The sequence below is a fragment of the Hydractinia symbiolongicarpus genome, chromosome 4 (assembly GCF_029227915.1).
Source record: "Hydractinia symbiolongicarpus strain clone_291-10 chromosome 4, HSymV2.1, whole genome shotgun sequence".
Taxonomy (NCBI): Eukaryota; Metazoa; Cnidaria; class Hydrozoa; order Anthoathecata; family Hydractiniidae; genus Hydractinia; species Hydractinia symbiolongicarpus.
This window is the reverse complement of record NC_079878.1, coordinates 12,312,163-12,437,535: the sequence shown is the minus strand read 5'-3', so window position 1 is coordinate 12,437,535 and position 125,373 is coordinate 12,312,163. Positions and strand designations below refer to the sequence as shown.

The 125,373-nt window shown below is 33.9% G+C and overlaps 8 protein-coding genes and 1 long non-coding RNA gene across 18 annotated transcripts; 2 read left to right on the top strand and 7 right to left on the bottom strand.

Moving 5' to 3' along the window:
• Positions 1-5,842: 5,842 nt before the first annotated feature.
• Positions 5,843-22,961, bottom strand: LOC130641333 (GRB10-interacting GYF protein 2-like). 4 transcript variants are annotated; one of them, XM_057448085.1, is made up of 27 exons: positions 22,873-22,961; positions 20,118-20,149; positions 19,270-19,492; positions 18,930-19,029; positions 18,738-18,822; positions 18,309-18,370; positions 18,011-18,187; positions 17,604-17,788; positions 17,465-17,503; positions 15,541-16,102; positions 15,355-15,456; positions 15,200-15,264; positions 13,199-13,360; positions 13,000-13,084; positions 12,841-12,898; positions 12,533-12,593; positions 11,958-12,047; positions 11,336-11,428; positions 10,330-10,593; positions 9,778-9,959; positions 9,472-9,613; positions 9,043-9,209; positions 8,665-8,722; positions 8,186-8,282; positions 8,052-8,098; positions 7,420-7,524; positions 5,843-6,984 (listed from the first exon to the last, which is right to left on the bottom strand). In XM_057448085.1, exons 1-27 carry the CDS (start codon positions 22,933-22,935, stop codon positions 6,763-6,765), a joined length of 3,528 nt encoding a protein of 1,175 aa, XP_057304068.1. In that variant the 5' UTR covers positions 22,936-22,961; the 3' UTR covers positions 5,843-6,762. The 4 variants fall into 4 exon arrangements, with proteins under 4 accessions (XP_057304068.1, XP_057304069.1, XP_057304070.1 ...); XM_057448086.1 differs by having other exon boundaries at positions 22,747-22,887; XM_057448088.1 differs by having other exon boundaries at positions 6,775-6,984; positions 7,379-7,524.
• Positions 22,956-37,103, top strand: LOC130641334 (trichohyalin-like). 3 transcript variants are annotated; one of them, XM_057448090.1, is made up of 13 exons: positions 23,016-23,073; positions 24,220-24,271; positions 27,308-27,459; positions 27,776-27,838; positions 28,030-28,159; positions 28,913-28,967; positions 29,712-29,759; positions 31,723-31,852; positions 33,401-33,525; positions 34,087-34,125; positions 34,201-34,233; positions 34,404-34,490; positions 34,939-37,103. In XM_057448090.1, the coding sequence occupies exons 3-13, from the start codon at positions 27,336-27,338 to the stop codon at positions 35,905-35,907; spliced, it is 1,803 nt and encodes a 600-aa protein (XP_057304073.1). In that variant the 5' UTR covers positions 23,016-23,073; positions 24,220-24,271; positions 27,308-27,335; the 3' UTR covers positions 35,908-37,103. The 3 variants fall into 3 exon arrangements, with proteins under 3 accessions (XP_057304074.1, XP_057304072.1, XP_057304073.1); XM_057448091.1 differs by lacking the exons at positions 24,220-24,271; positions 28,913-28,967 and adding an exon at positions 29,295-29,349 and having other exon boundaries at positions 22,956-23,073; XM_057448089.1 differs by lacking the exon at positions 24,220-24,271 and having other exon boundaries at positions 22,956-23,073.
• A 1,310-nt stretch (positions 37,104-38,413) lies between these two features.
• Positions 38,414-62,863, bottom strand: LOC130641329 (rootletin-like). Of its 2 annotated transcripts, XM_057448079.1 has the most exons (32): positions 62,747-62,863; positions 59,073-59,167; positions 58,323-58,556; positions 54,714-54,911; positions 54,246-54,329; positions 53,873-53,988; positions 53,196-53,447; positions 52,179-52,317; positions 52,007-52,092; positions 51,643-51,739; positions 51,071-51,457; positions 50,591-50,721; positions 50,247-50,448; positions 49,846-50,074; positions 49,320-49,504; positions 48,357-49,001; positions 47,862-48,182; positions 47,559-47,677; positions 46,945-47,195; positions 46,530-46,702; positions 46,241-46,373; positions 45,511-45,701; positions 44,798-44,976; positions 43,789-43,913; positions 42,993-43,214; positions 42,332-42,622; positions 42,039-42,169; positions 41,267-41,554; positions 41,074-41,178; positions 40,767-40,907; positions 40,228-40,397; positions 38,414-39,939 (listed from the first exon to the last, which is right to left on the bottom strand). In XM_057448079.1, the coding sequence occupies exons 2-32, from the start codon at positions 59,142-59,144 to the stop codon at positions 39,363-39,365; spliced, it is 6,474 nt and encodes a 2,157-aa protein (XP_057304062.1). In that variant the 5' UTR covers positions 59,145-59,167; positions 62,747-62,863; the 3' UTR covers positions 38,414-39,362. The 2 variants fall into 2 exon arrangements, with proteins under 2 accessions (XP_057304062.1, XP_057304063.1); XM_057448080.1 differs by lacking the exons at positions 58,323-58,556; positions 59,073-59,167; positions 62,747-62,863 and adding an exon at positions 58,142-58,175.
• A 20,892-nt stretch (positions 62,864-83,755) lies between these two features.
• Positions 83,756-90,383, bottom strand: LOC130641330 (dual specificity protein phosphatase 10-like). The gene is made up of 3 exons (XM_057448081.1): positions 89,013-90,383; positions 85,616-86,005; positions 83,756-84,936 (listed from the first exon to the last, which is right to left on the bottom strand). The coding sequence occupies exons 1-3, from the start codon at positions 89,476-89,478 to the stop codon at positions 84,656-84,658; spliced, it is 1,137 nt and encodes a 378-aa protein (XP_057304064.1). The 5' UTR covers positions 89,479-90,383; the 3' UTR covers positions 83,756-84,655.
• Positions 90,384-92,295: 1,912 nt separating this feature from the next.
• Positions 92,296-106,475, bottom strand: LOC130641331 (uncharacterized). 2 transcript variants are annotated; one of them, XM_057448082.1, is made up of 3 exons: positions 106,461-106,475; positions 103,140-103,344; positions 92,296-92,688 (listed from the first exon to the last, which is right to left on the bottom strand). In XM_057448082.1, the coding sequence occupies exons 2-3, from the start codon at positions 103,320-103,322 to the stop codon at positions 92,377-92,379; spliced, it is 495 nt and encodes a 164-aa protein (XP_057304065.1). In that variant the 5' UTR covers positions 103,323-103,344; positions 106,461-106,475; the 3' UTR covers positions 92,296-92,376. The 2 variants fall into 2 exon arrangements, with proteins under 2 accessions (XP_057304065.1, XP_057304066.1); XM_057448083.1 differs by lacking the exons at positions 103,140-103,344; positions 106,461-106,475 and adding an exon at positions 94,004-94,450.
• Positions 95,073-97,486, top strand: LOC130641332 (uncharacterized). 2 transcript variants are annotated; one of them, XR_008982448.1, is made up of 3 exons: positions 95,073-95,159; positions 95,472-95,526; positions 97,248-97,486. It is a non-coding gene; the product is annotated as an uncharacterized LOC130641332 (long non-coding RNA). The 2 variants fall into 2 exon arrangements; XR_008982447.1 differs by lacking the exon at positions 95,073-95,159 and having other exon boundaries at positions 95,526-96,225.
• A 1,237-nt stretch (positions 106,476-107,712) lies between the features above and the next one.
• Positions 107,713-116,663, bottom strand: LOC130641326 (phosphatidylserine decarboxylase proenzyme, mitochondrial-like). Of its 2 annotated transcripts, none has more exons than XM_057448074.1 (7): positions 116,174-116,663; positions 112,965-113,158; positions 112,083-112,319; positions 111,171-111,321; positions 110,473-110,631; positions 109,381-109,547; positions 107,713-108,794 (listed from the first exon to the last, which is right to left on the bottom strand). In XM_057448074.1, the coding sequence occupies exons 1-7, from the start codon at positions 116,256-116,258 to the stop codon at positions 108,561-108,563; spliced, it is 1,227 nt and encodes a 408-aa protein (XP_057304057.1). In that variant the 5' UTR covers positions 116,259-116,663; the 3' UTR covers positions 107,713-108,560. The 2 variants fall into 2 exon arrangements, with proteins under 2 accessions (XP_057304057.1, XP_057304058.1); XM_057448075.1 differs by lacking the exon at positions 116,174-116,663 and adding an exon at positions 114,722-115,025.
• Positions 116,664-117,130: 467 nt separating this feature from the next.
• LOC130641328 (uncharacterized) lies at positions 117,131-120,157 on the bottom strand. Its single transcript, XM_057448078.1, has one exon. It carries the CDS (start codon positions 118,099-118,101, stop codon positions 117,484-117,486), a length of 618 nt encoding a protein of 205 aa, XP_057304061.1. The 5' UTR covers positions 118,102-120,157; the 3' UTR covers positions 117,131-117,483.
• Positions 120,158-120,303: 146 nt separating this feature from the next.
• On the bottom strand, positions 120,304-121,686 carry LOC130641327 (L-threonine dehydratase catabolic TdcB-like). Its single transcript, XM_057448076.1, has one exon. It carries the CDS (start codon positions 121,527-121,529, stop codon positions 120,531-120,533), a length of 999 nt encoding a protein of 332 aa, XP_057304059.1. The 5' UTR covers positions 121,530-121,686; the 3' UTR covers positions 120,304-120,530.
• Between the last annotated feature and the right edge of the window lie 3,687 nt (positions 121,687-125,373).

Below are 125,373 nucleotides of genomic sequence, written 5' to 3'. Positions count from 1 at the left end.
AGTGTACTACAAGGTATTACAGTGTATTACTGAATACTACAAAATATTACAGTATATTACTAAGTACTACAGTGTATTACTGAATACTACAAGGTATTACAGTGTATTACTAAATACTACAAGGAATTACAGTATACTACCGAATATTACAAGGTATTACAGTGTACTACAAGGTATTACAGTATACTACCGAATATTACAAGGTATTACAGTGTACTACAAGGTATTACAGTGTATTACTGAATACTACAAAATATTACAGTATATTACTAAGTACTACAGTGTATTACTGAATACTACAAGGTATTACAGTGTATTACCGAATACTACAAGGCATTACAGTATATTACCGAATACTACAAGGTATTACAGTGTATTACTGAATACTACAAGGTATTACAGTGTATTACTGAATACTACAAGGTATTACAGTGTATTACTGAATACTACAAGGCATTACAGTATATTACCGAATACTACAAGGTATTACAGTGTATTACTAAATACTAGAAGGTATTACAGTATACTACCGAATATTACAAGGTATTACAGTGTACTACAAGGTATTACAGTGTATTACTGAATACTACAAGGTATTACAGTATACTACCGAATATTACAAGGTATTACAGTGTACTACAAGGTATTACAGTATACTACCGAATATTACAAGGTATTACAGTGTACTACAAGGTATTACAGTGTATTACTGAATACTACAAAATATTACAGTATATTACTAAGTACTACAGTGTATTACTGAATACTACAAGGTATTACAGTGTATTACCGAATACTACAAGGCATTACAGTGTATTACTGAATACTACAAGGCATTACAGTATATTACCGAATACTACAAGGTATTACAGTATACTACCGAATATTACAAGGTATTACAGTGTACTACAAGGTATTACAGTATACTACCGAATATTACAAGGTATTACAGTGTACTACAAGGTATTACAGTGTATTACTGAATACTACAAGGTATTACAGTGTATTACTGAATACTACAAGGTATTACAGTATACTACCGAATATTACAAGGTATTACAGTGTACTACAAGGTATTACAGTATACTACCGAATATTACAAGGTATTACAGTGTACTACAAGGTATTACAGTGTATTACCGAATACTACAAGGCATTACAGTATATTACCGAATACTACAAGGTATTACAGTGTATTACTGAATACTACAAGGTATTACAGTGTATTACTGAATACTACAAGGTATTACAGTGTATTACTGAATACTACAAGGCATTACAGTATATTACCGAATACTACAAGGTATTACAGTGTATTACTAAATACTACAAGGTATTACAGTATACTACCGAATATTACAAGGTATTACAGTGTACTACAAGGTATTACAGTGTATTACTGAATACTACAAGGTATTACAGTATACTACCGAATATTACAAGGTATTACAGTGTACTACAAGGTATTACAGTATACTACCGAATATTACAAGGTATTACAGTGTACTACAAGGTATTACAGTGTATTACTGAATACTACAAAATATTACAGTATATTACTAAGTACTACAGTGTATTACTGAATACTACAAGGTATTACAGTGTATTACCGAATACTACAAGGCATTACAGTGTATTACTGAATACTACAAGGCATTACAGTATATTACCGAATACTACAAGGTATTACAGTATACTACCGAATATTACAAGGTATTACAGTGTACTACAAGGTATTACAGTATACTACCGAATATTACAAGGTATTACAGTGTACTACAAGGTATTACAGTGTATTACTGAATACTACAAGGTATTACAGTGTATTACTGAATACTACAAGGTATTACAGTATACTACCGAATATTACAAGGTATTACAGTGTACTACAAGGTATTACAGTATACTACCGAATATTACAAGGTATTACAGTGTACTACAAGGTATTACAGTGTATTACTGAATACTACAAGGTATTACAGTGTATTACTGAATACTACAAGGTATTACAGTATACTACCGAATATTACAAGGTATTACAGTGTACTACAAGGTATTACAGTATACTACCGAATATTACAAGGTATTACAGTGTACTACAAGGTATTACAGTGTATTACTGAATACTACAAAATATTACAGTATATTACTAAGTACTACAGTGTATTACTGAATACTACAAGGTATTACAGTGTATTACCGAATACTACAAGGCATTACAGTATATTACCGAATACTACAAGGTATTACAGTGTATTACTGAATACTACAAGGTATTACAGTGTATTACTGAATACTACAAGGCATTACAGTATATTACCGAATATTACAAGGTATTACAGTGTACTACAAGGTATTACAGTATACTACCGAATATTACAAGGTATTACAGTGTACTACAAGGTATTACAGTGTATTACTGAATACTACAAAATATTACAGTATATTACTAAGTACTACAGTGTATTACTGAATACTACAAGGTATTACAGTGTATTACCGAATACTACAAGGCATTACAGTATATTACCGAATACTACAAGGTATTACAGTGTATTACTGAATACTACAAGGTATTACAGTGTATTACTGAATACTACAAGGTATTACAGTGTATTACTGAATACTACAAGGCATTACAGTATATTACCGAATACTACAAGGTATTACAGTGTATTACTAAATACTACAAGGTATTACAGTATACTACCGAATATTACAAGGTATTACAGTGTACTACAAGGTATTACAGTGTATTACTGAATACTACAAGGTATTACAGTATACTACCGAATATTACAAGGTATTACAGTGTACTACAAGGTATTACAGTATACTACCGAATATTACAAGGTATTACAGTGTACTACAAGGTATTACAGTGTATTACTGAATACTACAAAATATTACAGTATATTACTAAGTACTACAGTGTATTACTGAATACTACAAGGTATTACAGTGTATTACCGAATACTACAAGGCATTACAGTGTATTACTGAATACTACAAGGCATTACAGTATATTACCGAATACTACAAGGTATTACAGTATACTACCGAATATTACAAGGTATTACAGTGTACTACAAGGTATTACAGTATACTACCGAATATTACAAGGTATTACAGTGTACTACAAGGTATTACAGTGTATTACTGAATACTACAAGGTATTACAGTGTATTACTGAATACTACAAGGTATTACAGTATACTACCGAATATTACAAGGTATTACAGTGTACTACAAGGTATTACAGTATACTACCGAATATTACAAGGTATTACAGTGTACTACAAGGTATTACAGTGTATTACTGAATACTACAAGGTATTACAGTGTATTACTGAATACTACAAGGTATTACAGTATACTACCGAATATTACAAGGTATTACAGTGTACTACAAGGTATTACAGTATACTACCGAATATTACAAGGTATTACAGTGTACTACAAGGTATTACAGTGTATTACTGAATACTACAAAATATTACAGTATATTACTAAGTACTACAGTGTATTACTGAATACTACAAGGTATTACAGTGTATTACCGAATACTACAAGGCATTACAGTATATTACCGAATACTACAAGGTATTACAGTGTATTACTGAATACTACAAGGTATTACAGTGTATTACTGAATACTACAAGGCATTACAGTATATTACCGAATACTACAAGGTATTACAGTGTACTACAAGGTATTACAGTATACTACCGAATATTACAAGGTATTACAGTGTACTACAAGGTATTACAGTGTATTACTGAATACTACAAAGTATTACAGTATACTACCGAATATTACAAGGTATTACAGTGTACTACAAGGTATTACAGTGTATTACTGAATACTACAAGGTATTACAGTGTATTACTGAATACTACAAAGTATTACAGTGTATTACTGAATACTACAAGGTATTACAGTGTATTACTAAATACTACAAGGTATTACAGTATACTACCGAATATTACAAGGTATTACAGTGTACTACAAGGTATTACAGTGTATTACCGAATACTACAAGGTATTACAGTGTATTACTGAATACTACAAGGTATTACAGTGTATTACCGAATACTACAAGGTATTACAGTGTATTACTGAATACTACAAGGCATTACAGTGTATTACCGAATACTACAAGGTATTACAGTATATTACCGAATACTACAAGGTATTACAGTGTATTACTGAATACTACAAGGTATTACAGTGTATTACCGAATACTACAAGGTATTACAGTGTATTACTGAATACTACAAGGCATTACAGTGTATTACCGAATACTACAAGGTATTACAGTGTATTACTGAATACTACAAGGTATTACAGTGTATTACCGAATACTACAAGGTATTACAGTGTATTACTGAATACTACAAGGCATTACAGTGTATTACCGAATACTACAAGGTATTACAGTATATTACCGAATACTACAAAGTAATACAGTGTAAAATACGGGATATTACTATGTACTACACTGTATTACTGTATATTACAAAGATATTATGCTAGGCAGTAGTATGTATAGTAGGCAGTATTATGTGTTAACAACATTACGGCGTTGATAAATTGCTTAACGTCGTGTGTCGGATGTCGTTGGAAGAATACGACAATGTCGGATACGACATATTCACAGACTAAATGGATCCTTCCATGAAGTGCTTCCCGTAAGTGGAGCCAGCCCGTTTCTACAAAGTAGTACGTCCCGTTTTTGTAAACGGAACGCAATTATTCCATTTCGATTTAGGCCCGTTTATAAGCCGTTCCGATGTCAAAACGATACAAATGCACGGGAGAGGATGTGTCTCAAAAAAACGTTCATGGGATAAATCTGAATATTTTCTTCTATTTTCAATGTTACTAACAAATACTTCATTTTTAAATCAATTAAGAATTAAGATTGATCGAGCATTTCATGAAAAGTTTAATTAATCCTGCGAAGAAAGTTGTTTTAAATGAAGGAGAAAGCTACCGCCGTAAGCATCGCGTCTTTTAGCTGATTCCTTCCGACTACCTTGACCCCAGGACTCTTTTTGACACCATTGTATTCTTTTCTTTTCTCACAGTCTGAGATTATAAGAAAGACAAAAAAGCTGTGGGGAAGAGGTTGTTCTTTATAGATATATATATTTTTTACTTAAAGTTTTTAACCAAGATCGTCCTGTTTTAAGGGGTTTTAAAACGTAACAAAAATTTAAAATCGGAATGTCCTGCTTGCAAGCAAGACGCGCTTCTAATCGTGCAAAATCGTTAATAAACATCTTCGCTTTTTTTCGTTTTCAGTCTTTTAAAATTTTTATTTACATCGATTGATAAACATTTTCGCCCCAAGGGCTGGTCATGTTTTTTATATTGGAACTTAACCTAAAAACCTAGCAAGCCTTGGAAACGAGGTTAGATAAAAAAGATAAGCAATTCCCTGACTCAGCAACATTCAACCGAGCTCCAGTGTCTTTAGTATTTTTGCCTGATGCTCTATTGTATAAGATCTAACCAGGAGACCCAGCAGGACATTGCAAATCTAAGTAAAGGGCATCAAATTGTACAAAATTAATGCTAAAAAACAGACTTAAAATTCAATTAATATTTTCTAAAATAAAAATAGTTCTGATTGACCCAACCCTGAAATTCTTGACATTTTCCTGGAAAAATGAATGAAATTACTTAATTTCTGACTTGTTTGCTGACATTTTGAAAATATTATGGAAATCACTGTCATTCCTGACAGAGTAGACATCTTGGTTTAACAAACAAACAAATCACTTGCAGATGGGTTCAGTTCATACGTAAGAAAGGACGAGGAAATAAAAATGCACTTTTATATGCTCTGTTTTATTTTTCCATCATCTATAAACAGTCTGGTCCGGATGAAAAACAATAACACAACATAAAAACAACCTCGTCAACAGGAAGTTTATTAGCTCCTATCAGTAAAAACACTGAAAGAAACTGGAAGTAAAGTGATTAAATGCGTACCTATATAAAAACTCAAAAAAGATGGTTTAAACTCGAACTTTTCACTTTTACTTACAAAAGACCTTTACGCACAATAACGAAAAGTCATACATGGGTTATGTGTACCAGAAAGTTACTTCCATGGATACAAATAAAACAATTTGAAGTGGCATAAAATAAAAAAAATGTTTCGTTACTGACATTTTATCCGGTGAATATATACAAAAGTAACGCTAACAAGTATTATCACGGATCGTGTCGAATATATCTCCATTATATAGTTAGATTATTAAAACTAAAGTAAGCTATCGATTGCTTTCGAGTAACGATAAGAAAGCAATCGATTTTTATCGTTTTATAATAATGACAAGCCAATAATATCTGTACAATGTGATGAAACAAGAACCATAGGATCATACGCCGTTTAAAATGAGAGAAAACAACAAACTAATGATGATGATTATTGATGTACTAGATGCTTCTATTTTAGAAGTAAAACCCGTCTCTATATGACAAAAAAAACAACTGCACTAAAAGGAAAGGAAAAAAGTAACAAATACATTTACACCACCACACAAAACAACGAAGAACGTAAGATAAAAACGCGAAACAGAGTGTCGAAGATCAAGTTTAATGTTAGGAATAACGAAATATAAACGAGAAAATTTATTGAGCCTGTTTTTCTAGATCTGATAAAAAAATGTGAACATTGTTCAGAAAATCATGAATTGCTGCCCCAAGAAAAATGATAACGAAAATATAAAAAAAATAATATCAGCCTTTATTTCTTCCCTTTCGCAACTGCAGTAGCCACGCTTTCAACTTCTCCTTCTCGATTTAAAATTTCTGGAGCAGCATTGCATTGGAATCCGAGGAGGTTAGGATTTACTTTCTGCATTTTCTTCTTCTTCTTGTTTTTCTTTACATCTTCAAAGCCATCGTCGTCTGGCGTACCGGCAGCCGATTGTTTATTGTCCATTACCTTTCCTGGTAGTTTCTTTGCCTAAACAAAAAACTGGAAGTTTCAGCAACAAGGTTTCGTTACCTAACAACTAACAAGCAGACACAGCACTAAATTTTCTCCCAAAACTCGCAAATTAACATTCCTTTTTTTATAAGAAATATAAGATTTTTGGCTCAGGCAGAGTAATACAGTAGCTTTTTCTTTTTAGGTATAAAAGTAGTTATTGATGCAGATGTTCCTTATAAAACACCATTTTTAGTCGATCTTCAAAGATTTTTAATACAGAACACAAATAAAATACTAAAATCAAATCTGATTATTATGGCAGTTATTTATAAAAACTTTTCCAAAGGAGGGTAAAAATCGAGTCTACAACGTGCCTGCCTCGCTCTTAAAATGAGAATAAAAAGCATTGAAGAACAAAAGTATTCACTTATAAGCAGCATAACGGCTGGCTGAAGCGAAGTTACTAACACTTTGTTGGTTTGGATCAGTTTTATTACGACGTTCCAGAAATTCTCGCACGAATTCTTTCTGTTCCTTGCTGTCACCCAGATATGTGCGCATGTATTCGTGAATCTGTAACAAGAAAACAAAGAAAACTTTAGTTATATTTTTGGAGTGAATTAAATTTGTTTAACTCATCATTGCACAAGGGAGGGAAATGGCGTACACGTGAGACTGCAGGGGACGTAGCCTTCTGCTGTGTTTTTCCGTGAGAGGACACAGAATGAGAAAGGATTAAACTGACTTTCCAACCGTGGGTCACTGCAAATTCCTGCAACGTAGAAAATGTTTTGGAAATTTTTATAAAGCGCCCTTAGAGTTAAAAAATGTGTCCGGTGTCCTAGCTTTTTATATATATATAAACACCTCTACCATCAGGTCTGAAAATATAAGAAATAAGATAAAAAATAGAACAATTTCTGGAGACCCGGAAGAATCCATATATAAATTTCACTTCTTTTTCATTAGGTGTTTAACAACCCGACTACCTGTCATCTATTGCTACTATCTGAAACCCAGGCGCCAAAAACCTTCCTGGGTCAACTGTACATACAAATTATTTAGTTTATAGGATACAACATAATAATTGAAATCATTACCTCATAAGGTGATTCAATATCTTGAAGAAAGGATACAACAGTCGGCACTAAAAGAAATGCACGCCATTTAAAACACGTAACTTCACAAGGTAATTTTAAATTCAAATTTTTTTCACAACACAAAACATACTTACCATCGATAGCTCTCTTGACAGCAGGTAAATTTCGTTCAACCCAGTTCACAAAGTCTGAACTTGGCGTTGGTGCTTGAAATATCCTGTTAACAATTTCCTAAAAAATAAATACACGTATATACAGTGTTCAGACATGAATTTACAAAATGAATCAAGAAGTTTCCTAAAATAGAGGTGAAAATTTAAAAGCATTCTAAAAGGCTTGGATTAGCCAAAAAAAGCTTCTCATATCTTCACCCTTCTGATGAACAGGTGAAAAAACTACAAATCAGTTATTTTTAGAGAGAAAATGTTATACCATTATGAATAACAGACTGGACGCTTCCACATTTTAATAACTACACACGAATTTGCATCTTTGAGTACTTCATTTTTGGTACGGAACATAATTTGTGCCAAAAAATCAAAGACAATAAGTTATTCCCGATCATTTTTTTCACATCATATTCAGCCGCAGATAAATGAACAGTACGCTTTACCTGCTCTTTGATGTCTCGTTTGTTCATTTTATTCATCGTTGATACTGGAGGAAAATCACTAAGAAATCAAAATGTAAAAAACTTATAATTTGTTTCAGGGAACTATGTAAGCTCATGTAAATACTAATCCAATTATTTTTATAAACAGATCACCAATTTCGTTTTCGCACCACCCTGAAACGCCAAATTAATAATTGCAACAGATTTCCGAAAATATTTTCTCTAATACGCTAGTTGCTAGAATTACTTTCTTTTTGTTTATAGCATGTAAAAATATATTTAATGCAAAAAAAATTAATACGTGCTTTGCGTACACCACAATGTAGCTAACAGTGTCTGCCATTATGCTAACATCGCAAACATATCACCTAAACTCACCTGTAAGCTTTTCTCTGTTGTTGCGCCTTTGGTTGGTTGTTCATAGAACCATTCACTCTTGATGGCAACCCGATAACATCGTCCCAAAACATAGCGTTTGAGTCCGGTTTGTTGGGTTTAGCGTGGATCGGTTGACCAGCAGCATTCCATGGCAGCGAGTTGTAGCCCTGAGTAAATTTCATTGTTTGTATTCCGCTCTTTGTGCTCACAAAGAACACGCATGGAAAGATTTAGCATATATGAATACGGAAAAGAGCAGAGCAGGTATTTGTGAAAACATACTACAACCACTGTCAACATAAAACTCCATTAAATTCTATTAGTTAGTATTAGTTATATTAACTGTTTTTTTTAATATTTTAACATCTTAATTTAGGTTTTCCCTGGACAAGCGTTTATATGACAAGGAGTGCAAGCTAACTTATATACCTGTTGTTGCTGTCGAGCCTGCTGCTGTTGTTGCTTCAGTTGATGCTGTTGTTTTATGTGTTGCTGCTGCATTACTTTCTTTGCTTCCTCAGCTTGAATGTCGATCAAAGATTTAACTTTTTGTTGTTGTTGCTGCTGGTATCTGAAAATAAACAACAATGGATTAGCATGTGTTACTGATGCCTGTCAGAGGAGATACGTTGCATTTACAAATTATGGGCAAGAAAATTAAGGAAAGGAAAAATCAACATGTCGGATTACACCATATTTTAAAGATTTCATTCCTAAAAGTAACATGCCACGTACCCTTGATGCTGCGCCCAACTTGCTGCTAAAGCTCTCTTTTGTTGTTGCATCAATTCGTGCTGTTGAATCGCTTTCATGTGCTCTTGTAGCTCGGCCTCTTTTCGTTCTTGCAATCGTTGGATTTCTGCCAAAGAGGGAGCTGAGTTTGAGGCTGAAACACGTGACCATGTGGATGCCATACTCTGCAATTTAAGAAAATGTTCACAACGAGTAAAGAAAGATAATTAACAAAATTCACAAAAATAATAAAACACTGCCACCAACACCTAAATAAATTAGAAAATTTCTTCAAGCGAATCCAGTCTGTAAGACTAGACACAGTTTACATTAAATTAAATTAATTTGAAATAACACTCTGGTCACTCATTTGTTTTCATTTTTTTACATGGGTTCTTAAATATTTCTAAAGATTTCGTTTAGAGTCTCCCGAAAATATTGAGCACTTGAAAAATTTTGTTGGGCGTGGGATCGCTTAAAGACGTTTGGTAGTAATTCGGATCATGATGGCATGAAGTTATACAGAGAAACTTCAGCAAAGTTATAGATAACAACCTGCTGTTGTTGTTGTTGTTGTTGTTTTCTTTGTTGTTCTTGTTGATATTTCTGATACAATAAATGTTGTTGCATTTGTTGTTGTTGTTGCTGGTGTTGTTTTAGTCTGATTTCCTCTTCCCTTCTGTTTTGTTCAGCTAATAACCTTTGCTGTTCTGCAATTTTCTGTTGCTGTTGAAATTGCTGTTGCTGCTTTAATGCTTCCAGTGCTTTTCTTTGAAGCTCTTCCTTTTCACGGTTTTTTTGTTCAGCTTCTTGCTGTTTCTACACACAGAAAAACTAGCATTATGCAAAGTACAAACTCGGATAGGAAACCTGTGCAAAGAAAGTTGTGAAGCTGAAAGATTTTCTCAGCAAGTGCAAAAATAAACTTGCACATATGTAGAAGTGTTCAGAGCAGCTGCCATAGGGTACAGTAGTTCTTACTTGGGTTTTATTGTAGGTACAGAGAGTTTCTTAGTTGAATTACCACTCAGTCAAAAGGGCTAATATCAAATCTGAATTTAACCTGCAAACAACTAGGGGTGGACCACTATAAGTAAGAAATTCAGAATCTGAAAAGCATGCTGCATTTTCTCTCTGTAAAATCATTACAGCCAGCTAAGTGTGGTAATATGTATGAATGACTAAAACAGGTTGTCCACTCAATATTAACTCATTATTTTCCTGATATTCGAACCTTTTTACAGCTATTTTTTACAAGTATTTGTTCTGTTCCTTTAAATTAACAAGTGAGTTCTTAGGGTACAAAATGATAATCGAAATGCTCCACCTATTTTAGCACCTGGTTACAACAAATTGTATTCTATTTGGGATGAAAAAATCATGATAAAAAATAACGCAATATCACCAATTTTTTTTTATTTTTCATATCCACTTAAACTTGCTTAGACATACTTAATCTTTATCAAATTTTTGAAATAATAGAATAATAAGTGAGAACAAATGCTCTTGGAGAACTGCAAATAAATGTGTAAATTGTGAACAACTTAAAATTGACTCCAACCTTATCTGTTGCATCATCTTCTGTTTTGTTTTTGGACTTTTTCTTGTTTTTCTTTTTTGGGCTTTCGGCTGTTTTAAACTCACCATTATCTTCCTGAAGAGAAAAGGCAAAGCTTTATAACCAAGCTTTAAAAAAAGATGGGTTTTACAAAAACAATTTAACTTATGCCAGGCTACCAACAAAAACGTTGATATGAGATTTTATACAATCAGTTGGTCTTATTAGACAAGCATTGTTTTTCAGTCGAAAGTTGAAAAGTCAGATTTAGAATAAAAGTCAGAATAATCATCCTCTGAAGATAGCTTTAGAACTAAAATATTGTTGTACATTTTGCTAGAAATCTGATTCTACTGGGTTGGCAGTTTGTAGGTACAATCATTGAATTCACCAATGTGTGCACTGATATTTTTAAAAAACCATTTGCTAATTTTTTCATTCATGCCTTGACACCAAACTCACACTGAGTCTTACAATAAATTAAAAACATATGCGGTTAAAATATTTCCTTCAAACTCACGAAGGCTAATAGCCTATATGTACTTATATTTACATTCCTAAACTAAGGTCATGTTTTTAATATCTGTTATGAAAGAGAGAGGTCATACATAATAAAAAAACAAACCTCTTTTTGAGCACCGTCTGATACATTGCCTTCTTCTTCTTCCTTAGGGGATTTATTATCAGCATCTCTCTCTTCCTTCATGCCATTAGACTAATAATGACAAATTTGAAAAAAACATTCAGAACAATGCAGTGATTAGTGGTTAATCTCAAATTGGAAGTTCGAATGGAGCAAATAGTTTAAAACAGCCTTCCTCTCCCTACATTCTCCCTCAATAGGAAAAATTCCTTTATAGATATGGCACTTAAAACATCCTAACATTGGTGATTAATGGAGTGAATTTATCCTGAATGGTCGCAGAAAATAAAAAAAATATAATTACATATTTTTTAAACAAGATAAAAATCAAGAAAAAGCTGGCTATTTTTTTCCTTCAACTCAATTTGGCCTACGAACACCCTGTCCTGATTCACCTTGTGTTTCAGTTAAGTTAACATTTTTCTTAGCTGCATGTATAACTCGCCAAATTATAAGACAACAAACAAAGTCATTAAAATTTAAAGAAAATTATGGAATTCAGTTGTAAAATTGAACTTTAAATTTAAAATAGAAAGACAAAAGATTAACAGACATACCTGAATTTGTCTTTGTTGGTCCTCCTCTATTTGCCGCAAACTTAAAGCATTTTGAGGTGATCTAAAGTTTGCATAAAAAAATGTCAACTACACCTTTAAAAAAGAGACAATTATTATACTGGTTAAAACATTTATTACTGTATCAAAGCTTAGTACTAATCCATTAATCACCAATGTTAGGATTTAATCTACTTAGTAGATTAAATTATTTAAATAAATGTTTAAATAAAATTTCTTAATACTTCGTCACAATTCATTATTTTAAATATTTTCTATATGCTAAACAAACATATAATTTGACTTCTTACTTTCGTAAGGACCAAGCATTTTGTTCCTGTGTTGGAGTCCAAGGACTTGCAACAGAACCTTAAAATAGACGCAAATGTATAACAATAACACATTATTGCCAAACATTGCTTATAGGATCACAGAAGAAGACTTTCATAAAAAATACATCAAAAACATACTTGGTGTTGCATTGTTTGACGAATCACCCCATACAGATAATTCTGCAGGAAGACCTAAATCCTGTGGCCTGCCATCTGGTTGAACCTAAATTATATGGTACAAAAACATAACTAATCATCATCTAGTATAATAATAACTACACACACTTGTACAAATACAAAAAAAAGAAAATTAATTCAATACAAATTTTGGAATTACCTGTAACTGCTTCAGCAAAGCTTGCCTCATTTGTTGCTGCTGCTGTTGCTGAAGTAAACGTTGTAGTTGGGTTTGTTGTTGCAGTTGGTTTTGTTGCTGGAGTTGAGTTTGTTGTTGTAGTTGGTTCTGCTGTGCCTGCTGATGTTGTAACAACATCTGATTCTAGAAGGTTTAGTGAGCATTCAAAACGGTTAATAAAGAAGAAAAAGATAATCAAGTCTTCTTAGCACTTAAAACAAATTACATACAAAAAAGGAGCCCAACATATACATCTGTATAATGAATAAATACTTTAAATTTTCCTGCATTAAGAATATTGAAATTCTAATACATTTAGAAGCTAAGAGTAAGCTTGTGAAAACCTAACAAATACAAACAACATTCCCAGATTAAGCACAAATTTTTTGAATGTTTACCAAAGTTTTCTAAGTTGACTTCTAAATTAAGTACAATTGCCATAATTTTTTACAAGACAATGTAAAAAAGAAGGTAAGAACACAATGTATGTCAAGCATAATGCATGTAGAACAATTTTGATCACAATGAGCTTATGAGAATGAAATAAATCTTCAGTATTTCAAACATAGACAGTATTTCTTTCATTATGTGTAGGCCTGAATTTTTCTTAGCTTTTTAACTCATACTTAAGGCGCTAGCCTTGAAATGTAAATTTTGTCTGTGAATATTTTCCAGAGCAACTTCATTTCCAACACTTGTTCTCTCGCCACCCAATAAAATAATAAACAACAGGCAGTGGGAAAGAGGTTGCTTAGAGAGAAATGTAATGGTAATTAATTTGATTTTTCATACTTCGCAAAAAATTGTTGTTTCATTATCAAACATCAGTATTATTTTTACAATAACATTTTGGAAAGAGATCCATGATTTTTGTTACAAAAAGAATTCAAGTGTATTTTACTCTTAGAAACTTCACTAAGTTATGTGTCAAAGACAAGGGTGTTTTATTGTCTACAAAAAAAGTTAAGTTTTCCGCACTCCCCTTTAATATGATTAACCCAAGGTTTGTTTTAAAACAAGTCAATGAAAAATTATGAGGTTGTAAAAAGTTAGAGCACTTCTTCTTTTTTTATTGCGTATTTATGAGTACATCTGCTGACTCAGCAAATTAAAAAATTAAACAAAACTGCCTGTATGTGCATGAATGCCAATATTTTCGAGAAATAACATAAAAATTGGTATAGATACACACTGACTAAAAGATCTATCTGTTCAACAGCTAAAAGAGGGTTACTGCCACCTTAAATCCACTTTTATTGTCGCCAGTCATCCCCTTTGATTATCACCGAAAAAAAGTCCTTGCGAAATTGACTTGTGTTCATCACCGCAAAATTTTTTATCAATAAATTTTAAATGGGTTTTGGAAGTTTGAATGGTTGTGCAGATGTAACAGAGATAATGTGAATGTAAAAGAAGTTTAAAATGTATTGCAGCTGAATGGTAGTAATACCCGCACAAAACCACAATCACTAAACGCTATAGTCACAAAAAAGGTAGCAAACAGCTGGTATGAGGTGACAAAATTTAAAAGAGCTGGTATGAGGTAACAAAACTTCAAATATGAGTTGGAGGAATCTACAAGGGTGTATATAAAATCGTATACTAATTTTCCACAATACAAACTGCAATTACAATGCTGAAATGTCTGTCTTAAATTAATAATTTGTGAAAAAAATATTATTTTCTTTTTCCACAGCATGTGAGGATATATTTCAAATGTTTTTTAATTTCAGTTTCAGGATCCCTTTGAGGCATAAATTATTTATCTAAACTTATTAAAAATTTTAGTTCTGATAGTATTAGTGTTATATTAATGTCATTAAAATGCTTCATGAGAATAGTGATAAAAATGCGAGATCGTTGCATTTCCTAATGAAACGATTAAAATATTATTCTTGGTATCGTAAACACTGATGAAATCAATAGTATGCAAAGGTCACACATGCCCCTTAACACCAACACCAAAACACAATATTAACTCACTGTTATAGGTGGAGGCTGACTTTTAGCAAGGAAAGGAACTCTGGACCATAACTTGATAACATCTCCTAATTAAGTACAATACATTAATTGTAGGAACATCTTGTTATACAATAAAGATTAAAGAACAACAAAACAGAGCAAACCATTTTTCATACCTAGTGGCAAAAACATTTCATCGCATACTCTTCGAACTTGTAATCCCATCGTAAAATAGCCTGCCTTAAACCATTCCAACATTTCATCGTTGTTAAAAGGTCCTGTTAAAACAGTGCATGTGTGGTGTAATGCATTGTGTTGGTTTTATACAGATACTTTTCCACAAAACAAAACAAAATACACACCTTGGATTTCACCTTGTGGATCGCGATAGATCCAATCATGAAGACCATTTATTGATTTACCAGGCTCTGCTTTTTTCGCAAACACAATACTGGGATCTACAGAGGAATTTTGTGATGCCAAGGCATGAGAAGGCACACCTTTGTTAACACGTTCTTCTTCATCAGATTCATCATCAAGTTTTGCTACCATGCTTGTAATGTGATCTAGGTTTAATTCGTAATCTTCGTCTATAGTTTTGTGTTCACTAGATGGCATTTGAGTGGTATTTTGACTAGTGTTATTTTGTTGTGGTTGTTGGTATTTCTCATTTTTTTCTTGTTCATTCGATAGCTTATCTTCACTTTCAGGTGGTTTAACATTGTTTGCTATAGGTGAATGCTTAGAAACCTTCAAATTTTCCTTATCAGGGTCAGGTTCAGATTTTATTTTATTTTTTTCTTTAGTGTTCGATTTTGTTTTTGTGTCTTTATTTTCAGAAGTTTTTGTGCCATTTAATTCATTTTTGCTGTCGTTATTTTGTGGTTCCTGTTCTTTTTCATCTTCAAATGCGTCTTCAACCAGCTAAAAAATATTGTAAATGTTTTTATGTTCTATAAAAGGCAGATAAACATTATTTTGAGAAGACATAGTACGTGTAGTATAGTTAGACTAGTACTCAGGTCATCTGCAAAATGACAAGTTTATAATTTAACCAGTGCAGCACACCCAAAAACCCACCTAAAATACTAGAGGCATGCTTTTTGCCACACACGTATCAAAATTTTCCTGAAAAGGCCTGAGTACTTATTTACATGTCCCCCCCCCCCCCCCCCCCGCTAAAAACTTTTCTCTAGTTAATGGGGTGGAAAAAGTACCACAGAGTTGTTTTTTCCTGGTAAGTTACAAAAACGAACTAAACATTTTCTTCTGTTGGGGAAAACTGGATTTTCTTGTCTAATTATACATGTCATTGATTAATTAAGGGATCGTCTCAAAATGTTCGTATGTTTTTTTCGTATAATTATACGAACGCTACGAAGTACTGCGTTTCGTGAAACGAATGTCATACGAAGTGCTTCGTTTAAAATAAAAAATGTAAACAAAGTTTATACGAACTTTTTTAATATATGATACGAACTTAAACTAAGTTTTTTTATCGTACAAAATGAAATGATACGAACTTTGAACAAAGTAAATTGCTATACGATTTTAAAACGAACTTCAAAAGTACCGGCATAATTGCGCATAACTATTTCAATACGAAACCAGAAACAAAAGAATTAAACGATTTTTTTTAAAAGACGAAAAGAAATGATACAAACTTTAAACGAAACCAGAAATAAAAAAAGTAAAATATAGGAGGTTGACTTCTTTGAAAAGACTAGTAAAATTGCATATTCATAGGTTCAATCTACACAAGCGATCTTTTCGCTTTATACGATCCCGTTTTCATGAATTTTAAACGTTCCACAGCGATCTTTTCGCTTTCTACGATCCTGTTTTCATGATTTTTTAACAATCTACGGAGATCTTTGTGCTTTCTACGATGCCGTGGAGACAATCCCTAAAGACCTTAGATAATAAATCCAATTAAAATAAACGAAGTTCGTATAACGAAACGAACTTTATAATTGTTGAAAAAAACTTCAATATAAAACTATAGATAATAGTCCAATTATAATAAACGAACCTCGTATAAGCAAATTTTTATACGAACTTCTTTAAAAATGTTACGAACTACATACGAACTTTATTTTAAATGATACAAACTTTATACGAACTTGTAATTTTGATGAAACGAAAAAGTTCGTATTAAAAATAAAATGATACGAAAGATTTAATAAATCGATACGAAGTTTTTTATACGAATTATACGAACTATGTACGAACATTTTGAGACGGTCCCTAAAGGCAAATTAAAAAAATATAAATTGCAACACAAACCTCAGAAGCTTTATCATTTTCGTCACCATTGCCCTTTTCCTGTGAAAAACAAGTCTTTATAGTATTTATCTTATTTAAGATAGACATTATGAAAGATTAAGAACTAAAGAAACAATTTGGGTTCGGTAAACAGACTCACTTTAAAAGCTCTGAACTGACCAGATGCATCAAAACTACCTGGCATGCTACCATCAACACTGTCATCCATGCACCACTCAGGTAGGTCTGACTCCGCGTTGTTTTGCATGCGTGACCAAGACTTAGTGCGTGTTAATGATTCGTGTACTTGGTTATCCTTTGCATCCCTCCAATTGCGGTTGTTATCTAAGATTAAGTTATACACACTCATTTTTTCTTCCATTAAAAACACAGCAATTACACTTTTTCACATAATTTGTATTTAAAAGGTGAATTAATAAAATCAAAGTTCCAATGTTGCTTTATTTCCAAAACTTTTGTATATATTAAAGAAAATATACATTGAACCACAAATTACAGCATTAGCATTTAGCAAAATATGCAAAGATGCAAAATGTGATATTTTACCTGCAGACCCCTTCTTTCCAGTCCAAGGTTTATTAGCTAAGGTCTGTCTCCATTCATCCTCTCCAGGGGTTGTTGCAGCAGCTGGTTCTTGACTGTTAGATCTCCAATATTCACCTGGTCTTGCTGGATATGCTCCTTCACTAGACAACCGAGCCCGTGAATCATATCCAGGGCGAGCTATAATTTTAAAATTATTGTATCATAGACACCAGAGAAATCATCTTTTGCTTATTAAAGTAACAATTTTGTATACTTACCAAGTTCTTCTTTCAATGTGACATGGACAAATAGAACTTACATGTGCCACCTTCAAGACTTTCCCCTCTCCCAACAGGTCGATGAAACCCACCACGTGAAAGGCTTAAAATAAATAATGTTGCATGTATACATGTCAATTCAAAATTTATATCTATATAAATATATCTCAACAACTTATAAAAAGAAGATTTTTTCTTCTTAACTCTAACATTGAAATCCATAAACTTCAATGTTGTTTCTCTTCAAAGGTCATGGAGTACTGCACGACTGTCACTTTGTTTATAGTCATTGCAGTGCACCATTATAATTTTGCATTTGCAGCATTGCCTTGGGTCAAGCAAAAAGTTATAATTTCTAAGACACCTAGGTAAAGGCTGCGTCATGCATGGAATGTACTTATCTGAGCAACACTTTTTTTGAACACTTTTTTCTTTATATTCTAAAACAAAACAAAAAATGGGCATATTACCTTGAATCTGCCCAAGATCTTTGACCATATGTATCATCAGTTGAAGAAACTGAGCGATGTAGGGAATAATCACCCCTTCCTCTACCTAATAAAAAAAGATTTGCTATTAGGTAGCAAAAAAATTGAAAATAAACTTTGCAGAAAAGATATTAATTTTACATCTTCTTAAGCTGTTTTTTTCTGGTATCTTACCTCTTCCACCCCTCATTCCACCTCTTCCTCTCATTCCTGGTCCACCGCGTCCCGTCATTTTTAAGACCAGCAAACTGTTTACACCACCAATCAAGCATCGCTAGAATAGAAACAAATTCTAACCACAAAAAAAGAAAAAATGTAACGAAAAATAAACAGAACTGTCCTTTTGTTTTTTTGTGGGGAGTATTAGTTCTTGCTTTTAACTGCAAATCATGGGGTTGCTGTGTTTTACAAATTATATGCATGTATGCATTTTAAGTAAAAATATTTGACAGCTTTATTAGGTCAATAATTGCAGTTTATTCACTACAATAACTTTGTTCCAACATTCTCATACCTCTTCTTCCTCAGAAACAGGAATAAAAGCCAGTGGTGCAACAGGTCTTTCATTTATAATATCCTCAAACTCTTTTAACCCCAATGGAATTTCATAATCTTCAGAAAGTAAAGCCAGCATTTCCTCACGACCATATCGAAATTCTGCTAATTTGTACTTGCGAGGAGGTGGTGTGTTTGGTGGCGCAGCAGCACCACTGTCCCCACTTGACAAATCTCTTACCCTTAAAATAATAAAATAATAATAATTAATACAGATAATATAGACTCACAGCCTAAAAACGTTTACTACCCTGCACTCCTCTAGATAAATTGTAACACAAGGGAAAAAATTAATTCACAGGATTTAATCTAGTCTTCTCAGTTGTTTTTAAACAGTTATATATTTCTTAATTGCAATTTATCCTGAATGTTCCAATTTATTAACTCAAACCATCACGCAACACATGAAAGGTTAAAAATAAGTTTAAATAATGGTAGCACTTGTTGTTGTTGCTCTCTGAAGATGAAATCACTTTTTCCCAGATCATTAAAGAAATTCCCAATTTGGATCTAAAGGCCACTGTTTTAAATTCCTGGATTTTGTCCTGATTCCACATTAAATAATTCTGATTGTCTGTCATCAGACAGACAGATAATGATAAAGTGATGGAACATTTTTACCCTAAGTATACCACATAATATCAAGTCATTAGCAAAGACGCTTGATATTTTTCATGGCTTTTTAGAACATAAAATTTGACAAAATATAAAGTACAATAATTTATTTTCTTTTTTCTTATGTTTAACTAAAAAAAACAAATCAAAAGAGTACAAAGCATATTAACTATTTCCAATTTACATTCTTACCATTGTGGACCAAATGTTAAGCTTGACATCATCTATAAAAAATATCAATGAAGAATTGTGAAACCTCAAACAATATAATACTTTTGTATGAGAAAAGTAAAGAATGGAAAACACATAGTACTATGTGGCACTGTAGCTCAGTGGTTATAACTGATGTACTTTGTACAGGTTGGATGCCCCTTCGCTGCAATTCAAAATGGGTGAGCGAATGGTACAATAGCCCTAGTTAGATTGAACCATGTGAGCAAAATTGGGGAGATAGCACACTGTGTGGGCTGCTAGATGTTGCAGGGACTTGTCTGGTAGAGCGCATACCCTAATTGTGTGTGTGGCTCAAAATAATCATTAGATACTCTAGGACTCTGCATCTAAGTTATGGCCCTGCAAGGGAATAACGGACAGGGTATATTCCTAGATATTTGTGACTTTAGCCATGTAAAATATGCACATCTATCTACCTATACATAGTTAAGAACAAATAAACATATTTGGGGGAGCACCATTTGACACTACAGACTATACAGTTTACAGCTCGAATTTTCATTATATATGTGTCTATGTTTTGTTATATATGTACCTTGTATGTATTTTCGTTCTACATTATGTATGTCACATGTTCTGTTGTGCTCTTGTCTGTGGTGTATACATAATTCTTAACTTGCATCTAATTTTTTTTATTGTTATTTTGTGTCTCAAGTGTATTCTTATGTCAATTTTTACAATTACAAAGAAAAGTTTAATAAAGAAGCTTTCGTTTCTGTTGGGTTTTCAAGTTCTACAAACATGTCAAACTAAAGTTTCAGATGAGTAGATGGTGTAAATTCCTCTCTATCTTTTTCAACTTTAGTAGTTACACATTTCTTCATTTTCTATGGTTTTATATTCTATTTTTACCTTTTGCATGTCAAATGTTTAGAAAACTTATGTTAGAATTATTGTATGGTCCTTACAAGATAGCCTTTACACAAATAACTGTGGATTTTAGGTGAGAGAGTGCTAAAAAACATGTAGATCAAATTAGCTAATGACAAAGGGTCACCAACAATGGAAACAATTTATAGTTCCATCTTAAAATCCTTGCAAAAATGAGTCTGTTAGTCAGTAGGTTGGATTTTTCTGCATGACTTAACCCTCTTTCCAGGTGTTTAATGTTTAAAATGATGGCCCGTCATTGGTGGAAAGAACCATGGGGTAAGTTTGGGCACGAAAAACTGTTTGGTGAAAACGAAACAAAAATTAGAAATGTAAAAATATAGCATTTATTTAACAAAGAAATGGCTTGTGGATTGTACTAGAGATAGTTATCAGGGTCGAAAGTAGCAGGTCGCTTATTCTTAATTTGCGAATCGAAACGCTGTCTTTGAGAAACATTCTACGAAAAAAAATGTAAAATTGGGAATCTGTTTTTTTTTCATCAATTGTTTGTATGACCTATTCCAATATTGGTTGCTGCAAAAAAATAACCTTTAACAAGGGATCAATGGCAAGCAGCCTACAGCCCTCCCTGACCACAGCTGCAAGAAGGTTTTCTCTACAATCAGCACATTTTTGCGAATCAACTTTATATTGCTAATTCGAAGTCCAATTTTTTGGTAACCATTGCAAGTACAGTATATGCTTAATAGAATGCACAACAAAAGACAGATTGTATATAATTTCTTTTTCAGTATCTAGTAAGGAGCAAGCAACAAAAAATGTTTGTAATGCTAAGTAGATTCTGTCTGTCAACATTTGTCTTTTCCACCCATTCCATTTTTCTTGACCTGTTTGACCTTCACGTTTGACATATGTCATGTTGTATACTCTACCATTTTTTAATGTTTATGTTTACAGAAGTCTAAAGAAGCCAAAATGCCAACCTTTTCTTTTCTTAAATTGTTTGATTCCCACTCTATCAAGTCTTTGCTAGATAACAAAATTTTGAGGATTTCTCAAAAGGCTAAATTTGGCTAAAAGTCCCTGTGGTTTTTGCAGTGTTTCCTGCAAGTCAACACCCCCATATTTATCTATGACAATGTTTTAAATTCTTGCGATCGGGTTCGCGTCATAATACTAGTTAAACCAATCATGGGTTAGTAATTAGATTAAGCAGTAATCATGTTTTTGTTGTGAAACCTTCATAAATACAATACTGGACTTTTCAAGGAATTCTTCTTTTTTTAATCAAATCTTTAATGTTTTAGATATTGCTTAATCTTTGCCATTTTGCAAGATTTTAACGCCATTTTGCTTGTAAATTTTGTTTAACTAAGTTTTCCACCGGTTTGACCGTGAAAAGTCCTATTGTACCCACATCAGAGAGCAATGAAGGAGAACATTCCAACCGCAAGAATATATCAGGGAAAAAATTGTTAAATAATCAAGTTAAAGCTATTTTTCCTTGAAACACAGAAACCCTGCAACAGACAAATAATAAACTTCTTGACAGGAGGAATTATAGCTAAATTCTAGACGGTTTGTAGTTTTAAAAGAGGAAGATTTCTACGCAACATGCATGTTGTTGATGGCGAGGGTGGTGTGCACTTCTTAACATACTTCACGTGTGTTGAATTTGGGAGTTTGCGAACCAAAAGTTTTACTACCAGGAATGGAAGTTAGAGAAAGATTTGGGCGAGACAGATGGACTTACTTATCTAAATTTAATATAGATTCGTTAAAAAAATGTTTGATGTTTCTCGGAGGAGGATAAAATTGTCTTGCTTCCTTACTTCTGGTGTGTTCTTATGACCAAACTCTCTAAAATTAAATTTTATACCGGTCTTGCATTTTTCGAACAGTCAAATACAACCACACCAGCTTTGCGACACGGAATGGCCATTTGATCACGTGGACACTCAATCCTCGTCTGCCGTGTTGGTAGTATTCCAAAACGATAAACATGATCATACCGAAGTTTTGCGTCAGAGATTTCTTTCTTCTCCGCTTTGAGATCATTTGAGATTTCTCAACAAGTGTAGTAAGTATTTTTTTTGGTTTTATTACTGGGCTTACACAAACGATAAAGGGTTAAAGTTTTGTTTACCTTCGTGCAATTATATAGAAATGCAATGTCCCTAGGTAAAGGCAGGAAATCAGCTGAAGCGTTAGAAGTAAAAGATGGAAGACTAATTAGGCGCCCAGTGCCTGTTTAGGATAAATCAATTTTTAAAAACCTAGTTAAACCTTTTCAGATCAAACCAACAGGGGGGCTTGGTGGGCTTTAGTAAAGTAATTTTTTTTTATTTTCTGCCAATAAGTGTCTATAATAACTGCATGAAAATTTATGTTATCCAACCATCAGAGAACCTGCAGGCTATCTCACTAAATAATAGCCGTTTTACGTGTTTAAGCACTCTAAAAATGCGTTGGGTTTCAGGGGCTTTGCTGCTGGACTCCAGCTGCAGGTGTTTTTTGGGTTTTTTTTCAAGGTTTCGTCTGTAGCAAGCTCATTGTTCTCATTTGCCATTCGGCACCCTCGTAAAATACCCCAAAATAAAAATGCCTAAGCCCCCCTCTACTTTGGAAATTGCCGCCCCTGATCAAGCCACAAACCATATCATAGTACAATTAGGCTAAAGAAATGGTTCTAATTCGCCAGAAAATGACTCAAAAATTGCTGGGGCTTTGCAGAGGAGTTTCGCATTTTAAAGCCTGTAGCTAACTATTCATTTTGAAAATGAAAAAAGCATACATATTGGTTGTAGTAAAACATCAATGTTTAATTTAGAACCCTATGGTACTCTGTCAAAAAAACACAGATTTATGTGTGCCTTAAACATGCCTTTTCTAGTGGCGGGAGTGTTCATTAATGGTTTATTAATAGCAGGATGTCGAGCCCTGTATCCCAAACATCCTTTAAAGGTGGCCTTTATTCCCCCATATTGCATTTTTAGAATGGGGTGAAGTTTTTGTAAATTTTAAAATTGCCAACATATGTAATAAAATGATATATATAATAATGTAAGTGTGTTTTAAAATGTTGTATTTGTGTTAAGTCTTTTATATACATGTTTGTTATGATCAACAACAAATATTGCTGAAAAATGGCAATGAGTGGCAACTAATGAACAGAGACAATTAAAGGAAACCTCAGGTATAAAATGAAGTTGAACTTATATTATAGAGCTTGCAAAGCTAGGAATTGGTCATATCAGAAGATGCATGATATGCTTTGGGTAAAACTGTTTTTTTTTTGTTTTTTTTTTAAACTTCAATTTGTATTTAAGAAGAATTAATGATTTATACATCATGTACAATTAAAAAAATTAAAATAAGTACGTTTCTTTCACAATTATTGGAAATAATTGTGGCCACCATACCTAAATTAATGACAATAAAATAAAAATTAATAATTTTTAGTATGAAAGGGTTTTCCCATACCATACTATTCGTCCTAACATAGATAAAATACGAGCTTCTTATCACTACCTCAGAAAATTTATTCATTATTATATGCCATTTTTATATCACATTGAGAATATTGAATAGGTATAACTGCTGGGTTTTATTACCCAGGCGTTAATTGTTTTAAAAATTTTGAAAAAGGAATGAAAAAATGAAGAAAAAAACTACTATGTACTCCCACTTTTTGCAACTTATTTTCTTGTGTACACTGTTGCTAAGATAAAAGGGATAATAAACCACCAGATCTTCCTATTGTTGTTACAGATAATCTATGATAATTCAGTGTTTATATTTATGCCAAGAAAACTTAAATATTATTTTAACAATCTCTATGTTTAATAAACTTTAGCTACATAGAACCACAATTTAAAAAAAAAGTAAGCTAGTCAATATAACTCATGAAAAAGTCCACAGAAATTTGCCTATAGTACATATTTCTCTTATGCATTTTTTGTCTGTCTGTTAACACAAAATAATGTACATACATGAAGAAAGTTTACCTTAAGTAACGTTAGCAGGTACATAATCATGTAAGGTCTGATTGAGAGGCTTGTGAATGTGAAAAAAAAACACAAATTATTTAGTCAAAGCCACAAAGAACAAATATCTTTCAATATTATCTAACAATTTAAACATTGCACAAATTCTTAGATCATATTTTTAAAATAAAATTTCATGCACATTGACTTATGTTTGCAACTTGTGCCTAACTAATATCTTTGCAAACTTGCCTTTTATGCATTACTATATCTGTTGTGGAACTATCTATTTACTAACACTCAAGTTGTGTTTCTCTGTCTGTCTGAAACAGACAAGGTAAATATGTTTATTTTCTTTTGATGCCGACAAAAAGGTTGTCTAAACGTTAATTTCTTCTGAATTATGTGGATTTCTCCATGGGCCATTTTAATAGCGTCTTTTATTTTATACACAGATTCTTGTGTCTGTAAAAGCCTTTTTTTCTTAGACATTGCCAAAAGATTCCTATTAGTTAGATTTTTTGATGTAAGATTTAGAGGCTATTGCATTGCACTTAATATTTCGAGGTTGAGTAAGTTGTAAACAGGTGGAAATAACCAGGGACCACGTGAGACTAAAATCAACCCAATTCCCGAAAGCTGGGTTAGCACAGCTGTTCTGGGATTGTCAGGTTAATGATGTTATCAAAAAACTTTTTAACATCAATGTTTCTGTAACTGCTCATCCTATACAATTTCTTGATCTGCTTTTTGAACTCTAAATAATAGAAGCAATTGTTCAAAAAAGTAACTGCTGACTTTATTAAATTTCATGCAATCAATGTTTTTTTGTCTAAGTGGATATATATATTCACGAGTTTTAACAAAGATATAATACCAGGAATTGAACTTTACTGTTATAGTTGCACACAATTAAATTTAATAATTTAGTAATGTACACTTACACAGAAATTATTTGTTACTTCTGCAAATGTCAAACTGTTGTAACAAGAAATTTAGAGTCTAGTGAGCAAATTGCCAGCCCTGCTTACCTAGTTGATCCTTTCAGGGAAGGGATTCTTCCCTTGTAAGTATTTCTTGTTATTAAAATTTATACATCTGGTCATCCTTGTTGAATTTATTACTGTCTTTGATATTGTAAAAATATAATTTTCACAGATATGGATTTAAGTTTTGTCATATAATGGATAAACATATTTATCAATGTGTAGAAAATGTGAAAATTGCTTTGACATTTTGGGTTATCAACAACTACTACTACTAATAAATAATATTGGTTGCCATGTATGTACCTCTTGGAAGTAATTAGATGACTGTGTGTGTACAGTGTTGATGCTGATAAGATATGTTTTTGTTTTTTTAATTTTATCATAATCACAATAAAACCTCAATCTTTTGTAAATTAGCTAAAATTTCAGAAGCTATTGTAGTGGATGTATTTTTTTGTAATGCAGAATAGATTTGTCATAGAAACATCTAATGATTTGTATTTGTTTCATTGTGAAGGTTTTTAAGTTTGCAGGGCTGGTTTCGTTGGCAGTGTATGCTAAGAAGTTTGTAGTTCTGTCGTGTGTTGTATATTTAAAGCAGTGTTTTGCCATCTAAATGTTAAAATTTGCCTGTCAGATTATGTTGTGTCAAGTTTTAATTCCTTTCGGTTATGATAATAAACCTATACATAATTAATTATTATCAGAGCATGCTTTTAAAAAACTAGGAAATTTATTTGTACTCATACTGTTCTGATGTCTTATTCGTTTTATAACTTGTCAACATTCTCTTTATTTTCAAGTTAAAAATTAATGTGAAAAACATTGCTTTATTGACCTATTATTCATGCTTGGCATTGGAGTATAATAAATTTTTTATAATGTTTAAAGTTTAGAGAATGAAGAAAAAAGTTTGGAAGTTCACCTGGAGAGACATTGTGTTGCAATTTCAGAGATCATTCATAGCAGTAAATTTTGAGAAAAGATCGAAACTAGCCTAGATCAGGTTGAAAGTTAGCCATGTAATGTAAAATTTCTAATCAGTTCAAGCATAGGAAAAGGATGCAAACTGAATCTTATGGTAATGAGAGAGCATAGAAGTTTGCCAAAGGTATTTTAATGAGTTGTTGATAATGAATAAAATAGTTCAATATATAGTGCAGGATTAAAAGAAATATTAGATTTTAGTTTTTAGTTTAAGTTTTTCATTAGCTTATATTTTTTGACCTTTTTAATTTTTTGGACATGAGGTTATGTGCATGGAAATTAAAAAGCTTTTAAAAATTACCTTTTACCTTATAATTTTTTATGTTATAATAACAAATTCATTCCGATTTAGTCAAAATAAATAAATGTACTGAGTCAGAATGGCATCAAAAAATTCATCAGCAACTAATAGTGGTCAAAAAGTTTCAAGTGAACATAAAGAACCTGAAAAGCCTTTAATATATGAACCACCTGATCTAAGAGGAAGGAAACATGTGGAAAAAGGTGAATTTTGTGTTTCGCTATGAATGAAAGTTATGTATTATCTTGTATTACACACTTCTTTTAACTCTTCGTTATACCATTGTGTCAGCCATCTATTACTCCAGTTCTCTGAATCATGACTAAACCCAGCATGCTACTATTTATAGCAACAAATTTCTGTTTTCAAACCCTTATTTTTTGCCAATTTGATGTATTACTCATTAATAGAGTTATAAGCTTAGCCACATTGTATAAATTTGTGTTTTAAAACCTGTTAAAACTAATATATGTGCAAAATTATTGTTATAATAACTATGCTTTGTGGGTTGTATTTTAGTTGCTGGTGAGTATCGTGTAAGAGAGGATGAGGTTCTTGCAGATAAACTCCAACATGAAGAATGTAAGTTTCAGAATTTTACTTGTCCTTTTAATTAATCAGTTGGTTTTGTGAAGTTTTAACCAAATATATAAATAAAGCATACTAATATTACCAAACAGATTTTTTTTTAAATTGCTAATGTGCTATTTTATACATTTTATGAGAAAAGAAGTGTGTTAGTGATCAATATATACATATATATCTTGTTTTAGTTGAGTTCCATTATGGAAAAAATAAAGATGAAAGACACAGAGGACAAATTGATATCAAAACAGCAAAATCAATTTATTTGCGTGAAGTTGAAGATTCTGGTCTTCTCTCGAAGTCAGAACTAAAAAGACTGTATGAGCTTGCCTTCTTTTCCATAGTTTCTAGGTTTTACATCACATTGAACAAACCTAATTTTTTGGTTGATATATAAAAGTGTTATTTAAATCTTGTGTAGCCCATTTATCAACAATATTTAAGCCAAAGAATTATTTTGTGAAGCAATCACTAAAGTCAAACATAATGTTATGTTGTGATATGTGTTTGTCTTTTATTCCACATTTGTTTACTTGTGGTTTTATTTAATTTTAAAGTTCTGCTCTGCAATAAAAACTGATTTAGAACTTTTGTTTACTTCACCAACCCTTAGAACCAAAAACTGAAAAAAGGGAAGAACATATACGTTGCTTTTTGCAAGTACTATAAACAAAACATATCGACAAACCTTAACATTCCTGAAACCACTGTGACATCTTAACAACAAATTTACGAAGCACACCACTTGCTAGCACATACAACACAAATGTAAAACAACACAACTAACATACACTAATATTGTTTGTTTTATACATATGATATAACCATCAACTGTGACGTAGCAGCAAGGTACTATATTATAACATGCAACCTACCACATGACACATAACAGAAGTTGATGTACGTTATACATAACGCAGACACAACACGTAACAAAAACAGACATATAACACAGTAGCACATATAAGTAATACACAATAACAGATTAAAACAAAAAATACTTGCACTAATACATATATGTACAGCACATCCAGTAAGTTGCACCTGTAGAATAAAGTTTCGTTGATTTAGTTGTAAAGATGATGCATGGTTAGCACAAGAATTTCAACATCGTTTAGATGAAAATGTAAGTTTATCAGCATTATTTTGTGCTGATGAAGCATTGCTTGATATGGGATTGTTAAGGGTAGTGCCCAGGACTTCTAAATTTGTAACTTTCTTTTTATGAAATTTATTTAATATATTAAAGAATTCTACAAAAAAATCTCCTTCCCTGCTAAAAGAAAGAAAACAACAAAAACATTTTAATAGCTCCCTAAAATTGTCCCTAAAATCTAAATAATTAACAGAAACATTTTTAAATGAGCCGTGGGAGATCCTTCTTTCTGTCAAGCCATGTTTCTCAAGTGTGCATATATTCTATGTAAACGTTTGTTTCGTTCATGTGTAACAGTTGTGTAGATGATGGCTTCATTGCTCAAGAAGTTAATCGAAGATTAAAAGAAGAAGTAAGTTTGTGAGGGGTGTCAACACAAATTTCATTTTGATTATTGTCATGGTTTTTTATGTTAAGAATAAAGAAGGGGTTAAAAAATGCTTGTGTGTGCTTTGTTTGTTCTCAAGCTCTCTGAGCATTCTACTTTTTTCTGAACAACCAATGCCCAAAAAATAAAGGGGTATGAAATGGGCTGCTGTTTTTTTAATTTTGGTGCCTTCTAAGAAAGTCTATTAAAGTAAATGTCGTGCTGGTTTGTATTTTTTTATTGCTGTTCTCGCATTTGCTGGTCTCGTACGAGAATAATGTGCACTCATGGAGGAGAGCACTTGGTACCAGTTATAACCTTTTTAACATTCATTTCAAAAAATTTAGTTGGAATTTGAAGCTCAAAGAAAAACTGCAACTGAAATGCAAGACGAGGTACGTTTGTCTTAGTTGCTAACAATTTTTTGACAAGATATTGTTAGAAAGATGGTGGAAAAAGGTACTTTATTAAACAAAAAGCACCCTGCAGATAAACTTGTAAAATGGTGAAAATTAACAAGGATCAAAGCCAAAGTTTACAAAAAAAGAAATATAGGAAGAAAGAATTCTGATTTGAAACCAATCATTTTTTGAAATAAAAAGAGTTTAAAATTACATTGCATGTTGACCCTGTGTTATCAGAAGCTTTACTTATTCCTACAGCAATTTTTATAGTGGTTACATCATAATCAGGATCTTATTTAAGGACTTGCATTTTCATAAAGGTTAATTGCTCATTGAATCCTTTTTCTCAGACTTCTTCAAACTTTCATTTGTTGTTAGATCCAACAGTTGTAATAAATATGTCATTTTTGGCAGTATAACAGTTTCAACACCATTAACTCAAAAGAGCATGCAAAACTTTGGGGTGGACTAAACTTTAAAAGCATCCTATATAAGATACTTTTTTAGTCCTTTTGGAAGAACTTTTCAGTGTTTTGGAAAGTGCTAGTGTGGAACTAGGACTTTCTCGAAGGGGTTAAAAGGAGCTCATCAGCATTTATTATCAGTTTATCTTATCAATGCTCTTTTGACTACATGATGATTTATCCCAGCCCCCAGCTGTTTGGAAGAATATTATCATTGATGGTAGTTTCTAGATCAGCTTAGTGTGCAGCACAAGAAACAAGAAGGAGTTAAATTCTAAGCTACCATTGATAATACCAAAGCGAGACCGTCTTCCTTAATACAAGGTGGACTGGAGATAACATCAAAGTTAAAATTGTTTGGTCCGATATTGAAAAACTATCCATATGTAAAGCCAATGTTTAGGAAGTCAAATATCCTATGAAAGTAGAGTATGCGGATGACCTCAGGGAGATTTTAAAGGAACTTTATATTGCTTTTTTCCCCCTTAAATAGTCAGTTCATCAGTCACAACTATAGGAAGAAAATTAAAAAATGTCAGAAATGCCAGGAAAATTGTGGTCAACTTTTAAAAACAATTAAGTTAAAGATGGCCTTCAAGTTATTGGCTAAAATAAAGATTATTCATTGGTCTGTAATGAGTATCTTATGTATTATAGTCTATATATTATATATACTAGTCGTTAGCTTGTGGAAAAATCTAAGGGCTCGCCCGTCCTTTTTATACCGCATTGCGTGCGTCTTGCTACCTGCGCAGCTAAGCTACCATTTTGCGTGACAGACGGACGGACAGACAGACGTATACGGGTATTATAATATAGATTGCATGCTATTGTTTTGCCTTTGCATAGCGTTTTCCTTGGAATGTTATTTTCCCGCGAAAAAGGTTATGGTTGAATAAATTAGGGTGAAATTGCATGTTTTTGCAGTGTTATAAGACTTAAAACAGCAGGAAATAAATTCGGGGAAATTAACGCAGGATAGAAATTAGGCATGGTTTATGATAACGTTAATTCACATGATTTGCGTTAATAACAAGTGTACATTTTGTGTAATACGGTTACTATCACATCACAAAACTTCTGCCTTGCAGTATCGAGGATATTCATTATTCTTTATTAAACAAAATTTCTTCCAGACCTTTAAAATCTTGAAACCCTAAAAATCAAAGTCATCCATCATTTAAAACCTTTAAAACCTTTTAATATAAATATTTCAAAAACTGTCTAGCTATGATATATTGTTTTATAAAGATGATGTCTTGTAAATTTTTTAATAGAAAGACCTTCCATAGATTAAAATATTCAGAACTACCATTGTTAGGTTGTCTTTTACATTGACTTATTGCGTATATGTGCTTCCAACCTTCGAAAATTATAATTAAAAATGGCAAAGAAATTGTTAAAAAAAATAAGCGATGTTCTCCAGGCTAGAAAATTAATGCTACAGGTAATTATTTTTTTTTGTATTTAATGGTAAACTTATTCTGCAGGAGTTTGCACGCTATCTGGAAGCAAAAGAAAAAGAGAAACTGGAACTAGAAAGAAAGCGCAGATTAGAACGAAGAATTGCACAAGACAGAGCAGCTGCTGCCAAACTACAGAGAGACTTGGACGCTAAAGGTGAGATTTCTTTGTGCTGTAAAGCAACTTCATATGGGATAATTGCATTGGGTAGGTAAGGTGAAGCACGTTCAAAAATCAAGGTTTGTTGTCGCTATATACAGTGTTGTCACTGTCTAGAAAGGATGTGGATATACGTAGGGCTTTTTTCATTTTTGGTTGGAACACTGGAAGATAAATGTGGGATAATTATTTGCCCAAAAACTAAAAAAAACTAGTTGGTGGCTCATGGAAAAATTCACAGTTTCGCCTCTCCTTTTTATACCACATTGTGTGTGTCTCGCTACTGCGGTTACCATTTTGCGTGACAGACAGACAGAGGTTTACACGGGTATTAAATTTTAAGAAAATAATTTACATTATGATTTAAAAATTTTGTTTTAATGTTGTGTTAGTGCTGTGTTTTGATTTCTCAATCATTTGTAAATTTGCGGTATTTTCTGTTGTTTTTTTAAAAATAAAGCAAATTTTAGGCAGGCTAACTAACAATATATAATTCCATTTTTATGACAAACTGAAAGGTATAAAATCTCAGTTTGCGTTTTTAAACTAAACAGTTATTCTAACAAATAAATTACATCGTTTTTAGATTTTTAAACAGTATTTTTCCAGAAAAAAAAGTTGGAAAAATAAAATTAATAGCAGTTGCAACACTGTATACAGGTACGATTACAAAAAACAATAGTAAAAAAACCCTGCCAAAGAGGTTATTCCACAAGAATTGTGCATGTGTATGTTTAAGTTGTAGGGGTATCATAACGTGGATATTTTTTCGAATAAATATTTTACTTGGATTTTTGTTGTCCTTTTTTTTCTGGAGATTGAAGTAAACACTATGTTGTCTTGCATAAAACTTTCTAGAAGTATCTAAGCTTTTTTAGAATCTTAAATTTAAGGGAGTCAGTGCTCGTACATTGACTTAGGACTTGTCAATCTTAGCACTTGGACTTAGGACTTGTTAATGTTGACATATGGAGTTAGGACTTGTCAATGCTCACATGTGAACTTTAGGGTTTTTCAATGTTCACACATGGACTTTGGACTTGTCAATGTTCGCACATGAACTTTAGGACTTGTCGATGTTGACACGTGGTTTATGCAGAGATGACGATTCCCCTGATAAATCTGATTAGGATCAAATTTCTCAGACCTGGGTATGAAGTCGAGGGCTGATGACTCTCCAGTTTAAGCTGGCACAATGTCAGCTTTCAAAATTATTTCTGTTATTTAGAGATATCAACAAAGTACAAACGGAGTCAAGGGTGAAGTTAGGCAAACACGATGGCTTATCCCTAAATTTAGCTAAGAACAAGGTTTTAAAATAAATTTTTTTGCGTAAATTTTGCGAATGGCGAAATTAACAAAAGTTCGCGAGCGCGAATGGCGCCAAAGCATTCTGCGAGAAAACCCGTAAATCGCGTAAACTCCCGCGTAAATTTATCTCATCAGAGTAATGTTTAAATAACTTGAGAAGATCAGGATCAATATTCGTAGCTGCATGTTCTTGAAGTTTTATTGTAAAAAATTTAACTAGTTTTGGTTTTTCAGCTGCCGAAGTCGACGTCGATGTTGGAGTCGAAACATCGCAAAAACCAGGATGGGAAATTGATTTTGAGGTTGGAGCGTCAACGGGCGAGAAAACAAGACAGGATTTGCACGAATTACAAGATGCGGTGAGTTAGAAGCTGTTTCTTTGTAGATTTTTTTAAAATATTTATCTGGAATGAATAATGTGAAATAAAAACTCTTTTATCTCGCCTAATCTTTCTTTATTTCGCCTAATCCTTCGCTCCTTAGTTGATGCTGGTGAGCATAAATTGGTTAGATCGGAATAATTTTCAAATATGTTTCATGGCTAAATTGCTGTGTAGAAATATGAGGTTGAAAAGAAAGTACAGGTAGAAAAAAAAGAAGAAGAAATAGCAAATAATTTTTGCTAGTGATGTGTTTTGTAAATATGTCCCTTAAAGTTTTTTTGTTAAAACAACCGAATCAGAAAAAGCATCGGAATTTAATTCATACGTGGACACTATTCAAGTCTAAAGAACTCTGAACCGCCGTTATTTATTTGGTGGAATTTACTTTCTGGTTTCTGCATCAAGTTGTCATTTTAACCTTAAACATTCCTAAGAGGCCATATATATATGGTGACTGTTTATTATTACTGTATAGGTGGGCTTGCAGCAAGCGTTTGGTTTTTCTTAACTTTTACGATAACTTTTATCTCATGACAGGAGGTAGCTCGACAACTACAACTCAAAGAAGCTGAGCTGGTATGCGTTGTTTTTTGTAAACCTTATTTTCCGCACTTTGCCATACTAAAATTAATTAACCTGATAAATTTTTAGGAACAAAAGAGGTTAGAGGAAGAACGAGATCGGGTAAATTTTTGAAGATTGTTTTTTTTATTATTGTTATCAGTTTGTGGGTTTGGTTCTTTTAAAATTTGATCTTTATAAAATAAATAAAAAGACTTCATATCTTCCCTCCTCTTTCGTTGAACATTGACTCATTTTGTAACATCAGGAATAAGCTGAGCTTTCTTGTATAGAGAATAGCTGCGAAGTTACAAAAGCAAGAAGCAGAAGAATATCGAAGAGAGAAAGCTGAGAGAAAATTACGCCGTGAGCGTGAGCAGGTGAGAATAAAAAAATTAGATACTAGCAGGTAACCTAATTGTAAAGTGGGGAGCAACAGTAAAACTCGGAGAAATTTACCACTTCAATTTATTAACTACCCGTCCAACCATAGATTTAAAGAAAGTTATCAACTTCTCTTCCTTACAACTGGGTACTGATAGATTTCAGCTTTGAGGTTGTTTTCTAGTGCTCTAGTATTACGTCCTATCAGTATCATTATACTTTGTCGGCCTGAGTTTTGTTGAACTAAATTTGAGACGACATAACTTTTTGTCATCTACTCAAAAACCCGTCATTCAGAGCCATGGAGTGTTGTTACTATTTCACCATCTTGGGCTTCTGTCATCAGTGACAAAAAGTTTAAAAAATTTTAAAAAACATTTTTGTCGCCGCGAAATTATGTCGCTTTGGGCCGCGTCGCATTCATTAGTTTTTTAACTTTTGTAGAGTGAACAAAACCGTACGTCAACCTCCACCGAAGGGAAAGAGGAACAACCTGCTGCTGCACAACCTCGTACTAAACATCTGCGTTCAGTCGATGCAACTGGCGAACCGATCCGTACAAAATCTGTGTCAGCAGCCCCTCGTTACAACGCGTCGGAACAAGGAACACCTCAAAGAGCAGGATCAGAAAGCCGACCAAAACAACGTCAAAACTCCGACAAGAGTCCGTATGTGGTGGAACAAGGAACACCACAAAGAGCAGTTTCAGAAAACCGACCAAAACAACGTCAAAACTCCGACAAGAGTCAATATGTGGTGGAGCAAGGAACACCACAAAGAGCAGTGTCAGAAAACCGATCTAAACAACGCCAAAACTCCGACAAAAGTCAGTATGTGGTGGAACAAGGAACACCACAAAGAGCAGGATCAGAAAGCCGATCAAAACAACGACAACCTTCCGACAAGCGTCATCATGCATCTGCACAGAAAAGCGGTGAACCTATTTACTTGCAAGCTGTTGATGCGACAGGAAGACGTGTGGAATCGCAAAATGGCGGTGTTAAAAATGAGCCACGTCTTGTTGACGACCAACGAGCTTTACAACAACAAATGCGCCATGTTGATCAGCTACAGCAAAATGGCGTCGATAGACAAAGAGGAGATAGCAAGAAACAAAAAAATAAGCAACCTGATAATACGTGGGGACTCGAATATCAGTCCTCGAATAAGCAAAGAGTGGAACCGAGATACGATACGAAGGAAAAACAACATTATAATAACGTCGCCGTAAGTATCGACCCGACATATTCTAGTATAGACTCGCTTAAGAGAGGAACCCCTCCTCCGTCGTCACTAGATGAGCACGGTGATGTTCGTGCTGCACCGGTAATACAAAATGTTAAACGTCCGTCGCATTCGGACGAGAAGAAGAAAAAGAAGTGGTTTTCAAAGAAAGAAAAGTCGTCGAGTTGAGTGTGTAACAAAGTTATGTAAATATATAAATTTTATCTCCCTTATATTTATTCGACCTAGTAAGGTGTGTGTTGATAGTATCGAATTGTACATGAGCTGACGCCGACTTTTTGACGTCGACACGGATTGATGTTGTTTTTTAATTTTTTTACGGGCAATGAGCTTTTTTTTCGTCAGGCTTTCCAAATATTACGTCCTTTTGAAACACCGGTTATAGTGGATTATGTGGTTTGAAAGGATTTAAGAATTTGTAATCTTTTAAAAATTGTAGTTATGCTTTTGATGTAGCTATTTTTTTTGGTATTTATTGTATTTTGCGTAGATAGATTTATTTTTATTGTTACTGTTTTTTTTCTTGCTACAGTTCTTGTGTCGTTAATAATGAAGTGTTTGCATCGATGCAATCTTGAGTTGAGTGTTCGTATCGATAAAGTCTCGAGTTGAGTGTTCGTATCGATACAGTCTCGAGTTGAGTGTTTATATCCATACAGTCTCGAGTTAAGTGTTTGTATCGATAGTTGAGTGTTCGTATCGATAAAGTCTCAATATGAGTGTTCGTATTGATAAAGTCTCGAGTTGAGTGTTTGCATCGATACAGTCTCGAATTGAGTGTTCGTATCGATACAGTTTCGAATTGAGTGTTCGTATCCATGCAGTCTCGAATTAAGTGTTCGTACCCATAGTATAGTCGAGTTTATTTTTTAAAAGTTGGATTCTTAGTTGGATTCTCAATATTTTGATTCAATTTTTCTTTTTTCTTTTTACTTTCATAAATATAATTTAATTTATATATATTCATACATAAATTCGCCACGCTTTTTTTAACAATTTAAAACCCAGTAATTTATACTATGGCAATACAGTTGATGCAATCTGAAATTTTATTAACTTCTTGATTCTGTACGATTTCGTATGAATCCAGCAGTAAACATTCGGAGACAATTATTTAAACATTTTATAAGAGATGAATTATAACTCCTTCAGTTATGGGAGGTTATTTTGAATAGTGGTCACAACGTTTACCCGGTATCAGGTGACTCAAGATGCGTTGCTGTATACAGCTAAACTGAATTTTAGTGTAAGTTTTACACAACCTGGGTTTTAAGTTGTTTTTGTAATCAGTCACGGTTTTTTTTATATTTTTTATTAATTTCAATGGATTGGAAATATAAATACATGCGTTGATAAATACCCTATCGTATATATCATTTCTTGCAACGTAGAAAAGTTTGATGACAAGCGATGCGAAGCCATATAGCTCAGTGCCGTGAAAACCGGGGGCAAACTTAATATTTTGTGAAAATGATATATTTTTTTACAAAAAAGACAATAAGAATATTGTTTCCTTTTGGCATACTGTTATACGTACTATGCATGTAATGTGTCTTGTTAAATTTTGTTGCGTTTTCCTGCAATCTAGAGGTGCTAATTTTCAAAATCTTACAAATAGCCAGCGCGTGTCATCTAGTGTGGTTTTATCTTAGGTTTTTCTCGTATCAGAAATCCTTATAGATAATATATTTTTCCAAATCATTTTCAGTGCATTTAAGAGAAAATTGTCAAAATTTGACCGAGTCAGAAGTAGGGACAACCAAATTCAACATAGAATATCCTCTGTACATAAATCAGCAATGAAACGCTGACATCAGCATAAATATGGTAAATCTCGGCTTTTTAACATAATGGACCAGTGGTGAACAAGGAATTTCGCTTCGAGTACATAGATTTGCCACTTAGTTCGCCCCAAACCCATGAATCGCAAATTTAGCGATGGAACAAAATGATTTTTTGTGTAGATTATCCTCGTGCCCATCCCACCTAGCGGTTATTAGAGAGCAGCCAACAATTCTTCGATCATATTTATTAAAGGCAAATTCATCGGTTAGGGAGTTGCCATTTTTTTGTTAGCAAACATTTTGTAGAGGACGAAAATCATAGGAGGTTACTTCAGAGAACTGTCATGTGGTTTCTCCGATAAACCAAACAACTTCAGCCTGATTTTGAAATTTGCGCGAGAAGACTTCAAGTTTAAAAGCCTGAGGAATCATAGGATACTCGTCTATTTTATTAAAGTTCTAAACAATTCTGTCTTAAAAAATGTTGTAAGATGGTACGATTTGGCTACTCTTGTTAATTTACTTATTAAGGGGGAGGGGAGTCAACCTCGTCCACAGGGCTTTTTCTACACCAAGATCTTCTGAATATCATAGGCGTAGAAGGGCTCTGGAGACGAGGTTGGGGAAGGGTAATTTTGTTCAAATTGATAGTGTAGGATGGTGTTTATAAATTGTGGTTGGTAGGTTTTCATTCAGAGGTATGAAATAGTGGGTGTGGTTATAGTTGGGGCTGGAGGAGTGTATTTTTAAAAAAAAAAAAATTCTAACTCTTCTTGTATGGAATATGGAATGACTTATGTACTGAACTCAGGTAGGTGTACGATTTTTTTTTTTAATTATTATGGGGGAGTGTTTAGGTGGTAAAAGGCCCACATTGACTTAAATAAGCGCAACTTAACCGTTTCTTTATTTCACATTGAGATTACAAATTATTTTCTCCAATAATCACATTCTTGCACCTTTAAAACACTTTAAAAAAATGACAATTATTTAAGATATGTACAAAGTTAGTTAAAAACACCTCCACCGTAACCTGAACCCCTAAACAATTTACTATATATTGATCCAGAGAATAAAAATTAAAAAAGAGAAGAAGAATAATTGGGCGCTCTATAAACAACATTGTTCCCAAATCTCTAATATGTTGGTGGTTTAGGAGGTTTAAATAAAACCTAGCGCTACCACTTTACGTCATCAAGGTCCAAGTCTCTGGTGAAAAACCTAAAAAACGAATCAGGGTTTAGCGAGTATCTTTCTGCCTCGATTCACCATGATCGGTTAGTGGATTTCATTAACTTTTTTCTTGTTAGCTTAACTATATGCAAATCAGAACAAAATGCTAACATTAAAAGTTCGTAAACCTTGGTCCTAACACAGTAAATTATAAACTGCGCGATCTAGGACAAAATTTGGGAAATTGATTAAAAAAGTAAAATAAATATTTCCATGACAGTACTAAAAAGTAAATAAAAATCTCGCCTATAATTACATATTACACATATATTGACATAATTAAAAAATCAACGTAAGTAGAAACGTAGCTACCATCTTTATCTCACAATCTACAAGATTGAAAAAAAAAAACTGGGTTCGAAGTTGCTATACTTACTTAAACGTGCACACAAAATAAAAGATGTCGATACATTTAAAATGTCTATGCTATCTAACTATACTACATATAAAATACTTCTAGATAAATTAACATGATAAAAATCGAAGCTATTTAAAAAGTCAAGAAATAAAATAAATCTAGTTTTTTGTGAATATAAGTTAGCAGCACCGTTTAGTTTAACAGTCTTCAGGTTTGTTATGATCTAGGTTATTTTTTTGCACGCACTCTCACGAATGCAACGGTTTTCTTGTCTTGCGTAACGGCGACACATAGCTTGACTTTTTGTCCGACGTGATAGGTGTGGCGTGATGTGTTGCTGTTGTGAAACCAGCGTCACTTGACGGCGGCAAAACGTAGTTGTTGTTATATCTGTCGGGTGACATTCTAGCAAGAGGAGAGGATGATTTCGCTCTTCTTTGAAAAGGAGTTGAACTGGTGAATGAAGAGCGTCCACTGAAGCTGTGATGCGAATCAGCTGTCTCGTCTAGCTTGCGAGATTCGCGTTCCAGCACGTTTAAGTCGGCATTTTTTGACACTTCTGTTAACGACGACGCCAATTTGTGACGAATATCTCGCATTTCATCGTTCTTGAGGGTCGTTCTATTGATGAAGGATTGCTTTTGTTGCATTTCTTTGTTCAGCTGATCTTTTAGCGTGTTGATTTGCTCCTCCAGCCCTCGTGTGCGTTGCTTGTGCGCCCGTTCGCGTGCAGCATGCGTCCGCTCTAAGTGTTGTTGTGCGTTTTTGTTGCGTTCATTTTCGCGATCTAATTCTTCACGATGTCGAGTTTGCAAGTCGGTTACCCTATAAAAAGAATATTGGGTTAATCAAAAAAATTACACACACCTGAATGTTTTTTTTCAGGAAAGAAGCTGGTGTAAACTTCCAGCCACTCGAATACCCGGCGTCTTACATTACTGCCTTGTTTTAACAAAATACACAACTATAGGATATGATATTGTCACAAAAATGCATGGTAAAACTCCAATCTCGCTAATCGGGATACCAGTAGTTATTTCGGCTCACAGACAGACATTTTTTTTAGTTAAAATATTAATAAAAAAAGTCATTTCAAAAGGAATACAAACATACTTTTTGGAGTAATGCTGTTCTTTATCCTCGTACGCTTGTTGTAGTTGTGAAAGTTGCATGCTAAGTTCGTTTACTTCTTGATCATGATTCGAAAGTGAGCGATCGAGGTCGGACTTCTCACCCCTGGTGCGATTCAGTTCTTCTTCAACCATCTGCTTGTCTCGTTCAGCCTGAAAAATTAAAAGAAAATACTAATTTAAACACGGAAATAACTTTTTGTTAGAAAATTACGCAGTTAAAAAAACAAAACTGAACTGTTACATTTTTGTGGAACTTATCTTTGAGGCGAAAAGTAGCGAGTTCCGCAAAAGCTGATGTTTAAAGATGATCAAAAAATTTCATTAACATTTAAAACGCATGTTTCGCGGTCATCATCTGGTTCTTGGTAAACGGCACGGTTACCAAACCCCTTGATATTTTAAGGAATTTAATTTCGCTTACTTTCGATAAGAAAAAAAGGAAAATTTTCTTACACAGAAATCACGGAATTTGTTCGTACTAACATGTTCGAATTACACGTAGTTAGCGCAAGTACTTACACGTTCCATGGCTTGTTTCAAAGCCTTCCTATCCTTCTCCACCCTTAAGCTATTTCTCTCCATTTCCCTCTTTTCTTGTTCAGCTTGTGACAAAACGCGTTGCTGCTGAGCAAGGCGGTCTTGAAGACTGCGTTTTTCTTCCTAGCAATATAAAGGGAAACATGATTGAAATTGGTCAAATTAACGAATGCTCAAATCGAACAACAGCAAAGGATTTGACGAGAAAAAAGAATCGAAAATTCTTTTCGATATAACGAATGCTAGAATTAGAACATTCTCATTGTAAAGCATTTATTTGAAGAAGTACCTGCAGTTTAACCAATTTAGTACCCAGATCTTCTTCTGTAGTTTGTCTTTTATGCATTAGCTGTTGCGTTTGACGTAATTCACTTTCCAAATCTAACCTCTTGCTCTACAAAAAAAGCACAATGGGAAATTTTATTTTAAGTACAGAAACATAAAAAAATTCCGATTTAAAAAAGCACTAAATATATGCTGACCTCAGCATCTGCAATATTATGCTTCAACATTTGTATTTTTTCATTCAGCGATTCGATCGTTCTTTTTGCTTCTAGTTGTTGCAATTTAAACTGTTCGTGCTTTTCATGTAAAAGATGTCTCTCCTGCTCACTGTTCACAAGAGCACGTTGCACTTGCTGAAGCTTATCTTGAAGCGACTGTGTGGAGGAGTTTGTTTCGTTGAGAGACATTGATAGTTCAGTGACTTTTTGTTTGAACAGTTTCTCCTGGTCACTGCTCTTCGACAATGCTGTATTTAAACGATCAATCTATGAAAGAAGTCGCAAACATATTTTGCAGTCATTTGAGTTTCCAATAAACGCATGAAATAAAATGTGAAATCAAAATCATTATATTTAATCCGCTCTGCAAACATACACACACTAAGCACTTTCGTTTTTACGATTCAATAATTCCATTTCATATTAAGGATCTAACACCCTGTAGGGTACATCAACAAATGAATAGAATCTTCGAAACAAGACTTACAAGTGGAGTTCGAAAGTATTACGGTATATTCAGCTTTCAAATAATACATTGGCCTTACATTTCACAAAGCTGTCTGACATTTACCATCTACACTAAAAGATGTATTTCTAAATTCTATGTGTTCTAAAATCCCTGTGTTCGGAGGCTTATTTTCACCAGAAAGATGTTTTAACTTCAACAAAGATTTCGTAGTTCTCTTGTTCAACAGAGCAATGCCTGTTGTTTGCAGAACCAACCAACCAAATAAATGAATTAACTACTCACAGTCAGTTGAAGAGTTGTATTATTTTGTTCTGATTCTTGTTGTAGGCGACTCAGTTGTTCGACACGTTGTTTAAGGGTATGTCTTTCAGTCTCGGAATCTTGGTGCTGCATACGCAAGCGCTCAATGTCACCTAGATTAAAGGAAATATTTTTAGCGTACAAAAGCTATAGCTACAAACCACGGCACATTCTCTAGTTTTTTAAATTACTCGTAAAGCAAATGAAAATTTCACTAAAAGTTGAGAAACAACCAGGCTAAAGCCAACAACTGTTTCTCATAAGCAAACGTGTACCTTCGAGTGATTTTTTCTTCAAGTCAATTCTCGTAATTCTTGACTCTGCATTGTCAATCTGAGCCCTCATTGCTTCACGTTCTTGTTCAGATCGCGTTTCATTCTTGACAAGTTTGGCGTGTTTCTCTTTCAACGCTCTTCTATCTGATTCACTTTGAGCTAGGTTTGTTTCAAGAGCTTGAAGTTTTTCATTTAACACTTTCCGTTCTCGCTCCAAACGTCGTATCGTCTCTTCTTGTAGCATCAACGCTGTTTGTGCACTACTTAGCCTGCCATCAGCCCCTCGTTTGCCTAAATAAAAGGGAAAATTAAAACTGAACAGGAATGAGCCAAGAAGTTATAACGACAGGGTGTGGTCAATGAATTGTAAACAGAAAAATTTATGTTTTACAGGACGCTTGAAACCCTGTCGGAAATATTTTTCAATTAAACAAAGAATCACACTCGTACTTAAAAGCTATTAAAAACATATTTTACTCCAAAGAAAAAAATCATAAAAATGGTTGATTTTTAAGTTTTTAAAGCAGAGAGATTTGGGTTTTTTTGCAGACAAATTAGGAAACTGTATTGACCTTTCTCAAATTAAAAATGAGCCTTAACTGGTGTCTATGCAAAGAAATGCGATTCGAAATAATACTTGCTAGTGTGAATAGGGTTTTACCTTCTTCTGTATCTTGTAAGTTCTTCTGCAACGTTTGCACTCTCTGCTCACATTCATTTCGATCGTTTTCTAAATCCACGAGTTGTCTTTCAAGCCCACCGCATTGTGCGATCGCTTCATCCCTTTCACGTTCTAAATCTTTCAACTTTTGAGCGAAATCGCGTAAAGAGGTTTTAATAAATTCTGGATCAATGTCGCTTGTAATGTCGAATCGAGATGAATCTAAAAATGGTAGAGAAAAGGGGCTTTTAACAGGGTGTCTAGTGAATTTCGGAATTCAAATTCAGGGTCATTCAGGATTATTTTGGTAATATTTTGTAATTTTTCAGGGGTTTTTCTTCGTTTTTCAGGGCCCTACAAAAAAAGGGATATGTTTCCCTTAACTTCAATTCCAGGTTTCAAGAACAGAGCTACATCATGATGTTATAATATTTCCACTGAATATAATATTATATGAATATCATGAATGTAATATTTCCACTGAGTATAAATATAACTCATAGAACAAACTTTCTACATGAGCCTATATTACTTTCCTTGAACTTTGTCAAATAAAACATTATTGCAAACTGAAAGAAAAATATTTTTTCAGGTTTAAGGGTTTTTTGGCTAATTTTTAAGATATTCAGGGTTTTTAGGGCCACCTAAATAAAATCAGGGCCTTTCAGGGTAAGGGTCCGCTAGACAACCTGTTTAATAAAAGCATTTTTAATAAAATTGTTTTTGCTGAACAGATATATCTATTATGGATATTGTATCAATTCTGTCGCTGGTAAAAAAGAAGCTTTTTCCTCACCTGACATATCTTTGGTTGGACTTTCTTCTTCTTGATCAATCTCTTCTTGGAAAGAAGCGGGAGTTCTATTCCTACCGAAAAGTGTTCGACGTTTCGGACTGCTCGTCCGTGTCGGCGAAGGAGATCTAGAAGGTAAAGCATTACTAAACTCATGCTAAAAAGCTATACACTGCGCAAACAAAACACATACATGTTGTTAATGACCATAAGTGCAGTATCTTTCGCGCAATCAAATGCTGACGTCAACCTTTCCTCAGCACAATTAACGCGCATTTCGACGTCATCTAGCACGCTTAATACGCGTTGTAACAAATCATCACTGGCAGCAGCCATTTTGTCTCAGGCAAACAATACCACGTTTTCACTTTTCAATTTCAATTGGAAGCAAATCACAGTAACGAGTGATCTCTTTCTTTGCAAGCAACGTTGTATCACAGTGCATTAAACTTTTAAATTGCACGACCACTGAGTTTGTATAACTCACTTGCAGCATAACTGAATGGATTGCTAGAGTTTTATGAATGCTTCTAACAGCTGTTCTGCACATTTTTTGAAATAAGCCGTAGTATTTAATAAATGCATGAGTTAAAACTGTCATGTATAAATCTTGTTAAGAATACATTTTTACGTATTCCCCTTCGCAAACGCTTCTCTCCAAAAGTGTAACAACAACTTAATTGAACCCACAGTGCTAATAAACTTCTCCATAACCTCCACAGACTTACATATAAGCTCACTGACATCGGATTTTGTAGACTTTTTTAACAATTGCAAGATGTATTTTTCAAAAACCGATACGTAAATGTATAAAACAATTTGATGGCACAAGTAGATTCTTGTTGTTTCGCACTTTTTCCAAGAAGTCTGGTCACAAGGTTGTGTCACACGTAAGAACAATAAGTATACTTAGGTTTACGTTGTGCGGATGCCCACCCCTCTCCCCGGATAACTACACTTGTTTTAACAGAAAGAGCTTGGCTACAGTTGTATTGTTCAAACTATACATTACCTGGTCTTACTCGGTGATTGGCTGGAGCGGATTCCTAACGTGCGTCGAAGAGTTGAATGTAAACTCGACAGTTTAAACTCAATCTCATTTTTACTCGATTCAAGTTTCGATAGTTGGTTTTCTAGCCCTGCGTTTCTACCTTCGGCGCTGGATAATCGTAGGTTTAAATCAGATTTCTCCTAAGAAAGAACACAAAAAAAGAAATATAAATTTACTCCATCGATACTTTCACGAAATGGTTTAGCATGAGTTTTTCTTTTTTATGGGATACAGTTTCACACCAAATTCGCAACCTAGGTAAATTCTCCCCTGTGTGTTTATCTCTTTATTATTGATTAAAACACAAGATCAGACGAAATAAAATAAAACATCATTTACATTAGTTTCAAAATTACGAATATTCATGTCTAATATTTTCTCTTCCAAGCATAAATGTTACGAATTTCAAGATTTCAAATGACTTCATCTGATTAAACATTAAAATAGAAAACGTATTAATCTAGAAGGCGTTACATTAACTTCGTCTACGGTTGAAGTCTTCTTACTTCCATCAAATAGAAATAATTTTAAAATTTAGAACAAAAATGTAAAGATAGCTGCCGTCAAGGCAAGCGCAAGTTGGAAGCAAATATGAAAGCTTCAAGGTGAAAGTGAGAAGAGAGCTCAACGCATGCACTCTCCATCATGCTGCTCTACCAACAAAAATAACATACTTGGTTCAAATTATCCAACAGGTTTTCCAGATTCTTTACTTTCTCTGCAGCTTTCATTTCGTTTCTTTTTGCATCGTCAACAGCTATTTGCAAATCTTTCTCTTTCACTCGAGCATTTTCATTGTAATCGGCCATTTTATTACTTAGCTGGCTTGCTTCACGTTTTGCAGCGTCACGAATCGATTCAGATTCTAAAACACACATACAACTTAACCATTTCACTAATCCGTTTTAGTTTTGTATTCCGTAGAAACTCTTTCAAGAAAAAACAACAGATCTATCCTTCGTGCAGCCTCAGCTATATCTTGAATTCAAATGAACACCAAATCTCAAGAAGACGAAGCAATCTTTATTTGGGTGCGCGAGGCAGGCTGTTCTATATTCTGTGTCACTAGTCTACAAGTAGCGCTTAATTCTAACTCAAAATTCAAGTTTTATAACACCGCCTATTTAATTCATTCATTACTTAGACAAACATGGAACCATCTTACATCTCGTTCGTTATCCAAAGGACTAGCCTAGTACATCTTGTTAATGGAAATGCTTACATGCTCTAATAATTATTACTTTGCATATTTCCATTTTAATCTATTTTAATCAAAGGCAATTGAGTACGTGATCCTCAAATCCACTGAAACTGCAACCATTCCTATAAAACTACTTGGCGAACGAATGGAGATAAGTATTACTGTACCAATGAAAAAAACAAACTTTCATTATTATTAGCTACCTGCCAACTTCTGTTTGGTGCGTGAAACATCCTGCCGTTCTTCTTCTAGTAATCTCTCGTTCTTTTCAAGTTGATCTTTTAACAAGCTCATTTCTTTTTTATATTTTAAGCAATCATTGTCAAGGAGTCGAACCTTAAAAGAAAACAACGACCGTATAAATATAGAAGTAACTACAATCACACAGCTTGCGTTAGGTACATAAAAAGCTGGACAATTTCTATACTCATGACGTAAGAGCAACAAAAAGGCGCGGCAAAGAAGGGGGTTAAAAAAGCACCCCTTTTCTACCTGATTATGAAGTTGTTGTATTTCACGTCGTGCTTCTTGTCTCGACGCTTCCAACTCGCGAATGTTGGAGCGCAGCTCGTCTGCTTCTTTCATTTGGGCAAGATTTGATTCTTCTAATTGCGCCATCATTTTATTGGCTTCGTCTAACTTCTGCTTGTAGGTTATCTTCTCTCCTAAGATAAATGCCAAGACACAGTGAATACCCAATGCAACGATCAGCATGGCCAACTGTACTTTTTAAAATAATCAAAACAATACCGAGAGAAAACAATACTAAACAATACGCCTATTTTGAATTCTAAATTCAAGCACAATTTCAGTGCGAAAATCTTAAAACGCAAATTATAAAAGTTGTATGAGATTTTGGAATGTCTGTAAGTTGAATTCATAACACACGCTAAAATTAACTTCACACCTTCCGTTGCTTTCACGACTTCATGCAGCTCGTTCACGCTGTTCAATGTGATTTCTTTCTCTGTTTCAGAGTCCTTCAGCCAACGTTTGTATTCAGACACATCCTTCTGGGACGATTCAAACATCTCAGTGACATCATGACATTGTCGTTGAGCTTTCTTGTATTCTCGTTGAACAGCTTCACGACTCTCTTCCAACATTTTGTACTGCAGTTTCAAATCCGACAGTTCCTTTGACAACAAGTCTTTGTTTCTGTCAACAAAAATAGATCTTTTATAACAATTTCCCCCCCTTACACAATGCGGTATATAGTACTCCCTCGATTGTTATCTGTTCTCATAAAGCCTCATGCACAACTTAAAAACACCATAAAATACAGGTTTCTCGATTTTTGCCGATATTATTTTGAGGGAAAGAAGCTGAAAATAATTTTTTTTTAGTTTCGCTATGTTATTAATCCAAGTAAGAATAATCGAGGTAAAAATAATCGAGGTAAGTATAACCGAGGCACAGGTAATCGAGTAGGTACTGCACTATTTCGTGTACAAAGTCTCTTCTAAATATTTATTATTCAAAAGCTAACTTCTATAGTTTAAAAGACAAAAAAAGGATTACCTGGTCAAGTCTTCAACAGCACTTGTGAGTTCATTTATTTTGCTTTCGTATTGTGATATCGTTTCATTCAACTGATCTTTTACTGACTTCAATTCCATCTGGCTGTTATTCAACAAGTCCTAGAAATAATAACGCAAGTCATTCAAACTGTGGTGAGAACAAATCACCACATAAAGGGAAAGATTACCACCCATGTGTCTAATACACGACAGAGCAAGGAGGTTTAGACAGAGTAAAATCAAATCAGCCATAAACATTATCGTCAATGCGTAACATATTCCTGTGTAACAAAACTCGAAAAACCTTTTCTTGAGAAGCTCTCTGTGTTGCTTCACGTTTAAACTTTTCAAGCTCAATTTTAGCGTAATCCAACTCCTCCGCAAGGCGATTTAACTTCTCCATGAGCAAACCTTTTTCACTAGCTGCAATCCGAAGCTCCTCTTGCTTATCGCTCTCTGCTTCCATCAACAGATCATCGCGTTCTTTTTGCACACAAGCTACTTCGTTAATTAAGTTAGTCTTCTCACGTTCAGCCTTAGATTGAAAGTTCTCCATTTCAGCACGCAATTCGTTTATAGCTGCACAGTTATCCTGACCAGCTTGTAATATGCACTGCTCTTTCTCCTTTAAGCAGAAAGAAAAAACTCACATTTAAAAAGAGTTACAACAATCCAATATCAAGACCAGGCCAAATAAAAAGGAGACATAATGTTATGCCATAAACAAAATACGATATTTAAGGTATTTTTATATTGTTAACTTTTCTCGACAAGGAAAACAAATTAAGAGATTTCCAACCTGTGAAATTCCCTGCATCTCCTCTTCGTGTTCTTGCTTCACTCTGTTTATTGCAACTTCGTGATCTCTGATGCACTGAGCATTCTGTTGCTCCAGCAATTCGATTTGCTTGGACAACTTCATAGCATCAATTTCGTATTCTTTCTTCAGACGGGCAAGATCAACAGTCATGGCTTCTTTATTCAAGACAAGTTCGTGATTCTCTGCCTCCAATTGCTGCTTACGAGTTTCCAATTTGGCAACCAACTGTTGTAGTTCGTACAGGGAAGTCTCTAAAGAGTCTTTCTCTGATTTCATGGATATATTAGCTTCTGACAACAACCTGTTGTCTCGCTCACTCCCATTTAACTGTACAATAAGATGAGCTTTTTCTCTTGTCAGCTCTTCCTTTTCCTTGGATAAGCGAAGAATGTTAGCAGCTTGGCGTTCTTTTTCTTGCTTGGCTTGGTTCAAATCGTTTTGAATGAAATCCTTTTCGCGTGCAACAGAATTTAGAGAATCGTTGAGCTCGGTTTTGCTTCGAATAATCTCTTGCATTTGCTCTTCGAGTTTTCCTTTGCTCGATTCTGTTTGGTTCAGTGTTTGATCAAGGCTTGCTTTTTCTGATTCAATTTCAATACGTTCTTTTTCAGTACGTAAGAGCTCCTAAAGCAAAAAGAAATACGATAGCAAGCTAAAATTCTGCCGACCTATATACTGATGTTACAGAGCTATAAGTAGTGCAAAAAGTCAACACAAATAATTTACAATGATTAGGAGGGTAAATTACAAAGAAAAAGAAAGGGCTGGAGATGAACAGTAAGAAAAAAATAATGCAAAAGTAATAAGAGATTCACTATTCTCCCTGCTGGCATACATATACATGTATGGTGTAAATAACAAGTGAAGCCAAAGGAATAAAAAATTCTGTCTTGATCGGGTCAAAAGTACTTGTTGTGTACTTCTTTACTACAAAAATCTCACCTCTTTCATGCTTGACTTCTCCATCTCAAGTTCTTGCTTATCAGAAAGTAAAGTGTCTCTTTCAATTTCAATCTGTCGAATTATTTTGTTTAAATCCATCTTGTCTTGTCCCAACGCCTCGTTCAAACTTTGCAATTTCACCAAAGCATCTTTTAATTGTACTTCATCATTTTTACATCTTGAAACTAAATGCAATGTTTTGCACTTGATATAAATTGAACAGGCATAGGCACATCTTACAACATTAAGATAATGTGGTCTGGTCAGTTCATGCTCAATGTCTGTTCAAAATACATTAAAACTTTATACAAAAATAAATTTTAAAAAGTTTTAATAAATAATTCAATATTTTGCATAAAATATTACATTTGATTTGTGTTGAAGTTAAAGGTGTCTAATTGGCTGACAGAAGACAACAACCTAGTCAATACGAAAAATTCTATCGTATGCAGAACAATATTAAAGTTTTAAAATTTCAAAAGAGTAAATACAAAATGGTTCAAAAAAGTACTGATAGTCTACATACCTTCTGCTTCTATGTCTTCTCTTTGGATTTCAGTTTTGCTAAGAATCTCAGTTAGATGCAACTTCTCTTGTTCCAGCACATCCTTTGTAAGCTGCGAGCGGTTAAGTTTCTCTTTTACATCCACAAGTTCTTCTTTCAACATTGAATGCTTTTGTTCTAACTGCTCCATCAATGCCTTTGACCTTTGCAGGTCTTTTGAAATCCTCTCTTTTTCGTGCAGTATGTTTTCCTGTTCAATTAAACATAAGTAGAAAAATTCTATCGCAAATTATGTAAACAAATGAAGCACCATTTACAACCTAAAAGATGCTCAATCAACTAGATGCTACAAGTCCACATTTTTATAAGCAGAAACGTTTTGGATGCTCAATAATTACATTAAATTTGGAAAACAGAACTACCTTTTCATCCTCTAGATTCTCAACTTGTCTTTGCAGTCCAACATTGGAGTTCTTCACTTTCTCGACTTCAGAATACTTGTCTTCCACTTGAGTCAGCAACGACGAACGGCCTTTTTCTAGATTCAGTTTTTCATTTTGAAGCAATTCAATCTGTTGTTTGTATTTCATGCAGTCTTGATTTACACCATGCATATTCGACTTACTAAAAGAATAAAGTTAAAGTCACAAAAGGATGGCAATAACCTTTTCTACAAATTGTTCCCTCTTTTAGAATAAAGGGATTGGAAGATATCTAAACTGTAAACATATCATTGCAAGTATTAAGTTACATAAATACCACTTACATGCTTGAGTGATCATCCTGCAATTTGTTGATACTATCTTGCAATTGTTTCACTTGTTGATTAGCAGCTTGAAGCTGTCCCTTCAGAGTTTGATTATCATTGCAAACATTGTCATAATTATTTTTTAATTCCTGTGATGTAAAAACATTTTAAACATGTGTTAGAACAAGACTAAAGTATTTTGTTAACAATATTCCACATCTATTTGCACTGTTTAAACACATTTAAAAAGTAAAATAAGGGAAAAATTAAAGGAAAGAAAATTCTTTCCAGCTTTACATTTGTTATTAATTTTTATTTTAATATTTAAGTCTCAAAAAGCAAACATGCAATAAAGAGCCTGTCATCAAGAGTAAAGCACTTTGTTTATTAAAATCCAACATTCCTTTATCTTTGAACTATTACTGTTGAAATGAATTCATTGAAACTGAGGAGAAATAAACAAGAAAAAATATCTTTCTAGCTTTGTATTTGGCGTACCTGAAGTTGAAGTTGTCTCTTCTTTAATGCAGACTGAGCTGCAGATATCGCTGAATCAGCAACAGCTGGAGACCGTGCCCTAACAGGGGACATGGATCTCATTCGAGCCATTCTTGACGGGGAGGTGGACTGTCTGCTTTTACGTGATCTTGTGGGGGAAGAAAAGCTCAGTTCATTATCACTTTCTTCGTCATCCATGTTGCTTCGATCCAGTTTGGAACCAAAGGTTGTGTTCAACATTCGAGCAGTGTTTTCAGTGTCATCAATAATACAGTTAGCCAATTCTTGAAGTGTGTTTTGAAGTATGTCTGCTTCTTCTCGAATAGCTACAATGCTGGCTTGGCTGTCATTTTCCCACTTGTCTGATTGCTCTACCAATTCAGCACCCTGAATGATTGATTTTTATTAGTTTTCAAGCAAATTATTTTTTAGTCTTTAGCTATAGCTGTGTAGTCAATATCAATTCTAACAGAATGCAAATCTGATATATCGTCATTTATGTTTTGGTATCTAGCAATGAAGCAAATTAATATAAAAATATAAGCATACAGTAAAAAAGCAATATGAAATACCATGTTCTGCAGGTTCTTTCTTAGAGTTTCAATTTCAGAGTTTTTGTCTTGAAGTTCAGACTCTAATTCTTTGACATGAGTGGAATTTTCATTTAGTCTAGAAAAAATATCTCTTTGTTAAAACTGAAACCAGTGTGTCAAAAACCTTTGAAGTAAATAAGATCCACTAACTTGAAAAACGGCCAAAACCTTATATTGACCTTTTCTTAAAGAAAAAGTTAAGGGCAATCAACAAAGCTGTTTTCCAAATTCTTTCCAAAATTTCCTAATTGTTTTCAGCATCCTTTAGCAGTCAGTAGGGAAAATGGCATAAACAGTGTTAAAAATACAAAAGCAAAAAAAACAAAAAATCAACAACATTTACCTTGAACTAATTTGATCCTTGTACTTATCACAAATTGATTTCAGTTCAATATTTTCTTGAATTTTTTCACGCAGTAGAGCTTCAGCCTGGATAATTTATAGAACAAGAAAATAAAAAATAATTAGATTGTATGCACATGCACAAAAAAGCACACACACATGCAACCACTCACCTTTTCTCTTCTCGTTTGTTCATCATCCAATGTAGTTTGGTTAATCAAGGAACCTCGTTGAGCCTTTTCAACAGACATAGCTGCACTTTGTATGGTTCTCGCTGAACGACTAACTTCCGCTTTTACTTGTGAAAGATCTCTATAAAATAACGTTTCTAGTTTAACGTGAGAAAAAAAAACCTACTTTGTCTTTTCTGCACGATAACATGGAAGTAGACATATTCATTCCAGAAATTGTTTACTTAAAAATGTTTAGAGAGTAAACATTTTCTATCAACATAAACAATTAAAAAAATGAAGTTGCCAATTTCTTTTTTTCATATAAAAATGCTCAAATTAGGTTACTCTCTGTCAGGCATAACAGTCAACAAAATAAATTTGAGTCACAAAAAATAATAAATAAAAACTAACAATTTCTTTACGGTCTTTGATACATTAACAACTTATAAACTTATAAAGTGCAACATATTAACTTATTCCTTGGCTGTTTTAACAATAACAAAAGAATAATCACAAATCATTGATAAATATTCACATCATAGTAAAAGTAACAATGACTTTTTTATCAATAAGTTCATTCACAAAAAAAAAAGAGAAATCACAGCATTACTATCCCAAAAGCATTATGTTAATAACAGCTTGTGCTGCTAAATACCAGGTGTATTAAGTTCTTATATTTCCAGCTGCATGATCATGAACATAAATTAGTGAGAAAGAAAGAAATAGTGACCACATAAAAACAGGCATTGGTACACAATCTATATGCTTGTTAATATGATAAAAATAATGCAAATAGCAACCCCAAAAAAACAGAGTGACTTGTCTTGATTTTCAGTAGGGTCTCCACCTGATTGTAAAAAAATTGCTTTTCACTACTGTGCATAAGTAATATTTCATTTTGACAATATTTTGAGAAATTTAAAAACATTTCAAACAGACAACCTGTTTCAGCACTACACTACATTTTAAATGTTCAGTACATTTTAAATCTTTTTGATAGAAACTAATAATTCTTACTTTTGTGTTTCAATTTTCATGTCGTTAAAATTTTTTCGGAAGCTATTGATGGCACTCCACAGTGCCATCAACTTTTCATGTTCTTCGCTAAAATATTTTTCCTCTTCAGATTCCCTGTGTTCTAATTCTTCACAAGCTTTAGACCAATCAGATGTGACTTTCTGGATTTCAAGTGTCAATGAATTATTCGCAGCAGTAGCTTGTTCCAATTGTTCTCGAAGCATGTTGTTGACATGTTGCAAACTGCTGTTTCTGCAAGGAAAGTGTTAACGCTGGTGTTAGCTTTCAAAATATTCCTTAGACAAACCCAAATCAACAAGTAAGAACAAAACTAGTGTGATCACATACTCTGTTAAATGGTAGGGGGATTAATTATGTTTGACTAAGTGAGACTATTTGCAAGTAAAACATTAAAGAAGTAAGAATTTCCTGACAATGAAGCACTGTCAGTATTTATCCACAAAAAATTTGTTTGTGCCAGTGTAATTTTTTCCACCTGAACTATTCTGATTTCCTGGTGGTAAGAAAAAATATGCTGGGTTTCCTGGCTATAAAAAAAACAGTTGCCAAATGGTTTCAAAACGTTGTTAAATGCTATGCTGATATAAACAAACATTTAAAAAACAGAAAATAACTTTGGTGCACAAATTAATTTTAGGTAAGACAATTTAATATACCTCTGCTGTTCCTCTTCCAAACGAATCAAAGAACTTTCTAGGTCATTATTTTGTTCATCTTCTGACTCTTTAATTCTCCCCTCATATTCTTTAAGTGCAATATCTGCATTTCGTAGCTGAAATATAATGATAAAGAATGAAGAAAAAAGTAAAAATAACAACTATAATAAGCGTAGGTTGCAAATCTAGCTTTTTTGGTAATATCAGCAGTGGAGATCTTTCATGTAAACAATGCACATAGTCATGTTATGCACTTGAAAAATCTACTGATGAAAGATTATCTCAAACATAATCCGAACTGTTTAAGATTGCAATATGGAACTATGAAGACATATTCAAAACTTTAAAAACATGGTCCTTAATTTTTACATACCTGAGATTTTAATTTCTCAATTTCCACGTCTTTCTCATTTATTACAGTCTCCTGCTCTCCATTTCGGCGTTTGTATTGAAGAACCTAAAAGTACAATTGCAGATATTTTTTAATACTTTTTAACAAAACTTCATAAGGTAATTACACAAGTATACATGCATAATACTTTAATTTTACACCTACTTTTCTAGATGCCTTGCTTAAATACCTTCTTAATTAAATACTTTCTTAAATACTATCAGGGTTTTTAGCAGACTTTATGAAACAAATTCCCTGATTTTTAATCTAATCTGCTGATTTTCCACGATACTCAATCGTTTCCCTAATTATTTCGATTTGCCAGAAACCTTACCTTACCCATCGTTTATTTTGTTTGTCCACCTCTGGAGGGTCATACTCTACGTTCTTTAAGATCCATTTTAGCTATAGATATATTACTTTCAAGCATACTGAATTAACAAAACTTACTTTACTCTGGAGCTTTTGAATAAGCTGTGCTTGCCGTTGTTGCCCATCTTGATAAGCTTGCAGTTTTCGCTTGTAATTTGTATGCTCATCATCAAGTTTTTGTTTCAACAAGCTGATCTGTTGAACATACGAATCGGATGCAATATTCGAGTTAAAAGACAGCTGATCCATGCTTTGAGACTTGACTGTATCACTCATCTACAAAAAAAATATGATTGCATAAAAATTTAAATTTTATTTAATAATATATAACAAGATATTTTAATAATGAAAATCCAAGATATATTTATCTCAAAGCAAGTATTGTATTAAAATGAAGAAAATAAGTAACGGATATATGTAATACCTTATAATTGAAAAGATTCACTACAGCATTAATAGTACGAAATATAATTTTCAGAAAAACATGGTACAAGGTAACAGTAGTTTAAAAAATGTGATATGTATCAGTATAGCTTGTATTGTTGTCAAATACATTATATCACAGAAAGCCAGAAATGTCAAGCTAAAAAAATTCTGAGGTAAATGACTATCAAATTTAGATAAAACTACTCAGGGATTGGAAAATACTTTTCGTTATTACTTAAAAATTTCAACATTCATGACAAAATTTAATAAGGTATAAATCAAAAAAAAGTTGAGGTTTTGAGGGAATGCAAACAGTGTAGACTCACAGCATACCTCAGTTGAACAACCAGTGAAACTTGACTAAAATTAGTCTTCATACAAAGACCTGCAGATATTATAAATTATTAAAAAATGATTGTGCAAAACAGGAGAAAGGCATAAATATTAATAATATAGTCAAAATTCGCTGAATGTAATAAAAAAGAAAAACATCTAACAGAATTTGTTAAGGTTAAAATTTACAAAAACTGAAAATGATTACAAAAAAAAATAACACTTGACAAGACCATTTACAAACAGCAGCGAAAACATCTGGAGCAAAAACATGGTAAACAAATCAAGGTTACAAAACCTTAACCTTTATACTTTAAATAACTAGAGTTAAAACTTAGCATTAAAAATAAGAAATGCCGTAAGTTAAGGTTGTTACTCATAAGTTCTAAAATTGTACAAAGCACACAATCAAGTGTCAAATAAAGATAAAAAATTTAAAACCCTGGAGAGTCTAAGAACATTTTTTAGTGAACAATACTGTGCAACTGATAGGTGAGAAAATACTAATTAATGTTAATGAATACAAAATTAAAGTTGAACAGTAAGACACAAAAAAGGTGATTGGTTTGGGAGTTATAAAGCAAATGGTGAGAATATCCATAGAAGTTAAGAGCTTTTAAATATACCTAAAATTTGAAATATTTATCTGAATTCTCAATTGTGTGTTATAATTGGAAATATTAGTTCAATGAAAAATAAATCCTTAAAATAAGCAAAATATAAGTATCAGTGCTTTTGTAAAATCAGTGCTTTTGTAAAATAAGCTGTATTATAGGAAGAATAATATTCTCAGAAACATCTAAGCTTAGATAAAAGTATCTCAAATCTCTTATTACCCCAGTGAATCTATAAAGAGAAAGAAAAACTAAAAATCACCAAGGACAGAACATTACTTTACACAAGCATTCAACTTTGATAGACATTTAAAATGTTTTAAACACACCAGAATACTTATGAGCTTTAAAAATTGTTTCTTTCATAAGTTAAACAAATATATACATATAAAAAACACTATTTCAGGAGAATGAAAATCATAGACAATTAACAAAGTAAATTATAAACATGTTGTAAAAGAAAAATGTTTGAATTCTTATTACACAAAAATAAACACAGAGGTTTACTTTGCATTTCATTGATATTATTTGAAGCTTTTAAAATTACACAGCCAAACATTTAAACTTTTGCAAACAGATAAGCTTTAAAGACAAACGCTGCAAGTTTCATTCCCTTTATGTTTGCTTTGTGGTTATTTTACTTTATTGGTTGGGACAGGTTATGAGGATGGGTTCATGACATGATTCTTTAAGAAAGATTTCAGTTTGTGTGTAACAAAAAACACAAATCAAGTATTTGGGTGTGCCTCTGAATGTGCTGCATTGACATGGTGTCCTTAGGAAACAGTGACACCCCCTACACAGGATCAGACACCAAATCTAAGCTTGCCTCAACTTTGTGTTAAAAACAATTATCATTTCTTTGCAACTTTGGTCTGTCATTTATTAGCAACTGCTCTAACTTGCAGCAACATACTACAATATGTCCACTCCTCCGAAGTTGAGAAATTAACAAATTTTAGATTTGAGAATAAGAATATCTGATAAATTCTTCTCATTCTACTTGACTATAATCTGTGGCAAAAAATCAACAATTAGAGGAACATAAATATTTATTAGAAGAGATACTAAAAACGATTAAAAAGAACCTCTACCCTATTGTAGTAATCATATGGTGAGTTGTTTCCTTTATACCTCCTTGCATTCCCATATCCTAAAGAAAATGTGTGTGGTGGTGGTGGTAGGGGATGGAAATAAGAATTAATCAGTTTTGTATAAGAAAGTCTGAATCATCATTTTTTATGTCACATAATATTTCACATAACCACAGAATAGAATATTAAGCATAGTAACATAGTTTATCACAATTGCAAAGGTTTACAAGACTTGCGATTGGCAAAAATAAGAAAAAGAATAAGAAGAGTCAGATTCATTACATTCATTACATGATGGTATACGTAAATTTTAAAACTTACCCCGAAAACTAAAAGCAAACAGTGCACAAGAAACTGACTTACAAAAACGAATTAAAACAACTCATCACACCCATTTTTCAAATATAAAAAAAACAAGATTCTAAGGACTACATATAAATTGAAAAATCATTGTTTAAATTTTTTGTTAAGCCTAATGACTTCCCATTTAAACATAGATTTACAACATAATAATTTTTATAGCTGACAATATTTAGGTATGAATTATTAAACATTTTCTTTTAAAATAACTGGATCAATTTGTACTATTTCAAATTAAATATTAAGCAAGGGAAAGAATGAATGCTAAAGGAAACGTTTTCAAAACATTTAAAAAACCCAGGAGCACCCAGTTTGCAAAAAACTCAATAAAAATTATACACTTATTTGAAGAATAATAATCTAATAAAAATAGCTTCTTCTTGCTTTAGATTATGACCTAGTTAAAACCACTTTGTACTCATATACATTTAACAGTTAATTTATGGTTAAATATTGCGTTAGAATTTTGCCAGTAACATCGCAACATTTTCCTTGATTAAAATTATCTCTTGATAAGAAATTAAGCTCCTTTTTGCCATGCACTGGTCGAGTTTGGCCATCAACAGTAATAAGTTTGAAAAAAAAACAAATACAAGCTAGGCAAATAAAACAATTTTAATATTTTCAGGAACAGTAAAATATCCACTAAACCTCAGGTCAAAAATATTGAACACATTACCTTAACCATTTGGTTCCAATTGATTCAAATTTTAAAAGTTTCCGTAGTACTTGCTAAATTATTTACCTTACTGTAATTGGAATATTCTGATTATTCTGCAGGGAATTTACAACTTACATACAAAATAAACATATTAAATAGTATAAATTTCATGTAAAAATTTGTGTGACTTTCCACTTACCCTGTATGCAGGCAAACTATGAAACTGCCGATCAGCACGGATAGATGCCAGCCTGTCCTCCACACGTGACAGCTCAACTTTCAGACTTTGATTTTCCTCAATTAAGTTAGCAGCCTCATCTTTATCTGCATCCAGTGGTGATATGGATTTGGTGACTATGTCTCTAATTCGAGCAGGAATTTCCGATGATTGGTCTTTGCTTCCTGGAGTATGTAAATGGACTTCCTCCAACCTCTAGTTTTGAATTATTTAAATTTTGTTAATTTAAAATTTGTTATGAAAGACTTTATGGTTTCAAAATTTAATTTTGTTTGAAATGAAATTAGCAAACAAAATGGAAAACTTTACACTTTTTCTCGTTATAAGCAGCTAAGTATTAGACCAGCTATATTCAAATGTGTTTATTATGACGCACACTAGTCGTTAACCTATATCGCATTTTGTGCTTCCATAACAAAAAGAAAAACAGACATGCGTCTGAACACACAGACGAAATAAGGCTATTATTAAAGAGATTCAGGAATAACATCTCCATATTTTCCTTGGATAAAATTCTTTTACAATGGAAAATATTGATTTTCCTTTACATAAAATATTGATTTTCCCTTTCGTGGCGCATTGACTATCAACAAAATAAGTTCGCAAGGCAACCAAGTCAAAAACCACTTATCAAGGCAAATATACAGAATATTTCAATACTGCCAGGAACAGAAAACAAGACTGAATCATAATGTCTACCATATTTTATACCTTAATGACTGACTGCAAATCATCCCCACTGTCAATTCGCTGCTTGGAAGGAGATTCCTCTAGATAACTCATGATGTCTTAGTACTGCTCATATCCTAAACAAAATGGTGACCTTGTTTAAAATACCACACCATTCTAATGTCATGATATTAGCGACCAAGCTTTTAATTTTCTAAATCATGGTTGTGAGAATTTCTTCTAATGCTATATTTCAATAATACAATACAAGAAAAACTTATTCAATCTCACTACCCTTACCCAACAATTTATTAAAAAAAAGAAGACGTATGATATACGCAAACAACCTCGCGAATAAAGTTTACAAAAAGCTGTCTATCAAATTGGGATTTTTGTTACGAAGTTAGACACGACATATTTTACTATTCAGATACGCAATAATATTTGTTACACACTTATTTTTCAAAATTGATTTGTGAGACCTTCCTGAACGGAAAATTCCTCGAACTTTTAATTTTCGATGGGTCCGTCTTGGGTGAATTGACTGACAGGAAGAAGAAAGACCACAAACCCACAAACCCCAAAATTTGCGAAATTCATTAATTCAGTTAATTCTGCCTACATTCACTTTTAAAAAGTTTGGTGGAAACACCTTTATTTACTAGTTAGTTAAACAAGTGTTTTGAACACTTGTCTTATCTTTTTAAAAAAGAAAAAAGAAAAAAAAAGTAAAAATAGTTACCAAGATGAGATTCGAACATACGACGACTCCCGTATCGGTGCTTAGAGAGGCAAAAATTTCCATTCTTGTAGGACACAGTTGCGTTTTAATACAAGCTCACGAGCTTGTAATTATATATCCTGAGTATTTGACTAGCATGCATAGTTCCACAAACTTAACTCTTTTAGCATGTGATAAAAATAAGGTACTGACTTCACTGAAAAACCTTTCGTTGATATACTTTACTTTGTATGCAACAATTAGAAAAAATATATGGGTTATCTCTGGATAGACGGCAAGGAATAAGACAATAAACACATTTTTTAACATCGGTTTAGCAACATCAAAATAAACTTTTCAATTAAACATTATATTGTAGAAATATAGTATAAATGCTGTTGCAACTGAGTTGTTTCGAACTTTAAGCAATTAAATTCCTTTGCTGTAATGTAAAGCTTAGAAATGACACAATCTGTTAAGAATAAATTATCATACTACTTTATTTCAGTGATGGCAATTTCTTTTCTGTCACAGGGCTTAAAAAATTAGGTACATGCTTGTAATTATGCACCTACCGTGCACATAAAAAAATGCTGTCAATTTCATGCAACTTTTAAAATGGAAGTAAATCTTAATTCAATGGTAAAATCTGATTTCTATTTAATCATGATCTTTCTTGTCTTCTAATCATTGATAAAATTAGATATAAACTTCCATTAAAATGTGATATGGGGTCCCCGTAAAGTTCACGATTGGCGTACATGTACACACAAAATTTTAAGCTGCATGAAATTACGAAGTACACGCTCATGCACCTAATCACCCTAAATGTACACAAAAAGACATTACCAAAATTTAAATTTTTAAAGGCCTGTGTCATAGTGCTGTTGTCTTACATCCTGACCACAACAAAAATTTATTTAAAATCGCTGTCATCATAATTTTTTAAATTCACATAGCTGTAATAAAACACTGAAAAACAATTATGACTTGTGTAACTGTGATGTGTGATTGCACACATTTTCAGGACTACAATAGTTTTAAAACACATTTATGCAAAGATCCTTAAAAGAGTAAATTTCTTAGGTGCTCCCTGTTGGCTTTTTTCAATACTGAAGATCAATGTTTTGTTTACATGTAACTTAAGCCTGTACCTTCACCACATCTACTTTCAAGGCAGGATAATTAGGTGTGCCTTCCACACTCTGTTTAACCACTAATTTGGATGCTCCACTCACATAACGTTTACCATGGCACAAGTCAAAGTTTCTTATTTTATGACCACTAATCACTATAATGTGTTAAATTTGAACACACTGTAGCTAGACTCTGCATTAATAAAAAATGGCATCAAAAAAGGAAAATGTCCTCTAAGAGGCCATCGATAATCGATTTTCGTATCTTTTAGCGGCATTTGGCTGTTGAAGGGGGGAGGGGGGAAGCTAACACCGTTAAAAAGATATGAAAATCTCTAAGATGTTGATGTCTATTTTTCTTTCTTTTAGAATAAGAGAAGTAGTTGAACTATTACGTTTCGTGCTGCGCAACGAAGTATCCATTGTTCATAACCAATCAAGCCTTTTTCACAAGCTATTGGGGCAAACCGAGTCGGTTGCTATAAATTGAACCCCTGTAACCCAATGTCCCCGGTATTTATCCGTCAAATTTTGGATTTAGTTAAAATGAGAACCAACAAACTGAGAACGAGTTTGGTTTCGGTACATTTAGATAAGTGCTGAACAAGATCAATGTTTGATAATCGAGACCAAATATCGCGTAAAGATAGTGGTGGGAGGAAGACGATACGGCTGTTTTCATAGGAAAGTTGGTTTTCGTTTTCTTTTATTTCTGGACAATATTTTTCAAAGTTTAGCTGTTAAGAGGGAGGGGGTAGAAAGTTTAACGGTCAAATGCTGCTAAAAGATACGAAAATCGATTGCCAATGGCCCCTAACTCAATGCACCTCAGTCGTTAAAACCTCTGTGTTATAGCTATCATTTTTCCTAGGTCATTACATCAGTACATTAACCCCCCAACCACTGAGACAATAAGTATAGATGACTTTCAATGTTTACGTTTTTACAGGATTCTTGATCATGCGCAGAAAAAATCAGAGAAATCAACAGGCAAAAAAATTCAGACCTTAGGAAGAGGGTGCCGATAAGCTGCAAACGCCCGCATATATACGGGCGAGCTCGGGCGACTTTTCAAATAAAATTGGCGGTTGTCCCCCGAAACCGCCCGTACTTTCTCGAACTCGCCCGGAACATTCCCGAAATGCAGTTCCTTGTAACAAACCATGCAGACGATGGTTGGGAAGAAGGCGCTTAATGAGAAAGGAGTAAATAAAGTTTATATATAAGTTATTTATAAAGTAAACTTCTTCAAAAACCATCAAAAACAGTTCTTCTAAGAACTTCGCTACGACATAGTAAGTTTATTTTAATTTTTATAGTTTTTTTGAATCATATATTAGTGTCTCGCCCGAAAACGCCCGCACTTTTTACGGCGTATGCGGCTTATCGGCACCCTTGTACCTTAGGTGGAGAAAGTCAAATTCTAATTTCAAGATCAAAAGATTCCTCTAATCTAACTGAAAATAAAGTTTGAAATTGACTGGTCCCGCCTGCATTATTTTGCCTGTCGATTTGCATAAGAAGTCTGGGGATTATATAAACAACATGCACCACAATGAAAGTTGTCTATAGCAACATAAGTGTGAAATAAACTTACTCTCAAATATATGACTTGAAAAAAGGTAAAATTTTGACTGAAAAAGCAGCAGCTTTTTTGTTATATAATTGTTATTTCTGAAATACTACAGCACATAGCAGGCCAAGCTATAACACACCGTAATAGAACGGCAGCTAAAGTGAAAGCGAAAACAAAACGCAAAGGCCGAAACCAGAACTCTTCTTTCAGGGTTTATCCAACTCTACTAGCATTGCATCCATAAGAATAATAAGTAAATAGCTGTATTTATCAATAAACTTACCTCTAGAGGGGGACGTAGAAATTAGCAGCTTAGCTAGCTGAGCCAGTTTGCTCCAACGTGACAATGTTTGCAGAAGCTGTTGTTTTGGAACGCTCGAATAACTTTTGTTGTGAATGAAACATCAGAACGAGGCTACAAAATTGAACATGGCGCGCAAAGTTTGCGTATTCGGCATTTTACTAAACCGTATATACGACTCTCATCCCAGGCTCCGCAAAGAACTGGGGAAGAGAATGTGTGAACCGCAATCCTTTCACTCCTTCCTAGGACTATTTTTCAAACCATATAAACAAATCAGAAAGTATCCGATCAGAAAAAAATTCTTGTTATCCATTTAAAATATGGCTAAAACAAATTTAATAATTATGTAACACGCCTCAACCTCGTTCTCAGGGCTCTTTGCTTGCGGTCCGATATGCGAAAAGAGACAACAGGTACTGGAATCGAGGTTTGTTACACCAGTTTTTTTACCACTCACTCATCTCCTTGTAACGCATCATAACAAATGTAGTATCACCAAGCCACCCACTCCCCCTTGTTATGTAATTTTTCGAATCTTAGATAATCAGGAAACTAGTGCTCTAACATGAGAAAAAGATACAATAGGGCCATTTATTTAGCACACAAAAAGATGACATTTTGTTTTTTTTGGGTAAGTCAGAGGCAAGAAATAAATTCAAGATGTAGATCATACACTGAAATAACTAAAAATATCCGTAATACATAAAAATTCACTGTTACATAACAAAATAGATTTTTTTTTATTTATCCCACTGATTCTTAAAGCAGTTCTAATGTCTACTCATTAATTCTGAGAAAAGCAACATATGTATAAGTAATCCTGCACATTATCTTCCCAAGTGCTACAAAGATGATGGATCGAGCGGGACCTGAACCCAGGACCTCTCGGCTGATGATAGACTTAATTCCAAAACCGGGCTCCGTTGGGCAAAAGCCTCTCCCGGGTGCTAAGGGCTTAACACGTGCGGCAAATTTGATTGATCGGTTGGTACTCGAGCTCCGATTGTGCATCATTCGGTGATATCTCGTTGGTATGTGTTAGTAGAAAGGTATGTCGCAAGGAGGACATCTCACCCTCGTGGTATGTCGCAAGGAGGTAGTATCCTCGCCTCATCCACTACATGTGCTAGAGATATAGCATCGGATCGATAGCACAGTCGGTAAAGCAATCGCCCGGCAAGCGAGAGGTCGTGGGTTCAGGTCCCGCTCGATTCATCATCTTTGCAGCACTTGTAAAGATAATGTGCAGGATTACTTTACACAAATATAGCTCACACAATCAAAGAAACATCGTTTTTAATGTTTATATTTCATCAATTAAAAACTAGTTAGCACTTATTTAAATTTTGAATTATTTATGCATAAAACTAGTACAGTCCAACCTGGCTAAAGCGGCCGAATCATGGTCAAAGACTTATCATGGCCTCATAAAAAAACCTGTACATAGCGAACAATTTTTAGTGGATACTTGTTATGGAGGAAAAATTTTCGGAAGTGTGTCAATATTTCCTTTGAAAATCACCTGTCTATAGCGGACACATCATTTATTTGGGGCAATTAAAAATACGAAAAATAAACTACTTTTATTTGTGTGACACATTTCCCAGCCGGCACACGACGTTGTATTGACTTCGCTTAACGGTTGCTTATTCCGACGTCGCATTTCAACCTTAAACTGACGTCGGATTCAGACCTTTAACACATCAATGCATCGGTCAAGTTGATCAATGGATTTTTTAACCCATAAGTTAGGGCAAACACACAGCAATGACTTCTCAACCTCGTCCCCAGTTTTTTGCCCGTTTTTAACCCCGCTTCCACCGCCACCACGTTAGCCCAAAAAACAAATAGAAAACGAAATCATATGCTGATATCAACACATAATAATATTAAATACCAATAACCAACATAAAATAATATTAAATGTAAGATATATGACGTCATCAACGCATGCGCAAAGGCGTATATTCATATTATACAGAATATGAGTAAGGGAAATTCCCCAATTCAATCCTTGTCCAAATCAAAAATTTTTCTGGTTGGAATAAAATGTACCTATAATAAAGGGATGAATTTTTTCAAAAAGGCAATCAGTAAGATATATAATACCGTGTCGGCACCAGTAGCGGCAACTCGCGAAGCTCTCGCTAACCAAATAAGAAGCGTGAAGGATACCGTTAGTTAATATTATAACATGGTCAGGGATCAATTTTCAGGGACACCAACTCTTCACGATGAGGTTCAACGGGTCACCATCGAAGATGAATACCAAGGAATTGAGGACCTCAAACACATGTTCGGGAAAGAATCTAAGCATGCCACCAATACTGATGTAATTGAGGATATCCATAATATTTTTGATGATGACGCGGAAATGATGCAAGACGGAAACCACATCAAAACATGGCGATTTAATAATAACCTTAACCAGCCATTGACGGAGGCCATCTTGCGAAAAATCACACCTCACGTAGACATGCGTGTGAAGGTGGTATACAGCTTTAGCTGCGAAATTTAGCGAGGCGGTGGAGATGTGGCCAATTACCACAAAACAAAGAGCTCCGGGTCACTCTCAAGCATGGCTAAAATCGAGGCTTTTATGGATGAAAGCGAGATGAAGCGCCTGGATTTGGAAGATGCCGAATTTTGGACGAAAGCCTACTTGCCACCAGATAGAACTATCGAGACACCAGGAGCATATGAAAGTAAAATAATATTCAAGCACGTTCAGATCAAGATAATTTCTACGAGGGAACCCCTACTTGGATGTGGACCTTTGCCAGGCTGGTTGCGCATCAAGAGGTGCATTTATAGTTTTGACAAGACAGACGAAAGAACGGACAGCCTATGCTTTTGGAGATGCTTGGCCGTTCATTACCGCGAGAATCGAAAGCAACGTGAAAAACATATTACGTAAGAGGCCCTCAAATTAGCCCTCGAGTACTACGAGGGCCATAATCTAAAGAGGGAGGATGTATGTGCTACGAGGCTCGTGGACTTGGAGAGCATCGCTAAATGATTTGAAATTAATATCAGAGTATTCGAACCAAAGGCAAACTTCGACAAGGCCCCATGGCGTCTCGTATATGGACAAGGCCAATACAAAAAAGACTTAGACACGATCAACATTGGTATGTTAGGTGTTCACTGTTTTCATATAAAGAAAATGGAGGTCCTAACGCAGCATGGGAATGCGAGGTTTGTACACAAAGATTCAACAGATCGGAGAACCTCACACGACACAAACAAAATGAATGTGAAGGTATCAAGACCAAGATCATTTACAAAGGTGAAAAGATCGAACGGATGCAGAGTAGCTCTGAAAAGGTATTCTATCCCGATAAGGGTTTCAGTTACGCGGCATGCCAATGGATTGAAGCCATGTCAAAGCAAACAGGTAGGTATATACATCATGCTCTTTGTGGGCATGGGGGAGAACGTGTGATACGCGACGGTGGTAAGGCTGTATACAAGATTGATAGGTATGATCCTCAGACAAAAACAGTATACGAATGCCACGGCTTCAAATGGCATGGATGCCCATGTCAACCACAGCGAACCAATGCCGATAAAAATAATTTCAATCGTACTAAATTTAAAGAGGATCATATTCGGGGGCTGGGGTACAATCTTGTCACTGCTTGGGAGTGTGAAAATCGGCCCAAAGTTAAGAGGGTATTCAAGAAACAAACACAAAATGCTTGGCACGAATGGCTAAATCAAGTGACGGTGATAGGCTTTAACAGTGGCAAGTACGATATAAACATGATAAAGCGGTATTTTGTCGAATGAATTGCGGATGATGATAATATCAAAGTGGCGAAAAAGGACAACGATTACATGTTTCTAACCACCTCAAGGTTCAAATTCATCGATATTAGGAATTTCCTCGCACCAAGCCTGAGTTATGAAAAATGCTGCAAGTCATTGGATTGTGATCTCAAAAAATTAGTGTTTCCGTACAAGTGGTTGTCCTGCTACGAAAAGTTGAACCATGTGGGCCCAGTCGATCATGAGGCGTTTTATAGCACACTCAGTGGTAAAAACACCCTCTCACACGAAGATTACCAGACGTTCAGATATGAGTTTTTAAAAGAGAATTCGTCACGATGCTTGATTGTTTGGCTGAATACAATATGGCGAACATAATACCATTTATCGAGGCCGTCGAAAAGACCTGCAATACATACTACGAGGATGAGATTGACATTTTAAAAGATGAAGTGAGCATTCTGGGTGTTTGGATGCGGTATGTACTGAATAAATACTTGCGGTTGAACCATGATATGCAGCTTTATGCCCCAGGTGATGCCTGTAAGCATAAAGTGAGGCTCGTTGCACCAAAGCCCGATGCGAGGATTGTAAACAAGTTCAAAAATCTTGTACACTATGTACAAAGAAAGAGGCCTATGAACTCCTCCAAACGGGCATGGTAGGTGGCCCCGCGATCGTATTTTGCAGGTACCATGAGAGCGATGTAACAGGTATCAGATCGCATATTTATTACGAACCGAAAAAATGCAGAACCATCCTAGGATATGACGCCAATATGCTTTACCCTAGCACCCTACTCAAAGATTTCCCTTGTGGCAAGGAGAAGCTGATAAAAATGGCAGACCCTGCTAAAAAAAATAGATGATCTGGTGCGAGACATTCTCGATAGATCGCTCTTCGGGTTTGCTCAAGTTGATATTGAGGTGCCTACTGATTTGTACGAAAAATTCAGCAAGATGTCTCCGTTATTTGTGGTTAGAGAGATCGCTGACAATCAAATTCCGCAGCATATTTACGATTATTTAAACAAGACCGGGAGAAGACGTATTCCGGGTACCAGGAAGCTGTTTGGAGTGATGAAAGCGGAGAAGATCCTGCTTTGTACTGACCTGCTTAAATGGTACCTGAATCATGGTTTAAAAATTACGGCTTGCTATCAAATACTCAAATACAAACGCGGTAAACCATTTGCCTGGTTCCCGGAAGAAATAGCGGGAACGCGGCGCCAAGCTGATAAGAACCCTGATAAACGTATTGCGGGCGATACAGCCAAGCTAAAGGGTAATTCTTTTTATTTGAAAATGATAGAGGACTTGGCGAGACATAACAATACCACATTTACAAAGGATGAAAAGGTAGTAGATGCGGCAATCAGGAGCCCATATTTGGAGGATCTTGAAGAAATTGGAGACGCGTACGAAGTAAGGCGGAGTAAACAAGGCGGAGTAAATAATCGTACCAATGCGGGATATATGTATATCAATTGGCCAAGCTGCGGATGCTCGAATTTTACTATGACTTCCTGGATAAGTACGTAGATCGACGAAATTTTGAATATGTGTATATGGATACCGATAGTGCTTATTTTGCAATCTCTGGAGATAACTTACGTGATGTTGTTCGTCCTGAATTAATCAACCAGTACGATGAGGATGTTAAAAACTGGCTAGTCAACGATAAATATTCAAGTAGAACCGGAGGGCTGTTCCAAGAAGAATTCATCAGTTCGAGGATGGTTGCATTGACCGCAAAGTGTTATTTCGTCGAAGGTAAAGATGGCACCAAGAACGAAGTGACGTGGTTGATGTATATGGGAGCATTAAAAGGAGAGCTGGATAATGCAAAAAATGTAGGATTCCGGGTATATAACCAAGGCATGGTGACGTATGAACAAAACAAGCTTGGTCTATCAGCGTTCTACGATAAGAGGATAGTGCTCGAGGATCTTATACACACAAAGCCTTTACAATTATAAGTGATGACTCTTGTCCCAAAGTTTGTATATACTGATAGTATATACAACAAAAAATGGAGGATACTGAATGCTGTACAAGCTGTAAAAAACCTTTATCTTTTAATAATTTTAAGATCCAACAGAATGGCGAATGGATAAAATGGTGCATCAAATGCCTCGATGGCATGAAGGCGACAAGGGAACGCAATAAATGCCACCATGGGAAACAACATGGCCATTGTAAGGAATGCGATTTCCTTGGATATATGCATCACCTCATTCTAAATAGGATTCGCCATGCCTTAAACAATGACACTGAGATAGCATATTCAGGCTCAATATTCAGATGGTATGTGCTGGAGCAATCGAGGGCAGTGGGAATTCGATCACAAAATCCCTATTAAATATCGAGAAAACGGTGCCCCACCCAGTAGGGAGATACAGCTCGCGCGGTTACATTATACCAACATGCAGCCATTGTGAAAATGAAAACCAATCGAAAAGCTATCGATTCATATCAGAGTAATTTAGCGCTTTATTCAAAGGTGTTGCGAGGCACCACCCTTGTACACAAAGCTGCAAATAAATGGAGTTATTGTTAATGATATCTATACTCCTCCCATACGTAGTAATCATTGCTTGTTTTTATCGGTACAGACGTGTAATAAACATGGCTCACAACTTAGCAGAAATATTCGACGATACACCAGCAGAGGCTGTTGATTAACCCATAGATAAGCGTCAAGTTCTCAAAGAAGCCCGCAAATCCAAGCTACATTTTTTGCCGAAAAAATACAGCGAATGTTTCCTGGATAACGCATCGCCTGAAGTTATTGAGAAAATATATGATGAGTATATTCAGCGCGATCTCCATGAGAAAGGAGAGAAGACTGCCTTGGCTCTCAGTACCCATGCAATAAGTATGTATACTAAGGCAATAGGAAATATTATACCACTTGATAGTCCCGAGGCTCTCCGTCATGACTTAGAAACGATCCTATAATAAAAGAATCCATGACTGATCTTGGTATATTGGTTTACACAGCCTTTGGTCGATTCCTCGCTCCTTTGCTTTTTGTGGCGCACACTAAAATCATACCCAGCTCTCAAATTCCACTGATGAGAATAGAGAGATTAAGGAGGAGCAAGAAACAATGGGAAATATTCTATCAAAGATATACATGCACAATCGCGAAGTGTTTGAAATGGGAAGCATCATGTTAGATTCATTAGGTAATAACAGAATAAAATCGCGGTACACGGATTGGTGTGTTATCTACGGTGACTCCTACTCACGCGCTTTGGAAATCCTGACACCAGCAGCTGATCGATTTCCACCACAAGCATGTAATTTAGTAAGGGTCCCACATATTCATCAAATAAGAAACGGTTTAAAGCCCTCCGTGATATATCAATACCTGAATGAGTGATCAAGATCTTTTATGTGTACTCCTGGGTACACATAATAATAAATGAGCACTGAACAACCGCAAGAAGAGAGGGTAAATACAAAACCAGTAAAGCACCCAGGGAGAGTCGTGCAAGGGCACAAGTTGGCAGCACTAAAGAGGAAGGAAGATCTTAAACAACAAAAGGGTGCTGTTGTTACTCCAGTTAAAACCAGTTCTATCCAGCAAGCAGTGGATATATATATGGCGCTGAAGGCCTGGTCACTATAATAGTTTGCATAGGCGGGGTCTACTATTTTACTCGTAGAAAATCCGCGGTTACCCAGCAGCCTACACCAGCGGTTCAGCAACCAAGTGTGAGGCAGGAGCCTAAGGCAGGTATTGATATTTTTTACATGCGATAAGCTTATAATAAATGTCTACAAATGTTACCCCGCAGCAAAAGGAAATCATTGATATGATCTATGAAACAGTCGTGTACCTTGGGTTCACAATTGGATATGCTATGGTTGGGAAGAAGTTCCTTGGGATCTCGAGTCCTTCGACTAAGTTGGATACCAGCGATGTGATGAAAATGATCGCGTATTTTACCGCAGGGCGAGGAAGCCGTGAGATGGCAGTGAGCAAGGGATGGTTGCCCGCTTCCATCGTACCAAAATCTAAGTAAGCAACCACAAGTTTCATGTATACCCGTGGGTATACATGAAGAATAAATCACCTTGGATATTGTATTATAGCCTCACACAGCCATATTTACGGGCCCTACGAGTTGTGGGAAGACTTAGCGCGTTCTGGGCTTGCTCAAAAAGGAGTATAGGCACTACTTTCAAAATATCGTGATACTCTGCCCAACAATTCGATGGAACACCACTTACTTGGAGAGGTCCTGCCTCTGGAAGGACCCCTATGTATTTCTAGTAGAACCACGAGATAATTTGTTCGAATGGATCGATGGGGTTTCAAATATCCTCGCCAGTGAAGAAACATTATTTATTATCGACGACATTATCGCTAACGAAAAATGGATAAACGAAGGCAACCCTTACTTGAGCTCGCCATTAGCGGGAGGCACAGGAAGCATTCGTTATGTCTTAACTCAAAGCTATACCGCTTTACCGAAGAATCTCCGTCGGCAGAAAAAAATTTTATTCATGTGGTATCCACACGAAAGATCGGACCTAAAATTAATTGATGAGGAAACGAATATGATTTCGGATTGGGAGCCTATAAAGAATCAGTTGAAAAAGTCCAAACACGCGTGCTTGTATATTAGACTCGATCACCCTCGGACTTGGGCTGTTCTAGAATAAATGTCATATATCAGAACATTGGAAAGGCAATTGGAAAATTGTCATGAAGAAATATATAATTTAAAGCGGAGCATAGAGGTTCTTGACGATGCTCTTCATGATGCATTAGAAAGGGAAAAGAATAATAAGTATTTTTTTATATCTGTCCTAATGATATGGACCCTGGTTAGGCTAATGTAAATAATAAAATGTCTTGTCTTGTTGAATTTAACACATTACCTGCTGGAGCCATTGAGACTCTTCAATGCGCAAAATCAGCCTTTTTTTTAAACGTGCTGATCTTGGGAGATTCTTGGAAATTATTGATATAAGAACATCTTGTAGAGCGCTAAATATAGTGGAGAAGACGCGTGTAGAGCTAAATGGTCAGAACCCGGCATACCATGCCGGGACAAAGGAAACTAAAAATGCTCACGATATTCATCTCTTTGGATGATGCTCTTGAGATTTGTGTACATTCAAGAAAAGCAAAGGCTCTTGAAATTATGAGAATGCTGGCGTCTAAAGGAATTGAAAAATTACAAGAAATCATTGAAGAGAATCGCCAAGCTCTGGCAATACTCAGCGATGATCTTCAGGAAAGGGATTTAACTATCGCTAACCTTGAGGAGGATCTTCAGGAGCGAGAAAATCAGCTTGACCTTCGAACATTAGAGATTGCAGGACTCCGTCAAAGATATGTACCACATGCTTATAATCCAGGGAAGGATAATGTTATTATGATTTTTCGTAAACATACAACACCTGATGATGATAAATACCATCATCTTCCCTATTACTGCGCCCGCGTACAAAGACGTGGTATTTTAAAGAAAAGGAGGTTGATCAGGCTTCAATATCCAGAGTCTGAAGAGATCGTTGTTATTGATAACGCCAATGGCATGCATGCGTTTAATCGATTCGAGGAAGAGGGTCATATGGAGCGCTATATATGCCACTTCAGGCTTATTGATCTTACTCGCGACGACTCATACGACCTGGTTGATCCAGCATTAGAAGTTTAGAGACGCGTGGTTTTGTGTGTTCATAACACACAAAAAAAATCGAGAAATATTACAATTCTTTTACATACTCTGGAGGCACCTGAACATCCTCCGGGATCAGCATCAATTCCTCTGATACAAAACTCCGATCAGGCCCATCTGCCAAATAGTATAACAATCTCGTACCTGTTACAATACGATCAAGTCTGTACGTCTTTTTGCTCCTAAAGGCTTCAGTTGCGCGTCTTTTTTATCACCATGCTCCTCGCCGGGTTGTAGCATCTTATATATTAATTCCCTTGCGTGACTAAAACTGTGAGTCCACGACACGGAAATCACGGGTTACTTTCTTATGACGTGGCTGTACGCTAAAATTTAACTAAAAAGATTAGGGATGTACTTCATAGAAATCGCACATAAGGTGTAAATATATAACCCGCTGCTAATAACGATATAAATATATATACCCTTATGCCAAAAAACTCTATGTTAGCATATATATATAGGTATCGCTACATATGAAACGGTATTAGATATTCACAAAGCATACGGACTGTTAAATGAAGTTCCTAGCATAAAACGGAAATTGTGTTTACGAAAAAGATGGCTGTTCTTTTTGAGTATTCTCTACTCTTTCATTCAAAATAAATCTTTAAAAAAACATTTGAAGAAGAGCATGGTTTTATAAACTAATCATAGCAAGGTTCTGTAAGGTTTTTTCATGTTTTATTTTCAGTTTTGATTATATTATTGTTGCCAGACATGTTTTATAGCTAGCATCATAAAAAGCCAACCACCACCAACAACTAGCTAGCTAGCTAGGAATATATATATATATGTAGCCATGTTCTTTATACCTAGCTAAGTCTCCAGTTTATATTTAAGTGACTAGCTATTAGCTGCTGTAGCTAGCTAATGCTAGCTTTAAACTAAAGATTCCCAGTATATATATTCCCACAAAACCCATCAAACGTTATTAACCCTGAAGATTTTAAACATTTTCCTGGTTTTTTTTGGTTTGCGAAGTTCTTTTCCTCCAAATATTCTGAAAATAAAGTTCAGAAATTACTTATTTTTAAAATGTAAATTTAATTTGTTTCAAATTGTGGTTTTGACATTTTCATGTAAGAATTTGTGGGCAAACCCCTTAATCAGCATGCTAAAAGAACTGACTTTTCTTAATTTAGAATTACTAAACACAACCATTTTCTTACATTTAGTGTAAACTTTTGTGCGTATGGCTTATATTTAATACACCAAAAGAGCTACTTTGTTGATTTTAATTTTATACTCTTTGTAAGCTATTTTTTTCTTCTTTTTGACATTTTGAATTAACTTATTGTTGTAGAAGGCATATAATATACATGCATATAAAAAAATGGAATTTTGCAAATTTCTGTTTTATCACTCAATTTTTACATTTTATAACTTATTTGGAACAGAATGGTATGAAATAGACCAAAATACCTGATCTTAGTTGTTTTTAATTTACAGGCTGTGTCTGTGAAACTTTAAGGGGAACATTTGGTGGAAGACAATGGCATTACATATACTGATAGAACTGATTTTTGTTGTGTTAGATGTTATATCTGAACCTTTTTGACATTTTATGTTAATTTTGCGAGGAAGGACCATATATATATACACAGAAGAAGAATTCAATTTTACACCTTGCAAGCTTTTTTTTTCTATATTTTGTATAAATTTTTACTGGGGAGGACTTCGTGCAATATATCGAAATGACTGATCCTTCTCGATTTAAATTTGATGTGTTCTAAATCGTACATAGTTTTGGAAATTTTGTGTAAGATTTAATGGGTAAGGGCCAGATGCAATATGTCAAAAAAACTTTTTTTGTTGAATCAGAAGCACTCCCTACAACCATTCTTTTTTTTACAGTTTGTGAAGCTTTTGTGAGAAAAGAGTGTATGCAATATTATCGAAATAACTGATTTTTGTTGCAAACTGTCTTTCTTAGGCATTTTGGATTAAAATATTGTTTTAGAGGGCATATGCAGTAGATATATGTACCAAAATAATTAAATTTTGCAAACTTTGATTTTGTTGTTACCTCTCATTTTTTACATTTTGATTAAACTTTTGTGGGAGACCGTCGGTATGCGAAGGACCAAAATAAGAGATTTTAGTATTATTTAGAATTTGTATTTTGTGTTGCAAAATTGGTGCAAAAATTGACATAAAATGAACTTATATACAGATTGATTGCTGTTGTTTAACATGACTCATTATGACTTATATATATATTTTATGAAAATTTGTGACAGAATACTATGTGAGATTTGAAATTTTGTTTACTTTATTGATGGTAAAACAGCATGCAAATTGCTAAAAGGACTTTATTAATTTTAGGTTTAAACACCTTTTTTTTGTTGGCATTTTGTCTAAAGTTTGGTGAGGAAGGACCATATGCAATATATCAAATAATGTTTTATTGCATTATAATTTATCCTTGCAAATCCCTTTTTAACACCTTAGATAAAAATTTCTACTTAGGCAAAATTTATTGTTTATTTTTCACATTTTGTGTCAACCTTTGGCAGGGTTTGCAATAAACTAACTGATTTTAACATATACAATGAGAGAGATTTGTGTTTGACATTGATCAGAAGTTGATGTGTGGCGTTTTGAGTGATTTAAATTTTATGGGTGAGATGTATGTTGAAATGCTTTTAAAAACTTTTTTCCAAATAATTTTCGCATTTGTCAAATGGTCAGAGCAAGTAATTTTAGCAGATTTAGATTTTAAATGTCACATATATACTGCAGTTGTTGAAAACCTTTAATTTTTTTGGTCATTTATATAATAATGCAGATGTAAGATGCGCACTGCTGTATTGTTTGTTTTTTGATGGACATATATCTGCTACATAAATTAAATGGAATACAGTGGATTCTTCCACGGGAAACAGCTAGTATATAAGTATAAGCCGTCGTCCGGTAACGGTTTCTCATCGGGATATTCCTCACTTTTCGCAAGTGGGACCTTTTCGAGCTTGATCGCTTTCGAAGGCTTCATACCAATCATGGTAGTCTTGGTGTTGTTCAAACTTTTAACGATGGTATACAGGTGTTTCACCCAGGTGGTACTCTGTTCGTCATTGACCAGCTCCTGCGCATCTTGAGGCTTAAACAATCTTTCCGCGAGTACCTTGTTGTAGCTTTTGACGAAAGCTGTAAAAGTATGATGGTACTTTGTGGTAGCCCGTTTAATCTCAACACTAGCAGCTTACTCACGTCCGATTTAAACTCAGAACCATTATCGCATTGGAAAGTCAAAGGTCCTGCTTTATAAATATCGCGGGGCATCTCCGCAACTTCACTAGCCTTTTTTGTTCTCAGAGGCCGAGACACCTTGTATCGCGAAGCCACATCTACCCCACTCAGGATGTACTTATAGGTGTTTCCATATAATTTATCATGGGGCATGTACAAGAGATCAAATTGATGCATCTTATTGGGTCTCGTTATGGTGAAATAGGGGTAATCTATTTTTTTTGGGCCTTTGATGTGCCTCAGCCACAGTAGTTGATGACTCAGCCACTGCATTATTTTCTTTTTTGATAGACCACTCTGCTGGGAGAGTAATTTGATAGCTTTTCTCCCGGTCCAGAGATGTTCGGGTTGGTAATAGATTTGGGTCAGCTTTTGTGCTTCTTCTTGAGTAACGATATGTTTTGACGTTTATTAGATATCAAAAAAAATTTACATATATTTGTACGCTACGAACCCCAAAAGGGCCAAGGAACTAAGAATGAACGCCAACTCTCCGTCGGCTTGTTGTTTGCTGGGTATATAGTAGTCGGAGAGTTTGGGAGCCTTCTCTATCGTGGCGATAAAATACTCCCTCAATCCCTCGTCTAGTTCCTTTAAACTCTGTCCTGCCTCCCTTTGTTCTCCCGCCGTCGGTTATACCAGTCAATTTTTGCTTGTCTTTGCCTTACCCAGGCAGCTTGGGCTGCTTGTAATTTTTCAAGAGCCTGGTCATGACGCTTCCTTTCCGCTTCCCCGTGGTTACTTAATTTTGAGAATAGATAGTTACTACCACTAAAGGCCAGAGCATTGATCAATGCTCCTCCAGCCATAATCACTAAGCTCGTTGCCATTTATTTTGTAGATCCAAGACCTACAAAACAAATTTTGATGCTTTTAATATTCTACTGAATGAAAACGACCGTCGAGGATACTCAGCTGAGCATCTTGGAGCAAGTATACGTAACAGCGTATATGCCGCTCCCGTGTAGGGTATGGTCTGGACTGCTACGAAAGTTAATGAACAGCGCATAACGCTCAGTCATGATGGTAACAATGCTATCATGCGATCCGAAGAGCCCCTCTACTTGTGCCATGTGATCTTTCGGTAACATCGCGTGGCTGAACAGTCGATTAGGTTCACCCTCGATAGTGACAGAGATTTTCTCGATCTTAGGGTTATAGAACTTTTCATTGTTACCAGCATATGCCTTAACCACTGCAGGGTCCTGAATAGGAGTAAGACGCCCTTCACACTTTTTGCGGGTGTATCTAGTTGGAGATTGTAGCAGGTTTCGGCCTTTTTCATGGTCACCACTTTGCTGCGGGCAGGGCCAATCTAGAGTATCTCGACATCATTGCGCTCGCCAGCTCTTCGTTTACAACCTTATCAAACTCGAGAGCGATATTGGTGATCTTATAAGCAGCATCAGCTGGCTTCGCGGCTGTTGAGCCTGCAGCTGGTGTACCAGCATCCCTGATGACTTGGTGGTACTGTGCGAAGTGTATTACGAACTGCAGTCTGTCGTATAAGCCAGACTGATAAAAGGGGAGTTGGCTCGTGAGTTCGAACATTTTACCTAACGGGATGGCAAAAGTATTACCATACGCTGCTACGATTGCTTTTTCTTCATCGTTCCCCACGAGGCCGCTAGCCTTCACCATTAGAGCGGCAATGGTGCCATCATTAGGATTTATACCCTCTAAAATCAGATTGTTGTCACGCTCAAACTTGGGTAGCCATAGGTCCTTGTATGTTGCGAAGATATTATAGTCGGCGATGTTCTGTAATTCATTGCCATTCAGGCTTATTCGAAAGTTTTACACCAGGGCTTTATGGTGCGTTTGGTGTATGTGCCAGTCAATTCCAAGTCAAAAAGCAACTTGATTGAGCTGGAAAAAATTATATCATTTTTATTTAGGCTAGGCACATCGACATAAAAATCTTCATTCGGATTTATTGTGCTTGGTATATGCGATATCTTCACCCTTTGCCTCTTGCCTTTCATGCCATACATCGTTTTTACCTCCCTATTGGGGTCAAGCTTAGTTCCGAATATGTTAGACATCTTTATTTATAGCGGCTTATTTGAAATAAATGGCTGATAATCCAGCGTTTGAACCAGATTTTACACCAGAGGAAGAAATTCCATACGAACCTGAAGAGTTTAGTAGCGAGAGCGAAATTCTTAGGCCTGAGGATATTCAAAGAACAAGCACTGAGCCCGCAACACCTTCACGAGGCAGCCTCACTGACACGGCAAGGCGGGAATTACTAACATCGAAGGTTGATAGCCTCTATGAAGCCCTTGATGAGGAGCTCGGTCAACCACTCGTGAGACATTATGATGACTTTGAAATGGATGGTAACCAGCTTATTTACGATGGTGTAGAGCTCACGACACAAAATGGTGAAATTAGGAAAGCTTCCGAGATAGTGAGGCATCTAGGCGTGGGACGATTGCGAGCTCTGGGCTTTACCGACTATACTACACCACACAAGGGTAGTAAAAAGATGGCGCAGGGACTCTTGAATAATATTGATACCATCGACGACAATCCCGGAGACATCGAGATGCTCCCGCTAATCGAGAATGTACTTGATGAAACAAAGAGTCTTATGGAGGATACCTCCTTTACAGAAGCCTTCGACGAACGCGAAAGAAGAAAGCTTCATTCCTATGTTAGAACGCTCCAGGACGACTTGAATAGCGTAAAAGGTAGGATGATCTACAACGATGGCGAACTTTCCAAGGGCAGAGGACAAGATCAAGAGGTTTGAGGCGAAGAAGGCTGGGTCCGACGTATCAGAGGAGCAGCAAAATATCTGGGATGAGGACCTCTATAAGGCCAAGGAAGATCGTGAAAAGTTAAAAGATGATCGAAAGGCGGTAATAGAGGAACATGGTTTACTATCATCCAAAATTCACAATCAGTTGAAAAATATCAAAGACACCCTCATGAAAATAGCTGGAGATGATACCTCATTACGTGAGAAGCTCAGCATTCTATTCAAAGAACAGGGTATTACTATTGCTAGTATCATATCGGCTGTTGGTCTACTGATATCAAGCCTGGTCCTGGCGCTCACGGGTGGTGGGGCAGCAGGAGGTAGTGCTACAGGTAAGGGGTTTGTGTAAAAACAATTGGAGAGACTCGGGAAATTTTTAAAGTACCTTGCTGGCAAAGCGGGAGCTGCCCTCCCAGGGATCATCGGTACCATCGTATCGTTTTTTACCGTGTAGCCGCCAAGATTGTGGAGTATGTAGCGAGGCATCTGTATTAAGCAATTGCAGGAGCCGTAAGGATTGTAGTGACTTATGTGAGTAATAGGAGGAATAAGGCTGGGAAGAGATAGTAAGTATGGAACGTTCTGGTAAGCCACTAGCTTACCAGACAACTATTACATCTATTTTTAGCCAAATATATGCTAGAACGACCCTTACTCTTAGCGTGATAACGAGAGCCTTTGTTTCCTCGTGGGCAGCAGCTTCCTCGGAGGAGGCTGGTGGGGGATGATGCCCTGATCGTTCAACCTGGGAAAGCTGACGTTGATGCTTCCTCGGTATGGGCTTGGCAACAGTACGCGAAGCATTGATATTGGGATTAATACCGATATTAAAAATGGTCCTGACTAATCAAAATCTTATTATTATATCCTTGGACATTCCCATGTAAACCCCATATGCTACCGAGAAGTCTACCTTGGATCTCGCATATCTGAGTACATTCTCGAATTCACTAATCTCCCTACCCAACGAAGCGGGTCTAATCACTAGTTGTTCAAAGGTCGCGAGGTATAGCAGTTGGGCGATCCTCTAGTATTTTTTTAATTTGGAAATAGACATGGAACCTATACACAGAGCGAACAAGGGGTAATGGATAAGTTAGATGTTGCATTCTGATACCACATGCCAATGTTGCAGCAAATACAGAGAAATTCAACTGCGTAGACCAGAGGCTGAAGGGGCGGTTTTGCCAGGTATTGACCGGAGGATTACTGTGGAAAACATAGTCTACGAAGATATTGGGGAACCCTACCTTAAATGACGATCCGCGAGCATCAACAACGATTTCCTGCTGGGTAAGGTCCGAGCCCTTGAGTCTCTCGAAATAACGCCCATGTATAGGGGTATATTTTGCTCTTGAGTTGTACGAATATATATTCATATTTGTTATAACAAACATGAAGCAGTTATACATTACGAACATAGATAAACCTATAGTCTTTGAGGACTACCTAGGGCAGGATACCAGGATCGCTCTTAAATCAATCACTATCCGCCCCAGATGGGTGAATCTGTATAAAAAGAGTGAATTCAATATTTATAAAGCGGGTGCTAAGATGAGTGACGGAACGTTTAGTGTCGGACCGTTGGAAGTCACAATATCTATCGAGCTAGGCTTATATAGAATCGAAGATATCTCGGCTATTGTCAAAAACCAAGCAGGGGATAGGATAGAGATATTTGTACTTAGGAACGGCGTTTGTAGGATTAGGGTTAATAAAGGATATGTTGTTATAATTGATCAACCGCTGCAGGACCTTATGGGGTATGCTTTTAATAACAAGGTAATATTTTCGGTGGGTGACTACGACAGCAAGTACAATACTGATATTCATCACCGGCTGAGGCTTGTTTGCCCTCAGTTAGATGAGAAAAGATGCCTTCTTAATGGTAAGAAATCAAATATACTAGCCGTGCTCCCTGTCAAAGAGCTAAGTGCATGGGGAGATATGGTGACATGGAATTTTGACACTCCGTTCTATCTACCCCTTAAAGGTTCAACAGATGAGCTAAAGTTCACGCTCATCAATGAGTATCAAAACAATAAGAATCCTTTCGTAGGAATTACCATGCATCTACTGATAGAATAAATGACTGATATTACAAAGCTATACCGAGCTTACCGCCGAGTGCACCGGATCATGAGCCTGATGAAAGTCAGGTCTATCGTTTAAAGAAAATAGAGGAGATAGAACAGTACCTACGAAGTGAAATTAAACAGCGTGAAAAACTCGCTAAAAAATTTGGAATACATGGAACCACGTTCCATACACTACATGGATCATGGGCTATTAGCAATAAGTGTTGGAGTTACTCTGGCAGTGGCAATGGGTGGAATATCCATCGCGCATGGAACTAGGACAAACAGCCCTAAAGCAAGGGGAGAAAAAGTTGAATTACAAACGCAAAAAGCATGATAGTATAAAATTATTAGCTGAGTTGATCTTATATCAAGGGCAATTGAAAATGGAATTATATCCGACTATGAATTTAGTCTGATCATGCAGGAGAAACAAAAATATATGCTATTGAAAAAACAAATAAGACAGCGTACTAAGAAGATCGTTAGTGAGATCAATGACCAAGAGAGACAAGCACTTGTCGCCAAAGGCCGCGATGGGGCGAGGGCTGAGTTGTTAAAAAACTTGCAGTCTGCTCAATATGTCAGCGCTACCTAGAGGCACCACCTAAATATTCATAATTTAATGTTTTGTACAAAACACTAAATGACACCAAGTATTTCACCAGTAGTTGCATCAATCATAAAATCACCGTCGTATATGACAGTTCGTTTTTGTATTGCCTCCAGGCCTCTGATGTACTCATCGAGTATTTTCATAGCCGCGATATCTGAGCATGGCTTGCAATAAGGCCCAAGGGTTTGTGTTGCAATATCTTTATATTTTAACTTATGAATCGCAGATATAAGATCAGCCCTCTTGAGAGTGGAGTATCCACGTATACCAAGCTCATTTGCCTCTTTTTTCAAATCATTCATTGTTTATTTTGTATACAACACTAATATACAAAAATCTATCGAGTTTTTACTATACTATGACGAATGGTTCTTCGTCATCATCAATAAGATGTCTAATTCTTAAAGTTACAGGTACCGGCCTGTATTTGCACTCTTCAAGCAAGACCTGTAGATAATTTTTAGATCCCTGCCTGTAAATGCTGGATAGCTTGATGATAGCCGTACATTCATAAGGTTGCTTTTCAGGTACTCGGGAGTCGTAAAAATCAGTTGTCACCTCACCTTCCTATTCCTTGACCTTTGTGTTCAGATACCGATCGTTCTTTATTGGTGAGGTTGAGAATGTACTACCATATATTTTTTCAATCTTGGCTAGGATAATCTGATATTTTTCAAGTCATTCTGGATGTTTATTCATATCGAATGACATGGTGAGCGACGAGCCATCAATGTATCTGGATGCACCATGGCTATATAAGCCCTTTGGTGTTCGAATTAATAGCGACGATATCTTGACAAACATTATGATGGGACGAGGTTAAAAACCATGTGTTATGTTGTAACAAAATGGGGTCTATATGGGGAAGGGGCAGGGGAATAATTGAAAAGTTCTGAGCCGCTGATAAAAAGTTAAATTTTTGTGATAAAAATACAACTTTATTTTGCCTTACTTTTTCGTGTTATTGTCAAGTGATTAAGTACAAATTAATCCGCTCATTTTGTTCCGAGGTTTTCCTTTTCGCATGTTGCTGGCGCAAAAATGAGTAATCGGACAAGAAAGGTCTGATGATGAAATTTTATTCTGTGGAAACTCAAGAATATGTTCCTTGTGGAAAAGTGTTTGGCCTTAAAGCAATTACATGCAAAAAGAGGCTTCCTATCGCAATTTGACTGTTTGTTGAGGAACAACCAGGTCAAATAGCTGTTTGACCTAAGAGAATGGGTTTGACTGTTATACAGTTATACCATGAAATTTATATTGGCTATTAGAATTGCATTCGATCCCAGAATCTTGCCCGGATGAACACATTCTTCACATTCCAAGAGGTAAGAAATAATATTTCTAATTAAGGCATGTGTCATAATATTATACCGTGCTAAGAAGATCAAGACTTGCCCATCATTGGTGTAATCGTGTATGTATTATATTAGACTTATTCCTGGCAAATACGACAAAAATATTTTGTTAAATGCCTTACAAAGAGATTTTAATTGAACCACATCAATCCAATGCCTTTCGGGCATCCTCATCTTCAGTGCTCTTTAAGGTAAACCAAGAGGTTTATTTCAAAGAACTGGTTCCGAAATTGGTCCGAAAAAAGCTTCGAGGCTTTATCTGACACTTCTACTGTAGAAAATAAATAAAAGTCGGGAATAATTTGCTATTCATGCTTACATTGAACATTTCCATTTTTTCGTATTTTTGAAGTGAATTGAACTTTAATAGACTTTAGTAGGCCATAGGACCATTTACCACAAAATTTGAAAGTACAGTTTTTTCTTCATGCGTTTAAGCTCGTCGCGTTACTAAGAAAGAAAATAAGTTTGTTGAAACAATTTATTAGGGATTAAATTCTGGCAATTTAATCTCCACGCAGCAACGAAATATAAGGTCATTAAAGTTGTTTTCTCCTCAGATTTTTTCCCTACACTACAACAAAATAAGTTCGTTGCAGCTGTCCTATCACGAATATTCTGTCTGCAGACAAAATATTCGTGATAAATGTCCTTCCCCTTAGAATTCATCCCCACAACAAAACGAAATACGTTTGTTGAAGGTGTTCATTTCTGGAAAAATCACCTTCATATTTAACCTCGATCCCAGGACCTGTTTTTTTTTTGCATATCGAAGGTCAGGAGAGATATAAGAGACAAAAAGCCCTGGGAACGAGGTTGCTTCATATTGTGATAAAATCATTGTTATAAAAGTGATGTCGTCTCTTTTCTTCTGCTAACACAATGTAGCCCCAAACTGTTTAAACGATTAGATTCTGTTATTGCTCAAAATCCCTTTTCTTTTTCACGGCCTGGGTTGTCCAAAAACGTGTTGCATAAAATATCTAAAAAGTGAGGCAAGCATTATTTTTTTTTATTGGAGGAACTTTAAAAAAATTAAAAATAAATTTTCAACACAATACCCAACTTTACTCTTTTGACACAGCTGTGACATACAGTTTCAACCTCGTTCCATCGTAATAGCTCCGTAATAACATCTCAGAAGCCAAAGACTCTGGAGGGACGACGATGATATAGTCTTCTTCACTCTTTATATCTTCAAATTTACGTTGAAGATAACCAACATGTACACAAAACAGGTAGATTTAAAGTTAGTTGGTATGTCGGTCTGTTTTAGGCTTCTTTACCTCGAATTCATGTGAAACTTTGCCAGTTTAATCATATCCATTCTGCTAAAGTACCTTATTTACTTACCTCTGCCGTCTACATTCCATAAAATTGAGGGGAGAGCTTCAATTCTTTTATATATGATGAGGGGAATAGGAAACAGGAAAAATTACCATGCATCTAATCAGAAGATATCTTTCAGAAAAGAAAACGTTTACAAAACACCATTTCAAGATCGTAACCATAGAAGAATAAAAAACTTAAGTCAATTAAAAGTTTCCCTCAAAAAGAAAACTCAAGGAATATTTTAACTTGGGAAGCATTGTTCTTTCGTTTTTAACTCTTGTAGCCTGACAAGTAAGAAAAAACGAAATAAAATATGCGATCCCTGAGACATAGAAATCTCAGTTGGAAATGATCTAAAGCCAACAAGTAAAATGTTGATAAAGTATCAGCTAACTGTATTATACATAACGTACACTCCGTTTTCTATTTACAAAAAAATGGTACATATTCTACATATCGACAAAAAATAATTCAAAATTTTTTAAACTTACTTACGCTACATTTTATATCTAATCAGACGGATTTCCTTTTGACGTGTTTCTGCAAGAAGGCGAAATAAATTAAAACTCATTTTTAACATGTTGTTTTTCTTTGCATGATGGCGCTTCTATCAATATTTTGGCAAAATGGCGCCTCTTTCACGTCAAAATTGAGATTCGTCTTTTTACGCTATGTTCATACTACGTATTTCTACTATATGCATTGCCATAAGTTTTATTCACAAGTTTTCCTCTTATAAATAATATCTTCAGTATGTATAAGATTATTCTTTGTATCATTTTAACTACCTGTGTTTCGGCACACCATTACTTAGTCTGTTTTTTCTGATCAAAACCCAAAATCAACCTCTGTCCTGAACTTCTGTTTAACAGAAAATTTAAAAGAAAACCTTCTGTTAAATTTTCTATTAGTAAGGACCAATTTTTCTATTAGTAAGGACTATAACCGAAACAAAACGCGGACTCGAATACCCGCGAATTTATTACCCGCAGGTGCACGAGTGCAGGCTGGTTCTAATCCTGCGCGGTACACATTGAAAGTTTTTTGAAGAATTCTTCCGTACGAGGTGGGCCACTGTGAAGAGCATCGCTGTTTTTCTGTCCAAGCTCAAGTAATTGACCCATGAAGTTGAGATTGGGTGCGATACAAGGTCTTCTTCTTTTTACGAAATCGTATGCGTCTTTCAATGATAAGTTTTTGCTGTACATAAGATATGCGATGGTGATCGTGGGTGAACGAGACACGCCACCTTGGCAATGAATAAGAACAGAGGAATTGTCGGCTTTTGCCAGTTCTAAAAAAAGAAAGGGATATAATGGTCACTATAAAATACTAATACAAATTTTTTGTCCAGTAAACAACAAAAATTGTTTACGTCAGCGAAAATATTTCACGTGGAAAACACACGACATGACGGATGACGTCAGAAACATGACGCATATAGTAAACGCTTATAATTAATACATGGCCGCCGAAAAAAAAATCTTGTTGTTTTTACTCTGACTTACAAATAATATTTAATTTAAAAGGAAGTATCAATAAACTCACAAATTCGAGTAAAGAAAGACAATTAATAATTGAAGAAGGCAACTTATTTTGTACCAGTCATGAGCTTTTAGTCATCGTTTGAAATCCCACGTGTTTTTTTTGCGTCATCGTGCGCAAAAAAGACCATGACAAGTTGACTCAAACTTTATTGTTCCTTTTAAGAAAGTTGACGAATTATGAGTCAGAACACTTTTAATGCGCAAAAGAAAAAAATAGATGACAGAGGAATGTTAATAAAAAACGAAAGGTCAAACCGCATGAAGATTCCTAGCAAAAATTTCTGCTGGCTCAGAACTTCTCCATAATTGCTTAAAATGATCTTAATCACGTTGCAATTTGAAGTGGGAAAAAATAATCATAGATTCCACGATGACAAAAAACTTGATCTACGAAAAAAAAAACATACAAAAAAAAATTCGTTTTACCTATAAACTCAATCGCCTCTGCAACGATGCTTTTTATGTCTTCTCGACAGGAATCTTCGATTTCGATTTGTTTATAGTGAAAGTTCGAGTTTTTTACAAAGTGATTTGGACATTTACAAGTTAAATTCAAAACGTATCGAATATTATTCGTCTCCATCAGGTGCTCGTCAGCCGCGTCTATGGCGTTACCAAGAAAAATATGCGGCATAACTTCGGTTGCTTTCACGTTCAAAGGACAACTTGGATTAGGCTGATTGACGGCGACATCTTGTTGGTACTTTGCCAAACAGTTGATTCGATCGATGGCGTTAGTGACACCCTCAGCATGCTCACCCGACGATTGCACTGCAAGTAGGTTCTGGTAATATTGTGAGAACTCCCTTAATCCCCCTAAAAAACAACGTTTAAAATGCGATTACATAAACTGCTAAAATAAAAACAAACTTTTTATCCATAGTTTGCTAACATAGCACTTTTTTTAATAACTATAAAAAATATTAAAAATGCTCAATTTAATTAATCTTCATATACCTGTATGGAAATTTATAAACAACCCGCAACGAGTAGCCATTTTAAAAGCGAGGATATAAGATAATAACACTTAAGAACAATTCAATAGTTCAAAATGATTAGAAAACGAGCTCGTTAATCATATGAATGTTCGACAGGCTTTAATTGAATCACTTCCGTATGCTTCTACTCTCTCTGTTTCAATAAATGGTAGTTGTTGAGAAAGAAAAATTCCATGAATAATATCGTCGAGTGTTCATTTAACGAACAAATCAATTAAACATTCTGTTTACATTCAAGAAAACTCAATGCACTGCCTCGTTTCAAACGATTCGTCAAAACATCTCTCTGATTCATGCATTAACATGGGGCAGATGTAAAGTGTGAAAATCTATACTGCGCATGCACAGTTGTGAATACTCCAACCCACTATCACATGTTTGTTATAGCTCGTTTCGAGTCGAGGTGATAAATACAAGGTTTTTTACAAGTTTTCAATGTTAAAACGATCGGACGTTAAAATACTTTTAAATTCACGTTTATAAATAACTTTCATTGTATACCAAGATAAAAAGTAAGGAAAAAAACGTTGGGTTAATATTAAGAAGCAACTGAGTCAGCCTGAAATTACTCACATGCGTATATTTTCTTAAAGATCGTTTCACACAAAGAGCAGAAGATCAAAAAACCGTTTTAAAGGATAGCCCCTCAAATGAACTAAATCGATAAAAGCTCTGTCGGAAGTAAAAAGTTAAGGAAAAAAAAAAAACAAAGTCACGAAGAAAATATAAATTTATAAAAACGTTTTCTAAATTAAAGCGTTTTTTTTCTTTGCTAAAATGTTAAAGAATATTTATTAATTTTTTGTAATGTGAAAGATCTAAATATAAAGGAGCCCTCATAGCTACAAGTGCACACATTTTTGTTGTTGTAATATCAATTAATGAAAGCCGCTTAAAAATTTATAGAGATAAAGCTCTGAATATAGAGGTTTAAGTACGAATTTATCCATTGACGATAATGTTTTATGATTAGTATGAACTAAAAATATCAGACCCAGTGTTTTATTCCTGCCAAACAGAGCTTGAAATTAGTCATGAAAATGAAACTAGATAGTAAAAACATCAATGGAGGTGATTTGATAAGATTATTAAGAGCAACGGCGGAGAACTATATTGAGAAATATATATTGGTCAAGGAAACAAAATCATTTTTTTTTTAAAATAATAAAAATTCTTACATGCTTATGACATAATACATAGATTTAGACAAAATTGACATATCAAAAAGCACAGTGCATTCTTTAAGTACAAAAGTTTTTCTTGATAAATAACAATATTTGAATTATATCTAATTTTATGAAGCCATATGGCTGAATTCAGAAAAGAAATTATGACTCCATATGACACAATGGAGCAAAGTTAGATTAGAATTTGCTGTGGATGACCTTTTTAAATTGTAGCTTGTGGAAGGAACCATGGGGATCTCTGATGCATTTTCCCCATGTTAATATCTAATGTATCTCAACTATTATGTTGTTTGTAAGGCTCAAACAGACAAAATATGACTGTTATTATAGATATGCTAAAAATTAGAAAATGAAAAAAAGTTCTAGCTTTTAAATCAAAGATTAGCACGTAAACATAAATTTTTTGTAGGGGAAAGTTGAGTGTAAGGAATAAAGCTATGTACACACAGATAGAAACAAAGCTTTATCTGCTGCAGCACAAGGTAATTCTTGCAGTATATTATTTACAAAGGGTTAAATGAAATTATGATGCCATAGAGAATACAATATTTTAAAATATTAGGAAAAATTTTGAAAATTGCTGCACTTTGGATACTTTGAAAAATAATAATGATTCCAAATACATGAAGGTTTAGCAAACTTTTGTCTTTTTTAGCAAAGTCTTTCACTGTTCACAAATCATTTTTCTTTTTAATTTAAGATTAAACTTTCAATTTATAACCTGGTTGTGTATTCAGGCATTTTAAAACGAAAATTTTAAAACATTAAAAACATTTGCACAACTTGAACTGTAAATTCTTTTAAAACTATATATCTGAAAAATTAGTGGAGAAAATAAGAACCCAGATTGTCGCAATTTTGTTAACAACTTTCGAAAATTAAAAAAAAAACATACATAGGGGCAGAAATTACAAGCAGATGGACCAATGTGAATAAAAACAATCCAGCTAAATGGTAAAACTTGATTTTAAAAAGAATTAGGTTAAACATCTATTTCCCAACATGACCCTACATCTCTGACCCTACAGATGCTAACCACACAGAGAATTTTGTAAATCTTTGTATATATGCAATTGGACTTTTAAGACAGAAAAACTCCCGTGGATTTTCCCACACACAACTACTCCTATGTATTTATCATATAGTCATAATAAAATTTACATATATCCAAACTTTTAACTTTGTCTAGCATTCAGCTTTGTTCTACAAAAACATAACATTATAAAACATTTTTGTTTTTGCTGAGCTTTGATTTTTTTTTTAATTAAAGAATTTTGGCATATCAAATTTCCTTATCCGTTTTAAATTGTTTATTTTGTGAAGTTGAGAACCTATAACAACAGAACTTTTTTTATAAAAATATTGCTTAAAAAAACAAGAAAAAGAGAGAAAACCATGGTACTTCTAAAGTGTTTTTTTTTAATATTGACAACTTAAATGCCAATTTGAAAAACAAAAACCCCTCCATTGTGCCAGATTTTTCAAAACAAGATGTGCTTTTTGGGATTTTACAATGTGCTAAAGATAGTGTAGAAATAAAATTGGAAAAAAAAAATTAAAATGGCTGAAGTCAAACCAATCACACAGTTTCTAAACAAATTATGACAGTGAATTTTACAAATACTGAATTATATTTACCTTTCAGTAGAAGTGCTTCCTTTCCTTGGCTTAAAAGGGCCATTAAAACAAGTCTGACTGGATGTGATGGAGGAGCCTTTTCTAGTTCTGTAGTTGAATCATCGTAAACTATTGCCTTACCCCAACGGCCACTTCTTAAAAGTTCTTTTCCATATTCTGTAGTTATCAGATCTACCAATGAAGCTTTTCCTTGTTGTAAACGTTTTTTGCCAATACCAGTACAATTAACATTAAGTGCACCAGCAATGTGTTTGAAATTGTAAGCAAGAAAAGATCTACAGTCTAAGAGCATGACATTCTCCGTGGATTTTGAAGAAAATGAACAAGTTTTTGGACAAATTTCCAAGTTTTCAGTTGTCTGCAGAACTTCAGCCAATTCACCAGGCAGTATGCTGTTGACTGTTAAACTCTTTGTGTTAAATAAGTTTCCATATGAGCACATCGTAAGTGTTGAGCACATTGACATAATATAATTTAATGAATAAATACAAAAATACTTAGTCTTTTCTAAGTCGAATATCGACAAATTAAATACAGATTTAGTTAGCTAGTTAAGTAAAACTGAACAACTAAATCGTTAGATATGTTCAAATCTGTTTCAACTTGTTAACTTAGTCTTGTTTCAGATATAAAGTTCTTTTAGTATATCTTCTTTCTTGTTAAAAATATTTCAAATGTGATGATAGTACATGGACTTAATATAACTCTAAAAAAAGAAATTATTTACAATTTAAATCAGAATTTTGTCCAGAAATTTCTTGTCTTTATATGCCCATCTCATTTCTTTTTGTACCAGATGGTTTTATTTGACTTCTCCGTGGCAGCCATTATGATCCAAAAATAGAAAAAGTACGTCATACTAAGCCAATGGTTTTCGATTACTAGAAGACTGGGAACTAATAGTATTTTCACTAGGGAGATGTGACGTCTCCCTCCACATTGTCTAGGGGTGTGCTCTGATAAAACGTTTTCCCGATTATACTAATTGTTTCGGTTTAACGATCTACGAAAATTGGATATTAAGTGTAAAGAAAACGGAACGTGCGACTGTCGAAACTTAGTTTAAACGAAAATTTCCTATTGCTTACTCAGCCTTTCTTTTTCAAATTCTCTTTTTTTAAAAAAATTAAAAATCCCATTTTAAAACGACCCTTGGTTTCAACGCTCTTTACAAGGGATAAAAACAAACCAGACCCTACGCATTCCCGCTATTTTTGTTAAAACTAGTAAATTACACAAAGCAATTCCCTCTAACTATTTCGCTCATTAAAAACAAAAAAGTATCGCTGAAATAGTTTCTCCTCATCAGTTTTGTGTAAAGATTCTAATTAAAAAAATGACTGCTCCAATAAAACTCCATATAACAAACAACAAGCATATCCAGTAAAAAACAAACGATATTTCAGTAAAATCGTGCGAAGATCTTACAAGCTATAGAAATAAGAAACAATATATCTAAGTATATAGCCACCATGAGAGACAACATTGTTTTAACAACTAACATACCACACTTTCACAATATATAGGGAAAAATGTTGAGGTAGACAAAAAAAAAACTGTTTTGTAAAGTCAACTCATCATATTCTATTGTTGACTTTTTGTCACGGTGTCACACAAAGGTCAATTTGCAGAAGAAGTGTCTTTCGTCATGCCCTTTCAAGTAGCGCGAATGAGTTTTCACATGGCCTGAGCAAAACCATCGGGGTCTTCAACATCTCATTAACATGTAACAACATGTAAAAATCACGGCAAAAACCACATTATAAATTTTTTTTGCTGAGTTAAGCAATTTTTCTTTACTTTGCGATCTTTAGAAAAAACTAGATTTCTCTTAAGAAGGAGGAAAAAATCTTTAACCAAAAGCGCAGTAAAAATTTTGCTAAATTCTTTTTTTTTCCCTCAAGTTTCTATGGGGGTCAAATTATGAAACGATGGTAGGGATGAATTAAGGGGATGACGGCAAAGTCCAACATTCGTGGTTAAACCTCGTCTTGAGGACTTATAAGGGTTTAATCACATCAGGACGGAGTCTGAAGGAAGTTTTTAACCTAATTTAAAAACACAAAAGTCCTAGGAACAAAACTGGATTTAATTGTGTTTTTAAATCGCGATGTACATATTTTATGAGCTATTTAACAAAAAGTGCTGAAAACAATTTTGCGTGACAGAACCTCGGTGTCAACATGTAACGCTTTTTTTAAATGAATATGATAATGGGGACATTGAATCATGTATGTGTTTAACACGTTTAAAACGCCCCTGCATGCGTTTTAAGCACGTCGGTAGAACTATAGCCCTTTTAGAGCATTGCATTTAACAACGAAAATCATCCTTATCTTCAAGGATTGTTTTCCTTTTAAAACATTTTAAAATAATTTTACTATATTCTTTCATATCAAAAAAGAAAAAGTCTCTGGGAGCTTGGAATAGTTATATTTAGAATCCGGAGGGTGTTGTCTATGAGCAACCATGCTACGTCAACTTATTTATTATCAACCTCACTTTCAGCCATGTAGGTATTAATTAGTCAAACTTCAAAGCAGAAAAAATGCTATGTGATGACATAATTTTAAGCGTATATACTAACAAAAATTGGACTGTTCTAGAACATACATTTTTTAACGGGTGTAATTATATTACGCAAATGTCATCTTAAAATTACGTTTTATCAATTTGCCTGCTACCTGCTTTTTTGTCTGCCTTATCAGATTTTAAAAATTCCTAAGCACATTACTACGATTAATTCCGATCTGCCTAAACGAATTTCCTCTTTCGACACAAACGCTGAATAATATAGTAAATACGAACACGCTAAAAGCTGGGTAATCGAGTTTAGACGTTTTAAAAGCTGAGCAATCAAGGCTTACAATCTAAAAAGCCAAATATCCCTTCTTGTTTTTTTTACCAAAATAAGGATTCTTATCACGCTCTGTAACAAGGAAAATAAAACGGCTACAATCGCGAAAGATCTTTTTAAAATGTTTTACTCCTTTGTTAATGTTACACACAATTTGTTAAAAATTGAAAACTTAAATCTCTGAACAGAAAAAACATTTTTGCTTATAAATTTATTTTCCCTGAACAGCTGCCGGGAGGGAAAATGTGCAACGAAGCATGTGAAGAACTTTATATTATTAATTACAAAAAAAAATTATTTTGTGTTAACAAAAGAGCGCGTCCATTTTGTCTTCAGGGCATCTTTTGTGACAAGAGGACAACGTTAAAGGCCCTGTGAACGAGGTTGGTTCGAGCTAACATTATCCTTACATATAAAAAAGTTAAGTTGATGCACTAATTATTATTTTTGTTTAAAAAGTTTAAAAGCAAGCGAATATGGTTCTAATTTATTCATTCGTTCATGCATTCATTCATCCGCTTCTTCATCTTCGTCTACTTTCACAGTGAGAGTCACAGCTTGAAAAGTTGGCTGTTTTACTTTCGGGTTCATAGTTAATTCGACCTTATGTGACGTTGAACTAGTTTCCACAGAACTTGGCTCCGCTGATGCCGACACTCTCGTTGTTCTGGGAGACAACGGAGCGCTGCTACTATAATCGCTTCTACTTCTCGATTTTCTCGATAACAGTTTATCGATTCGCACGCGAGCTTCATCAAACTGAACTTGTAAATCGTGTATTTTCCGATTATGACCTTGAGACTGGTTTCGGATCGAATTCTAAAAAAACAAAAAAACAAAAACGTAAAATAATAGATCCATTGTCAAATACACAAGCCATGTTTTAATAAATAGCAAAACTGGGAAATCTACCATAAACATTTTTCTCATGATCACTTGGCAACAAGTCATGAATAGACAAGTACATATAAATAAAAGCTTTCGTTTCCCAATTAATAAAAAACCACGCAAACTGCCTACTTGAATCACAGGGAAAAGACATTTGTACCCTCCAATCATACAAAATACCCACCGATAGAAAGCAAACTTGCATTGTTTATATTACAGAGAAAATAGCCTGTTTAGAATTTTGGTTGCATCAAACAGTCAAATTATTAAAAATATCAATAGGCTTCTGATATTATTGTTACTATCACATCTGAATGTCTATTAGCTCATGCCAGTGTTATGTCTGTTGTGAATGGCGGTCTATATAGCTAGGCTTGTCATAGCTATATTAGCTAGCTAGCTATAGCTCTGCAACCTAGATGCAACGAAACAATATTTGCTGGCGATAAAAATCTGAGAAAAAGATTTGGTTTTCCCATGTAAACAGATCATCAAATAATTTAGCAAAATGAATTAAATTTGCAGACAACGCATGCGCAAAAGCTATGTTTCGCAACAGGTGATAAGCAACTGAAGCCACTTAAAAGAATTTATCGGAGCCATAGAAAAAACTGATTTTATCAATTTGATTTAAATAAATCTTTACACAGCTGTTTCATAAAACAAACAAACAAACAAACAAACAAACAAAAAAATGTTAACTTAGGTAAAAACAGAGAGCCTTTGTGTGAAGATCTTATCTTTGTAATAATATACTTTTAATTTCTACCAAAGACTACCTAAAATGGCCATTCCAACCGTAATCTTGAACACTTCTTTTTTCACACGACAACCCAAGGCTTATTTTTAAAACGTAAACATGAAATTGGAGACAGTCATTTCGACATGCCATGTAACATTCACTGATGGGATTAACTGAAAAATATTTTAAAAAATAGCTATCGCGTTAACACGAAACCATTCTCATACCCAAGCGACCTAAGCAAAATTAATAAATAGATAAATAATAATAATAATAATAATAAAATTTATTGTATGTTGTCCACATGGACAAGATATCCCTACGCAATCCTAAAACCGGCTCCCATAACACAAATTACATTCAGACCTCACTAAGTCAAAGATGTGCGAATGGTATTTAAGTCTAGCCAAAAAAACTGAATAAAATTGGGCAGGCGACATTTATAAAGAAATAATATCTCAACACGAAATGAACAACAGACAGAAAAAAATGAACATAACACACCAAAGCTGCTTCTTCTTCATCTTTATCGTAACCAAGAACGGCTAACGGGTTTTGTGTCGCCATGTTTTTAATTTAACGATTTAATTCGCGAAATCTTTAAGTAAACAACAGAAAAGAAGAAGACTAAAAAACAGTGTGTAAATGTTAATAAAAAAACATCAGAGTTTGTTGTGCGATAGTATCTGGTAATTGTCAATTGCAATCAAATCAAAGGGACGGTTTCTACATGCCTCTCCGAAAAGAACAACATAAAACAAAAGGCTAGCGAGAAGTTAAACAAACTCAACGCATAGGAAGAACACAAACCATCCGTTATGTAACGTAACTATGGAAGGTTCATGAAGTAAGCAAAATAATTCTAGACAGAAACTATTTGTTAGAGAAAGGAAATAGAAACCGGTTCAAAAATTCATACTTTTAAAGCCCTTCCAAATGACAATAAAAATCTTGCAGCTAAACAACAGAAGCTACGGATTTAATCTTTAATTTAGAATTTAATAGCGACTCTTATATTATTTAATCCGGATACAACACGCTATTTCAAAAATTGTCATTGCAGAAAGTAACAACAACAACAACAGAAACGACGTATTTTAAACTAGTGTTTTCAAAAAGTTGCCGTAACACATTGTTCATAGCACCTCCAACCCTTAAGAAAGCGCCATGCTATCAAAAAGAATTTCAATAGGCGTTCACTCCGATTAAACGACCATAATCAAATATAAAAAGGCAGTTAGAGAATGTATTTCAAAACAAAGTAAAACCAACAAACCAACCAACAAATAGGCAGTTTTAAATAATTTCTCAAAAAATGTAGAGCCGGTAAAATTCTTCTCCTAGGAACGTTAAGTTAGATGTGTTAAACTTTTAAATAGTGAATTAACTTCTTCTAAACTAATATTATTTGCAAAATTACAAAAAAAAGAACTAGAGAAATATATTTGACCAGGAACTCAACATATTGAGTTGCTCGAAAATTCTAAAATTTTGTATAATGGCCAACCGCGTGGAAGTAAAATCAATTAGTAAACATTTTTTCGTCTCGTTGAAGATTAACTTGTTGCGAAATCAAACATGGCGGGCGTTCAGCACCCAGTCGCGTTTTCAAATGCGCTTGTGCAAATTTCTGCAAACATAGACAATCTAAAGCTTAGACGTATGCAATTTTATTTGTTCAAAGAGTTGTGAAGATTAATAATTATTCTGACATCGATAAATTTTTAATTTGTCAGAGAAATAGAAATTTCTCTGACAAATTAATTTCTTTGTCGGACTGTTAATATGTTTACGTCATCAGAAAAATCTCATCCAGGGGCTTAAATCATCACATTTTCAATCTATTTATAAATTTTAGCAGATTATGCATCACCTCTCAATGGCATTTTATATATGTGAATCAGAAATACTTCCTATATGCTTTAACTGCAAAATTGTTGTTCTGCAATTTGCTTACATCTGCATTTTTTAGGAGCGTAAAGGAGCCACAAAATAAGCTGGTATTTGCGACATACACGAAAATCGAGGTAGGCAGCGAAAAAGTTTATTACCATTGCAAGTGGATGGGGAACGCATGTTTTTGTAATAATAGCGACTTTATGTTATGCCCTTAAAAATTCTTCAAAGTTTCTTTTTCTTCTTTTACTTTTTCTTGCGGCATGTACAGATACAGATCACTCATGACAGCTCAAGTTACAATTTTTACGATCTAAGTTACGCAGAACACATAAGTGTTTTTGTGTTGATAACAAGAAAACGAAAATAAACTGACGTATAAAAAAAAAGTCGTACACAGCATGCTACCATGGTTACACGAATACATGAGAGTTGGGAAACCGATTAGTTTGTTTATCAAATTAGAAATGTTTATTTCTTGACGTTGGTGAATTAACAAATCGACTCTCCCCAGCTAGTTATTACGCAATGCTATTACCGACACCACGAAAATGTAATAATATTCTGCGGAGGAGAACCACAAATATTTTCGTTGCCATGCTAAAAATAATATTGATTAGGATATATCTGCCTTTCACTATTTTCGTTTATATACATCTCCATATAAGGAAAGTGTGTTACCATAACTTTCACCGACAACATAAACTATTACGTCCTGATCTTCTAATATGGTCAACGACAATTGTTGCCTCACGACAATACGACGACTGTAAACAAACATGGAATTAATTTGTGTGATAACAAAATTGGAGCAACGTATTTATTGCGTGGTATGTAGTGCAACAGCGTAAAGAGTATTACGCAAAAGTTTTATTCTTAACCGTCATGTCAAATCCAACAATCTGATGTAATTGAAATTTATTCCGTCAAGCTGAAACTTCTACAAAAAATATTGCGACACAAATTTAGGTTTTCCGCAAGCCCTATTTCGATAGCTATTTTGAGAGAAAATAAATTATGTTTCTCATTCTTTTAATTGTTCCAATTCGATCTAATATTCCGTCTAAATATACTACGTCATCGTCAAGTTTTAAAATCACATTGATCTCTATGGAGATTTTTCCTAGTTAGAGTATAAGGAATGCACATTCGCACCAATACTAGCCTGCCTGCAATACTAGCCGCCCTACAATACTTACTGCCCTAAAATACTGTCCGACCTACAATACTGTCCGCCCTAACATCCTGGCCACCTAACCATCCTAAAGTCCGTCATATAATTTACAAGGCAATTATTTAAAGTGATGAGAAAGCAAAATTTGTGTTCCGCCTGTCTGCAACAAATCGTCCCATTACCACTACTTTTTGACCAGCTTCCTCTTAAAAATTGGCAGTTAAATTAACTAACGTCACGTTATGTGCGCGTGTGACTCACCACATCAGTATGGAGACAGTGCTACAGATTTACTGTACCTTAAATTGCTGGCTAGGGTAAAATTATATGAACCCACTTTTTGAAGCTGACTAAAATCATGACGTAATTCTTAGTTGATACTGCGTCTTGAATGCTTTCTTTAGCATTAGGGAGAACGAATCTAACAGCAGGTTGCAAAATGGGTAATTCTTTGCTTGAATCAAAATAAAGTCACAAATTATAAACAAGCGTTTAACGGTATAAATAACAACTTGCAAACTTTAGGGGGAAGGTTCTAACGACTTGTTTTCAGAATTTACAAGGTTTTTAACATTATAAGAATAAATTTCTTTCAGCGCCTTTTTTATTTTGGCGGTTGGCTATAACGGTCATTGTTTGCTGATTTTTGTTTAGTTATGTTTTGTTCATTTCGTTTAGTTATGTGTTATGGAGCATATGTTTGGCGAGCTGCAGTATATGTATCCATTATTTTTCTTCAAAAAGCATACAAGCTATAGAAAAGATAGAAAACTTCAATGAACAAACTTCAAATAATGTATTTATTTACAACCAGTCGTTAGCCATGTGGAAAAAGACTACGGGTTTGCCGGTCCTTAAGTTTCACCTGTAATATATGTTGTTTTTCTAGTCAAAAATCAAGCTAAAAATGTTGGTGATGTTAAAGTCTTGATTTTTTCTGGGAGTCCTTTACTGTTTAGTCCAAAAATTGGTTCAAAAAATAAAACTGCTTTGTTTTCTACAAAATGTCGGCACACTAACAAAAAAACACTTGATAATAAAAATTTTGATAGTGTCCCAATTTAGGCAAATTAGATAAAAATGACATATTTTTACACCCACTACAGTTCTTTCTCCAAACTGGACCAAAAAATTAAATTAAACTTTCTCTAAAATTTAAATTTTAGTAATTTTTCCTACAGCTACAACCACGTATATACACAATCCAGCGTCAGATAACTTGTCGGCCTTCCAACTTTCAATTCCAATTCGCTGACTAATCTAATATGAAAAGAATCACATTTCCTCGTGTCAATTAATTTACCTATCAACTTTAGAGTGGTTAATAGCTTTCACCTTTTGTTTTCCGAAGCTGACTGTGCTTCTAACTTCTTTCTTTCTATGTTCTAAAACCTTTTAAAACACTAATATGTCGACGCAACATAAAAAGCTGGTTTGCCTGACTCCGCATTCATTCATTTCGTTGTGGTAATAGCCTGCTTCAACACATGTAGAATATAGATGAGTTTTTTCATTTCTTACTACGCATTTTAATAACAGCGTTTTTTATTTTCGATGAGGCTGGACTCTTCTTTTGCTGCGTGTCCGTCTCACAAATATGTATGGCGTCCTTACAACAGTAAAGCTGAAGAAGGATAGCTACTAATGATAACAGGACAACATCTTGGACAAAACTATTTGGTGATCAAAATATAAGTAAGATGAAGCACACGCAAGGGTCGTCTAATGCATACGTAAGCAAAATGCACATGAACACTGAAATATTGAAGCGGCACGTTTAACTTGTTAAGCGATTAACATCTATAACAAGAAGCCCTGGGGGCTCTAAGAATTTCCACGCGCTACCAAAATATTTGATGAAAACCTGCTAATTCGTTGTGTTATTGTGCCAACCATATGAACCTCTGAAGATAAAGCACACCAGTGACATTATATCTTACAACAAACGCAAACAAAACGAAACGTGTCATAGTAAACTCACATTTTAAAAGAAATTGCTAACAAAAAATACAGCCTATCATTCATGGTTGAAAGTCTTGCGATTGAAACGTTTATGGTCTTAAACGGCATTAGTTGACAAAAAATCAAAATTTTGATGTGACCATCATTTTTAGCATACTTTTTTTATTAACTGTGTCAATTTTTGTCGAAAATAAAGCAGTTTTAATTTTTGGATAAATTTTGACCTGAAATGACATTTAGGTGACAAAAAATCAAACTTTTGTACCATTATCATTTTTAGCATACTTTATTTGTTAACTGTGCCAGATTTAGCCGAAAATAAAGTGGTTTTAATTTTTGGACCAATTTTGGCCTAAAATGGCATTTAGGTGACAAAAATCAAAATTATTATGTCACCATTATGTTCAGCATACTTTTTTTGTTAACTTTGCCAATTTTTGTTGAAAATGAAGTAGTTTTAATGTTTGGACCAATTTTGGCCTAAAATGACATTTAAGATGGCATAAAACAAAAATTTTGATGTCACCATCATGTTCACCATACTTTTTTTGTTAATTGTGCCAAAATTTGTCAAAAATAAAGTAGTTTTAATTTTTGGACCAATTTTGGCCTAAAATGACATTTAGGTAACAAGAAATCAAAATTTTGATGTCACCATCATGTTCAGCATACTTCATTTGTTTACTGTGCCAAATTTTGTTAAAAATAAAATAGTTTTAATTTTTGGACCAATTTTGGCCTGAAATGACATTTAGGTAAAAAGAAATCAAAATTTTGATGTCACCATCATGTTCAGCATACTTTATTTGTTAACTGTTCCAAATTTTGTTGAAAATAAAGTAGTTCTAATTTTTAGACCAATTTTGGCCTAAAATGACATTTAGGTGACAAAAATCAAAATTATTATGTCACCATTATGTTCAGCATACTTTTTTTGTTAACTGTGCCAAATTTTGTCGAAAACAAATACCAATTTTGGCCTGAAGCGTCAATACTAGACTTCCCAGTAGTTAAGGAGCTTGGGTACGAAGTTTACATCTGTGACGGACCAACGTGAAATCCCAGGGTCGATTTTTTCTAAAAAAATGCTCCGAAAGAAAAAAACGACGGTTTTAAAGAATTTCCTACGCCTTCGGGCGCGGAAATTCAAATAGTTGAAGTTTTTTGGTAATTTGTTTTTTTTCTTCCATTTATTCCCCTATTTTCCCAACTGCTTCTAAAAAATTGTAATTATCCCGGACAATAATTTTCCATGTAACCAATTTCTTCTTATAATTTTTAAGATTCAGTAATTGCTTGTCTTCAAATTAGTGAGATTTTTACTACGTGATCAGGTAATTACTTTCGTGCAAGAATAATTTCAAAAGGGTCATAATTGAAACATTTCTTAAAAACTTTGAGTGCAAACGCGTTGTGGAATGTTCTCTTTCCATTGTCGTATTAAGCTGGAGACGAAGGGAGGCGGGAGTCGAAGGGAGGCGGGAGTCGAAGGGAGGCGGGAGTCGAAGGCAGGCGGGAGTCGAGGGGAGGGAGGGGTCTTTATTCAAAGAACAATATAACAATGCAAAATTGTGAAAAAAAAACCTGCAAAAGAAAAATTAAGGATATGCAAATTTCCTCACTTAACTTTTTATATGCTATGAACAAAAATCTGTCACAAGTAGCGAAAGTGTTTTACGTGCGTTTCGTTTGTAATGCTACTTCTGTTTAGGATGAACATCAGTAACATATATCATACGTAACGATATGACCCATGGTTAGAGGTCAATGTTCAGTTGAAAGCAATAAACAAACAGATTCGACCTAATGGTAAAATAGCAAATGACATGTTCAAGTTTTCTTTTGTATATCTAGTTTTAAGTAAACATTTATAAGTTGCTAAACCTAGGATACAAAGCAAAAATAACAAAACATAGTATTTTAGTTTAACGTTGGAGAAATTGCTGATCGTCCAACTTTCAATTTCAAGACTAATTTCACCGGGAAAGAATCACGCTTTCTCGTATCAATTACAGAACCAAATATGGTAACGGAATTTTATTACCCATGTTGAGTTCAAATCCGTATTAACATTCAACTGGGAGATAAGCTTTACGTAAAGTCAGGTTTGCGACAAAACTCGACGTAACAGAAACAAGGTGAAATGCCGCTAAAAGCTGTCTATGTGTGAAACACTCACGAATATTCAAACGGAAATATATAAAAAGAAATTTTGTCTTAATTTTATGTTCCGTTTCCGCGAAAAACATTCTAATTACGACAAAGCCTATGTTTAAAACAATCACTTCAATGTGCATTTGAATCTCATCAAAAGTTTGAAAAATTTTTACCTACAGTGGATTTTAAACTCTTCCTGAAATAATCATTTTGGGTGACCTCTGAAAATCCGGAGTCATCTTGAACGACAATTAAGTACACTTTCAAGAAGAAAGTCTCATTAGCTATATACTCATTAGTAACTTCTAGTAGCCTTCTTAACTGAGAATACAAAGTCTATGTTTATAATTTTAAGTGTAGTATAAAGGATTTATTCTTCTTTCACATAATACAGCATTGAAGGGTAAACTTATATACGAATGCAACAAAAACTGTATATGAAAACTCACAGAAGTTATTTATTATTCATTTTTTGAGAGATAGATTCAGAATCACTATTTTCTTCATTCTAACACAGTACAGCTGTAAAATTTGAACAACCATGGTTGAGCCTCCGTTCCACTGTTCCTCCACCAATTTGTCGACTCTGGCAGTACAATGTGTGTAGTAGAATAATTACCAACACAAAAATAAAAATATTTAGCACGAGTCTCTCACATGCATGTTATATTAGTTGATTAAGATACACAACAATTGATTTTTAACCCTACGCAGAATGTTCGAAAATAGTTGGTATATACGTTTTTTCCTAAAATGTTGACTGTGTCACGAAAGCCTTTTAAGGAAATATTACTTCTGATAGCATTAGGTTTTATTTATCTGAAATATGGGTCAGGTATGATTGCAAGGGAAAGCGTAACGTAACTTCTTTTAGAAAGTCTTTGTATTAATGTAATGCAAAATGAAACATTTTATATTCAAGGGTACTAATCAAACCCTTGGGATTAGAATAAAAAAAAAATCTTTGCCAAAAGACAAATACAAAAGATAATAATGTCAGAAAAAACAAGAAAGATTTCTGTTCTTCACACTACCCCCTCTCCCTCCCCACCACACCCTTTTCACACATTCTTGGATGATTACAGCACCGTACTTCTGGCATGAAAAAGACATAGTTAAGGAGTTAAAAAATGTACACTAATCTTTTTAAAAAGATTCATAGCCCGCTTATTTTTTAATGTGGTAATAATGTCGTTGCATTTTACGTTAAAAATGGATTTTTATTTGAATTAGGTCCTTTTATTTGACGCCCAATAACAACGTACTATCCAATGGTATTCCTAACCATTAGGCTAACGACAGCAATAACCAACCAGATCATATCTACTGCCACAACAGAAAGACTTCACAGTCAAAAGGATATACACACTCAAGTCGATTGATGATCGAGTCATGCACAAAAAATTGCCGGGAGGGCCGGTTTGCGAAAGAAATTTTCGCAAAACTACTAGAAATGACGCATTCGCTAAAATTATTTTCGCAAATTTTTTGAAAACAAAGGGTCTTATTTTCTTCTTTATTCTCGGTAAATTGATGAACATTTTTAAGCTTTTAAATAGGGGTTACTATATTACGTCATTTTGCTTATTGCTTATAATATATGTTAAAATGTGAGAAGATTTGCAAACTAATTATTCACAAAATATCTTAACATTCGCAAAAAAATAAAAAATCTTGGCTAGATATATATCAACATCACTGTTTCCCAAAAATAAAACTTCGCAATATTCTTTTTTCGGAACTCGTGAAAATAAGTCGCGAAAAGTAATCATGAGGTAGCTAGTAATGTAAAGTGATGAGAAATACATTTGGAAGAACAGGTGGGATAACTCAAATTCAAGTATTCACTTTTCAATAATTAATATCGCACTCTAAGATTTGCCAATATTGTACTTGAAAACCTCAAAAAAGTGGATTTCAAGTACAATTTCCAGAACAATATATAATCCAGTACTTTCAAGTATTTTTAAGTTTTTCAAACACAAGTGGCCACCCTGTAGTGTGAAAATATAGATCAGGCACATTAAAAAAAAATAAAAAAATTCAATTTTTCCGAAATTTATTCCTACGGCAACTAATACGCGCAACGGCCTGGGGACCTATAAAACTTTTTTATTTTCTGAATGACGATTGGGTAGGAACACGTCTGTGCATACGAACGTACCTAATAAAATATACTAGCTACAATAAGGAAAATACTGAATGATTATCCATACATCTCTGCTAAGAGCATAAAAATAAGAAAGTAAGTCCTAAGCCATAACCGAGAGGCAACGATCTTCAATACATTCTTTACACTCACTAGTGTTTAGAAATCATGCAGATTAATAAAGTAAAAATATAGATACAGGCTCTTTAAATATTTTCGGGTTATTCCAGTATAAGAATCCCTGTAAAAATCCAAACGAACAGAGGAAATTTGGGACACAAGTGAACGAAAACAAGACTTACGAAAGCTAAAACACATTCTTCTCGTTCTTGTTGTGCTTTGCGAAGAGTATGTTCTACATCATCCAAATCTATTCCACCGACTTTTTTACGACTCTTCCTCGTCACTTTTTCCGGCGTGTAGTCGTCATCTTCACTGTCAGTGTGTGTAGAACCACGTGACAAGTCTTCAATATGCTCTGTCATTTTTTATGTTTGTAAGTAGTACCTGCAGGTTAATAGATTCATTATTACAACTAAAAGAACACTGAGTGAACTCTAACTATTCACAATTCTTGTTTACAAACACAATCTGTTAGGCAAAAAAATGTCGGTAAAAAAGTGACAAAAATCCGGAGATGGTCTTTTTTTAACCAAAACGGACTTTAAAACAAATAATTTTGTTGTAATTTTTTATGCCAACTGGTGCTTTTTGAAAACGACAGCAGCAACGACAACAGCAACAACAAAAACAACAAAAACAATAGCAACAACTGCTTTTTTTCCGTATGATTTCTAAAGAAGGCATACTAAATACACTTGCTAAGCGAATTTCTTCTACCATTGAAATATGAGAACACGTGTACGCGACACCTCCAAACTCACAGCAAATGAAATGTAAACATTGAGAAAAACTTAACATCAGTTAGTAACAAAAGAAAGTTTTTCTATATTTTCGTAATACTCTTGTTTCACCCAAGCATTAAAGAACAATTTTTTAATTCAAACAAGTTTTTAACACGTCATCGATGAAGCAGGCCTGCAATAAACAGACACTTGTTGAAATATATATAAAAAAATACAGCTCCATTTTCACGAGAAAGAGAATTTAAAGCAAAAGAAAGATAAAAAAAGATTTTCTTCGCTCACCCGTTGTGAATATAACTTCAACATATATTTTTAAGAAACTGCCACTGAATTTTAAATTCTATTTTGACTCACTTTTTGATTTTAACATAAATATTTAAAATTTTAGAAATAACGCAGGTGTGAATACAGCATTAAAGTTGATTAGCAAGTGTGAATAGACGTTTAAAATAAAATTAACAAAGTGTCAAACATAAATAGACCATTTGGAATACACTCTTTTCAAATCCCTAAACGATAAAAGAAACAAATGCATTGGTGATATAAAATCCTATACAATGGAGGGTGTATACAGATTATTTAGCCCCAAACACCACAGGGCATCGATTCCATTCGACTCCATTTTCATTCGACTTCGCTATATAACTTGAAAAGCTAACGACCTTTTTCTGTTAGCGCGTGCGTACTTTGACAAAAAAAGAGATTTTATTTAAGTGACGCCATTATGCTTGTCCATAGAGTTTACAATATTAGTAAGTCATCACGCATGCGCAACCAGGCAAGAGTTTAGGGACGGTAATAAACAACATTCTTCTCTTAAACTATTTCTTCTTAACACAAATTTAAAATTTAATCTCACCTATCCTCACGCATAACGGAATCGTTGCGGTAAGCAAAATTTTTTATTTGCTAGACCGCAGGTGTTTCTCTTCAATTATCTTCAAATGTAATATTTACAAATAAAACTAGTACTCAGTCTTTTTACTGGCCTTGCACAATTTGTTTCAACTTTAATTTAAATTTATACACGAGCAGATCAATCTTGTACCTAGACCTTTTTCTTTATCCTGAGCTTGTGCTCGTCTCTAAAGCAAATTCGTGCTTACTCTTCTTATTCATGCCGACTTTTTAGGGGCTCTAAATGGCCGAGGTCAAAGAAGCCCCCTTTCTTAAAGTGACGAAAGAGTCATCTACTGCCACAAAACTTGTTTGTTAGAATGCTACTTTCTGATCCAACATTTCGTTGTGGTCGCTTCTAACCTTAGTAAATTGCACACGACCTGCAACTTTGTTTTTGGGTCACTTTAGCCAACTTACCTTACAAGGATGGCCCTTATAGGAAGTATAACTTTTCTTAACTTATAAATCCCATTGCCTAAATACGAATCATAAAGAAATTAACATACAAAGACAAAACCAGAGTTCACAAACCGTCCACAAGTTAGTTCATAAGTTAGAGACAAAAATTATGCTACAAAAAATCACAGAAAAGTATTCACCTACGCTTAATAAAACCAACTGGTTACTCATCAAAAATAAAACAACAAAATTTTTACTCTTAGAGATTAACTTCTAGATCAAAATCCGAATTGTTAACGATACCACCTAGTGGTATAGTGATTGCTTCCACTGCATCATGCGAGGTTGCCAAAGTAATAACAGTCTAAAATTCCAAGGACTCTGCAGGACATTTTTGTCATTTCCGCACTACATTAGCTTTATAAATTACAGCCTATTTACAGGGCTTTAAACCTATTTTAGGATTATCGGTATAATACACATCTTCTTAATCACGTTCTCTCTGTTATAAGTTTTGGAATTTTATGTTTTGCTTTTAAAACCATAAACATTATTAAATTTGTAGATATGTGTAAATTTGGACACAAAAAAGTACTGCTTTGGTGGCGAACGATCAAAGCCTTTTTAATTTTTGACCATTACTCATCAGCCTCGTTTTCAAATGAGGTAAATTAGTACAAAAATAACTATAGTGTTGTTTTTGATGTATAAACTTGAAAACAATAAAGTTGGGAGAAGATGTATTCTACTAGATTAAACAGAAGAGAAACATTAAAGGGAAGCCGAGGTATAAAATGATGTTGGACTCGTATTATAGAGCTTAAAAAGTTGGTTAAGAAGTCTTTTTTAATTTTTCAAAAAAGCTCTTTTTGTTCTCAAGATATTCACATTTAAAAAATTTTAGATTTAATTATGCTGCATAAATTATGATGTCATATTTAAGTAAAGCAAGCGAATATCATTTTTGCAAAAATCAGGCTTTGGCAATCAATATGTCAAAAACATATATAAAATATAATAAAACAAAACAGTTAATTATAAAGTTCTCCACCACAAGTTGAATAATATTGAACAAGTTCGTCAGCTTCAGTTTAATAATCTGGAACTTTTCCATGATTTTTAAATACATTGGATATCCTAAGACATTAGAGGATGTTCTAAATACATGTTTAAGAACATTTCAAAAATATGTTAATAAATACTCATAAAACAGACCTTGAAAGATTTTCATTAAGAAAATAATTTCTCCTGATGTAGAGATATTATCCAGATTTTTCCAGAATTCCTAGTGGCTAATTTCACACTATAAGTTGGTATTTATTATAATATGTGTGAAATAATCAGACGAAAGAAACAGGATAAGCAGTTAAAATTACTGTATTACAGTTTACACTACAGGAAAAAATCTTAGAATTAATTCAAGAATACAAGGGAAAAAAAGTTTATGCCTCTACTTACACTCAACAAAAAAAGTCTCATGCAACATCTGAAATTGGGAAATTTTTAGTTGTATACTAAAACAAAAACAAAGAGTTTATGCACAATAAATTTTAAAATTCCTGACAAACTTCACAAATAAAAAATACGGGAAAGTTAAAGTGCTCATTTATACCATCTTTCGTATGACTAATATCAGCAGAAGAAGCATATCTTTTAACTCAACTTGGTGGCCAATCAATTTTAATTTTTTCTAATTTTACCAGAACTACAACAAGCGTAATGTTGTTACCAGGAGAAAAATTTAAGGCAAATTCACACTCAGAAAGCTCACAAGTTTTACAAAAGAAATTTTTTTCAATGCAGTTTTGAGATTGCCAGGCCTTTCTAGACATCCTGTCAAATAGACACAATCCTGAATGAATTTACAACAATACCTTTGAACAAGGACTTACAAATAGCAAAAATTGAAAAAATAATTCTCCGCAATTTCTCAGAATACCACACATCCTATGGTCAATATCAAATTTCAGAAACTACCCATATTAACTTATCAAAAATATTTTACACACTCTGGAGGACTCTTTCAAGGTTGCAAATTTTGGATTTCATCTAAAACACGAAGTATGGAGAATGTTCCCTGTGGAAAAGTCCTGAAAACCTTTGCTATACATAAGTTAGTAACGGGAACTTTAACGTCCTTGGGGTTTTAAATTCTCCTCTCCGACTGTAACTACGTTACATTACTGCATTGCTCTAACTTGCTTGCCTGCCACTTAAGCCAGTTAGTGGTCAGTAGATAACACCAAATGGGCGTTGTTACAACTTTCCAATATATATTTTCAATTTTTTCCCAATATATATATATTGGATTATATTGGATATAAATATATATATTGAATTATATAAATATATATTTGAAAGTTGTTACAACTTTCCGATATATATTCTTAAAAAATTGTAATAACCATCCTGGGAGCAAAACTATCAATTATAAAAACAAAACATTAAGAAAATGGAAATATTTTTTTAAGATAATATTTCTACAGGAAAATAGAAATTGAAAATATCCTACCTACGTTACAAAACGCTGTTTACAAAATACTCCAAATTGAGAATTTAAATAAACAAAGCAAGATGAAAGTGAATTTATAAGCAACAAGAAACCTTAACTGAAATATAATCATTCAAAAGTTTTATGATTATAATACAAAGTAAAATATATTGACTATAATAATTTTTATGGGACGAAACGAAGTAAAAACAGGTTCCAATAAGTATTAAAAACTGATATTCTATAAGAAAAATATGTTACAAAAACAATGCATCTTTAGGACTGCAAAAACACGTCAAATCACCATCCACTTTGTGATAAAAACTTGCAAAAACTTTGCAAATAAATTCAAGTGAAATGCTAAGCAATATAGAAAAAGGTTAACGTAAAAAAATACACACATACAATAAGGAAGGTAGAGAGCTTTTTTAAAAAACAACAACATAAACGGCTACAGAAAAAGTTATTTTAGGAGCCTAACGAAGTTGAGTGGACTTCAACTCTTTTTTAAGTTACCACAATATACCCTATGCACACATTTTTGTATCAGCTATCAAGTTGCTAGAATTGACGTCAAAATTTGAGCAACTGCTAGAGTGCTACTTTCATGACTTTGTTAGAAAGATTTTTACTAGAATAAATTTCTATAAAATTATTTGAATATTCAATTCTACAAAGAAAACGATTCTACTCACTCTCGAACAGGGAGAAAAAGAAAAAAAAAATTACCAGAAAATTTAAAAATTTCCAATGCGCATACTCAAAATATTCTCTGCTCGAAATATTTTGAGCAAAATGTGGCGTGGAATCAGCCTTTAAATAACTTTACAGGCTGAAGATTTGAAAAGGTATCAGGATATAATCCTAGATAATCTAACAAGCGACTGGTATAACAGTTTCCTTTTAAGAAATACCAGTATTAAAGCTGAAAAATAGCAAGCGTAAAGCTAACAGCTGTAAAACATCACACTCAGCAACTTCTTGGCAACTTTGTAACTTTAATTGCAAAGAAACACATCAAGAGTGAAAGAAAATGAAATCTCCTGACACATGCAGCTGAAGTTCATTCACGTGATTTTCTGATCACTACTTGATGCGATACGACCCAGAGCTTGGCCATATTTCAACTTGTCTCCTGTCTTAACAGAAAATTCAAAGTCTTTTGGAGCAGTAAACACCAATACTAATGAAGAACCTAACTCGAATCGTCCTAATGTTTCTCCACGCTTCATTAAAATACCAGAGCTGTACAAACGATCTTTGAATGTTTTTGATTGGAATGAAGAATTTGTTTGCAGTTCCTATGGTAAAAAATAATAATCAACAAGGGGTACTTCAAAATTTTTAAATTATGAGTATAGTCACTTCAAACAACGAAACTTCAGGATATAACGATATTAATGCTAGTCCTGGTTTTATTCAGTTTTCTTAATTTAATATGGTGGGAACTGACTGCAATAAAAATCATTTTTATTAAACATGAAATAATTCTGACCCTTCCGTAATCCCTTAGATATGTTGTTTAGAAACCAGCCACATCGGTACATGGCTAGTGTGTTAACAACATATCTAAGGGATGGCTTACATATGATTTCCAATTTCTCCCACATATTGAAAATAAACTCGGAAAACTAACACGGCTTATTGGTTCCCATAACATTTTAATAATTATTGAAAACTTAACAGTTTCCGAAAGGAACAGGGATCACACCTACAATAAGTTTTTGAGAGATTTAGATATTTTAAGGTTTAGTCATGCATAATAATAAATTATTATTATTTTTATTATTATTATTATTATTATTACTATCATTTACCAAAGATAACCCTTCAGCTCCTAATGGTATTGTTATCAATAAGTGCTACAAATGAATTCACATAACTCACCCTATCCATATTAAGATCAAGCTTGATTGATCCAACATTATAAGCTCCAATTGCTGCATAAAGAAACAGACCATGCTCCCAGTGACCAGACAGGAGTACACGTTCGTTAAAGTTGAAAATACCATTTATATGACGAAGAGAACGAGGATTTACTGAAAAAAGGTGACCTGAAAGAAGATATATAAATGTCATGTATATATTATATCATTAATATTGACTTGAACTTTAAATAAAAAAATCAATTATTATGATAAAGTGTCAACATTATTTATAAACTACATAAAAATAATTTTACGACCAGCGCCTGCTGCAACTACACTCTTAAATCAAAACCAAGCACACAAAGTCTTGTAAACCTTTACTTAGCATAAGTAAAGTACAATCCCAGTAGGAAGTTTAACAGCTAAATCATTTTACCCTCAAGTAACTATAGCTTCTCAAACAGAAAAAGGAATGACATTCTTTTAAAAAAGCCATGTACCTTTTGCACGCTTAATAAATCAATCCTAAAGGACAGTAATTTGTTGAAATAAGATTATGCAACCAAAATATCATTGTTTCTTAACACGTGCTGTTATCTGGGCAGTTTCTCGGTCTGACTGACTGACCAGGTACTAAATTTGGCACAGTGAACAAAGAAAGGATGCCCAAATAAGAATGATGGGAACCTGTTGGTTTTCCTTTGTGACATAATACCATGTTATAGGCAAAAATTGCTCCAAAAATGATAGACTGCTTTGTTTTCAACAAAATTTAGCACAGCGAAGAAAATAAAGCAAGTACATTGTTTGTTCCAGACTTTGTTCCGGTAGGAAATTAAAATTCATCTTTCCTAACAGCAAAGCTTCTGACCTGGGGTTTTTGTTCTTGCAAAATGACATGTTTATTTTAATACAGCATTAATTTTTACATCACATTAATTTTTTTTACAATTTAGTACATTGTAATCAACAGTACATTCTTTCTCTGACCAACATTCAGAACGATATTGTAAGCTGGGGTCAGGAAAATCAATACATCTATAAAATTGAGTATACACATATACATGACCACAGGCTATGTCACTTTAATAGTTCCCATGTATTCACATACCTGGTATGTGACGTCTATGTTCTATGGTCCATTCAGTTGGTGAATGAAACCAGTGATAGTCACCTGGTCCGAGGTATAAGGTACAATAGAATAATTTAAAGTCACCATCTTCACTAACTTGTGAGGGACAACTACCAACAGCAAGCATATCATTGTTTTCTAAACAGAGGTATAATATTTTTCACACATAGAGAAAGAATAAAGAAAATAATATGGAAAAGAAGCTTTCATACTCCTATCTTACTTTCATGGTAAATTAAGTTACCAATACAAACAAAAATCAGCTATAGTAAATTTTACCTGCTTTAATTACCAACTTGCGGAGTTAAATTTTTCAGACTTAACATTTTAAGAAAAAAGAAATTTTGGACGTTTTTTTTTTGCCCTTTAACGTTATTCGCACTATTATTAAACTTTCTTATACCTAAGATTTCCAACAAGATGAAAGACAACTTTAAGACTTTTCTTTGCTCAACCAACAAGCATATTTAAAACAAAAAGAAGCACTAGCCTAATAAACAACCTTAAAAACCACCCAGTTCCTACTAAGGCCTCAAAGCACTTCAATAAACATATCTTCAAATGGCAAGATATTTACCATTTGAAAAGTTAATTTTAATCTTACGATAGTGCATTATTTACCTTAAAAATTTAAAAAAACATGACAAGCAAGAGAAATGACTTTGTTCTAATTTTACCTGGAAAAGATAAGTTAACACCCTTTAAGAATGGATGTCTTGGACCAACAAAAGTCTTTAATGGATATGTAAACCCTTTGATTTGTTCGAGTTCAAGCTTCGGATGTGATACACTCCCAAATGTTAAAACCGTAGCATCAGCAGGTGACACCTAAACATACATTATGGATGACTAATTTAAATTGCAGACTAATATTCTTACTTATAGACAGTTTGTTTCAGATAAGGATAAATATAAACCAAAATATAGACATAATTTCATCCTAATTTAAACCTAAACCGCCTCTTGTTATAAACTATGTGAAACACACACGACTGGATAATGCTTTTCAGTGAATGCTATGTAAAGAGACTTCTCATTTTCGTTATTATGCCCTGAGTTATACTGAACAGGACCTAAAATGTCTCCTAAAAATCATGCGAAGTGAAGTTTTTTTTTTATTTATTTTTTATTTATTCTTTCTTTAAAGTCGATATATAATATACAATAAAACATGCTAGATACATTAAAAAAATATAGTTTAAATTTGTTAGCCTTGGGCTAATTAAAATCGACTGTAGTTTCGCTATTAACACATTATGATCAACACAATCAAATGCTTTATTCAAGTCAATCAATAGCATTTCCTTTATCAAGATCTTTTCGCCACGATTCTATCATGTGAAGCAAAACATGCTCGCTGCTAAAACCCTTACGAAAACCTGACAAAAGAGGTGATAATTTACTATCAGTAAATTCATAAATCTGACCAAACATAAGTGAATAAAGTGGTAAAAATGATTACATCAAACTCACATAATCGGGTGTTGTTATGAAAAGCAGAGTGTTTAAGGTTTTTTTTAAAAGATAAATGGAAATGAAAACCCATTAGCAAAATAAGTGAAAAGAAAATCAAAAAACATTTCACTCACCACAGTGCAGTGAGGATCTACTGAACGGACACCTGGCTTTAATCGACGTGTGAAAAATTTGTTAAACGTTGGATACTTCGTAACATCAGTAATTATAGCTTCTTCCAAGTTGCATTCGAATATCCAACTATAGGAATTTATTAGCGGTTTGCGCAACCATACAGGTAAGTTAGCATTGCAACAATATCCCCACAATCGTGACAGTGATCGCGTTGGAAAGTTTTTTAACAGATCAACCTGAAAGTATATATATTTTTTTAATAATATTTTTAGTATTACAACTGTACTATTTAGGTTGCATCTACATTTAAGCAGTATGCAAAATCATTTATTAACATACAACTTCTGTTATCATCTAAGGTTACATCAATAAACAATTTTTCATTATTACTAGCTTAGTGTCACAGATTTTACTTGTCCAATAATTTTTTTTATCACAAAATATGCTGTATATATTTTTTAACCCTCAAAGAAATCTTCTAAACCTAATTAACATTGATTTCATTTTACAACATTTTTAATTCCTCTCAGTATGGAATTTATTACGTCTTTAATAAAGTAGCACACAGAAAGGGCGCTCATTTCGTAATTATTTAATAACACCGAATTAGTTTGTAGTAATATTTTTATTTTGCATATGGTGTTGCCTTAACAAGAAGTGTAGATAAACGTAAATTTCTAAATAGACAAATGGCTGCACAAATTTGATACTACTACTATTCACATCCATCTTGTAATAAAAATGTTTAAATAACGGATAAACAAACAAGACTAATTTTAAACACGTCTACTTTTGAAAAGCTGAATTTTAGCCCAGTTCAGTATTTCTTTATTGCAGAAAAACTTTGTTTAATAATATCAAAAATAAAATTCAATTTGTACCTGCCATTGTTGGAATACAAAACCAGGATTCTCAACACCATCTGGATAAGCTATCTTCCTTTGCTCTCGTTTCCATATATGTTTTAATTGAATCAAACACAACAGTCCAAAACCAACACCAGCTGGAATGTAAAACCACTCTATTCTCGGAAAAGATTTCTTTTGCTGATGTCCTTGGTCGAAGCTTGTAAAACCTTGCAAAAAATAAATAAATTATAAAAATATGTCCAAAAAGAGAAAATCATTTTTCTGACATTGCAATTTTATATTTTATTTTAATACAAAGAAATACACATTTAGGTTTTTTCAGTAAACACATAACAACTAAAATCTTAAATCCCTAAGAGAAGGGAAGAAACTTTTGTGGAAATAATTTTTTAGTGATTGACAGGCCTAAAATGGAAAGTTTTGTGGAACAAATTTTTGTAATCAGAAGTCTTTCATCCAGCAAAATACAGAATTTTTTTTGCCATTTTGTATATACACTAATTTTGCATTTTAATAGGATAGTAACAATAACACCAAAATGTCAATTTATAACACATTGTTTAAAAGACCATTATCTTACTTCTTTTCTTCAAGAATTTCGAACTGATATTTAATAGATTTTTAAAAAAATTGCAGAACTTTATTTTGCAATTAATAAACTTCAGCATACTTTCACACAATTTAGTTTTTGTGACTTGTTCTAAAAAGGGTGATGAAGTTAATTTTGCGAATTGGGATCAAAATTGTTCGACAGTATTTTCTTTTCACAATTTCTTCCCTTAAAGTAGTAGACATTTTAGATATATTTTAATGTAGCATCATTAAATTTATAATTTTAGATTTAGCCTTGAAACCACTTGAAGTTAGAATTCTGCAAATGCAGGCTAGTTGTACGTTCCATGGTGAAATCCTTTTTAAAGGAAGGCGAACAATCACGTCTTTGATGACGTTAACAACGACAGCCAGTTATAAATGTAATAAATTATAGAAACAAACAAACAAAAAAATGTTATGTGTCTGTTTTGTATTGGCTGCTTTTCTTGAGTAAAATAATTGATAGCCTTTCCCTTCCCCTTATATTTTTTAATTAAACACCCCTGGAACTGAGAAGAAAGACACTATAAAATCCTAAGTAGGATAAGCATATGGTAATTTAAAAATTAACCTTAAATAATCAAATCAAAATGTATCAGGAAAGTTTTTTAACATATCAAATTTAAAAATTGTTATTATCATTATCTTATACCATTCATTATATATATTATCATTGGTTATTTTAAAATTTGCAGATCTAACAAATTGATAAATAATAAATACATCTATAACAGTATTAAACCCACAACCCTTTGATGTGGTTTTTGACATGCAAATTATTCTGCTGTATTTTACACAAGTTAACAAACATGTTGTAAGGTCGACACAGACTTTTTAAAATCAGGAAAACCAATTAGTATTATTAATTCTTAAGAACTAAAAAATATTAAATATAATAATAAAATTTTATCTCGAATATTAAAACTTTTTTAATTTTTTTTACAGAAATTATAAGAGCAGTTATTCATGGAACATCTTTTTCAGCAGTACAATGAAAATGTCATATGTTTTTATCAAATATTTTATTGTTGTTCTTTAGTTATTATTTCGGTCTAATTAAAAAAAATTAAAAAATCTGCTATTTGAATCTGAAAAAGGAAATAATAAAGTACAACATAAAAAAAAAAGATTTTAAGGTAAAAATAAAAAAGAATAAAAGACAAATAACATGTTACCATAATTTATTATCCAAAAAAGTAAAATTGACGAAATATGTTTCTTCCAAGACTTCATATTTTTAAGATGACGTGAGAAACTAGAGCATTCTGTACTGTTTTTTATTCTTATAATAAAACTGCATAATATATACTTGTTAGCAGACACATACCCTCCATACGAATTTCAGGAAAGAAAATAAGAGAAAGAAAAATTAGGAAATTGCATAATTTATAAAATCCTTCAACAAATAGCATAAATTATGCATCTCCAGATTTTAACAGATCACAAATGATAATGAATAATGCAGAAATGTGTTAAGTATAGGATGTGAATAGGGACTAGAAAAATTCTATTTTTTCTAAAAAATAATTTCTAAATAATTTTTTATGTCGACTAAAAAAAAAAAAAAAATGAGAATGGGGAAATAAATAAAAAAAATAGTCAAATTAAATCAGAGGTTGCATATTTCATGCCAGTGTTCTGGTCACCAGATGGAACATGACATGACCAACGAAATGTACCTAAAGATTTATTGCAGTGTGCATACTTAAAGTCTGTACACTATAAGTTTCTTAAACCAAATTAAATAAATAAAAAAATAAAAAATAAAATTTGAATTAAGTTTACCAGATGAGCTAAAACTATTGCAAATTTTGACAAAGAAAGAAAAGGTAAAAAATAATGTTATTTTCATGTTCTATATAAAACACAATCACTTTTAAACATAGTCTCCACAGAAAATTTAAAATACCTGACCCTTCAGGACTATTCATAAAAATACCCTGGTGGCGTTAAAATTATTTTAAAGAAACTGTACTAACAACTATACGCAATACCGCCACAATAACATAACAAAAAACAAATAAGAATAGACAAAACTGCTTTGAAAGAATTAAATTTTATAATTTTTTAAATAGTTTTTAAAAAGTATTTCTTTTTTAAGAATTTCTAGCCTACATGAAGACTGTGGTCCACCTTGGTCTCAGATCAGCTAAAATGTGCTGGTTTTTTATTTCGGAAAAATAAATTTTTACCAACAACACTACAGTACATTCTATGAGTCGGAATGAGACAAAAGCTTTGTTTTACAGTCCAGAAAAAAGTAAAGAAAGTAGCCTATATTGTAAATGATTTTTGAATACTGATGCTTTTTTAACACCCCTCTTTATAAACACCCTTTTCCTTATTTCTTAAAATTTACTTAACATCCCTGAAATAACAGTAAGCAAATAAATTGGTAAAACAGCTACATTGTTAAATAAATTCTATATACCTCTTAAAGCCTAAATGAATGCAATTATTTTAATACGCGTGGCCTGGACATGCCAACGAAGGAACATGATGTCAAAGGCTATTTTCGTTTTGAAACTGGTTGTGATTAATGTTAGGTTTGTAAGTCTGTTTGACCTTTTTGAGTTCTAAATTAAAAAAATAACACAAATATCAAATTAAAGGTGAATATCACATACCATTTTTTATTCTCTTGCAGCATCGGTGGTGTGGGAATGAGCTTTGAAGTAATGGACGTTTGAATTTGATTACAAGTGATATCATTCTGAAACTAATCCTTTTATTTTATTCTGCAAAAAATATTTATCAAAAATTAGTTGAAACAGGAAAAAAACAACTGTTTACTGTTTTTTCCCAATGACTCAATAACTTGGGATCTGCAATTTGGTTTGCAATAAAATTTTCTGAGTAAGTTTGTATAGGCCCTATATGTTTACTCACAAAATTTGTTAGCAACCGATGTGAAGACTTCAAGTTATCAGGTCTTCGGCAAGAAACTAAGAGGTCTCTGGGACAAGCAAACAAGTGTTATTTTGCCAAAATATTCTATGTTAAGCAATTAACCTTTATAATATCTATGCATTAATAAAGTTTGAGTGCACATCTCTTAACAGGTATGAAATTACTGATGACAGAAAATGTCAAATTTTGCTATTACTTAAATATGACATCATAATTTATGCGGCATTATTATATCTGAATTCTTTAAATGCAATTATCTTGAAAAAGAAAAGAGTTTTTAAAAAAATTTAAGACTTGTTAACCAACTTTTTAAGCACTATAATATAAGACCAAAATCATCTTATACCTCGGATGCCCTTTAAGCAAACAGTACGGCACAACTTTGTTTCCATCATAGGAAAAAAATTGTGCATTACAAAAATGTTTTTTATTGCTATCAAAAATATTTTATTTTATTTCTGTCATTAAAAAAAAAAAGCTTTCAGACGATTGTGTCTGGAATCTCATTTTTCCAGAAAAATATTCGCAGAAAACAATAAAATTAAATCAACAGAGAATGCGACAAATTATTGTTGATTTCATGTAAGATTTGTTTCCTTAAAAAATTTATGACATTAAAGTACCATATTAAAGAAATATGGAACAATTTGTTGTTGCAAATAAAAGGATTAAAATGCCGACTATTCATTTTTTAAAAAATTCTCCACCTTTGGCCACAAAACATCTATGTTATAGGTTACATTTATATATTCTCGGCTTCTTCATTGTATGTAAAAAATTTAGCAGTGCTCATTTGTAAAAAAGAAAACCTTTGCAGCTGTGGACTGTGGAGCCTTCAATCACTTGTTATTTGTGTTACAACTATTATAGAAATAGATGATACAAACAATAAATGCAAAAATAGGATTCACAGTTTTAACTTTTCCTTTTTAAAAAAAAAACATTTCAATTAATTGCGAATTGCAACCTCCTTATTCAAACTTTGTTTGATTGTGGCATTATAATTAAAAATAATATTTTTTAAACACTAACATGAATGTGAATAATCGTCAACATTTTTGTATTTTATATGTTTGAAATTGACTTTTCCTCCAATGCCAGCAGGAGAACATGCATACAAACCAATCATGACATTCTTGCTTGCGTCATTTTCCAAATGACATATTCTAATGAAATTCCACTGATCACCTTGTTTCGCTTCCACAACATAACTTTGGTTGATCTTATACAAGCGTATTGCCAGTGAACAGTTAATGTGGTTTTGTGTTGACCAGTCACTATATTTTTTTGTTACAACACAACTTAATTTATGTACTTTATCTACATATTCTATTCCAGTTTTTATCCAGTGTTCTTCATCAATCCTCACCATAATCCCAGCTTGATCGAACTGGTTTGCCGCAAATAAATCAAACTCAGTTTCAACCATAATATTTTCACTGCAAGGAAAAGTTTTATACACAAAATGTCCATCATCTTTTATAAATGACGGTTTGTAATATGTTTCTCTCCAAAAATCTTTTTTTTCATCCATTACAAGAAAGAACCCAGCATCACTCTCAAAGGGCATGGTCGGCTTGTTTAACCAATCAAAGTTCTGCTGGATTAGATCCAAATTACTGGGAAAGAAATACTTCTCATCCATCTTTAAATTTTTACAAATTGATAATCGTAATTTATACTAAAAATACATAATACAGATTACTTAGACAGTTAAAAGATTTAAACCAATTTTAATACTAATGGCTTATTAACCGTTGCTAGTCTATACAGGAAAATATAGACCGAGGTCATGACATCATGGACTTTTCCCATTATTATTATTGACAATGATCCTGTTGACGTTTATCAACTTATTCACGACTCATCTACTACACTTTAGAAACCAAGGAGTAATCTCGGTTACCTGTCCAACGTACTTTGGAATATGATTACTATTACTCCTACTACTATTGTTTACCCAGGATAGCCTCTTCAGTTCCTATTGGTACTGCTATCAACGAGGGTCCTGCGAAGGGGGTCCTACCACATTTAAAGCTCCCATTTGAGCTACGAAAGTTGTGGAAGCACAGCAATCGCTCAACTAGACAACCGCCTAAGATATCAGTCCTATTCTCATGCTGAGCGCTAAGCAGAAAGGATAGATTCACACTTTTATAGTCTCTGGCATGACTCGGCTGGGGATGGAACAAAAAAACCAGAAATGGCTGTCGTACCCGACTTACAAAGCTCTCAATCACATGCATCAAATCATAACTCAGTTACGGACTGGACCAAGTTTTTCCTTCAGTTCCAAGGACCAGAAAAAGGAGAAAATGACCCTATGGACAGGTTTGACAATCTTAAATCGGTACAATAAGTGAGTAGATATAGGTAAGTCAGTAGAAAACATAAAAGAGTAGTCTACTATCGTTGTGACACCATCAAAGTTTAAAAGTTAAGTAAATCCAATTGACAAAGTTAAAATAGTAACACTGGAAGTTCCAAGACAAGTTCAAAGGACTTCCTATACAATGAATCAACAAGTTCATTGATGATACATTAACACCAACTTTGTTTGCTCAGAGATTGAAAAAAAGCCACTGCTCATTCCTGATAAAGTTTGGATCTTAGTCTGGTCTCTTTAAGATCTTTAAGTTGTATTAGACAGAATGAAAGGCCCAAAGAAAAGCGTTGTTAAGTCCAAAAAAATTGACAAAAAAGGTAATAAAAGATTCCGAATAATATGTGGAAGATTAATGCGACTTGATGACGATAAAGGTTCTGCTCTTGAAGTGGAATGTTTAAAGCCACATGCCAGTTCCAGAGATGTGTTGGAAGCATTTCCTGAGCATTTAGGTTGTGATATTGATGTATTCCCTCAGTTTTAATGTATTTGTCGGTCTGCTTGAATTTCACCTAAAAAGAATGGAAGATCAGAAATGTTGTGTTATAAAAAACTTAAAGAAATATTCCAGAAATGTGTAAATAATGACAAGGAAAAGTTATGTTCAATATAACATGCATGTAAAACTAATAAAAATATCTTAAAAAGGAAAAGGTCACAGAGATAAAGCTTTTTCAGGGTTCTACAATAAAACGTCCTGCATAATGTGCATAACTGTACCATTTTACGCAGCAAACAAATTATGCAAGAAAATTGTGTGTGTAATTTCAACCTTGCTTCTGTGTAATTTTGGTGGTTTTAAAATGAAAAAATTACGGAGAGACTTTTCGGTATTATTGTAAACATTGTTTAGCATAAAAGTAACATTGAATTACATGCGTGCAACATTAAGTAACTTACATAAACTGTACTCAGATGGCTATTGTAAATATATACATAATTTTCACCAGACTTATGACTCTCATTTTTACACAATGAATAATTACATGCGTGCAACATTAAGTAACTTACATAAACTGTACTCAGATGGCTATTGTAAATATATACATAATTTTCACCAGACTTGTGACTCTCAAGTTTACACAATGAATATTATATGCACAATTTGACAATTTTTTGATTAAACACTTGTCAAGGAGAGGTGTGTGATAACATACACACACCCATTTTTTTAAATCTACAATCTTTTTATTTAGAGCAAATTGTATAACTTTAACAATTGATTAAGGTGTGCTATTGATAACAATTGTAAAATTTGAAATTTTCAAGAGGTTGACTAATGCAGAACACCTGAAGGCACATCTAAATATTTGATGTGTCAAAATCTACGTGAGAAAAACCTGAATTTACTGCTTGTGTGGTCACACAGCAAAACTTGCATGGATCAAGGATCTTTTAAAGTAAATTTCAACCATGGTGCTTGCATTTAATTGCCCTGACTAAATAAAAAAAATCATAAAATCATCATAAAATTTCTTAAATAACAAAAAAAACAAAAACATTTTCTGTAAATTTTAAATCCTTCAGAATAATCTAACTATATAATGATTTCAATATCTCTTTGATAAATTCCAGGATTTTAGATATCTTATAAATTTCAGGTCGTTCTACAGGACCAGTGACCACTCAGTTACTGTAATGAAGTATAAAAAGCTCTGTATAATACATTAAAAAATATATCATAGTTTTTACTTTGAATATTTATTAACTAAATACTTAATACTTTCAATGCCAATGTTTGCACCACACATGATAACAGCCACATTTTTGTTTTTAAACTCTGCTTGATTTTTTCTAGCAGCTGCAACCGCTAATCCTGCAGCGCCTTCAATTATTTTTTTCTGTTTATCCATTATATCAAAAACTGCACGCTGGATGTCTTCCTCCTCAACTAGTACCCAATCATCAACATAATTTTGGCATATTTCAAAAGTAACTGAACCTGGTTCAACTCTACCAGCTGTGCCATCTGAAAAAGTACTAGCCATAATGTTGTCATCCAGAATTTTGCCAGCATTTATAGACTCGAACATACAACAGTCATTTTTTGGCTGACAACCAATTACTTTTATATTTGGATTGTGAAGCTTAATAGCAAGTGCTATCCCACTGATTAACCCTCCCCCTCCGACTGGTACAATAACAGCATCTAAACTCTTTAATTGGTCAAGCAGTTCAAGTCCAATAGTAGCTTGACCACAAATGACATCAGTATTGTTATATGGTGATATAAATAATAAGCCAGAACGTGTAGCACAAGTACGACCATAAACTTCTGCCTCACAGCACTCCTTACCGTGTTTCACAATCTCTACATTACTGTACTCCAATAACCTTTCTTCTTTTGCTTTGGGTATTGATGTATAGACATACACTGACAAAGGGACATTCAATTTGGAAGCAGCATAAGCGCATGCAACACCATGATTTCCACTAGACGCGGTTACAATCTTTTCTATATTCCCCTTTGCTTCCATTGTTTCCTCATGAAGCTTGTATATTGTGTTTACAGCTCCTCGCAATTTAAAAGAATTTGTAATTTGCTCACATTCCATCTTCAAATAAATATTAGCGCCTGTTTCCTTGGAAAGCCATTTGGAATAGAGTAATGGAGTTTGAACAGTCACATTTTGTATTCTTTTCCTTGCAGCATACATGCTGTTTTTATACTTTTCAATGTCAATCATCCTTAATAGATACTTTAAATATCATTAACATGCATAATATTTCTAAATGTTTAACAAGAACAGCAGTTAAATAATTGACAGAACACTACACATTTAATAGAACATGACTGAGCACTGTATATTTTTGTATGCAGGTTCAAACAAGATGCAGAGATTCAATTTTCACAATGTTAGCAGACATAGACCATTTATATAATTACGAAATCATAATTATAATTTATGTGTGGAAACACAATAATCACACATAAAATTGTTTAGATGTGTGATAAAGTGCACATGCAAAGAAGTTTTTACCAAAAATTATGGTATTTTATTTAACTTTTTCATATTTTAAGGAGCTACAGAGGCCAGTGAGAAAACATTGTATAGATTTCAAACCTCCGGTATTTTCGAAAATTAGCTCTGTGAAAAAACAAAAGAGCTTCAAATGTTGACTATGAATCTTTATAAGCATTTTCATTTTTTTGTTTTTGTTTCTAATTACGTAATCCTGTCCTTCCGTCTCAGAATAAATATACCTTTTGAATGCTTCCCAATCATTTGTAAACAAAATTATCTTTTTCACACCTGCATAAAAAAAATCACCTAGAAGGTACTATAAAATGGAACCTGTGGTTCTAGTACGTGCCCGGGGATATGGCCGTAAGTATTTCCTTTTAGTCTCAACGAGGCACAGTCCAAGGCCAATGCAAGGCAAGCAACTGATGCACAGGCCTCCAAAGGCTGGTATGCCTTGTTCCCTCTCAAACTCCCAAAGTTAGGCTTTAAACCAGAGATCTTGGGATCCCAGACATTTGTTGTTGTATCAATAGGAGGCCAGGCTGTAACAGTATAAGGCTTTTTCTCTGGCTATATTTTTAGCCTATTTCGCACATCCTGCTCTGCTCAAGTCAAGTATTTATGAAAATTTTAAACTATGGCTTTTAATTTACCTGTTGGATGCAACTATAACTCATTTACAAATACTATTGCTTTGGCTATACATTACAGCGTTACAGGGAAGTAGAAAAAAAGTGCTGTTTTGTATTCAGGAATATTAATAATCAGGAATAGGGAGTTATTGGATGAAAAGCGCAAAGGTTATTCAAAAGGTCTGCCAAGTTTGCCCTCATATATACATGCTTTTTTGTTCTGCCCGGATTGCAAAATGGTCTGTTTATAAACAGGATGGGTGGATTATGTACGCATGGCCCGTTTGATGAAGTTTTTTTGCCCTGATCATCTTGTGGTGACTGGTTTATGAACGCTGATATATATATGGCAGGCAGGCAGGCTGTGATTGGCATTTTCTTCTGACTTTTGTAAATGAAACATTGGTGAATCTTTATGTACCTGGGTAAGTTTATTTATCGTTTTAACACCTGTTATCCCAAAGAACTAATTTTAAAGCTGTAAATGTGGTCATTTGATAACAATAAAGGTTTTTAATCTGATAAATAACTTCTAGAAGATGCTTAACAAGTTTTTCGCACAAAATTTTCTTTTCTTAGGTATGGGGTATGTAGTATAGCATAGAATATTAAATGAATCAGTTAGTCAAAGATATATTTTTTCTCAATCTAAAGCAATTATCAGTCTCTTCTTCACCTTTTTGGTAAATGTTAAAACCATGTTAAAGAACATAAAATAAATATAAAATGAATATATATTACAAAGTTATAACAAGTAACAACTTTGTCCCTCGGGCTTCTTGCCATTTCGAGACTGGGAAAGCGGCCTAAGTAAACAAAGGTCTGGGGTAGCCAAGCTAGATTCAGCCTTAGAATATTAAAAAAATATATGTGTAAACCGAACATAAAAAGTATACACAATATTAGCCAGAATATATTCTAACAAAGCAATGAAAAAAGTTTAACTTCAATGTATTGCAATATGTCAGCATATACACGCCCAAATGGCAATTCACTGGCATAAACCTGCAATAAAAATTCACATACTTTTTGACTATTTCGAGTTTGTTATTGCTGCTAAATATATTGTAATATTCATATAGAATTCTTGCTTTCTTCTTTCCAATGGCTCAAAATTAGCCACAACTTAAAAAGCACCTCCTGATTTCAGGTTGAGCAAAAGATTACTATCTGGGTCCAGAGATCTCTTTATGTATTTTTTCAATATACCGTTTTCAACGCATCGAGTAAAAAACACCCTCCATTGCGGCTCCAGTGGGTTCTCCTCTTTGTTAGAATCAATTGTCACTATAAACAAATTTTGTAATGCTTCAGAAATAGTTAAGATTAAATAAACAAAGGCAAAATATTCTGACTTAGCCGTTACTTCTTCCATGCAGTTCTTACAAAACAAATTACCACGTGGCTTTCTCTTCAGATCGGTACAACGAAAATGACTCCATGTGAGACATCCGTCACATGCTTACTTCGATTGGGAGCCCTATACTCCTCTTGCATGTCCAACTTGATGTTCTCTTTTTCTTTTGTATTAATTTCTTGAGATGTTCAATAAATCCTTTGTTTGCAATCGTTCCAAAATATAGCATGCTCTGTACGTGACGACCAAAGCTCGTCACGTACAGAGTCAGGTAATGCTTTGATAGAGTTTGGCAGCATACCGTCTTCTACGTCCAAACTGTTGCTTATGATGAGCTCTGAATCTTCATGTCAACCAAGACAGTAACATCTTGCACCTATTGTAGGCATCTATTGTTAATTCATATATGCTTTGTATATTTTAGTGTATATAATAGATAGTGGGCTTGGTCCCCTGATTGGCATTAATCTACATTGTTGTCAATTTTATCAATGGTAGCAGAGGGTAATCACCATGTCGGTGAAGATCAAACCTCCAGAGTTTAAAGAGAAAAATTATGAGCGTTATCGTGTAGAGCTAGAAGCTTGGCGTGAAATTACAGACTTAGCGAAGTCGAAACAAGGTATTGCGATTGCCTTGTCGTTACCTGAAGATAGTGAACAGGGTATTCGAGAGAAAGTTTTTGATGAACTAAGTATAGATGACTTAAAGACAGACACTGGTCTGGATACATTGTTAGGGTTTCTTGATACAAAGCTTAAAAAGGATGATTTAGCAGATATGTGGGATAAGTTTGATGATTTTGAATAATATCGGCGTGAACAAGGACAATCAATAGCAGACTACATTTCAAAATTTGATCACAAGTACAAGAAATTGTTGAAACAAAAGATGAAATTGCCTTCAGAAATATTAGCTTTTAAACTTTTGAAAAATGCTAACATTACTATGGATGAACGTTTATTGGTTCTTACTGGTATGAATTATGATGAAAAAGAGACTTTATATGAGCAAGCACAAGCATCTTTGAAAAAATTTCAAGGGGATCAAGTCAAAGCTGATAGAAAAGGAACTGCCATTCAGTTAAGTGCTGCATACTTAGCTGAAAACGAAGATGCTTTACTAGCTGCTGGATTTGTTCGTAGAAATGCTAGTGATAGCTATGGAAGAGGCAAAAGAACTGGTCAATACTTATCCCAAGGAGGCCGAGGAAAAGGAAGAGTACAAGGACGAGGAAATTCATTTGGCAACCATAACAGAACAACAACGGAAAGAACAATAAATCCAAAGAATGCGGCAGGTAGAGTTCTAACCTGCATATCATGTGGATCGTATCGACATTTAATTGCTGATTGTCCACACAGTTGGGAAAACTTGACCAAAGCAGCTGTTGTAGAGAATGAATGTCTTTTCACTGGAGGTATTAAACAAGAAGTGCATCTGCTTGGTGATGAAGCTGTTAAATGTGTTGTGTTAGATTGTGCATGTTCAAGCACCGTTTGTGGAGAAAAATGGCTTGATGACTACATTCAATCCCTGAATAAAAGTGAAAAGCTTAGTCTGCAGAGACAACACA

Coding starts and splice junctions, on each gene's coding strand:
- LOC130641331 (XM_057448082.1), bottom strand. CDS start 103,322: ATGACAGAGCATATTGAAGACTTGTCACGTGGTTCTACACACACTGAC. Junction 92,689..103,139: donor AAGAATGTGTTTTAGCTTTC/GTAAGTCTTGTT, acceptor TTGTTTTTTTAG/AATTCGATCCGAAACCAGTC.
- LOC130641326 (XM_057448074.1), bottom strand. CDS start 116,258: ATGATATCACTTGTAATCAAATTCAAACGTCCATTACTTCAAAGCTCA. Junction 112,320..112,964: donor TTGTATTCCAACAATGGCAG/GTACAAATTGAA, acceptor ATATACTTTCAG/GTTGATCTGTTAAAAAACTT. Junction 111,322..112,082: donor TAGATCCTCACTGCACTGTG/GTGAGTGAAATG, acceptor ATGTATGTTTAG/GTGTCACCTGCTGATGCTAC.
- LOC130641328 (XM_057448078.1), bottom strand. CDS start 118,101: ATGGATGAGAAGTATTTCTTTCCCAGTAATTTGGATCTAATCCAGCAG.
- LOC130641333 (XM_057448085.1), bottom strand. CDS start 22,935: ATGGCCATTCCGTGTCGCAAAGCTGGTGTGGTTGTATTTGACTGTTCG. Junction 18,371..18,737: donor AGATCTTGGGCAGATTCAAG/GTAATATGCCCA, acceptor ATTTATTTTAAG/CCTTTCACGTGGTGGGTTTC. Junction 8,723..9,042: donor CAACAGAGAAAAGCTTACAG/GTGAGTTTAGGT, acceptor TTGATTTCTTAG/TGATTTTCCTCCAGTATCAA.
- LOC130641329 (XM_057448079.1), bottom strand. CDS start 59,144: ATGAGTTATCTAGAGGAATCTCCTTCCAAGCAGCGAATTGACAGTGGG. Junction 41,555..42,038: donor ATACAACTCTTCAACTGACT/GTGAGTAGTTAA, acceptor CTTCTTTCATAG/ATTGATCGTTTAAATACAGC. Junction 41,179..41,266: donor ATAATATTGCAGATGCTGAG/GTCAGCATATAT, acceptor CTTTTTTTGTAG/AGCAAGAGGTTAGATTTGGA.
- LOC130641334 (XM_057448091.1), top strand. CDS start 27,336: ATGGCATCAAAAAATTCATCAGCAACTAATAGTGGTCAAAAAGTTTCA. Junction 29,760..31,722: donor CAACTGAAATGCAAGACGAG/GTACGTTTGTCT, acceptor CTTATTCTGCAG/GAGTTTGCACGCTATCTGGA. Junction 33,526..34,086: donor TGCACGAATTACAAGATGCG/GTGAGTTAGAAG, acceptor ATCTCATGACAG/GAGGTAGCTCGACAACTACA.
- LOC130641327 (XM_057448076.1), bottom strand. CDS start 121,529: ATGATTGACATTGAAAAGTATAAAAACAGCATGTATGCTGCAAGGAAA.
- LOC130641330 (XM_057448081.1), bottom strand. CDS start 89,478: ATGTCAATGTGCTCAACACTTACGATGTGCTCATATGGAAACTTATTT. Junction 86,006..89,012: donor GGAAGCACTTCTACTGAAAG/GTAAATATAATT, acceptor GTTGTTTTTTAG/GGGGATTAAGGGAGTTCTCA. Junction 84,937..85,615: donor AGAGGCGATTGAGTTTATAG/GTAAAACGAATT, acceptor TTCTTTTTTTAG/AACTGGCAAAAGCCGACAAT.